This window comes from Rissa tridactyla, chromosome 4 (assembly GCF_028500815.1).
Source record: "Rissa tridactyla isolate bRisTri1 chromosome 4, bRisTri1.patW.cur.20221130, whole genome shotgun sequence".
In the NCBI taxonomy this organism is placed as follows: domain Eukaryota; kingdom Metazoa; phylum Chordata; class Aves; order Charadriiformes; family Laridae; genus Rissa; species Rissa tridactyla.
In genome coordinates, this window is record NC_071469.1 from 9,876,499 (window position 1) to 10,020,677 (window position 144,179).

Consider the following 144,179-nt stretch of genomic DNA (forward strand, 5'->3'; position numbering starts at 1 on the left):
AAAATTATTTTCAGGCACCTCACCTGATGAGTAGCTTGCAAATTGAGCCTCTCTTTTGAAGAACATACAATGTATATGCGCTTAACTGCTATTCTTGCACTTTCAAAATCAGTGAGCTGGGCTTCGAGACACCAAGATCGACTTGAGTGAGTCGAGGTGGTCTAAAACAATTAGAAAGCTTTCTAGTTTTATGCTGCCGGATGCCCCCTGGGCCCTTTGCCCTTTCTTTGGGTGACGGGCCTGTGCCGCCCATGTACTCCATCCCCTGCCCACGCTGCTGGGTGCTCCCTTTCCCACCTTGCTCCTTCCAGCTGTCCTCTCCCAAACCCTCTTCCACAGAACCTGTATTTCAGTATTTCTCGCCTGGCCTTTAGTCGTGGCATGGCGGCGTTTGCCTGCTCTCTCCCTCTCAAGTACCAGAGGGCTTCAACCTCCTTGATAGTAACTGGGATGTGCAGCTCTTCATCTGGGCTCTGTGAAGCTGGTGGGAGGGGGGGGAACCCCCAAAACCCGCTGCAAAGCTCCTAGAGCTATGATAAATCTCTGAGAATCCTTCATATTGTGTTAATGTATTTATGTATTTCAGAAGCTGGAGACCAAGCTACCATATAAATCTTTAATGCTGTGTACATGCATAAAATTTTAAGTTACTGTTTAGTGACCTCATTGTAGAGGGATGGTGAGAAGAAATCCCACAGGAATGGAAAATTCTTAATTCTGGGTTCCTCTGTTTATATTTTTATTTTCTTAGAAATATAGCTATTCTAATATAGCTAAAATGCACATATTTTGGGTATTAATTTTGGGACAGGAATTACACATTTAGCTATCTTTGTAGAAATGGCTTATCTTTCAAGCGCTGAGCATCCCCAGGCCACTGCGTAATCGTTGGATGTTGCTAGGGGTGAGCAGCTTGGGAAATCAGGTTGCTCTGTTTCGGTGACTGAGTCTGGAATTTAGTTCACCAAGTCTGTAAATGTTGCTGTAAATAAATAATATTGCTGACTGGGCAGGCTTTGGGCAGTTTGACGTGTGTCACGGATGAAAATATTTGACATGGTTATGATTTAGCAGCTATTCAAAAAGTATTAACGATGTAAGGTAGAATGAGAGGTTGAATTTTAGCAGCCCTTAATCATTAACCGGTTTAGGGATTTACAAAGTGAGTAAACAAAATAATTGAACAACCGATTTAATTACAGATTTGAAGATGGCAAGATTCACACTAACTTACTAGAAGGCGTCCTGAATCAATACATATACGTATGAGTGGAGGTACAAATCACAGATTAATACGTATATATCTAAGCAAAGCATATAAGCGCGTGTGCACACACAAATAGAGGTCTCCAATTGGGAATTTCTTAATAGCGGGCAATGCTAGCGAGCTGAAAGGTGCTGGGTTTAGGTCCTACATGTGCACGGGTGGACAGAAGAGCATCCACATCCATAAAGCTAATGTGTGTCTCACAACATACAGGTGGAGAGGTGGATGAGCAAGAGAGACTAGCCTATAGTTAAAATTTCCCTTTCTCGGATTTAGGGTAAATACTCACAGTGCATCGGCGTTCCTCAACGGGTGGTAGTTGAGGCTTGAGAAGGGTTTTTTCTCGCCTTGGCCTTTGAGATGTCAGCCTGAAAGGTTGACTCGGGAGATACTGGTCACAGCCTGCTGCGATCCAGAAGATCTCAAAGGGTCCTTACTGGAATCACTACTTATAGAATACGAGAAAATTGACTTTTTTTTGTCAGATACTTTTCCAGTCCGGCCCGACTTGGATGATGGTTACGCAACCCCAGAGCTTGCTAGATCTTGGGGTCCTAGTATGCCCCGCTCTGTGGCCACAATCCATATGGTGTCGGGGTGATCAATTTTAGTTATTACCTTCAAACAGTAGGAGCCATGGGGACTAGGCACACTATTGTGTTCTTGGTCTGTTGCTCTCTACCTTTTCTTTCTTTCATGTTAGAGCATTATGTTATGTTCTGGCCCATTGTGTTGTTCTGCGGCCCGGGTTGGGAGGGACATCACAGCAAGTACAGAGCGGCCTGAAGAGGGAGGGGGGTGTTGCACCACCACAACACGTCATTCTGTTTCCCAGGCTAGTCCCGACATGTGTTAGAAATATGGAGGGAAGGCTGGCTGAGCACAGAATTCAGTCATGCTTTTGTATAACCGCGTTCTTCCCACAGAAGACCCACAGGATCCCACACATACCTTCATGGAAAATACTGCATGGATCTACATGTCTGTGCTCAGCCTGTCCTTTCAAAGCGAACGTGTTCACAAGCCAGTAATTGTGGATGAGCGCGGAGATGGGATTTGCTCCAGGAGGGAAAGGATTCCCAGCAAAAGTGGGTTTGGTAATGGTGGGCTGCCCGCAGGGTCCAAACCACCGCTGCAAACTGGTGCCTTTGCGAGGTCTGTGGTTAATGGTGGTTTGTCTGGGACGCCTGGCACGCAAGGCTGGGTCTGAAACCCTTCTAGAGACAGCAGAGAAAGTGAAGAAGGGAAATCAGCACACCAGAGGAAAGTAAAGTTTGGGTAACTGACTCGTTTCTTAGCAAAAAAAATAATAATAATTAATTAGTGCTCAGTAAAATTAGGTAATCAATATTTTGGATAGAAGATTTCTTGATGATGCCTTATGACTCGCCTTGTTGTTGAAGTGGCTGTTGTATTTCAGTTTACCTAAGCAATTATATATAATTCTATATATAATAAAATCTAGAAAGAGACATTATCAATTATCTACCTGAAAATGCAGTGGTGGGGTTTATTAATTTTTTTTTTTTATTCTTTTAAAGAAATGGCTTGTCTGCAGGCAAGCCTGCTTGTTGAGTTGTGACTAGCCGGTAGCCAAGCAGCAGGTCATTTACCAGAGGTTATTGATTGCTGAACACTGATTCCTCCTTTGCCTGTTCTTCTAAGGGAAGGGTATTATCTTCAAGATATTTGTCTAAATGGTGTGCTTTTTTTTTTTTCTTTAGTTCATGATATTTTGTAAGTAGGGAGCAATGTTATTCTCAGCATCAGTGCAAACCTTACCTCCAGCATTTATTCGTCTTCATTTAAAGAGACCACGTTTTCCTGAAGAAACCATAGGCCAGCAAGGACTAATTTTGCTGTAGTCTGAGGAAAGTTGGAGTTAACTCACTGGTGACTGTTCCTCTAAATCCCCACAGCAAACATGGCCTGGCTGCGGGCAGCTCAGGGGTTGAATCAGCGCAGCACAGAAGGCTTGAACTCTTACGGAAGACTGAATATACTAATTTATTTTTAATCTTGGAGGCCTCTGCCACACTGAGGGGATCCACTGAATGACATTTGTTGCCTCCCAAATGTTGTTTTTTCACTTAGCTCGCTATGGTGTTTCTCGGCTAATCAAAATGCATACCTCTAGGCACGTTGCGTGGTACCAGGCGCAGTGTGACAGCATGAGTAATGTGCATCTGCAATTAAATAAAGTTTCTGAAGATTTCTTTTTTTTCATATGATAGTGCCAAGAGATTTCAAAGACTTTGATGTTGACAGTAACAGTAATTACACTGCGTCCATTATGTTGTTCTTGGGAAATTAGATTTCCGGAGTTGGCCTGAGCAGAAGGGCAGCATCTCCCGTTTTAACCTGCGGTCTGTTATCTACCCAAGACTTTTTTACATACTGTATTTTGAGTTATTGAGTATAAAGTTTCCATTGGGGATTTTTTTTCTGCCTAGATTACTTGCATATATAGAGTACACTTTGTTACTGATTCTTAACGTATCTCTTTCCAGATGATGGTGACACCTGGAGAATGAAGGTGATTAACACAATAGCTTGCGGGGGGTGGGGGAGGGGAGGCTGCAGCCAGCAACTTGATAAATAAATAAAAATTAATTTAATTAATTTTAAAAAATATTTTTTTGTTGGTATCCAGAACGTATAACTTGCCTGGAGTGGTATCCATGCACTACTTCTGATTGCTTTTACACCTGGCCTGACTGGCTGTATACTGCTGGGTGATTTCTCAGATTTCTCGTTAGCCTCAAGTCCCTGGGAAAGCTGGTGACCAAAATAAAATAAATAAATAAAAAAAAAAGTAAAAAAAAAAAAGTAAAAATAATTGATTTCTGGGGTATTTTAATGGGGTTTTTAAAAATAACACAAACTTTCAAGAGCTCGTCTCGCTGCTTGCTGGGTTTGAGATGCAGTGAGTTGGTGAAGGATGTACAGTTGCAGTGGGGCTGGTTCATTCCGGCCCTGCTGTTCTTGCAGCTGCGCAAAGCAAGTTCAAAATGCTGTTGGACCAAATGATAAGTATTCATTCTTATTTACATTAAGGCTGATGTATGCAACTGTTTTAGAAAGGCTTTAAAACAGGAGTCAAGATATAATCTAGCACTTCCAGCCCCCTCCTGAGACGCGATGGTGTTAAGTGATCTGACTTTAAATGAGCTTTATGCTTACTTTACAAAAATACAAATGATAACAGTAGGTTCAGGGCAGCGGGGATTAGATTTACTATGCTTACAACAGGTTGGAATGTATTCATGTAATTAATTAAAAAAAAAAAAGTTGAGTAAGAAGAAAGCAGGCCATGTTTTGATTGAAATAGTTCTCATAAACAAATGGAATTGACAGCTTGGATCAACTCGTGGTGGTTTGGGTTTTTTTGTTTGTTTGTTTTCCTCTCCTGCTGTGCAAAGCTTAATCAGATGATAAGAAAGTTGTGCTTTCATGGTAGAACACAAGTAGTCACACACCGGGAGACAGAGCTTAAACACACCCTGGCTGACCCTGTAGTGTAGGCTCCCTTTTTAATCCACTGCTATGCTACAGCATTGTTTCTTTATCATGGGGATAAACGTGTAATGTTAATTTCTTAGCTTCAAGCTAGATCTTGCGCTGCCAACAAACCATATTATTTCGTAGCAATGCAGGCTCATTGTGATACTTGCAAACTGACATCCTGTGATTGATGCTATTAAGTCACGTAATATACCATCTTCTGGTGTCGAATTTTATTTTTGTTATTATCAACACTTTAATATGTCTAGACAGAGTTTTAAATAATTGCTGCAATAAAAGAAGCTTTTGGATGAGAAACATGGTGCCTGGTGGTTTGCAAAAACGGCATGTGAATTTATCACTTTGAAATTGCGATTTTTGAGATAACAAATCTTTGATTCATGCAGAAAATTATAATTTAGTTTTTTAATTGGAATTCTGGATCCATCCCTTGTACTATTTTAAGTATCACCTGTTAATGAAAAAACAGTAGTCAGTGAAGAATGAAATGAACTATTAGTCTTTATTTAAGATTCAAATCAGTTTTAGTAAAACTGTGAAAAATAAATTAATGTGAAAGTCAACAAGCAAACCTTTGGACTGTGACTAGAATTTACAATCTCATTTCTGCCCTCTCCTGCAAATAAAGCATTTGCCTTCCGTTTAAGGTAATTCAAAATAGCCCCTGCCCCATTGTAACGCTGGACTCCTCTGGCCCCACAAGGAGAGGGACACGCGAGACACCCCCTTGCCTTGGTGTCTCAGCTAAAGGGCAGGGGCCGCAGCATTACAGCGGGGCAGGAGAGCAGAGCGAGCTGCAGTGGGAGAAGTGTGAGAGCTGTTGTGGGGAGCAGGGTAGGTCCCACAGCTCACACTAGCAGCTTGCAGGGAAGGACGCACCCTGGAGGAGAAGGTGGCAAAACAGAACCATTCATTGAGAGGATTTGAAAGTCACGAGGTAGATGCATCTGAGACAAATGGATATTTGAAATTATGATTTGCAGACTTTTTTCAGCTTGTGCGAGTGTCCTGAGCCTCTCCTGGATTTTTTATTTTTTTTTTTGTATGTTAAGCATCCACACTTTAACTCTTTACTGTGCTCACAATTTTAGTTCTCCTGAATGGTGGTTTATCCATGAAGTCACCAGTTTACTGTAGCGGTGTCCTGCTCGATGAAAGAAGAGCAGCAGTCTTTGAATGACGATTACTTCTCCTAAGTGTGACGTGTCACCTCTATAGCTGTCTTTGTGCATACGGTTCTCTGTTTCCTGGTGTCCAGGCCAGTAGTTCTTGACAGTGAGGAAGAGCATGTTACAAGTACCTGGAAGTGGCATAAATCTGACTTAAGGAATTTGCTTAAGCGCTGCCCTGATCTGTGCAATAAGTCACCTGTCAGGAAGGTTATGGGAAGAAACTTTGACCTTACGCTTCTGACCTTACCTGGAGCAAAGCCTTGGATGGTCAGGATTTGCTTTTTTAGCATCAGGGACTCGGATCTTAAAACTGGTATTTTGACACCTGAGCAGCTCTTAATTGATAATAAGAGTAGTAAGTGGCTGCATGACCTGGTGGTTTTAGCAGCTTCTTCCTTCATGCCTTTTCTCTTCCTATATCTTTCTTTCATTAGGAAAAAAATAAAAATCTGTATTCATTAGTTTCCCCTAGTTATCCCTATCTCATTTGAATTATCTCATTTCAATACCAGCGTAGAGCAGTTTAATGGAAAACCTTCTTAAATGCGATATGGTGCATGTGTTTGACAGTGTAGCAGTAATGCTCCTAAAATCCTGGTTAGCTTTAAAATCCAGATATTCAGTTATATAAATGCAAAATGTGCCTAGTGTACGTACAAAGGAAAAGCCTGTCTGAGTAGGGCATCGTCTTTCTCTCTTTGTTAAAAGTGACCACGCCTGTCTCTATAGATTAACTGAGTGGCTGGAAAGAAATTAGGGTCTGGTTTGGTTGGAGGCTGTTTTTGGAAATAACTTCCAGAAATTTTTAGAGAACAAAATCTCATGAAACTTTAGCAAAAAAAAAAAAAGCAGCAATCAAGTGACAAGAAGTTTCGTGGCGGTACTCAAAGTGGGTCACAGAGCCAGGCTTTTTCAGGGTTTAGTTCTGAGTTAAATTAGAAGTAAGAAAGCTATATTTCAGTCGGGGATCCAAAGGGGAAGCATTTTCAATTGCTTTCCTGCCAGCACCATTTTTACCATTCTGTAAGGTGCAATGTGCTGGAGCACGTGAGTCCCAGGAACTAAAGCACTGTAGAAGACAGCCAAGCAAACCATTCTGCTATGGAGGACAAAATATATCTTATTTGGATTGTTTTAAACTTTTCAGAGGGAATATTTTAATCATTTACTATCATGAGTCCCAAACCTTTCTATAGGACTTTGGAGATTTAAATTAGGAGGTCTACCAACTTGGGCAGCGCTGTTCAGGCACCATCTGGAAATAGCATCTTTTCTTTCTAATAACGCCCTTTGTTCCAGGCAGTGCATCGTATTTTTGAGAAACCAGCTGCTCACTGTGGTAACCGTTAACTATTTACTGGTTTTACAATTAAAAGTGACTTCAGCTATTACTAAAAAATGACTGTGCCTGTAGCAGTGATCCTGCTTTTTTTTGTAGCGTATTTTTTTAGGACTTCTGTTATTCCTCAGGGGAGATGATGTCTAATTACTTGACAGAAAATGCCAATACCTTTATCTTAGGGAAGAGAACCGACACTTAATACCACATCACTGATTAGGACTGACATTTTTTTATGTTTAGGCAGCCAATGCAAGAGCAGAGTGCCAGTCTGTAAGTACAACTGCCTGCTTTATCCCTGTGTTTGGGGCTTTGTGAGCTTTGGGTTTGCTACGTTTGATGCCAGTACTCACGTGTTGATGCCTGTAAACTAAATACCGAACCGCTGTAGGGGATATAACTTGCATCTGAATGCGCTGGAGAAGTGCAGGGGTACAGCCTGTATAGGACCAATACTTGCATTTGTATAACACTTCTTCTGGATTTTAATTCATGACTAAAAATGTATATTTGACCGGGCAGTTATTTAACCTTTCTATCACCAGGAACTGGACTCCCCCTTTGTGCTCTTAGCCTCTTGTACTCTGTCAGTGGGGGTGGCTGCTTTTTTTTTTTTTTTTTTAATTGCTGACAGTAACGCTGTCCTGTCAGACAAGTATTTGCAGCGATTTCCAAGAGGTGAGGAAGTGAAATGAGGCGACGTATTGCTATAAACTTGAGCTATTGCCACTTTTATGCAGCAAAGAAAAGATCCTGAAAATAAAGGCTAATGAGCTGTGCAAAGCACAGTGAAAGCCATAGAAAATGGAAATAATTTTTAAACATTTGTATGATAGTTTCTAGCCTGAGCCGAGTCCTTGTCTACTGCAGAGCAGACAGGGAACTTAAGAATTAATTACCTAGTTGATCTGCAGAGTTCATTAAGGTGTAATTTCAAATTGTAATGTATATTGCACTTCACGTTGAATATAAACTGCAGGTCACAGCAAAGTTACAGGTTGATTTCTTGTTCGGAGGAATTTAGTTGCTGCTCCATCATCCTGACGTGACCTCAGGAAACTCTGACAGCTCCCTGGAAGCTGAAAGTTTGGGTTTTTTTTCCAAAATGATTGCATTTAAATTGATAACTTCTGAAAAGTCAATACATAAGAAAGATCAAATGAAGATGATGTGTCCTTTAACCCCACCTGGCAGCTAGGACCACACAGCTGCTCGCTCGCCATTCCTATAACATGCAACTCAAATCATGGGTTACAACAATCTGAGGGTACATCCTGTGGGCCAGGTTATAGGATTTAACATTGCAATGAAGTACTCCCCTTGCTCCTCGCCTGCCTAGAAACAAGAGGTTCCTGCTATTGTAATTCCCATAACATGCAACTCAAATCCTGGGTTTAACTTTACTCCTGATTTCTTTACCAACAATGTTCTCATCCCAAATCCAAAATGCGGCACTACACCAGCTGCCAGCAAGAAAGTCAGCCCCATCCCAGCGCAAACCATGTCAATGTGTATAGGGTTTTCATCTTGGCTTCTGTCCTTTAAGTGGAGAGACAGACGAAAAACCCCAAAACCTTAAAAAGCAGCTCTCCGTGCTGTCCCTTACCTCCAGTGCTGTCAGGCCTGCTCAAGAAAAATTTTCTAATCTAAGAAAAAATATCCATTTGATGTGTACTCTTTCTCAGCAAGAGCTTATTTTTGTAGTCTCATTCACTGCTAAAGAGGAGTTCCCTCCAAAGAAGGATGTGCCCCATTTCAACTCAGTGTTTGTCTATTAGCTCATTCATGGTAGTGGATCTTACACATTCACTGATTTAACCTTTGTGCGTTCTCGGGCCAAATAATAGACTTTGCTTTTTTTGGCTTCAGAAATTGCATTCTATACCAGGATGGATAAACACCGCTTATTTGGTGCAAATCTTGAAGAGAGAACAGAATTTGGACTTGATTAACATTTTGTTGCATTTTTTAAAAAAAAAAAAAAGGTATGTTGTTTACTTCAGATGTTGAGTGGTCTCTTTCAGACACTCTATTCAGCACGACCAGAAATTTTTCTAATCTAAAAATCAATAAGGTATTGATTTTTTTTTTTTTTTTTTTTTTTTCCCCCCTGAAGAGTGGTGGCTTTCATACTTTGAAAGCATTTTCTGTGCAGAAAGAGAAAGCAGGATGCTCCTGTGCGTGACCTGCATTTCTTTCCTGGTCTTCACCTCTTTACCCTTCACTACAGTCAGAAGCCCCAGGCAGTGGAAAGAGCTTGAGAGTAGCAAAAGACATTGTGGAAGCCTCTGTCCTTGTATTGATCCTGTATAGATAGCACCTCTGAGACCATGTCTCTCCTTGGAGAGGGTAAACCTCTCTCCTGGGTAACCTGCTGGGATAGTCCCCAAAATGGGTCTGCGCCCATGTCCTCCGGAACAAGCACGGGGATGCCCAGGGCACAGCCTCCCTGTCTGCCCTTCGTGTCTTGGCCTGAAATAGTCACCGGAAAACACAGAGAGCTCGTCCTCACCTGGCCTTGGCGCTTGCCTGTGTGTTGCATCTAGTAACCGTAACTTCAAAGCTCTGAAATGGATGAAATAAGTTGAAATTAAGCAGTTTTAGTGTTGCAAGGATGCGGTGTCAGGCATTTGAGTTGCACGCTGCTCAGCTACAGCCATATAATTTGCCTAAAAATCATGGGGTTTTAAAATGTTTTAGTTTTTCTTTTATCTCACAACCACAAGTATTCAGAATTTTCACAGCTGATGCTTCTAGCACACATACGTATCAGGTACAGCCGATGCTGTGATAATCAGCAATACTTGGATTTCGTTTTCTGCTCTGAAACAGTTTTGGTCTATAACGTGGATTACTCCACGTGCTCTCTGCTGCTAGGCTTGCTCGTCTGTAAAACGAGCAGCGCTCGCAGTTAGAGGCGCTTGGTTAACAGTAGCGGTGGCTAAAGATGCTCGTGCAGCCAACCTGTTTCTTACCGTCTCTCTGCTGGAGGCTCTCGCCCCCGCAGAGGGATGTCCACCTGCACACCGGTGTTTTGGTGCTTTTAGATTTCTGCTGAAGCCCCGATGCGGGTGTCTCCCCTCCGGCGGGGAAGGGGGGAGCGGAGTTTCGGGAAGGCTGGCAGAAGTTACCACTGCTGCGCTGGGTTAAGTGAGTCGCCGTCCTAGTGCAGGTGGAACATTGTCCAGAGGGTCTTCTCCGCTCACGGGTTACGGCCTCAAATGTTACGTGCAAAAATGATTCCCGTAAAGATGTGCTTGGTTTGGTGAGCGGAAAGCTTTTTGCCTCAAGGGAACATTCAAAATTACCCAACCAGCATGTCAAAATATCCTGTGTTATGTAATTTGGTGCACAGCTCAACCTTTTGAAAGCACTGTCGTTTCTTTAAAAAAGTTCTGGAGGTGACAAATATTTTTTTTTTTTGGGCTTTGTAGAATAATCTTACATGGCTTTTAGCAGGGATTCTCTTCAGTTTCCTCTTGAATTTGACTTTGCTTTATTAAAGGAGTAGCTTGTAGTTAAGAAAATACATTTTTATTGCATATAATAAGAAAGCTGTACTGTTGTTTACTTGTAACTACTAGTGGAAAAAACTAAACAGAGTCCACATTTCCTGTACTGTGCTGCTGAACTCCCAAAGAGTCTAAGCAGATTGGAGTCTGGCCATAAAACTCTTCTCATGCCCATTCAGAATTTGGTACCACCCTTACAGTCTTTCCTAGCTCTGGAAATTAAAAAAAAAAAAAAAAAAGTCCTCTAAGAATGTAATTTGCCTAAAAATCACGGGTTTTTAAAATGTTTTAGTTTTTCTTTTATCCCACAACCACAAGTATTCAGAATTTTCATGTAAAGAATGAAAGCTGAAATACTAGTACAGTCTGTTTCACCGTTTGGTTGTTTTTTTTGGTTTTGTTTTTGGTTTTCCCTCCCCCCTGTAAAAAAAGCCCCTCAAACACCGTAAGACTCAAGGCAAAATCATGAGAACGGGCAACTTTGGTGTTGCATGTTCCCAAATGACCTTGAAATTTTTGCTTCATTGTTCATTAAATCATTTATGCTGATGCTAGCAGTGTCTATAGAAATTTCCCTGAATAAACACAATTCCTCTACAAAGGTTTGTATAAATGTGTGTTTGCAAATAAATAGATAAGCAGTGCGCTAAAGGCGGCTGTCAAGCTCACAAAAGCATTGATCCTTAAAGTGTTGCTGAATAAGCGATAAAAATTAAAATAAAAAAAAAATATATGTCATTCATTCTCTTAAATTCTGTGAATAATCTGACAAACTCAAGCAGAAATGGGAGCAGGTACATTCGGTAGGAGCAGGGACAATAGCCCCTATAGCACATTCTGCTTCTTCTATGATTATGTGCAATTATCCCGCAGCACTGCGTGGCGATGAAATCCTCCTCTGCCACACTCTTCTTTCCTGCCTTTCCTAATGATCCGGCTGAACATCTGCTCTGTGAATACAACATGCAGATGATGCAGCTGGAATTGCCGGCGGCAGAATTGTTTCCTCGACGCCGGGAGCGTGTTATTTTAGCCTGGATCATCTATTGTCTCTCATACTGCTCTTCACCTCCGTCCCCGCTTGCCGGGCGCGATTAAAGTATTCCAGCAGAGTGGCCCATGTGGCCAAGGAGACACATTTCACCCCCAGGCGAGGCTGGCGCTTGGTACGAGTCCCACCAGCCTGTCGGCTCCTGCAGCAATGCTGATGACAGCCGTGGAGCGTTTGCAGGCTGGGCTCTGCCCTCCCCAATCCCAGCCAGCTCACGGTTGGGCTGGGTAAGCAACGGAGGCAGGACGTGATGAAAGCGGGAGAGAAGTACGTTTTGATTGCAGCCCTGTGTTTTTCGTTTCGTAGCTGAAAGGTTGCCTTTGATCCAAAGCTTTGCCGCGGGTGCGTTTCCCTTGGTACCCAAAGGGAAATGGGTCTGTGGGAGAGGGGAAAGTGCACAAGTGTTCCTAACAGAATACAAAGGCTATGAAGATGATTAGGGGCTACCAAGATGATTAGGGGACTGGAACACCTCTCTTATGAAGAAAGGCTGAGGGGCTTGGGTCTTTTTAGTCTGGAAAAAAGACGGCTGAGGGGGGATCTTTTCAATGCTTATAAATACTTAAAGGGTGGGTGTTGGGAGGATGGGGCCAGGCTCTTTTCAGTGGTGCCCAGCGACACAACAAGAGGTAATGGGCACAAACTTGAGTATAGGAAGTTCCATCTCAACATGAGGAGGAACTTCTTTACTTTGAGGGTGGCAGAGCACTGGAACAGGCTGCCCAGAGGTGGTGGAGGCTCCATCTCTGGAGACATTCAAAACCCGCCTGGACGCGTTCCTGTGCAACCTGCTCTGGGTGACCCTGCTCTGGCAGGGGGTTGGACTAGATGATCTCCAGAGGTCCCTTCCAACCCCTATCACTCTGTGATTTTTCACATGAACAAAACCATGGCTGTGTGACTGAATATCGTGTCCAAACATTTTTCTGTTGTTTATTATAGAGTTCAAAGTTGGGATTTTTTTTTTGTTGAGAAGAAAACTTTGTGCAATATAGTCCCTCCTCATACAGTTTTTCTCACTGAAAAATTCCTTAAACAGAATTCTGGTGGTATGGGGATAAAATATTTTTCCTGGTTGTCAAAAATAAATTAATAATAGTTTTCAGATACTGTTTTCTGAGATCACTGGGAAGAGGGCTGTTTTTTTTGAGGTGCATAGGAGATGGTGCTTGTTTTTAATGACTGGCTCTTGTAGCTGTTGACTATTACAGGTAAATAGAGGCTAGGATGCGAACGATCTCAGGCGCTGGTAAGGAGATCTGTGTTTTAATTGTACACGTCAGAATTTTGGGTTTGGAAGGCCAATACCTAATTTGGGAAAAGTTACAACCAAAACAAATGTGAGAATCAGTCTATTGAATTACTATAAACTTTTCCCAGAATCTGCCTAAAGAAACTGATATTAAGGAGGTGACAGAAGAAGATTTATTTTGATGGTTTGTTTACCTTCACACTTTTGAGAAAGTTAGTGCAGTCCCAAGGAAGCAGTTTCCTGCTGTAGTAGCTGTGGGTTGGCAGCTGCCAAAAAATGTGTGTATTTGTGTGTTCTCCCTTCCAATGCATTTATCCCTCTGGGCAGGTTCCTCTGGGGGCAAACCCAAACCACACCGGCCACAGAAATGGGCACAGCTCAGGCTGTGTGATCCAGGGCTCAGTACAGGTGTTTGTAGGTCATCTTCTTGACGTGGCTAAAAATCACTTACAGGTTAAACGTTATGCAAAGGGTGTGAAATTAAGCTGCAGATGACTTTGTGGAATGGTGCAAAAAGTGAGATGTATGGGATGCATAGGTTGTGATGTAATGATTTCATCAATGTACAGCTGGAATAACAGGTATTATGAAGGCATAATTATAGAATCATAGAATTGTCAGGGTTGGAAGGGACCTTAAAGATCACCTAGTTCCAAGCCCCCTGTCATGGGCAGGGACACCTCCCACTAGATCAGGTTGCTCAGAGCCCCATCCAGCCTGGCCTTGAACACCTCCAGGGATGGGGCTTCCACCACCTCTCTGGGCAACCTGTTCCACTGTCTCACCACCCTCATGGTGAAGAACTTCTTCCTAACGTCCAGTCTGAATCGTCCCATCTCTAGTTTTAATCCATTCCCTCTAGTCCTACCATTACCCGACATCCTAAAAAGTCCCTCACCAGCTTTCTTGTAGGCCCCCTTAAGATACTGGTAGGCCACTGTAAGGTCTCCTTGGAGCCTTCTTTTCTCCAGACTGAACAACCCCAACTCTCTCAGTCTGTCTTCATAGGAGGGGTGCTCCAGCCCTCTGATCATCCTTTTGGCCCTTCTCTGGACATGTTCCAGCACATCCGTATCTCTCTTGTAGTAGGGGCTCCAGAATTGGACGCAGTACTCCAGGTGGGGTCTCACGAGAGTGGAGTAGAGGGGGAGAATCACCTCCCTCGACCTGCTGGCCACGCTTCTCCTGATGCGGCCCAGGATACGATTGGCCTTCTGGGCTGCTAGTGCACACTGATGGCTCATGTTGAGCCTCTCGTCCACCAGCACCCCCAAGTCCTTTTCTTCAGGGCCGCTCTCAAGCCAGTCACTGCGCAGCCTATATCGGTGCTTGGGATTGCCCTGGCCCAGATGGAGGACCTTGCACTTGGTCTTTATTAAAAAGTTAAATTTTACCAATCTGTGCAGTGAGTAAGAGTAAAATTCTGATATGTCACATAGCTATTTTTATATATGCTGTGTTGAGTATTTGTGTCTTAGTGGTAGCATATTTTATAGCCTTTAATCTGTGAAATCTGCATTCCTTGTGCCATTTTTCCAATTGCAAACTCTTACGGAATAAAAAAAGTAAAATAATCATTTTAGGAAACTCTGAAGTGGCTCGAATAACATGCATGTTGATGCTAACATCATACTCTGTAGGCTTAATATTCTTCAACAGGAGTAAATTGCATAACCCTGTGAGTAGGGTGGTGCCTTTTTCCACTGGTGTAACAGAGATTCTTCTTCTGTTTATTTCCCTATCGTGTCCCATGTTAGTCACATCTGACCTTTCATCACTCAGTCTCTCATGGTAAAACAATAATAAGCGGGTAACTTCATACTTGTGAAAAGGGAAAAAAATAATGCATTTTTTGATAAAATAGTGGCATTGTTTTTAAGAGTGATGCAGCCCTAGGATAGTGCTATCTGTTACTGGGTAGTTTGGGGTAAAGTGGTAAATGGCCTCTCTCAACAGTACTTATCTTGTAAGTAGATTGTTATGTTCATGTATGTTTGTAAGTAATACTTTGTAAGTAATGTGTTTCTCACAAACTGATTTTTTTTAAGTTATCTTTGAAAGCACTTTGCTTTAGGGCTGAGTGATTTAGACCTATATAAAATCCAAATTGCTTATGTAATTTAATGTTTGGATTTCTGCTATGCTTTAGATGGCTACAGCTACTCTTACATAGATACTACTGTATTATTAAAATTTAGCCTTTACAATAGTTAAGAGCAGTTGGGAATTATTTTTAGTCTTATTTTTTGTCTCATAAATTAATAACTAAAGCAAATTTATTTGAAAATTGAAATCCTGTCTTCAATTTGCTGAAGGTTATTAAAAAATATATACCTGACGTATAATGGGAAGATGTCTTGGTCAGTCATACAATAAAATCCTCTTATGTCCTTTTTATCAGCTTCCCTTTTAAACGTTACTAATCCAGATGATCTGTGAGTAATGAAACAGAAGTCAAGACAACAAAAATCTCTTGTTGAAGGTACCTCTGAGTTGATATTTTGTAACGGCTCAGAAGTGGCAAAACACTATTTCTCTGCTGCCACAACAGTGAGGGGAGCTCTGGATAGTCATTGTGTTTCCTTTGGTAGAGTTGTAGGTTGGCGTTCAGTTGACGTTCCCAAACTTTTTTTTTTAAGCTTTTCCGTGGAGGGAAATGTTTGAATCCTGACTGTTTTTTCTTAATTCAGTTGGAGATGAATTAATTTTGTGAGCATGTTAACAAACAGATACTCATCTGTCCTGAGAGAAGCTCTGCTGTTGGGGTCCTGCCGATGGGCGGCCTGGCAAGACAAGAGAGTACGTGCTCTGGCTACGTTGCTAGTTATAGATCTTTGCCTTATTATGGCATAAAGCAAACAGGAGTGTGGCTTCAAATATCAGCAGTACAGATAAGCAATTTGTTGTCTCCATGTACTGCACTGTTGTGTCCCCACCTTGAGTACTGTTGCAGTTTTGGACATCTCAATATAAGAAGGATATCAAACTGTTAGAGTGTCTCCAGAGGAGGGTCACTGAGATGGTGAAAGGCCTCAGGGCAAGACTGATGAGGAGGAGCGGCTGAAATCACTTGTCTTGCTCGGTTTGGAGAAGAGAAGGCTGGGGGATGCTCTCATCACCGTCTAGAACTTCCTTACAGGGGGAAGTGGAGGGGGAGGTGCTGAGCTCTTCCTTGTGTGCTATCACTGGTCACCAGAGAGAAATGGAATGAAGCTGCATCAGAGGAAGTCCACATTGGACATTAGGAAAAGGTTCTTCACTGAAGGGTCGTCAGTCACTGGAACAGGCTCCCCCGGGAAGTGGTCACAGCAGCAAGCCTGTCAGAGTCCAGGGAGCGTCTGGACAACACCCTGAGTCTATGGGCTTGTTTTAGGTAGTCCTGCGAGGAACAGGGAGTTGGACTTGATGATCCTTATGGGTCCCTTCCAACTTGAGTTTTTATATGATTCTATGAAATATAGATCTTACGGGCATGGCAAATAGACAGGCATTCTCATTAGCCTCTACTTTTTCCAGGGAAGATTTGCTTACCAACTAGTTGTCTCATAGAAATAACCAAACCTGTGTGAAGAATAATGTGACTGTGATGTCTCAGGAGCAGGGGCAGAAGTTGGACAATAAGTGAGACTTCTTGCTCCAGAGGTGCATAATTCATCATCTTGTTTTACTGTCACACATTAATTAGACATAGGCATCACCCTCAACCTTCAGACAGGCTCAGGGTGCGTATGCTGATGCTATCCCTTTTACTTTATTAGAGGGAGGGTGAGGGGAGATGGTTTCCTCTTGGTTGCCTCTGTGCTCTTCTTTGGTCCCTGCAACTCCTTTAGGTGTACACAAAAGGGCTCAGATATTATAAAGGCACGATTTTCTCTAAACTGGATCAATTTTTAACTTCCTGCTGTGGCATATTGATGTTTCTCATTCTTGCAAATGGAAAGATCCCTAATCAGTGGTGGTGGCTGTAATGAGGTTACTGCTAAATGGGTTTTAGGATTGTTGGAGGTGGTGGTTAGTCAATAGCCAAGTGTGAAAGAAGAACAGGTAATCCTGAGATATGAGAAACTGCTACCGGTATGTACAAGCAATAGCTCAGTGCATGTTGCACGTGGGGTGGAGTTCTCATTGTGTCTTTCATGTGGATTTGAATTGGTTGTCTTCTCCTTCCATCCAGTGTTTTCGGCTGTTGATAGATGTAGAAGTGAAATATTTTCTCATGTCTGCCCTTTTTCTTGGTTTGCACAGTATTTGGTAAGAATCTCTAGTTGTTGATATCATCCTACCAATTCTCAAGTAAAGAGTATGTACCTCAGTTTAAACTCCATGTAATGGGAAGATAATTTTGCCTTTTGCATGCTATGTCCAGTTACTACCAGGATGTTGAATTTATGGCAGAAGTTTGAAATAAATACTGATAGTCGGTATCTTTCCATAAAGGTAGAATTAAAAAAAAGTAAAAAATGGCTGCCATGGAATGCCAGCATTTTGTATCAGTTGCAGAATATTGTATAATTTTTTTTTAAACCTTCCGTAATTCAAGAGCTTGACTTCATTAATGGACATAAACAGAAAAATTGCCAGTTGGTATGGAACAGAAAAAAACAAAAACTGAAGGACTAGAATTAAGCAGTGGTTAGAGGACATTTTTATTCAATGTTTTATCTGCTTTGCATTATTTGAGCTTTCCTTCTTGTCAAAATGTGGTAACATCAGTTCAACACTTTTTTCAGGTTTATATTGTCTCTCTGCTCGTAATCATTCTCATTAAACCAAAGTGTGAAGAAATATGTGAGGACTGGTGCAGACTGTGTGTGGATTGATGTTAACAGATTTTGCTATTTTAGAAAGCAAGAAAACATTGTCTTGTTTAATTCCCCTTCAGGACTCGTGTTCGCTAAGTGCTAGATGAAATCCCATGAGAAGGCTTTGCATTCACTGCTCAGTACGGCCTTTCAGTTCAGAGGTGAAACAAGGCAGTTTGGGGCGTAAGAGATCGGGTAATGATGACTTCATCAGCTGAGATGACCTCACAGAAATTTAATCTGTAGGTTGCCTAAGGCCTGATTTTGCAAAGCACATCATCTAAGTCTTCATTTTGAGTATCTGTTTGAAGCCATTCTAGTTGAGCAAAATACACATCGTCTTCTTTCCTACCTTCTGTTAAAAAGCTGCCTGACTCTAACAGGGAAGGAAAAAACACCAAAACACAGTATAAATCACAACGTGCCTCCCAAAATATGGTGGAGCATGTAGAATATCGGAAATCAGGTCACACCAGTCATTTAGGTCCCCGGTCCCCCAATGACACATCAGCGGCCATGGCACAAACACAAAAGCATTACTTTTGTGCTGCAGGCCTCTCCTGGTGGGTCAGATTCCCTGGTGGACTCTGTAGCCTCCTCTCCAGCCTGGTGATCATCTGGTGCAGCTTCATAAAGGCTGATTGGGTTTCCCCTTAGTCTGCTTGTCTCTCGTTGCTCCCCTAAACCAACTTGTTTCTGGATTCTGTATTCATTCTTGCATTTCAGTGGAGGAAAGATTCTTCACCATGGCTTAATGAAGCTCTTAAATGCAGGGATAAAAGGGAAGATCTGTGGGTTTTTTGGTTGGCCTTTTTTGTGGTTTCTTTTTGTTTATAGAGTGAAAATGCCACACTGAACGTAATTCCAGCACGTTCCTGTTGAATGCACACAGGAGCCTGAAGGAGCTAGTCTAATCATCTGCTTTGGCCTGTGCATATGGATGATGGGCGGTGTAGCACAAGGGCATCACAAGAAAGAAACTTAGCTTTAAATAGGTGCAGTGTGACCCATTTTTCTCTCTGGCGCTGTGTGGTGTTCTGACGCTGAGTTTTGTGCGGGCTGATCCCTTTCCGTGCTGTTGGCTCTGTTGACTCTTGGGTTCATCGGTGGCTGGAACTAATGTCCAGCCTGTTTTATAACCACCTATCTTAAGGTCTGCGCCTCCTTGCTGTTCCATGCCGTTAGGGGTATGGAGGAGGTTGGCATCCTCTGTGTCTGATCCAGATGCGCTGGAGGGCAGGGACTGGCTCTGTGTTGTGCCTCTGTTTAGCTATGCAAGGGGCACAGCTTCGCATGGCAACAAGCGCCAGTACTGAGTTTTCATCTATTATCTTGGCGGGGGGAGGGGAAAAAAAACCCTTAAATTTTACTCTTGAGTGAATCTTAATCTTTAAATTAGTAGGAATGTGAGATTTCCCATGCTATGATTTTAGAATAACTATAATCATTTTAAGAAAACAAAGCCTAGGAACATTATAGTGTTGAAAGTAGAGTAAACCGGTGTTTGAAATGCTGCGTTGTGCATCTGCACGTATCAAAAAAGGAGTTTAATTTCCTAATTTGTTTTGGATCTTACCCCTCTTTCCTCATGTTCATCCCTGTTTTATTTTCTTCCTTTTGTGTCTATAATTGCATGCATTATTAGAACTGGCAAGATGAGCACCTCCAGATGCATCCTACAGGAACCCAGCCAATGCTGACTCTATTCCCATGTCAGACTTGCATGCCAAGTCAGTGAAGCTTGGTTGTCAAAATCTATTCCCTTTCTACACTGCTTCTAAACCCATCTTCTCACAAAATATTTTTGACACAGGGTGGCTGACCTCAAGAATTGTCCCAAGCTGAAGAAGGTGTCTTTCAGTATGTTGAACCATCCCAGTTAAAAGTCCTGTTTTGAAATAGTGTGGTCTAGGAAGCTTTTCTTTTTCTTCTGTCAGATGAAAAGACTTGAGGGGTTTATAATCTGTGACACTGTACCTTTCACCGTTTTTTTTTGTGGTGGTGTTTGATTTTTTTTTTTAACTTTCTTGAATTTTTATGCCCTTTCAATAAAAAAAAGTTCGCTAATTTTACTAAACGTAAGGCGTTTTGTGTTGTGATTTGTTGCAACAAGTCAGCAACTCCTCTTCCTTTTGGGGAAGAATATACTCATTTTACTTATTATTTTACAGTTATTGGGCAACAGCATATCAACGTTGCTGCTTCTATGGGATCTTTTCCTAATTGGAGATCTATACTATCACCAACACGGCCTTCCACAGAAACTAAGACTTCCTCAGTAGCTGATATTTCTATGGGACAGACTTTGGAGAACGCAAACTTGCTTCAGATGATAAAAACAACACTGACTGGCACGCGTACCAGAACTTCGGATCAAACTCATCTGTCGCCCACCCTTTATCAAGGCAGTGGAAACAGTGCGCCCCAGGAACCCGCTGAAGTTTCAGCTGAGTCGCCTCTGAGGTCATCACCTCAAGACGCAGATGAAACAGCTGCTGTATCAGGTTTGCCTCAACTTGGTATGTTTGCCACACTGTCCACTACACCACCAGTGACACATTTGAGTACAGCTGTGCCATTTCAGCTAATGCCATTAGAAACACCCTCCATTTCAAAAGAAAGCACATCAGGATCAGACATGCTTGCTGCTGTTCCATCACCATCATTCTCCTCATTGGTAATTCAGTCACCTCATACCATTAACTTTTCTAAACCAGCTGTACTGCCCATCAAAGTGCCTTTGTCTGCAGATCCTGAAGGTTTCTTCAACACAGATTCAGCCAGCTCTCAGGTTAGTGAAAGCAGAAATAGTCCTCTAAGCACGGTCACTGTAGTGCATTCCAGTACGGTGAATCACAGAAAGAGTCCCGGGTTGTTCACGGGTACCGTGCCTTTCAGTCTCTTTGGATCGACAACAGTGCATTTCACAGAAATAGTGGGAAAAGGGTCTTCTTCAGAAAGGACCTCTTTTTTGTCTGCATACTCTGATATTCCTGTGTCAAAAACATATCAGTCTTCCCTGCCAGTAACTTCCAGAAGCCTCTCATGGTTTCCTAATGAGAGCGTGTATAATGTATCTTCTACTGGAGTAAAACAAAACAGTCAGCCGTCTAAGGCAGCGTTGACTGACAGAAACAGTGGTATCACTCCTCTGTCATCACCAGTTTTTCAGGATAAAGCAGAGGTTCCTATATCAGTCTTTCATCCTGTGGGTACTCCACATCTAATACCCCAGATGAGTCATCCTCAGTCTTCCACAGCACTGACTAATTGCACTACAGGCTCTACCAGTGCACCTTTCATGTCATCAGCTTCCGAGAGCCTGGCTGAGGTCTCCAGCTCAACAGAGAGCACGTCTTCCCTCTCATTGCCAAAATCACTCATTCCAGATGCAAAGCACGCTCGCAATGCAGTGCTGCCAGTACGAGCATTTAGAAGTGAAAAAGATTTTCTCTTTAGAAATGCAACACACTCTTCAACAAGCGCAAGGTCTCCCATGCTAACTGAGACAAATGACACCTTTACTAGGAGAGCACGCACAGACAGTCCCAGCGCAGCAGCAGCTGATGAGGATACTTTGCAAATCCCTTTGACTGTTTCCTCGGTGGTGGCTCTAAATCAGACTTTTGCAGAAGACCTGGCTGATGGAGCTTATCAGGCAAATGACATGCGATTGCCAGCTGCTTCTGCACGTGCTCTCCCAACTTCTGATGGCTTTCCCATGGCAAGAACAGCTCAACAGCCCTTCACAAGAAGGGCGACAGCAAAGACGTCCATGAACTTTAATGCTAATGGTGTTCTGCCTTATGGATCTCAGCTTTCCGAAGTTTCTCCAGATATCCAAATGAGTAAACTCCCTGAAGGAGTTTTGGCAACAGGCATGACTAGTCCTGATCTAGCTTCAGTGCTGTTGATTACTTCCGCTACAGGCCTTTCAAAACCTGGACCTACTATCACAAATACTTCTGCTACAAGCATCTTTGTGACTGCATATCTCCCACCTGGTGCTGCAGAAAGTCCAGACGTAACTGCAAATAGAGACAGAAATACGAGAGTACCCGCTGTTGTGACCCCACGTGCAGAATATTCACCTCCAAGAGCTTTAAATCATTTTACCTCTGGTCAGACTTCACGTTCAGTTGATAGAAAGCATCTCGCCTCTGTTGTGCCTCCAGCGTGGGGTATGTGGCCATCACTGGTTTCCATGACAACGGTGATGGACAGCCCCGGCTCCAGCCTTTTTGGGATTTCAAGTGCGGACTCTGAAAGCAATTTAGATCCTGTCAGCCCTCCTGAAGTCGTGACTTTGGGTTCTACGTGGACGAATACAGCATTGCTGTCTTCAGCTGGCTTTAGTATTCCTTCTGTAAAAACTTCTGCCAAAACGGCAATAAGAGAAGTTCCTCCAAGTACTTTTCCGTTGGAAACTGAGTACCATGCACCATATTCGGTAGTTTCAGGTCTGCAAAAGACAATGAATACAAAGAAGCAGCCACACTTTTCCAACCCTTCAGCAAACTACACACATGCAAACACTAGTCAAAACATCTCAAATTCACCCCTTGCCGGAGTGAAGTCGAATAGTTTTCCAGAATTTGATGTAGATACGTTTGCACTGAAAACATCTCCTGTTCAGTATTCATCCCTTGCTACCACTTTGATGGTACCTGACCCCCTGCAAAAAAAGCATGGAAGCACAGCTGAAAATGTTGCTAATTTCTTTACTGTTGGAGATTCCGATACCAGTACACACTACGAAGCACCTCTCCGCTTACACGGGCCTTCTGTCAATGGTACAGGTGCTTTCCCTAGCTCTCTAGAATCACAAACAACCCATGCTGGGAAGATTACTTTACTGACAAAGACCTTAGGCACGACACCAATGTTGGCTTTTCAGCTCACTGACAACTTGACTCTTTCAGCCAGCAATGAAAACAGTGCCACCCACAGCACACTGCCAGCCCCGTCCCCCTCTCCCGTAACCAAGCTCTCTATCTCAACTCTCTTGCATAGTTTTAGTACAGAAGAAGACATCGGGTCTGGAAATTTGCCAGAATTTGCAGATAACCGGTTAGAGTCCTCTGGTTATTTGTTTACGGCTGATAAAAATCCAGCTACGTTCAGTGTGGAGGAGTGGGACAAAGGTGCTACAAGACCTAGTCTAGTTCCCAGTAATATATCTAATAAAGCTACCAAGGGCATCCCATTGCAAACCCCTACCACCAGTGCTCTGCAGTCAGTCATCATAACTTCTGTCCATGCATCACCAACACCACTAACTTCTCCTTTTTTATCAACAACCAACTTTACCCATTCTGTCATTACAGTGTTATCTGGAGTATCTTCTGGTGCAATACCTACAGTAGGAACTTCAGAAGCAAAACCACTAACAAGAAAATCATCTCCAGCTTCACCAGTGCCAGCTTCTTCCTTCTTTTCTCTAGGCACTGAAAACACACCTTTGCCATCTGTGATGGCTTTAAGCACACCGATACTGACACTAACAAAAAATAACACTGCCACAAAATTGACCTCGGACCTAGGCTCAGTAGAAACACATACAGATTTTCCTTTTGCAACAAGAAACACAAATGCATCACCTGTGGACGTGACAGCTATGCTCGTAACCCCTAAGAGCAGCACGGTCACAGCTGCCCCACTCGCACCCACAGCACACGTACCAAGGCAGATAGAAACCACAGTAACAGACACCCAGAAGTTCCCAAGCTCAGAAATCACCAAAACGGCAACCCCGTATCCACTGACAATTACAGCAGCTTTGACATCTATTACAGCATCAGCGAAAACAACTAGGCTTCCCCCTACTCCAGTGGAAAACATCTCTGCTCCTCCTGAAACCACGGCAGCAGCCGCTTTCGCTAACATGACAGCAGCTCCTCCCCTGGATTGCCGGCTCTCCAGGAACCTTATGGTTAAAACAGGTACGTGGGGGCCACTGAATTTGCTGAAAGGACCTCGCTTGTCTATGAGGGGCAACCGGTGATGAGTGGGAAATACACTCAAATGTCAAAGAATGTGGGGCATTAATCTGGGGATGAGGCTGCTGCGCTGACAAACCAGACAGATGAAAGCAGGGTCGCTGGATGGGAATGGAATTGGCTTTATTTGTAGCTTGGATTTTACAATGAATGGGTCAAATGAAGGAGTGAGATCAGGTGCTCTGAAGTTCAGTGGGTCACTGCAGGGCTCCAGCAGAACCACCTGTGTGGAGTGACGACCCCGTATGACACGATGGTTTGGTCTCTGCTTTGCAGGAAGGAGTCCGTGTCACTGAACGACAGTGCGGTAATCTGCCTCCGTCTTTGGCCCCGTTTGCATATGAATACCTAATTCTGGTTTTATACGAACACCTAATTCTATCATTAAAGATTCATTTGAAAATGATGTTCAGTATTTAGAGTTGTACGCTTCAAAACGGCAGGATTTTGAGCTCTCTGTGTGGACAGTACCACTTCTGGCTCTTGCTGGTTTTTTTACAGACAGCTTTTCCTTAGCTGTAAGAACATCAAGGCCAGGCTGGATGGGGCTTTGAGCAGCCTGGTCTAGTGGGAGGTGTCCCTGCCCGTGGCAGGGGGGTGGAACTAGATGATCTTTAAGGTCCCTTCCAAGCCGAACCGTTCTATGATTCTAACTCTGAGCTAAAGGGGTCTGGAGAGGTCCCTTGCCCAGGCTTCATACGGACTCCTTATGGCAGCACAGTGCAGCACCAGATGCGTGTATCTTGGAGACCTCAGCAAAGAAGAATAGCTACATAAAAGGGTTTATGACCTTGTGTAGAACTGAGTGATACTGGGGGACAATAAAATAAGCAGCTTTTGGACCTAACGCGTGTTTAGTAGCTGCTAAATATCTACATCAGTAGTAAGATGAGTACCACAACTATTTCTAAAGATAGAAGTAGCTTATAACAGTGTATCATTGAAAGTACTTAAGCGCAGCTATAGAAATCTTTCTGCAAATTATAAGAGAAAAAGAAAAAGCCAGGGATAATATTAATAAATAAAGTGTACAGACACTTCCTACACGGAAAAAAAAAAATTGTAGCAGTGGAGCAGCGCGTTTCTTTGTTTATTTAACTTTGGCCATGAAGGTACGAAGCGCACGTCCTGTGCAGCACCAGCTCCGTCCCCTGGGAACGCTGCACCAGCCCATCCGCAGGGGATCCGGTGGCGTCAGACCTCCCTCGAAAAGGCAGCGTGGCAAAGACTTGGTGGTGTTGCTAAAGAAATTGCATTTGTTAGACCTCACTCTGGAAACAATAGGCTACTGCCATGGGATGAATAGGGAGCTCAGGGACACTGCTGAGCCCCTGCAGTTCTCGCTGCCATTGGAGCTGCTGCAAATCCTCGCCGCTTTGATCTCCACCCAGCTAGCGCAAGGCAAAACAATTGAAAAAAGCAAACAGTAGCATGGTAATGCCTCAAACCAACATGTGGCTTTTGTTGTTCCACAGTTCTGTTGCTGAACACAAGGAGGATGCTGATCAGCAATGCCTTCAAGGAGGGTGTGAGAAAAGGACTCAACCAAGTGCTGAGACAAGCTTTCAACCAAAATGTCAGCGCTCAGGTAAGCATGCTTGGCTTGCCTGCGTGATCTTGCCAAAACAGCTCTCCAGCCAAGAGAATCTCAGCTGGCTGCGGCTCCAGTGGTATCTCTGGATGCAGGAAGCCTTTTGGAGGGGAGCACCGGGCTTGTCCTATGGAAAGCAGGCATAGGTGGCACCCATTCTGGGCTCTAAAAGTGTAGGGACCACTCCAAGGCTTTTGCCATTTTATTTGATGCAGTAGAATGGAGAAATGCAACTTTGGTTTTGGTATGTTCTGGGAAACGACTACTGACAGCAGTTTCCTCCTTCCCCTGCGGCTCAGGAATGACTCTTGGTCAGCCAAGTGCTGCTGTGCTCAGCCTGGATCAATTGCAAGAGCAGGGCTGGTAAATGGGGTGTCACCGCTGTCAGTCCGTTCCCTGGTTTGAAAACGCGGTACCTGACAAGTGCAATTCCACTGGGACGAAAATCCCAGGCAGGGAAAAAGCACGTTGTATTGAAAATAAATGAGGGAGATGCGTTCATCAGTTTGCAGCTAAATTGCACGAACCTCTACATTGCTGGGTGTCGGAGCAGGCTTAGGCGGGTGGCTGGGGCGCTCTTCTCTGCATCGCAGGTTTCCGTGCACTGTAGGCAGGGGTTTGTGCTGAGCCCCAGCTTGTTATTAGTGATACTCACCAAGCCACTGAGAAGGAAGAAAGTAATTTTGCTCAAAATAGAGGGCATCAGGTTGACTTTTGTCCCCATGCTGTATTGCTGCATGTTCAGATGATGTCGGTTGGTTTGGGAACTGTGTATTCCTGAGTCTCAGCAGCAGCAATCAAAACTATCAGACTTATTCCCCCACATTCTTGTAAACCTGAGAGAAGCTTCCTTTTTCTAACAGAGGAAACCAGCTAAAAATTAGCGTGGAGGACCAGTTTCAGAGCTTAAACTTTTTGGAAAATTCAGAATTGAGAGGTAAAACTCAACTTGTGCTTTGGCTCACAGTGTGTTCATTCTTGTGGTTTGTCACTTCTACTCGTAGAGGTGATAGATTAACCGTCTGGGACAGAACAGGAAAAATAGTATAGAAGAGACAGTTGAGGCTGAAGAATCAAGTATTGGAAACTCTTGTCTTTTAAAAATCTGTCTCCAAACCTGCAACGACAGACACATGCGCAAACTCAGGGAACTTTGGATGTTCTCTGGATTCTCTATGTTTTTACACTCATAAGTAAAAAGTCCCAGTACCTATATGTGAAGGAAGCCCCAGTCTAAATTAGAGGTACATGAGCTGTGGTAGCAATACTGCAGAGCTTCAATTCAGAGCACATGGACTCTGCATGGCCTGGGTCTAAAGCTGTCTGAGCAGTTCTGCTAATACCACGTTTGATGTAACACTAACTGGATCCTACAGGGTTTATAGGGGATTACAGGGCAAAAACCCTGCAACGGAGACATATTCAGGGTGAGAAGTCCCATCAAATAATGGTTGAACTGCAAACAAAATTTAAAAAAATATGTTTCCCTGTGTGTTTTATAGGTTGAAATTCTGGAGCAGTCAAATAATGTAACGGTTGGTTACTACGTTACACGGGGCAGGCTGGTTTTTATGCCAGCTGCTGTAATTGAAAGGCTTCTTGCGTATGGCATCAGCAACGCCACAGCGGACATAAAGCAGCACGTCCCACATCTCCAGTCTGTGGCGGCCCTGGCCTTGCCGTGGAAGCCCCTTCCCGCGTACCACTTCCAGCTGAAAACAGGTGAGCGAGGTCCTGCCCGCCCATGCCCGGGGTTGTGTGTGTGTTGATGGGTCGGTGCATGGGGACAATGCTCCTGGTCCCCTTTGCTGTCCTGCCTCCACCCCGGCTCTCCGGTGCGGCAGCAGGACAAGCCCTGCTTTGGTTCCATGTGTTGATGTTCCTGGGGCAAGCAGGACAGCCGGTGTGTGCATCGCCCTCCTGCGTGGTGCTCTGCTGTCACCTCTGGCGGTGCTGCTGTGAAGTGAAGTGGCATCGCATTAGGGATGGCTCACGCCAATGTCCTTGACTAAGACTTGGTGTTTGATTAAAATGGACTTTAATTGATGGGTTGTGCCACAACCTGTGTGTTTCTTTTGAGGACAATCAGATGAGAAACATGACTAGATGAGAGATATAAATCTACCTACCTACCTGTCTGTCTGTCTGTCTGTCTGTCTATTGATATATTGTTCTGGCTGGACCCATTGGATTTGACCTAGTCCCTGGCAGTCTAACCCAGGGTCATTGCTATTGCTAAACCGCTCTGTACTGTAGCAAGCATCGGTGCAGAGCAGTTGCAGCAGAACAGTATAAGCTACGAGAGGGCAGAGAATAGTGTGAAAAAAAGTATTCGATTGTAAAAAGATTTCTTATGTGTGTGCTTACATGTTTATGTACACATACTTATTGCAATTACCCAGTTAAATGTATTTTTCCTAGCACAAACAGAATGAGAATCAGTATAATGATTGATTATGTCTTGTAAAAGCCAATGACCTGCAAGATTTAAGAGTATAAGTTGCATTTTAGAATGACTTCTCTTACTGCCTGGCTCTGAGTAAGTACAGTGAACTGGTCTACCATCTTATGTATCACTGCAGAAACAATCTCCATTTGTTTGTGCGGAGTATCAGCTCTAATAGTGCAATTTAATTCTTACAATTTGTCTTAATTAAGGCTAGTTTAGTGCAGTGCTTGAATTGACATAAACTGATCTTATATGGCATTGTTTTCACCTGCTTCATTTGTAAACTGATGTCAGACATTACAGGAATTATGCCACCCAGAATATTTTGTCCACGTACAAATACGTTGTTCCTTTTCCAGAGCTGCAGTTTGTGGGTCAGACAGACAACATACAGTCATGCAAATTTGTTCAGACCATGGAGCAACGGTTACAGAGAGCGTTTCAGGATGCTGAAAGAAAGGTCTTAAACACCAGCAACAACTTAACAGTTCAGGTACACCATTGCGTGCTTTGCCAGTGGCTGTTGCCAGACTCTCTGGGTTATTCTTCCCTCTGTGTGTGCTTGCATTTCAACATAATGTCTTTGATAGCCACGATGGAAGTAGGTTTATGCTTTCCTCTGAAATAAGATTGTTCTGTTTATTGCAGGAAAACTTAGAAATGCATGATTTATAGAAGACGGTTACTGTTATTTTCATGAATTTGAATTATAATGTTTGCAGTTAAATCATTTTAGTGGAATTCAAATAAAAACAAATATATAAAAATGTTATTCCAAATTTATTTTTTTTACCGAATATGTTATTCTGACATTTTAGTTGCTCTTAGTGAGGCTATTTAGGTATAAAGATAATGTCATGCGTGGCTGTTTGTAAGGTCTAAGCTGATGGAATATATTTCTTTCTTTTTCTGTGTGCATTCCAGTTCAATACTCGCAGACCCAAATTCGTTATTAAGGGCTTGATTTTTGCAGGCCTTTATATGTATAGTGAGCCATCACCCTTACGCTGTGTGCTGTACTTCAGGCATAAAGAAATAATCCTCTGGGTGATATTATGACATGTATTTGACTTAAGATAAAACTCTGTGTATGGACTTGTGCTCCTTGGAATAGTTTGCATGTAGCTTACCAGAAGGAGAAAATTGGTCGTTAGAGCTCTGCTTAGTTACTTTGGTACCGTCTCTTGTGGGCTTGTGTTCAAACTGGAGTTGCTCAGAGAGGCAGAAAAGTGCATGGCAAGAGCCGACCTACTGCAGTAGGTAAAGGCATTGTCAAGGTTTTCAATAGCTGGGTCTGTGGTGCTGAGGGGGGCTTTGCAGTGGCTAATTTGCTCGCAGCAGAAGTGGTAGATCTCACAAAGCACCTCGGCAATTTAGTAAAGAGCCCTAGAAGAAGGTAGTAGTTGTGGGTTTTGTGGGTATTGCAAATTTAGGAAGTCGTAGGATGGAGGTCTCGGAGGCAAGATATAAACTGGGAAGTAAGAGGGTCAAGGGTGTGACCTTCATGATAACTTTGTCTGAAATTACTCCAGTACCATGCAAAGGACTAAATCAGTGCAACAGAAAATAGAACAAGGGTTTTAGATTAATTACAAACTGAGGAGCAGTTCTGGAGCGAACAGGGCTGATTCAGAAAAGGCCTTACTGCATTACAAAGGTAGAAGGAAGGGCAGCAAGATGCGTAAAAGGCATGAAACAACTTCCATGCAAGGAGAAATGAAATCACCCGTGGTTCTCCAACCATGAGTGCTGTAGTGAATCAAGAGTGATCGTTTGGAGTTTTTCATAACAGAACTACTCAGGTTTAAATAAAAAGAAGAATCCTTTAATACAGTGGGTAATAAGTTCCTGAAGATCATAGAATCATAGAATCATTTAGGTTGGAAAAGACCCTTGGGATCATCGAGTCCAACCACCAACTCCACTCTACAAAGTTCTCCCTTACACCATATCCCCTAACACCACATCTAAACGAGTCAAACACATTCAGGGATGGTGACTCCACCACCTCCCTGGGCAGCCTATTCCAGTGTCTGACCACTCTTTCTGTGAAGAATTTTTTCCTAACGTCCAATGTAAACCTACCCTGCTGCAGCTTGAACCCATTCCCTCTTGTTCTATCACTAATTACCTGTGAGAAGAGACCAGCACCAACCTCTCCACAATGTCCTTTCAAGTAGTTGTAGAGAGTGATGAGGTCTCCCCTCAGCCTCCTCGTCCTCAAACTAAACAGTCCCAGCTCCTTCAATCGCTCCTCGTAAGATTTATTCTCCAGGCCCTTCACCAGCTTCGTTGCCCTCCTCTGCACTCGCTCCAGCACCTCGATATCTCTGTCATATTGAGGTGCCCAGAACTGGACACAATACTCAAGGTGTGGCCTCACCAGTGCTGAGTACAGGGGGACAATCACCTCCCTCCTTCTGCTGGTCACACTATTTCTAATACAAGCCAGGATGGCACTGGCCCTCTTGGCCACCTGGGCACACTGCTGGCTCATGTTCAGCCGCTTGTCAATTAGAACCCCCAGGTCCTTTTCTGCCAGGCAGCTCTCCAGCCACACTGCCCCAAGATGGCTGGATGTAACTGGAAAAAACTATGGAAGTTACAAAAAACAATTGGCCAAACTTACAGAACAAGAAGTCATCAACCCTTTTTAAGCCCAAGCATACGATTTATGGCGCAGATCATAGCTGTGGGCTAACCTTACACTGTGAAAAAGAGCCCTCTCTTCTTGCCCTGTGCTCATTCTCCAACCATCTGCTCCCATCCATTTGTAAGAGGACGTCGACTGGGCAGACCTCTGGCCTGACCTCGAACTCTTCTTCTGGTGCTTTTATTATACCATGTTTTATGTTTTACTTAGTGATCCAAATCATAAAAATGGGGTATTTAAATAATATTAATGAATGCTGAATGCTGTTGGCCCTACCTACAATACCAGTAGCCAAAAATCATCCCTCTTCTCCTACAGCATGAGCTTTCTGAAAAAAAATGTTTTTTCCATTCCTGCCCTGCCTTCGCCTCTCTGCTTCCTGCATAAAACTGGTGTTTGAGGATCTGATCCAGTACTCACTAAATAGAATTGGTCCTTAAACGCAGTCATCAGATTTGGGCTCAGGAAGAGCGGCACAGAGCTAAAGTGGGGAGGAGAGCCAGTAATTGCGTGATGCTAGGAACAGAAGAGACATGATATCCCTTTATTTCATACGGAAAAGGCGTAGGTCTAGATAACTGTGCTAGGAAGGCAGCAGAGAGAGCAAGACATACAGGCCTAATTCCTCTGCGTCAAATAATGAACATATTTTCTGGTAAGCATCCTTTACCTCATCCTACATTTCCTGGTAAAAAATGGGGAAAAATATTTTCAGTCCTGACTACACCTTTTCTGCCTGCTGCTGTCCTCCGGCAACTCTGCCTGTGCTGAAGCAGGAATTAAAGTACCACAAACTGGTGTACACAACCATGTTGAGCAAGCTGTATCCAATCCATTGTTCAAGTTAACTTCTTCCCAGTTTATTTGCACTAGTTTGGGGTTTAGTTTTCTGGTTGTGCGGGTTTTGTTTTTTGTTGATTGTTGGTTGTTTTTTTATTTTTTCAACTGAGCTGAAACACAAATACACATTATTTCTTTACCTCTGTTTCAGATTTTGAACACCTCCAATGTCTCCCAAGCTGTCACTCTGTTTTATGTAGTGAACAATCAAAGCACAACTCTAAATGGCACTATTTCCAGCAACCTTCTTAATCAGCTGTCAGCTGAGCTGGTGGGTTTCTATCTAACCTACCCGCCTCTCACCATTGCAGAATGTAAGTATGCGCTTCCCGGCACACAGCTCCTTAAGATTAGCCGGTGTTGGGCTGTTGCTTTGCAAGTACCATAAGCTTTATTGTCAAGCCCAGTTTTTCTGACTGCTTTTTAAACTTAAAAAAAAAAAAAGGGGGAAAAAAAAAAAAAGAGGGGGATTGTGTGGGGTTTTTCTGGGTTCATTGTTTACTTCAGCTACTAGAAACACTGGTAGATAATTAAGAAAAACACATACATGCTGTCATTAGTAAGAATTGCTTGTGCCAGGTTCCAAACAAAATAAAATTGTAGTTTTATATAAAACAAACCACAGAATTTCCCCAAGTCTCCATTTCAGGAAAACTTAGCGCAGCACATGAAGTTCATGTTCAGCGTAGCCCTTTACGGCAGTGAAGGCTCAGCGCCGGCGCTTGCTCCAGCGGCAGGGCTGGGTAGCAGGCTTTGAGTGGGTGTTTGGGTGCGGGGTGAGCTCTATCTGCGCTTTTCTGGTTAAAAAAAATCAGTGGTGTGTTTGCTGAACTTCATCCTCAGTTTAAAACGTGGTCTAAGCACTTTAGCGTCAATAACGTGCTGGCGTTTCAGTTGTTGTGAAGCGTCAGAGGTACAGAGAGCGGGGGACAGGTGTGTGTCTGGGCAGCCTGTGTGGCAGATACGCTCTCTGACTCTGCGTGCTAATTTCTCTAAAATGAATAAAGGGATGAGATGTTTGATTATGGGGTTTTCTGTTTAACCTGCTTGTTAAACTTGGTATGTGAAATTAAGGTCGCTGTAGAGCTGCGTCATCCGTTCACTGGAGGAGATGAGCGGTCACTGGGAGTGAGAGGAGACAGGGACACGCTGGGTACGTCAGTGCGTGGTGATGGACTCTGGTCAAGGAAGGGCAGGTTTCAGCTGATCTCACCGTGTATAAATCTTTCCAAGATGCTTGTTAAATTTGAAATACTGTGCTCAAATACCAGTGAAGATCTGGTTAAGCTTCTGGTGGCTATCAAACTCACTGGTAAGGCTAAACCAGTGATGGAGTAGTTTGTAATTTTTTCATTTCACAAGTATCAAAATAATAGGGCACGTAAGGACAGAGCCAAATATACCTTTATGATCGGAACACTGAACTGAGCGGATTCGTAGCTTTAGGTAAAATTATTAAGGTGCTTGTTCATTTTTCGATTCTAAGAAAAAGCAGAACCAGGCTGGTGGGAAGTGAGCACTGGGGAAAACACCAAGTTACCTTTTTTGTCAGTCCATTTTATTTGCAAACAGCCCAACAGCAGCGTAATTATCTCATGCAATTCTTCATCAGTTACTTGCACAACGAACTGTCTGGGGGATAAGTGGCCACCCTCCGGTGCAAGGCAGTCAGGAATCACAACTAACTCTGGGGATTCTGCAAATACTTGAAAAGGGAGGAGGGTATATTATTCTTTACCTATCTAAATCAGATATCTGCAAACAAATGGGTGAAACTGCCCAAAGATGAGCTCCAGCTTTCATCAGGCCTTTCCGCGGGCAAGGGGAAGTGGAGGGGGGCTGTTGACGCAGGGTGTGCTTGGGGACCTAGGAAGGGTCATGGCTGGCGGGTGAGCCCGTGTGCAGAGTGCCCCGTGTGCAGGACTTGCCTTCACAGGGCATCCAGGAGCACAAGGAGAAACCCCGAGGAAGTGCTTTTAATGATGGTTTTGCTCGGTTCCAGCTTTTAGTCTCCAAAATAGGCCTGTTGCATAGGAAGAGGGTTATGGTGCTTCTTGCAAAGGCAACAGAGGCATACGCTTGGTAGTCAGTAGCTGTAGAAGACATTTGTCACACAGTAAGAGTCTCGTGTGGTATTGCAATTCTCTGCTGATCCCCGCACATGATGAACTGACCCGATAAAGTCTGTAGCTAGTGCTCCTTTAACAACTAATAGCTTATATTTCATTTTGGAGTTCTTGGTTTTATTCCCAGTGCAGCAGGTAGACTGCAAACTCATGAACTTAATGTGCGCGTAGTATTTATGGCTTCAGACTGGTAGCGCGTCTTGTGAAAATGTTTACTTTGAAAAGTGTTTGATGCTTATTCATGTGGCAGCGCAGTTGTTTCAAATACCGCTGCTGTTTTCAGAGCGCATTATTTCCCCGTAGACTCCGGCGGCTCCTTCAGAGCCTTCGCAGTCTGTCATGGAAATGCACAGCTCAGGACACGCTGTGAAATCCCTCCTCAAAAGCAGTTACTGCCTGTAATCAGGCGCTTTACAACGTTTACTATTTCAAGCCACTTTGGGGTTTAAAAAATCAAGGTAACTCAATAGCAGCATATCAACATGCAAGGCATGGACATTTTCTGAATTAAGTTCCAAGTATTAATGCTTTCCGCGTTGCATAAATCTATTGGTAAAAATGCTGAGCTGTATAATGAATTAGCAGCATGTTGAACTTTACAGCCTAATGCACTTTGGAGATGGAAAAGCTAACAAAAGGCATCAGAAGAGCAAACATCAGTTTCTCGCAGATGTAAACACATATGGTAGTAATACCTGAAATGGTGCCGAGTGAGAGTGCCACACTCTAAGGTGTGCTCACAGATTTGTTAGTCTCATTTGTAATTCATGTGGAACTGCACTCTGTGATTGCTGGAATCCGACCCTGGTTTATTTTAGTATTATTTCAGGTTAAAATGGTGGTCTGGGCTAAGTAAGGATTGAATCACAGAGTCACCATACAATGTCATTTTGTTTCCCTCAGGGGATTATTCACAGAGAGAAAGCAGCAGAAACGTATATAACAGACACATGCGTATTACATATCATTTTTAGTAATGGGCAATCCTTGGCTTTGCCCCAGGCGATGTATCAGCCAATATTTTGGCAACAGAAGATATATGTTCTACTTTGTCAGCACCTGCACTGTTTACACTTGATGTCCTTTTTCAGACTGAAGAGAAATTGTAATCCTGAAATCTGTGCCTCTAGATCTCCTCCTGGGCCAGGGTTCAATTTTATTTATCAGTGTCTGGTTAACCAAATAGCTTTGGGACAAATGAAGTGTAGGATGTTGGAATGTTATGACATAATTTCAACTTTTATTTTAAAGCTTTGGAGTATCCAAACCTTGATGTCTCAGAGTCAACTAGAGACTACTGGGTGATAACAGGTACTTCTTAATCTCCTTCTCTCCGCCACGGATGTCAGATAGTTTTTAGTGCTCCATTATATGAACGCATTGGTGTGGTAATTTTACACAAAAATAAGCGGCTGCCCACTGAACCTTCCTGTTGCATTCAACTGGGCAAATGTATTTAAAGTTACTCTGGGGCATAACTGTGGTTCGCCCTGCCAAGCAGAGACGTGTCCTGCAGCCAACACTCACCTCAGAATTTATGCTACTTTGGTTTAAGCACTTCTGAGCGCTGCATTATCCTCTCAGAGTTTTAAAAGACAAATAGGCTTGCTTTCACACATTCCACCCCCACCCCACCCCCCCGAGACTTTGATTTAAATCTGAAATCCAAAGAGCCTTGTAGACATAACCCGGGAAGAAAAGTGATCTATTAAACCGAGGAAGTTTGTTATGATTTGCTGACTTTGGCTGGGTCCAGGAATTTTTGCATCTTTCACTTGAAGCATAAAGCACATAACCTTCTCTTGGTGGAAAAGAAGGTGCAGACAGTGCTATTGGGCTTCAAAATACTGGTTTTACCACAGTCATTTCATTGGTATCACATTCTCATTCACAATCATTTTGACTTTATAAGTGATAACGGCAAGAAAGAGACCCTTTTCCCCAGACATCTTTGAGCAGATACCAAAGCCTTTCTAATCGATGTGTCTGTACCTGGAATCGTTTAATGCTCAGGAGAGCAAGAGAAAAGGAGCCTGACATGAAACAGATTAAATTCTACATTCGGCTTCCAAAAGCCGGTGTGATTTGGTACCTGCGAGAGAGATTTTGAGATTAAAAATAAGTTTATGTGGAGATTACGATCCTCTGAAGGGAGTGGTATGGCTCCTCCCCGTTTGGACCCCATGAACCCAATATGCCACTTCTTGCCTTTGTGCCCGTGCTGTAGTGGAGTATGATTGATATTACAATGGAAACAGTGTTTTCAAAGAACTCATGGAGGTCCCAAAAGATTTTTTTAAATAATATCGAAAACCCATACATTTGTATGAATTAAATTAGCATGCAATATCACTTATTTGAACTTTATGTAAATTCAGTGTCTTTTAATTTTACATTAATTTTTATTTAGGAAATGTTTATTCCGTTTTCAGTGCTCTCAAGCATATAGTGTTTTGTTTCAAACCAAGTTGTACAAAATTCTAACGATTTCAGAACCGCTGGACAAAAAACCCTGTCGTTTAGTTAACAGGAGCAACTGGCGACAAGCATAAAACCAGGTAGCTCTCAAACAGGTTTTCACTTACTTTTTACCCTGAAGATCATAGATTAGGTGCTTCCCGGAGCCATTTTGGTAAACGGAAGGCCAAAGAAAGTTTTTGAAGGATTTTATTCTCTGAAACATCGATTATTTGAGAAGAAAAGTGCAAGGGCTGAAATGGAAGCACATTATATCCCCATTGGGAATTACTGAGGGGGTGTAACTGTCCAGTTATTTTTCTTCTAAGCTAGTTAGCACATCCCTGTCCCAAACTGCCCTGCAGACCACCCGTTACTTTATCTGCCCCTCTAAAATATGCTGATACGTGATTTTTCTCCATTCCCGCAGTTATTCAAGGGGTTGATATTGCATTACTGGGACTGAACAATCAGAGCTTCGCAAGATTAATGGAGCAGCGTTTGGCCCCGCTGTTTATGATGTCCCATCAGCAAGGAAGACGATTCAAACGTGCCACTACTGTGGGCAGCTACACTGTGCAGGTGGTCAACGCGGTATCGGTTGCGCCTGGATATGTGTTGGAAAAAAAGAGCTTTGTTTGCATGTGTCCTGTCTCAATTTGTGTGAAAAAACCCACCCTGCTTAACTAGGCTGAGATTTCCCGTCTTTTTTCATGAACACCAAAGCAGAGAGTGCAAAACGCATGGCGTTACTAATGGGGTTCTTTTTCTGTAGTCAGCCATGTTTGCATGCCTCTCATCTCAAAATCGTCGTTAGTTAATCAGTGTCAATAAATGTTTTCTCTCTGGTTGCTACGAGGATTGGTACAAAGTACCTACTTTAGCATGAAGTCTTGTATTTAGCATAATGAAGAGTTCAAGACTTTTGTTCTTAAATTAACAAAAGTTTCCTAAGTCTTCCTTTCCTCGGTAACTCAATAAAGCTAGAACAACTTCTTTCTTTTTGTTGAAAAACATTAAAAAATATATATGAAGCAGTCTTTATACAGGGTAAGTCATCAAATCATGTGGCCGCAGATCACATTATGAAGTACAGATTTCAGTCCTGAGTAATTTATTAATCATCTTTCTCTTATTCAGCAACAAATCCCATTCATTTTTTTTGAAATGATCATATTTTGATTTCTCACTAATTTAGCCAAATTATGCTAGTTGTGGGAGATTCAAAGAGGATCTATCTTCAAAAATTGCATGACAAATTATTGCTTTTTTTTTAATTACATGATGATTTTCAAGAATTACTTTTTGTGAGATATAAAACCAAATTACTACTTTGCCCACAATTCTGTGTGTTTTCCCATTGAAAGAATTTAAAAGAAGGAACACGCTTTTGCTTGCCAAGAGTGTGAACCTTTTTAAAATTTTCCATGAACACGTGACATATTTTAGTCAATAGCATGACGGAGAAGAGTCTCAAAACTCCTTTTTCCTCTCATCATTAGAGGCGTTTGACACTTCTACTTGCAGGAAAGATAGAGGTATAGTGTAAAAATTCTGCCGGTGTTCTGCAGAATAAAATGGAAAAAGCATGGTTCTCTTTTTTGTCAGCCTGGGATCAAAAATGATGAGTACAGAAGTAAAATGTGAGGGAAATTTTCAACTGCAGTATGTCAGTAAAGTATAATTTTTAAAATTAGCATAGATTTTAAGAATTCCCTCATTACAGAGGACTGTAGTGTTCAAATATTTGATCCTTTCCTCCTTTTTCTACATGATTTCCTTAGTGTGGGGTTTTGCCTTGGGATTATGTTTAAAAAATTTGAAGGCGGCAGTCAGTCCTCACTAATCTTAATAGCCTCGGCTGTGAAGGGGAGAAGCCCTGATCCTGTGAGAATATTTGCACGGAGCTTATGCTTATATGGGGTCTTGAAGGAGTTCCCTCTGTGCATTGCCTTTGAGTAGCTCCTGGCAGGTTTTGCAATGGTATAATACAAACGCAGTTTATTTCTTTCTCTCGTTTTCTTTTTTTTTCCCCGAAAGATGGTAAAAATCCAACGTATTCCAGGACCCAAGGAGCCGGCTGAACTGACGTACTATACTTTATACAACGGGAAACCTTTGCTGGGCACTGCAGCTGCCAAAATTTTGAGTACCGTTGACTCCCAGCGGATGGCCTTGACACTGGGTTATGTTATTCAAGTTCAAGCTGATCGTAAGAGTTCTTTTAAAAATTCTCTGCTTTAGTCCATTTTTTTCTTCTTTTTTTTTTTTTAATCTTCTTTCTCTCTTGGTGAAAACACCAGTGTAGGTGTGGGGAGAGAGAAATTTCAGCTGCACCCTTCTGAGTAGCTGCTTAAGTCAGGTGGCTCTTTTTCATATGTAAGGCAGGCGCATCTTTTGTGGTAGTAAATCAAAGCTATATACCGACTGTTAATTAGCCAATCACTGTAAACTCTCCTGTACAACTAATTTTACACATATACAGTTACATGAGCTTTATGGAACTGTAAAGTCAGAATTCATTTTGATGCTAACAAAACCATGACGCCATAGGCTAATGACTGCTGGGGCTAAATTGCTGTTGAAGTAATTTGACGTAAAGTAAAATGAAATTGTATGTGGGGGCTATCAAGATGTCCCTTATTTTTTACTTGTTCAGAGTAATGTAGATTATTTCTACCTGAAAGTGATATTTTTTTTTAAATATTTTTTTTCATCAAGAACTCTGTAAAGTTCGCCACACGATTGCTAAAGATGTTGTTTAGACACAAATTAGAAAAGTGAAATTGAGCAGAGCTTCTTGTGTATATGTGTGACTTTCAGATTCAAGATACCTTAGCATCACTCAGAATAACGTGGCCAAAAAAGTAAACCCTTCTTGAAAAACAAAGTGTTTTCAAATTTCTCTTTTACGACTTGCATCAATTACTGAGTGATTGTGGGCACACGTCTTTTCTTAAAAAAAAAATTTGTCTTGGTATTCCTGTACTGTTGACCCACAGTCATAAACCTGTGGTGGAGCTTGGAGTGTTTTTTGTGCAATAACAGCTTAATGAATCAATCATGCCTTTAGCTAACTGAATCTCCTCACTTTGCCAAGGTATTTATCCAGATGGAATTAAAATTATACAGTGGACTTCTCTACTGGATCTCCTTACTGGCTAAACAGCATATAAAATGGGACGTTATTTCTGCCGACGTTATTTCTGCCTGAAGGAGCCGGGATATTGAAATAATTACATGTAATGGTGATAGGAAAAGAAGGAACCACTGCAATAAATAATTGATGTATCATCCATAAACATACGATTGAGTTAAAAGACTAAAGTATGATATAATTTCCAGAGACTGCACTATATACCGTACCTGATCCTTGATTTGGTCATGGTCCCTTACTGAGTTTAATTGGACTGGAACCGGGGATCTCCATTCCTGCTTCCATACAGTCTAGCATTTAAATTCTGAATGACTTTTTTTTTTTCCATGAGAGTATTTCTATAATGTAATTTTTACTAAAGCAGCTATAAATAATACATAGCAATTTCCTAGCTCTTTGTGCAGTTTTGTGATTTGTATGGGTATTTCGGTAATTATATGACATCCACTGCTTATGATTTAACTTCGTACTTCCATGATCTGGTAAGGCAGCCTAGTTCATCTGTAGATTTTCATACAAGTTAAATATGCACAGAATATCGCAGGAAGAGAATATACAGAAATTGAAATTATGACCCCGGGTAACTGAGATTCTGTAGCAAAAGCATTTGAAATGTAGGAGGGAGTTCTATCTTTATACCTTATTATCGAAAAAAATCCATTTCTTTCATTTTGGACGTGGTATTTGTAGTCTGTCTTTGTATTCCCAAAGAAAATACTTTGTGTGCACTTCATTTTTACTCATTTCTGTTATAGCAGAATGAAAAGTTCTGTACCAAAATGCAGTAAGAAAAGACGTCTACCCTCAGGAGCTCACAGTCTGCTTAGACAAGACAGACGAATAATAACAAAAAATAAGGATGTTCCTGTTTTATAAGTGAAGGACTGAGTTATAGCAAAATGAAAGGCTTGCTTCAAAATCCACTGCAGTCTTATTGAGTTGAACAAACCGTGGATTGACTTACTCAAGGTCACATTGGAAGCTGATAACTGAATTGAAGTTTTAAACCCTAATTCCTAAATGTTTGTCCTATTAGCCATAAGGTCATCATTTCCTCTTTGTTCCCTAGAAAGAATAATTATAACTTTTCAAAAATTGTTTGCTGCTTCCACAACAGCAGTCTTTAATTAAAATTACCGTTATCTGATAAAATTCAGATTCACTTTCCCACAGCACTTTCACTCCCACACTACATGTTCAAAGTCAGTAATTTAGAATTATGCAAGTCCATTGAAAAGTGGACCTCGAAAGGCAGCTCAGTCTTAGGCTTCAACCTGGCTTTTTGGACAGTCTTTAAGCACGTGGTTCCTGTTACAGTACCTAATGGCGCAGTTCCTACATCACCCAGCCAACTACATTGGCTTTGCAAAAAGTGGTAGATGTACAAAGAAGACAGGCTCGAGTTTCAGGCAGACTTTCAGCTGGCTTTCATAACGGCTGCTGAACAAGATGGTTTGCATTTGAAGTCTGATCCTGAAAGATGCTGAGTGCCTCTGACAGCTAATAAGCTCAATGACATTTGAGAGCAACGGTCCCCTAGGAAATGGGAAAGGCTGTGTTAACGCTGCTATTCTCGCAATTGCCTGTCCACGCCAGCAACCAGTGGCACAGGAAAATAAATAGAGATAGCATGGTGAAGTCCACCAGATGTTTCACTAAACCGAAATTCAGCATCATAAGGAGATTATCTGGTGTTTTTCCAGAAAGAAATGAAATAAGAGAACCAGGGATGTACACACATAAGAGATCCTCCTGTGACACAAGTTGAAGGCTCATACTAAGAGACTTTATTCTGATAAAGTGGAATTAAAAGGTTTTAGCACAACTGCATTTCTGAAATGTACCCTTTTCCTGGTGCCATTATTAATATATCTGCAAGCAGCTCTTTCCAACCTCATTATTTTCCCTCCTTCAGAGATCATGGATTGATTTTGACCTTAACTATGATAAAGTATTTCTAGAGCGCAAGAGAAGCATCTTCTTATTACCCTATTGATATTAATAATAACTATCGGTGTGCTCAGCTTCATTGTTTTTGAAAAAAACTCTCCCAGTTTACTCTTGCTGAGCCTCACTTTTTTTTTTTTTTGTTTATTCTGTAAATGAACCATTGGAATAATACCTAACATGGCACCTAATTTGACTTGGGAATTGATGTCTGCTTTTGCAGCTGGCTATAACTAAGGAAGAGAAGAGAGCCCAGGGATTTGTGCATTGAACAGTGTTGCTGATTCTTTTTCATTTTCTTTTTTTTTTTTTTAACTTAACGAACACAAAGGTATAGCTAGATTACTGACAAACCTTTTATACTAGTTATTAAATGGAGAGAGTTGCAGACTGTGTTGGAAGCAATTAAATCTTGCGTTTGCCCAGTAAAACTTACCAATGTCGGTTTGCGATTTCCTGTAGCTGTGGTGAAGAACCCCCCGAACAACCTGTGGATCATTGCAGCGGTGCTGGCTCCCATCGCTGTGGTTACGGTGATCATCATCATCATCACAGCGGTTCTGTGCAGAAAGAACAAGAACGACTTCAAACCAGACACCATGATGAACCTGCCTCAGAGAGCTAAAGTGAGTGACCGATCTCCACATCCAAGACGTCTGTTTGCTGAGTTGTTAACGGTGTTTCTCTGCTAGATGTAGCTGAAGGACGTTTGGAATTGTAACGGTCATTATTCATAAGTTGGATCTTTGCATTTCTCAGTCCTTGATACTGCCGGTCTCAGCAATTACCCTTCTGTTTTACTCCGGACTCATCAACTTCCTTCGCAGCTCATCCCTTGCCCCATAGGTAGCAGTGACAGAATAACCATTGCGCACTGATGTAAGACACTCAGCCATTAGGGACGAGCAGGTTTCACTCAGGGCAGTTGCTTCTTTCATGAAGTTGAGGAAATGGGCCATCACCCCAAGGCCTTGTTAGCAGCGTCTCCCGTAGGAGCTCGTTCTCAAACCCATGGCCTGGGCTGCTCCTGCCTCCTGTGAGTGGCAATGGCTGAAGCTCTGGGCTCCGGCAGCAGTTCAGACCCGGTCCTGAGCAGAAGTTCTCCATCCAACTGCTAATGTAGAAAAGGCAGTCAATGAATTTTTTTTTTTTTTTTTTTTTTTTTTTTTGAGAAAATTTCTCCCGCTGCTATTTTTCTTCTAGATCTCTTGAACTTTCTAATTTATTTGTGGATGTTGTTGAGTGGGTTCAAACAATAATACTTTCCTTAAATTTACTAACCCGCATCAATTACAAGATGGGTTTTTTTTCAGAATCAAATGTCTTTCCAGTTTGATTTTCTGTCTCCAAGAGAAACATGTCACAGAATACTGATTTGTATCTGTAGTGAAAAAAGTCTGCCTTCTCAATGCTGCTATTAAATGGCTTTTAAACAGGGGCACCCAAAGCTTAGGGTTTTTAGCCTACAAAGCGTGTGTGTGAGTCATACTGTTCCTTTGCCCTTCTAGCTGGCTTTGTTCTTCTCCATTGGCATGGGATTGAAATGATAATTTTTTTCTTTGGTTTCTTCACGCTACGGACAGCAGGATTATTGTGATTTCAGCTCTGTTGCTTCTGCCTAAAAATGTAGATCCGGGGGAGAGTTGAAGGAAGGCATGATGAAAATGACAGCTCTTTTCTCCCCATCTTAGGTTGGTTGCAGATGGGTGCAGCTGGTGCCAGTTGGAAAAAAGACATTTGTATCAAAAATGATACAAAAAAGACATTTCCATTTCAGTTCCAGTATGCTCATCTATTTATCCAGTGTTACCAAACTAGTGTTAAGAGTAGATCTGCAGAAGTGAGACAAACAACATCACAAACAAAACCAACAAATTAATAGCACTGCAGTGATATCACGTCATGTCCCATTGGAACCTCTAAAATGTAAATCACGCTTTATCAGAGGCTGTTGCAAATACTGTGCACCACGTGATTCTTCTTATATGTAGTCTTAGTCCCAGCTAAGGGACAAAGTGAGACTAAATTTCATAGAATCATAGAATTTGTACTTTCTTTTGAGCTGGACATCATTAGAGGATGCTTTACAGCTGAAGAAAGTTGCTATTTAAAAAAAAAAAAAGACTTCTGGTTCAAGCTACAGCACAGAAGAATCTTGAGAGTATTTTCATATTCCATAGTTGTCATTCCAAAAAGTAAGAGAAAGCTGAATGTTTACTTCTCCTGAGAAATCAGATTCAATCAGGCTGTAAGGTACATGGTGAGGTTAGAACCTCTTCAGTCAGGTCACGTTTGTATCATCGCCAACGTGGTCAGACAAGAGTTGGGTCTGCAGAACAAAACAATTGGTGCTGAGCTCCCAGCATCCGTGCTACACTCATCTCCGGAGATTTTCCCGCAGACCTGCTCACGTTTGCGACCGGATTGCAGTTGTCCACTTCTAGAGTGCATTTCCCCTTTTGGGGTATATTTTGAGGCTTCATAAAATTTAATTTAATTCATTATATAAAAAGCGATGCATTTCCAATGAAAGCTAAATTGGTTTCTCCTTAGTTTCACAGTGATGGCTCCATCAAAAAGGTTCAGCCGGGTCTAGTTTAGAGTATATGCCGGTATATGGACTGTGGAAGATAGATTCCGCAGCGGGATTGGGAATGGACTGGTTTTGTCATTCCTGATTTCAGCATCTTTACTTAAAATAAGGCTAAGAAACATATTTTGGGAAGATAATGCAATAAGGTCATTTTGAAAAGAGCAGTTTTATTTTTAATTTTAATTTTAATTCCAGCATTAGGGATATCAGGAATAGTGGTAATTACTTGAACTGTAATTGCCACATTTCATGCAGTTTGGCAACACAAATAGCCGATGAGCACATATCTATATCACATTTAAAAAGAATATATTATATTTCATGGCTTAGAAAAGTGCCTGAGACTGCTTGATTAATGCTGAATCCGTGCTGTAAGTGGAGTCACAGCAGAGTGATTTCTAGTTTAAGAAGCAGCTTTAGTATTTTGTTTCTGTGTGTCTGAGATTTGCTGTTGAATCACGGGAGCAATTTTTTTTGGATACCTTTTGAATGCCCAGCAAGCAGTACAGAGAGGAGAAGAGGATATTATGGGATACCCCAAACCCTTGGATTTTGGCAGGTTTTGCTTTCAGTGGTGCTATTTTCTGTGTTCGGATTCCAAAAGTCCTGTACCAAGGGGACGGGCAGAGCGGAGCTGCTTGTTCATCGCTGCAGTCCTAGCGCTGCTGGGAGCAGCGGGAGGCTGCGGGTCCTCGCGGAGCAGAGCTGCCACCTCCCTCCAGAGCCCCCATCCCGTGCCAGCAGGGTGGGAGATGGGATGCACCAACACAGCACGGAGGGGTAATGGAACATTTAGCCTTTTAAATATCCTTCTGTAGCCAGGGGGGGTGATGTGACATCACGGCAGGATCGCTGCCTGTGCCTGGTAATTTAGGAATGGCTCTTTTTTTGTTGTAGCAGACTGAAGGCTAAATAAATGAAGTTGAAAAAAATGACCTCTTATACATAGTGTAGTTTATAGTACCTTTTTTAGGAATTGTGTTGCAATCTGCTCCTTTTCTGAATTGCCTTAGCAGTCAGGGACCTCTGGACTAAGTTGCAGGGAAAAGGGACTCTCACCATTATTTTCAACTTGACTCTCCAGTTGTAGAATTAAAATAAATTCCCATCAGAATGTCACTGATTTGAATGTATACTTTTAATGTTCTTTTAATGTTGTTTTTATTTTGAGCAACTGTTTTTACTTTGAGGTTTTGAATAGATGTTAGTTTTTTACCTCCCTTGCTTTCTAATTCGCAGTTTCCCTGTCATGTTTTTTTAAAGGCTGTAATCTGATTTGTCACCTTTCCTTTCTTTCAGAGCATGAAAGAATAAGCTTGCAGGTAAACAGAGATAAGATCTGCAGTCTAAGACCTGAAAGCAAAAGCAAATACTGCAGGCCATGAGAAAACAAGCACTATCAATTTGATAAAGGGCATGGAAAAAAAAAAGATTAGAGAAACTGACTGTGTACATGGGTATATATGTAGAGGGGAGGGGCTGATCATCCTGTTTTTCTTTTTTCTTTTTTTTTTTCTTCTTGTCTTTCTTTTTTTTTTGAATATCAGTGTGTTTTTCATGATTGTTACATGGAAAAAAGTCCCAGAAACAACACCCTATATTCAGTATGCCCTTTGCCAGGCAATGTAATTTAATGGTCTCATCATTCATTTAATATTTCGAAAGCAATATTCAAATCCCAGTCCTTGGGTCTTTCTCAGTATTATGGCTGTATTGGACATCTCTGCAGTGCCTGATCGTGATTTAGTCTTGCCAGTTCCCTTCAGGGGTGGTAAAGCCATCTGCTCCTGTGGGCTTTTACAGAGCAGGGTTCCAAGATCAAATTTTATTTAACGCAATATGTCCGCTGATGAGGATGGCTTTTTCAGCTCTTCCTTTATTTCAGTTTGTTACCAGACATGGTGGTAAGTAGAACTCAGATTGAAATAATCCTGTGTTTTCTTCCTTTGGCACATCTGAGCTGGGACTCTGTAGAGTTCTGTAGAAATTCTCATGTTCTGCTGCTTCTGGTTTGATTTTGTTTGGTTTTGTTATTATTTTTTTTATTAAAATAAGATATGAAGTATAAGTTGTAACTTCCTGTACTCTTTCAAAGGCGTGGAGGGAGAAATAACCGATTTAATCAGCTTTTCTCTTCTGTTACTTTTTTTGCAGAATATCTAGGAGGGTCTTGACTAGCACTTAATATAGATAGCAATATTGGAAAGCATTATTTTAGTTAAAATTATTACTATCTAGTATGTTGTGCAGTAGTTCTTCCTTGCTGTCCTTCACACAGCTTCTGCTTCCTCTTTCTTCATCCCCTTCCCTTTCTTCGTTTCCTCCCTTTATAGCTAATTTGGGGTCTGCTTTTGTGGTGCCCTGCCTTCAGAGGAGGGCAAGCAGAAGGCTCCATCAGTCATGGCAGCATCATGGCTTGCCATGGGGTGGTGATGCTGAATTGGAGTTTCCCTGATACGTTGCAAGTTCGATCGTGGCAATGTGCGGAGACGTCTGCTCTCCCAAATCAGCATTAGCCCAGTTAGCGTCTCCTTAATGCACTGGAGCTACTTATCAGAGGAATACCGGAGTATGTAAGCACATTAGAAATCATCAGCCTCGGTTCAAACAGGAGATTGGGAATGTGATGTAGATCTCCGTAAACAAAAAGCATGTTTTATTTTGTTTTTTAAAAAAAATAGAAGACAGCCTGGTCGTTTGTTTTGGTTTTTTTTCAGACTGAGATCACCTATGAAATTTATCTATATTTATAGCTATAGCCTGGATTTAGTAAGGGACAGAACAAGAGAAAATGTTTTCTCAGAGCTCATCCTTTTTCTGTGCCATCAGCAATTTTTTTTTATCTAGCTGATTTTTTTCCAGAACTAAAATATTCAATGACAACATGACAGGAACCTGAGAGAAACTATTCGGTTATTAACTGTCTAATTCTGATGCGGTTCCGAGAGTACGTTTGAGCGTTAAAACCACCATTGCTCACCTTTGATGTGTTTTATGGTGCTTTTTCAGCATTCTGTCAATAGTCTTTGTAATTCAGGAAGAGCATCCTTCCAGTTTTTGGTAAATTAATTCAATTTACTGTAGCAAGAACGTTTTTATGTGTTTCATAATTTTCCCAGAGGTGGTCAGGAATTTCTTTGCGTGATTTATTTCTCATAGCTTTTTTCCTTCTCTTTATTGCAATAGAAAATACAGGTTGGGGTGCCTTTTTTTTTTTTCTTCTTCCCCACCTTCTCTTCCCCTCCCCTCCCCCCCCCCCCCCCCCGCCAATAGAAAATGCAGTTTGGAAAGTTAAGTCTTGCTTAAATGCTTTAATTTTTCCATTTAGAGAATCCACCTTTCGGTGGCTGCTTTGCCCAGAAGGCGTGTGTCAGTTCTGCTCGTTCCTTGCAGAGGTAGCGGGAAAAGCCCGGCTGGGCTTCGGGGCAGGAGAGGCTGGGGACACGGCCCTCCGCTGCCTTGCTGCAAGGCTCTTGCGAATCCTGCTTCCCGAGAGAAACAAGTGAAGTCAATAACAACCTTCCCAGTAGGCAACTGGCAAGCCAGGGGAAATATAATTTCACTGATCTGAAAAAGATCCTTTTCTGGGAAATATTGCCCATGAAACTTTTATGTGTGCCTTTTTTACTTTGTCTTGATTTGGAATAAATTACTCCCACTCTCTTCAGAAACACAAGATTTTTTTCATAAAGTTTTCCTTTTTCTGTATGGGCTTATTTTTCTCCCTCCTAATTTTTTCTTGTGTACGTTCATTCTTCCATCGTCCGATAAAGGAATTTCTGGGGTGTTACAGCAGGGTAAGAAAGGTTAGCCAAGATCAATTTTATTCTTAACTGACCATGTTTAAAATATGTGGAATGGAGATCTTATCAGAAAACTGCTTTGTTGTCGGGCATTCATGCAGCTATCTACATATTTTTACTTGTCACTTATGTGATTAAAGAAGTTAAGGGTTAGTGGAAAATTTTATATTGAAATGCAAATTTTATGTTAACATATGACACGTGCTTGAAATGTCTTTTTTCTTTCGCTTTTGTTTGCAGCCAGTACAAGGCTTTGACTATGCCAAGCAACACTTAGGTCAGCAGGGAGCTGAAGATGAGGTTTTACCTGTAACTCAGGAGACTGTCGTACTTCCACTTCCAGTTAGAGATGCTCCTGCCTCCCAGGAGAGAGAAATTACTCAGGATGGGAGCACCATCAAAACTGCCAAATCCAATGAAACCAGGAAAAGGTACGGACTGGCATGTTTCCGCAGAGGGGTGGAATGGGGTACAAGCTGCTGGCTGCTTAGGAAAAAACTTATAAGGTTTGGCACCCAGGCTCTGCATGTGGCAGATGGTTCCTCCATGATATATTCTTGGCATAACACTGGTTTGTGCTGGATGTGTAAGATTGCCGCAAGATGCAAGATAAAATACAGTGAAGTCTTCACAGATTGTACATACATAGAGGAGGTAAATGGGAAATGGCTCTCATGTGCGTGCTGGTGTTGTACAAGAGATGAACCCGAATGAAACATGGGATCTGGAGCATGAACACCAATCATTTCTCAAATGAACCAAAAGACAGGACCTCAGCCACTCTAAGTTGCTGTAGCTCCACTGAGAGACTCTGTCACTCCAGAATTGGACCCAATGTCTTCATTAGCAGAAGGGCAAACCCTAAACATCCACTAAATTATGGAGAACCTCTAGATCCAAAGCACCTACAGCAAGACAAAACTTCCGAGAGTGTAAGAATAGACTAGATAATGCCAGTGTCTAGGCTAAAGTGTCCCAGGTTTGCAGTTTCTTCATAGTGTGTCTACAGGGTTGTAGGATCACTGATTAGATGGTCTCCAGGAAGCTATCTGGCTGCAGGGTCAAATACACCCCTAACTCATCTTTAGCTACCTTTTTTTAAAGTCTTCGAGTGGTGGGATGATCACAGCCTCTGCAAGCAATCTGTTCTTCATTACCTTTCCGGTTAGGAAGTTTTACCTCATGTCTACCCTCAATCACCATCAGAATAGCTGAAGGTCATTATTTCTTGTTTTCGGTCATCTCGGGCAAGAAAAGCAGATTATCCCTTCCTGCTAGCTGCTTTGCATGCTTCAAGTCCATTTTTCCTTGACCCTCTCTCCTTGAAATTAATTTAGAGGGGAGGATCATTCATGTTTTATTGCTGAACAATGATACTGAAGGGAACAGGGGAAAATAAACCTGTTAGGTACCTGAATACAGGTAAGAGTTGTCTAGTTCACTGGCATTACACTACGCAGTCCTTGCCTCTTGAAGGGACTTGATAACATAAAAGAAGAGTACCTGGCTACTGCAGGGAAATTCTACAGAAAATCACATCTTCATAGCTGAGTCACCTCGTCTCTTACTTGTCAAGGCACAATGATATTTGCTCCTTTGGAGTAATGGAAAAGCGTGAAAAACTCAGCACAGTATTGCTGTACACTGTGGCAGGGACACGCTGGAGCCACCTGCAGTTGCAGCAGGTGCCGCGCTGGAAGGTGTCAGCACGCTCGGTGTGGGGCTGGAGGGCCCGGTGCTGCTGCTCTTCGTGGGGGGTAGACCTCTCCGTTGGTCATGAGCTGAGGTTTTCCCTGCAGAAAAACGGAAACGGAAGGTTCCTGAGCTGGTGTCTGGTTTGGCATACTCCTCTGGTTGTATAGTGCATCACCCGGAATACCGAGAGCTCTCTGCAGGGAGCACCAATAGAGAAGAGCAAGCCAGCTGAGGAACCCCCTGGTTCCTGCGACTGCTTCACTGGGTTTGGGTGTAAACTGTTATTCTGCCCTTTAATGTCAACCATGTGTTGTTCACACCATAAATCACTTAAACCACGAGGGTCAGGTTTTATAGTCCGAATGAAAGAAACAGCATTTGTCCCTTTTGAAGTCTTCCATCCTCTGACGAAGTGACAAATGGAAGATGACCATGACACCGGCTGTGGCTGCTGGGCCACCACAGGTCAGTCTTTGCAGGAACTGTTCTTTAAAATGTTTTGAAGCCTCTCCAAAGCTGTGTGTAAATACACACAAAAAATGTAAACCGGCCTTATTAATTAATCCTCTAACAAAGGTGATTAAGCTCTTCACACAGTCCTTTGAATGAGCACAGAAATCCCCCTCTACTTAATCTGCATAATTTTAAGCAAATGTTGATAAGCAAGTTGATCCAGGAATTCATGGGAAAGTTATTGGTGCCTTTCTAAGCAAATAACTGGGAGTTTTGCCTCCTTCAGGGTGATTACTTGAGTGAGATCATGGAGAATTTTAGTCTTTTTTCGTTCCTGGGAGCTGTGTCTGGGGAAGAAATTTAATGGTTTCTGAAGAATGAAGAAATATTTCGTGACCTTTACGTATTTGCTCTTTCATCCAGGCTACTTTTCAGCCTGGAAAGGTCAGTTTAAATCAGATTGCCATGAAGTGGCTGGTAACGGATCAGAGTATCTTCTCTGATAGTACCACTGAAGGAAACCTCACAGTTAATAATACGATGGCCACTTAAAAAGGATGAATATTTAGTGGCAGCAGCAATCATCGTCCAAGCTATCCACGCTCACTTCTTTTCCTTGTTCCCAAGTGGAGCACATTTTCTTCAGGCGTTGGCTTGTCCCTGGATGAATTTTCTTACTGGGCTGGGATTATTCATTAGCAGTGACCAGGCAGGTTTATAGGGGAGAAATGCTACTTTTCAAGAGTATTTATTCTCAATAGAATTTCACCAGAAAATCCCCAGGCTGGGCTGAGCTGAGCTGGGTTGCATGCTGAGTTCTCCTACAGCCCCGCAGCTGTGAAAGAGCCCGTCTTGAATTATATAGATTTCCACCCAGGCTGTTTTCAAAAGAGAGTCCCTAAGAATTGCTTTTCTCATACTTGTCCCTTCCTGTTCTGACCACAGTCAATGCTCTCTGCTTACACCAGACAGGGCAGTCAGAACTGGAGGTAAATGAATGTTTCAAGCTGGCAATATATAGAATTGCCAGTAACTTACAGGATGGTTTTTACAATTGTTTTGCTCTAGTGCCATTCTCTGGATATAAAGCCATTGTGACAGCAATAGAATTTGATTTTTTTTTTTTTCCCCTCTGTAAATGAAAGTCCTTGTAAATAAGTCCATTTTTTTCTCTCCAATGCAACCTCTTTACATTACCCTGTCATTGACCATGACAATTCCGTGTGATTAATTGCGGATAGGTGCATGAGAAACCACCCAGGCCCTGTGCATTGTTTTCATTCCCCCTGTGGCAAGCCTCACGTGTAGAAACAATGCGACACCGTGTTTGGATGTGGGATGGCACCAAACGTAACATTTTCTACTTCGGCCTGCTTTTCCCAACTTGTGCGTTAGTAGGATTTGAGTAATTTTCCCGCCCCAAAGAGAAGCGCTGGCTCCCAGGGTGACGCTGCTCGTTTCTGTTCTTGCTCCTTGTCGGGACTGAACGCTCGTGGTGGTTCTGCGCTGCCCCCCTCCTCACCCTGTGCCAGGACTGGTCTCAGGGCAAGGGAATGCAGTGGCCGAGAAAAACCAGCATTTTCTTAGGAGTTTCAGCAAATAATGGTGCTGGCTACGTGGGGGGAAAAAAAGGAGAATTTTCTTATCACATTGCGTGTGTGTACACATAAAGCGAGCGAGTGAATTTTGCGTTGTGGACGACAAAATAGCTGAGTGTAAATGCAGGCTAAATAATAAAGGAATTAGTTTAGGCATATATATATATTTATATATAAACAAAGGTCTGCTTTATTTTAGCTGTATAAATGAGACTGAATTGATAACAGGGTTTTTTGTCCTCTGCAGTGCTGCGTCTGTCATTGGGGGGGGGGGTTGTGCATGAGAATTGTTTGCTTTCGATGCCACTAAGATGCCTGTCAGCCGTGAGCTAATTGGGAAGTCGTGTTCTCCTACCGTTGCCCTGTTCCTGCCTTTGCTGTGTTTCTGTGTGCAGTTTATATTCTATCTCCTTTTGGTACAAAATCAGACTTGAAAACTCAGTGATGCAAACTATGCGAATGAAATAACCTTGAAAGGAGGTTTACAAGGAAGAACTCACAGCCTCCCTTGTTGCTATGGTTACTTGCAGCCGGTCCCCGAGTCAGAACGGCTCCATCATCAGCAACGGATCGGGAAAGCCCAGCTCCGGCCGGAGCTCGCTCCAGAAAGTAATGGCACCGCAAAAAGTGACAAAAGACGAAGGAAGGAAAAGAAACGGTGAGAAGTGTTTCTTGATGAAAAGCAGCTCGCTGTGGCCCCCATAGCGGTACCCACGCAGGCGCTAGCGATGTTAAAAGCATCTTCCCATGCCTTTAGCAGTACTTAGGCATTTTCTTTTTGCAGCTGGTTTGTTTGTCCTTCCTCCCCCTTCCGCCCCTTTACTGCTCTAACTGTTTCTCAGCCTCACATAAACCAGTATGGTGTTTACTCTTCATGTGTGTGCCTTTGCAAGTTTTCTTTTCCTTTATTTATTATTTTTTTAGTTTTAAAATACCGGTGAACTAATGAAGACATGATGCTGCTTAGAAGGTGGACAGGGTTTACAGCTTTTTTTTTCCCCTGTGTTAGAGCCCTAAGATATTAATTTCCATTACTGCTTTTGCTGAGCTGGCCCAGATCTGATGAAGATGAATTAATTAGGTAAAAATTAATTGGAGAAAGTGTGAAATGTCCAAAGCTTTAACTTTCCCTCTCTTATCATTCTCATCACACCTTTTTGTTATTAACACTTACTGACAGCTGTTTCTGATGCACCTAGGATGTTATGCTGGATGTTTTTTACAAGGCCTTGGTTGATGGTGGTGACCTTGTGACTTGAGATGTATCAGGAACACCTGATGAGAGTGGAATTCGATCCCCGTTCTTCCTTGCATTTCTTTTGTCTGTCTCTGCTTATTTCTCCCAAGTTATAGCTTTGCTTCCATAGCCAGATTTTCTATATGAATAGAAAACACTGTGGCTGAACCAATTGATCGTTTTCCGCTGAAGGGAAGGAATTAAACTGGATGTGGTGTCATCAGATTCTGTCATGAGCACAAGTCCATAATTCTTCTTTGTTAAAAGTGTAAGTGTGTAACGGAGGAGCTGGATAAAGAGAAAATCTTAGTGTAGATCTCCTTTCTCCAGTAAATCACCTGAGTAACCTGCGCGGAGCGTTCTGATGGCAATCCTGGTATCGCATCATATCATCCCTTGGTGATCGTTATGTCTAATACTAAAGTATCACACAAAGGCTTTGCTGCTTTAGCAGGAATACCGGGTGATATAGAGACAGATACAAAGCACCAGAGATGGCCTTTGTTCTGTACAGCAAAATCGTACTGTGCCTTTTCAGTGTCCTCTGTTCTTTCCATTCATGTACCATAGCGCATTGCATCTTGTGGGGACCGTATAATTGATGTAACTGTTGTACGCTGTTTTTAAATCAGCTTCACTGAGATTTATGCATGTTTGCACGTTCACACTGAGAAGTGAAATTGTTAATTTTCTCGTTATGAGTTTGTCACCTGTACTGCTTTCTTCTGTGACTTTACTGATTACTCTAGACCTGTAATAATAGGTATTCTGACTGTTTTTTCTCAAAGAAGTCTTTTTTTTTTTTTCATAGACAGCATAACAATATTTCATGGTTCTAAGTTTCAAGGGCTGTAATTATTTTTTCACTATTTCAAATGTAGGTCATTTCACGAGACAACAACATTTATGGTTTCCAGTGTTAAAAGCTGTAATTTATGATGTTTTTTTTTTTTCTTCCCTACCCAGGAAAGCCAAAATTAAAAAACATTGTCAGGTGATGTTTACACGTGTAAGCCACGTAACTTAGTGAAAGTATTTTTTTTGTTTTGTTAGGTTTTAAATCTTCAAAGAAAATTGGTAAGAACTTCCAGTTTCTTTGTTAAAGAACTGACTAACACCTAACATCCTCTCTTCTGATCTGCACTGTAGATCTGCATTTCTAGAACATACACATTCTACTTAAAGAAACCTTTCAATGTAGTGAAAGGGAATAATGATCCTTTATTTAAAATCTTAATTTGATTATAATTCCAGCTTCAACTTTATTTGATAACAATAACTAGGCATTTGTCAAATTATGTGGAAAACTAACAACTGCTTTATTTACATGTTTATTGTATCTTCTATCTTCTGAAAGAAACCCTAGGTAACGTTGTTATTTAATAAGGTAAAGGCGCTTCTTGTTTGGAGCAGCAAAGGAGCTGAATGATTTCTAGGAAAACATCTTTAGTGTACAATCCATTCACAGTACGGTTACTTGTTGTTTGTTCCTACCACATGCTGGCAGCAAGATCTTGAGCTTCTGTGGCAGAAAGGAAAAGATGGCTTTGCCCGTTTAAAAAGCCATAGTACCGCATATATACAAAATATGAAACAGAGAGATAGGCTATTTCCATGTGACCTGTTCTGGCTTTGAAGGAACCTGTGCATGAAACACTTTTTCTGTAGAGACTTCAGCTACTTCTAGAGGAACTTCCTTCACTCCATTGCCATGGCCCCGTAAAGAGTCGCCTGGTAGCTTCCAGGCACAGATATGAAGTGGAATAAATACGTAGTTCCCTAGTAAAGAGATGGGGAATTTTTTAGCTGTAGGCATATCTTTTAAGCTATGTTTAAGAGAGTTTCCTGACACAACCCTTTTAGAACAGCTTCTGAGAAGGAAGATGTGGCCATAGGATATGATAATGGCCTCCCCGTTACCAGAATTAGGGAGCTGGCCCCACGTTTGTTTTTATATGCATGTGCAGATGTGGTTTTGACTTTTGAGATCCCAAACGCCTATTGAAGTTGAAATTAAAAAGCAAAAATCAAGGCACCCGTTACTTTTCATTACGGAGCTTATGCTTTGTTCCCCGGTGCTATGATTACACACGCTGTTGTCATCTCGGATATCTGGTTCTTTCTGTGGGGTTTTATCTTTATCCAGCCTGACGAGCATCAGTAGAACGTGTTGGCTGGTTTTCCTTCCAGTTGAAGAAAGAAGCTGCTTTTCACCGAGTTGTTTGCCTGAACCTGCTCCAGCTCTCTACCCTGGTTGCGGGCTGACGCCTCTACTGCGCATGGCAGCAAGAGCAGCAGCATATTTTCTTCTCTGAAAAGCAGCATCTTAAAACTGGAATGAATCCCTTGATGGTCACGTGTTTGAACTGGGGACTCCAAGTTAGAATGGCTCATTAGTTGCCATAGTTACAGACCAATTTTAGATTCTATTTCTTGCTGACATTTAGTTACATGGAAAAATGACAGCACTGGATGTTACCTCAGTACATAAACTCTGTATGGCTTGTATCAAAATTGACTCCAAATGGAGTGTGTCAAGGCCGAGAGTGAACAATGTGAAACCGCCACAGACTGACAGGCTTGGCTTAAGGACCTGATGCTTTGGAGGATCAGGAGAACTCTTTAGCTGAGCCTTATTTCTACAGAAAATACAAAATATCTAATTGTATTAAAATAGTGATAATTTTTGGTAGAGTAACAGTGTATTTTTCCTTTTGTTCTTCTTGGACAACATTTATTAATATTTTAATAGGAAATTTCCTTTCTAAAAGTTGATGAGTTGGGCTTTCATTTACTTTGAGCACTTAAAAAGAGAAAAAAAAAAAAAGAATTAAAACCTTTTTTAAGAAGTGCCCAATTGCGTATGTTAGAGGACTGAGAGATGAATGAATCAGCCAACAGAGGTACTGGCAATTTCCGAGATGGGTTTGTAAGAGACCGTGGAAGAGAACAACAGGATATTAGCACTTTCGCCTATCATTTTATCAGGCCAAAGGTCGTTCAGGGAGAAGCAAATGTCTGAATCCGCATGTACTTAAAGAACTATAGCAGCCTACAGTAAAACCTTTCATCGGCTCCTCACAAAATGAAGCCAGTGAAAGTTATAGAGGTTGTTTTTCCAACCTTTAAGTGCTTGATCTTGCAACCTTCCCATTAGTATCTTGGGGAGGGCGTGATTGCTTGTTTGTTTTGAGAAAAACAAAAGCTTTAGTTTGCTAGCAGTTCTTAATGAAGCATATGACTCCGTACATTTTGGGCTGAGAAACTGTATAGTGGAGCCCAGTTTTGGAGTTGAACCTCCTCATCAGGAAAGGACATCACAGGTGGAGATGCACAGGCAGCATTCCCATAGAGCCAAACTTCCTTGTGTAAGAAAACTTCCTTCCCTCCTCCTAGGAATCCCAGCTGGAACGCTGCTTCTCATCTTCCAAGAATTTGGATGTTGACTTTAAAAATAGATGTAACTTTTCAGAAGTCATTCAGTCAAGAGCCTCACTCCTTTTTAAAATATCAGTCTCTAAGACTATCATTTTCTCTGTCCAGGCAGAAGCTGTCATATAAATCTTTAATTCTCCTTTCCTTCTGTTCTTTGTAGGGATATCTGAAAATCAGGTGTCTGCAGGAAAAAAGTACTGGGGAGGAAATCTTGGCTGTATTATTGGCTTAGCTAAAATCAAAGGGATTTTTTGGATGTTACTCAGCCAGGCTATGATACACTGCCTCCTTTATTTGACAGAAGTGTGGGCCACCAGTTTTCACACTGTCTGATGTGGCATCTCAGCGTCAGAGCCAGCTTTTCTGAATTTCTGAGCAGTTGTCTGTAGTGACTCAAATTAAAATGAAATACGGCAACAGGAATTGAATCCAGTAGCAGCGATGTAGCAGTCTGCTTTGACTGAGACTTCTCTGGGGGATCTGGTGTATCCCTGCAAACACCCAGCACCCTTCATCTGCCTTTTCTGGGCTGCAGGGGGTGAAATACAAGTTCGAGTGGAAAGGGCTTCATCATGACAAATTTTGGCCCGTTAGAGTTGACTTCCTAATCTAATCTAACCGGGTAGGCTCTCTAGTGACTCCAGAGGGTCACAGCTAATTGGGACGCATCTCTCTGCTCTGGAGGTACTCACCTTTCCCTTTCCAGTGAGGAAGGAGCCCAGACAACCGCGTTGGAGCATATGTGCAGATTTGAAGTGAGATGATTCTCTTTCATGATGCCTGTGTCTCTGAAAGGCTGAAAAATCAGAGTGCTAGGAAGAATTTATAGTGGAGAGAGAGAAGTCTATTCTTTTCATCATTCATTCCCTCATCCCAAAGCATTAGCTTCATTTTGCCCCAGAAAGAGTGTTAGTGGGGATCTTTATCTAACTCTTCACCCCCTCACAGTAAACTCCGAGGATTTTCTGGAGTAATTTCCTGACATTTAACCATAGGCGGATTAAAAAAAATAAAAGTGAACAAAATCCACTTGTTCAGCTGAAATGCCTCGTATTGGCACCAGTTACTGTTCTCCTTGAGCCTCCCAGAAGCTTTACACGTTGATTCTTTTTTTTTTTTCCTCCAAAGATTTCAGCTTGTGTGACTAGCCTAATATTTCCCCATACTGTTTCCATTTCTTCCGCTCTCTTTTTTTGGCGTGTGTTTGTCTTAAGTATAGAAAGTGCTGTGACCCTGCTAGCATCCTGCTGGTGACAGTGAACCCTTTGTTTCTTCAGACGTAGCCAATACCATTTTCCACTGCTTTCTGCACTTGGTTTTGGTTTGTAAGAGGCAGCCAAGGGTTATAACCTCTTCTGTGAACTTCCGAGCCACGTTTCTGAGCCTCTTCACACTCCTACAAAAGCAAAAGGTGCCACTGCTCCACCGCCTCTTTCCCCAGAGGAAGAGTGGGAGAGCAAATAGCACCTCCGAGTTGTCCATACTGCGTGACTGCGGCCACCCAGGTGCCGTATGCACAGAAGGGGTAGAACATGCATAAATAAGTGGAAAATACCTTCTGTTTGACCTCTTTTAGGTCAGCATAGCTAACCCAGCTTATCTTTTTTTCTTTCTGAGACGGTCTTTTTGATTGCTTTTCTCATGGCAAGGAAATCTCTTATCCTATGCTGCTAAGGTGCCTATTGCAGCAGACCTCCGAAGGAACTGGGATCTGCAGGTGGTCCTGCAATTAAGTATTTCTTAATTCACGTCTGCCTTCCTCTCCGGATGAGCTTTACTCTGCCACTAATTGAGTCTGACAGCAGTTCTCATCCAAGCAACAGTGTGAAGAGTGTGTTGATGTTCATGCCGTCAGATCCCGTGGCAGTCTGGATGGTCGGCATCTTTCGCTAATGTGTCAGTGTTGAAGACGACGAATGCATGGTTTCACTGTGTAAACAGAAAGCTATTTGTGCAAAGCTTTTTAAAACTCAGAGCACTATTTTCTTAAAGAAGTGGCTTCTGTTGTAGGTTCTCGTGCTTTCCCTATCCTCTCTGTATAGTCATCATCCTTGTCAGTTAAATAATTTTTTTAAATTATTGAATATGCCTAGGATGGTATTACTGAAGTGCCAGCCAAGAGAAGGGGCTGTTGCATTCTCTGCAAACATGATGAAAAACATGGTCTCTTTTTGAAAGATTTTGATACTTAAATAGATGAGGCAGGTGTGGTTGGAGGAGAAGACGTAACCACAGAGAGGGAGAGAGATCCTTGCTTCTGCTTACAAGGACAAGAAACCTTCATAGAAAGTGAACGGAACAAGCTTTTATGAAATACCCGTGTATTTCATAAAAAAACCCTGCAAATGTCAGTTTAGAGATTTCCAACAACCTTCTCAGGTAACTCCTATTTCAGGATCCCGGGCAAACCCAGGACTGCAACACCTCAGGCAGGTGGCCTCGCATTTAGCAGACTTTGCATATGAGAAAATACTATCCAGGAGGAATAGCTGTTTCCACTAGTCTGTAAGCCGTCTGCTTCTCTGAAAATATAATGTTGGTGGAATCGCACTGTCTCACAGTTGTGTGTATTTTGGAAAGAGTGTGCGTCTGTACACAAGTATGATTTCTGTTACACTGCAGTATCTTACAGAGAGGTATTTCAGTCCCGAATAGGTTCAGATGCTGATGTTATGAAACTTGTGTTTTACTTAGAGGCTTACAACCTCCTTCAGAAGCATATGGTTCTTTATTGCTAGGAGCTCTTGCTCATACCTTCCTGGAGGTAGTCAGCTGACAAATTGAGAGATTTAGATAATGTAGACATTTTCCAATTTTTTTCTATATACAGAGATTTTCTTTAAAATGAAAATCATTTCCCCATTATTAATTTGCATTCAGGAGTCAGGATTTTTGTTTGAAATGCTCACACTCAGGCTCTTTCCTAAGGAGACAGTCTTTTAGATCTGTGGCTTAGTTTGCTCTTTGCCAAACTTGTGATTTTCATTTAACGTAATCTATTTGCTTTCTTATTATTTTAAGCCCTTCCATTACTCAGAGAATTCATTGTACACTAAATATAAATCTTTTAAAATTTTTAATGCTTTGTTGAATGACTTAAGAGAAGGCAGAACATGTCTACCTGCTTGTGAGTGTTTCCCGTGTTTTGGCTTCACCTGTGTTTTTCCACCTGTGTCATTCTTTTTCTGAGGACTTCCAAAATCGGCCAAATGGTGTCTTCTGAGTAGGACAGCACAACAAACAGGCCCTTGTTTCAAGTATTTTGCTGTAAGGTTACTTGAACTGCAGGTAATTTAGATTTCCTTACTCTTTAAAAAAATTATTTATTTATTTTTACAGGTGAGTGTTTCAGTCCTTTTTTTCTTTCTTCCAACATATTTTGATTTGGGAGAGGGGAGGAAAGACAAAGTAGAGGCAGAGAGAGGAGAGAAGAAATCTTGCACGGCCTTCATGTCGAAATCTTAGGCTGACAAAAGTATAACTTTCCTTTTTTTTTAAATATAAATTAATAACTAGATAAAAATAGAATATTCCACCTGTCTAACTGTTTCTTAACCGTTCAGAGGTACGTTCCCACAGCCCCTTTTCCACTGGCTAGAGGAGCAGTGGCACGAGTGGGCAGCACCACCTGCTGGCATCGCCGGCTGGAAACGGAGCGGAGCTGCACCCACCCTGGAGGCTAGCACCACTGAAACAGCTTTCCTCTAGCAAAGCTGATATACTAATAGCTGCGGTGACGTGGAGCTAAAGCTTCAGCGATGGTCCTGCTCTTCCAAAACCCCATGCTTCACTGCAATTGGCACTCAACCTGAATAAATGATTGCTTTGGATGTATCTTCATGTACTTCAGTCACAGGAAGATTAGGAGGAGTAATTCAATCTCAATGGATCGTGTGGCATGAGATATCTAGCACAAGATGTTTCAGAGATGTGAAATTACTGTTAAGTAGGTGATTAAGTCATTTTTTTGTCCTTTTCTGCCACTGAACTTCTAAGTCTCTCTATGTGTGCATGCAGACAGTGCAAGCAAGAGCAGAAGAAAAATGAATCCACAAAAATGTTGGTATGCATCTGTTTAAAAACAGAAATTAAAAGCACCGTTTTAAATCTGTGTTGCTAATTAAAATGTGCAGGTGTGCCTATTGTGATTGATTACAGAGAACAACTGTGCAGTTTTCTGAAGTTTTCCGTGCCCATTGGCAGCTTGCCCAGCTGAGGTGTTTGGATGGGTGGGCCGGCCCGGGGCAGGGACACGCAGCAGGACTCCCGCTTTTCTCTGAGCTCCCTTTGGTTTGTTTTTTAAAGTTTAGAGCTTGCTGTGGTTCAATTGTGTTACAAACGTTTGCTGTAAATTCTCTTGAAAAGGGACAGACGGGAGCAAATATTAGAATTCCCACAGTACTTGCTGCCACAGGTTTACTGCCAATACAAACTATAATGGCGTGCCACTAACTGCAGATCACAGGCTCTCTTTATCACTCATCGGTGAAAAAGGGGCACTACTCTTGTAGTATAAATGCCAATTAATGAACAAATGCTAAGCTAAGGTGGAATAGATTCCAACTTCCAGTCCCATTTGGCTATTATTTCCATGCCAATAGCACTGCAGTAGATGCGGGACGTGCTCACAATGAGAGGGCTGATATTGTGAGGGTGCTCTTTGGTGTTAACGCACCAACTGCACCAGTAGTATCTGTATCACGCATCTGTGATTCCTGAGTTTCTTTACCCTTAATTTTTCTTTTCTTTAATGAGCCTTTGAACCATAGGAATTCTGTTTAATTAAGCAAAACCCTTGGTTTCTGAGCCTGAAATGAGGTCTGAGGAGACAAGCGACGCATCTGTAGCTTGTCATGCTCTCTGTGGGTGCCTGGAGATCGCTGCCAAGGTTTCAGCAAGCGCAGTTCTTCCGAAATGCTGGGATGGAAACGCAGCTGCACTTCTTGGTGCTTTCAGCTTGAAGTAGGGTACACAGAGGATGTTCAGAAAGAATCATGTTTTGCCAGGATTTTCGGGCATGCCTGGTTAAGGCAAATGCTGAGACGGGCAGCCAAGGGAAGGGATTCCACAACTTCTTGGTACCTGGACCTCTGACGAGATACTATTCAGGCTCACCTGAGCTGTAATCATCATGAGAGACCACCTTTGTTGGTGGAAAAATACAGTTCAGACAAACTTTTTCTCTCTTGGAGACAGCCATGTCACAATGGAGGTACTTTGTTAGGGTAGCGTGGAAGTTTTGGTGGTGAATTACAGGGAGCACCCGTCTTCCAGAACTGTGTCTGGTGACTTACATGAAAATTCAAGTGATTTAAAATGCCCCGAGGGAAGAGCGTCCATGCTTTGCTTTTATCCTCACTGTACGGTACATGCCCTCCTGTTTAGGTGCGGTTTGTGACAGGCAAGTATCTCTTTGTTCATCTGATTTTGCTGGTGTGATGCCCTGGCGGCGTGGTCGTCACTGGGAGGCCGGCAGTTAATTTCAGTGAGCCAGGCTTGTGATCCGCTCGCTCCGGTGAGCATACAAATTCAGAGTGTTTGAACAACCCCGGGAGGGACCAGGGGATTTCAGAGCCACTAAAGACTCCTCTGTTGTATTTGGACAGCACTGTGGAGCCGGAGGGACAGTGTTTAATGACAGCATGATTTAACCCATCTATTTCTCAAAAGCTCAAGTAGTGTCAACTCGTCCACGCCGAGTACCGACAGAACGATAATAAGCTTACTCAGTGGGTTCATATTTTATGTTACCACTGTCAAATATTTTCTTACCAAAATCACTGGCTGTCTAAACTGCTGAGTTTATACAAGTCCATTGTAATTTGTGCGGTGATTAAATATTAAAACAAAGTGTATTTTCAGAGGAAATAAATTTAGAGCAGACCACTTTGTTCTTTAGCAGAGGATCTCTGCTCCTGTCAGTTAGGAGACGGAGCAAACATTCTTCCCTCTAATAGCATAATTATTCAAAAATGTCTGCAACAATTTCTTTATAGAATGTGTGCTCACGCTTTAGAGTCATTCTTTTATTCCAAAATGAGGATAAAAGGTTTAAGATTCAACAGCTGACAAGGTGATGCAGGTTTACAAACAAAATTTGGAGGAGAAAGGGCCCAATTGTATGTGAAAGAGTTTTCCATTGATATAGAAATCTAAAACTAAAAATGCTTCGCCGTGCCATTTGATTTTAAAGATTTTCAGAAGCCTTCTCCTGTCTCTTATGAAATTTTAAGAGTTTAACTTTACAGCCACCTGAGGTACTGCTTTGCAAAGCAAAAAAAAAATAACATAAACTTGGACACCACCAGTCTCTCAAGCAAGTTTTAACGCACAACGGTAATGCTTTCATTTTAACAGATGGCATTTTTAGCATTAATAACTTTTGCTAGAATCAGTAGGTTTATTTTTCAGATTTTGAGAATGCCCGTGCTCTTGCAGCATAAGACACAAAAAATACTGCACTCAGGTTGGATCAGGTGCAACTACAGATGCCTTGGCCTGTGGAGACTTGTGTGTGTGTGCGCACATGCTGTGTCCATGTGAAACCTAGGAAAAGACGTACTTTGGCTCTCATTGTCATTTCCATACAATTTTCTGTGTCGTTCTTTTTCTCCTTTTTTTCTTCTCCCCATCTTATCAGTGCATATTGGAAATCAACCTTCTTCGGGGGAATGCCAGATAATCCTTTGAATACATGATATTATCTTTAATCTACTGGGATTATTTTCCAGTGTAAAGGTCCCCCAGGTCTGCTCCTTGAGTGTACCGAGCACATCATTAATCTGAAGCATGTGCTCACTGAATTTCACCTTGAACATGCAGTAAAAGTATCTGTGTCTTTATGCTGAACAAGTTTGATGTGCTTTAGTGCCCGTAAGTGATGAAGAGGAAGGAGGCATTCTCTTTGATAACATCGCCAAATCTGCCATCGACCCCTTCGACACCTCTTCTGGATCGGTACAGCTGATAGCTATCAAACCCGTGGCACTGCCTGCTGTTCATGCTGCATCAGACAGGAGCCAGGAATCTGCCATCATTAACGGAGAGGTAAGGACTGTCTGATAATGTCTCCAGCTGTTTCCTTGGCTACGTCCACAGGCGGAACAATCGTAAGCCTGTTAGAGTTGAGGACTGGTAGGAGCTTTTCCTCCTGATGCTATATAAAGTCCCATTAGTGTTGTGGGCTCAGAGATGTGAGAATTTGAGATCTGCTCTTTTGTAATGCACCTTGTGACCTTGGAAGAGGAAACTGTCTGTATTCCTACCTTCTCAATATCCTTCTCTCCTATCATATTACTTTTAACAAGATGAGCAATGAAGGCAGAGAGCAGAATAAGATCTTTGTCTACGCGAATTCTGTGGCTGAACACGGAAATACATATAGATCATCCGAGTCCCAAGCTGCTTTCTATAATGAGCAAGACATCTCATTCGAGCAAGAAGGGGTGGAACAGGACCGTGGCTTTGCTTAGGCTGCGCTCCAGCCTGCGCACAGAGCGTGCAGTTGTTTCCTGGGAACAAAGTGGGATGGCACAAGTGTCTGATCCAGGCACTGGCCAAAAACAATGCTTTGCCTTCAACACTTATATGATTATTCATGTTTTAATGTAGATTTAATCAAGACCGGTCCATTTAGAAAGGACCTAGGCCTTTATATAGTTGTTAAACATGATGGGGACAAGCCAGAGAGGTGTCTTGTTTTCAGACTCGCACTGCAACAGTCATTTAAAGATCAGCCAGAATCTCCCTGATGCTATTTAAAAGCAACAGGGAGGGCTGCTGCCGGAGACACAGTAAAAGACAGTGTCATCAGGCTTCCCGTGTGGGCCTGGGTTAGAGCAGTCTGCCGTGCTCCATTTCGTACCTGTATTTTAAGCCCTGACGTGCCACGTAGTTTCCAAACCCAGAGAAAGGCTTACTTAGATTTCAGCATCTATCTCCTGTAAGTCAACAGGATGGCACTCCTGGTGCTGTGTGCTCTCTTGTACATACATTTCTTGAGATTTGTGAGAAGACTAGAGTTTGACTCCGGAAGAACAAAGCCCAAGTAAATTGCTCATTTCCATGTAACTGACAATTTGAAGCAGGAGGGAAATTATCTCAATGCTTAGGAGCATCCATGGGACCTGAGTTGTACCAGGTCAGACCAAACACCCACTTTTTTAAGGATCCTGTCTCTGACACAGGCCTGTAACAGATTTGTAAGGAAGCATATAAATAAGAGGAACATATGATGATATTTCACCAGAATTCTTCCCCAGCCACCAGTGATGACTTATTGAAGGTTTTGTGAGGGGCGATGTCTCTGTATTTACCGGACCCTAGAAGAGTTTTCATCAGTGAGTTCTCCCCGTGGTGCCCAAAAGCAAGCACGGCGTTGGGTCACGACAATTGGCTAACATCATCGGTGTTTTTCTTCAGTGGGTGTATCTGAGTCACTGTTGTGATGGTACATAGTTTTTAGGCTAAAATTATTTAACCATCTGCCAAGCCATAAAAATGCAGCGACTCTGTTCACTTGCAGTTCCTCGCTGCTTACAGATGGCACGGTGCGGTAGAAAAAGTGCTTTGTAAAATGACACATGCAGCGCATCAAACACACTCCGATGATACTGTTTGGAAGTAGCCAGCCCAGCACCATCCTTGAAACATCTTTTTGCCTTTTAGGTGAACAAGGCTTTGAAGCAGAAGTCCGATATAGAACATTACCGCAACAAGCTGCGCTTGAAAGCCAAGAGGAAGGGGTACTATGATTTCCCACAGGTTGATAGCAACAAGGGTCTGACAGAGAGAAAAAGGATGTATGAAAAAAACCAGAAAGAATTTGACCACATTTTGGATCCAGATGCAGATGTCTCGTCTCCATTTGCTGAGCCTAAGAACAGGTGAGACTTTTTACATGCCGGTCTTCATCTGGGAGGAAAGTCGATGTCCAGGGGTTGTAGGGAATCAAAGGGGCCGTTCGTAATGAGTCAGCTGTTTGCTGTATGGTCAGCTGGCCCCTCCTACTTCATGAAGAAAATTCGTGTAACCCATGATTATTTATGAAAGTATGTTATCTGGTAAAACTGCAATGTGGTTAAAAAGAAAGAAATGGAAAGACAAAAAAAAAAAAAAAATAAGGCAAGGGAGTGTTGCAAGGTCTTGTGAGTCATTTTCCAAGTAAGGTAAATAGAAAAAGTGGTAGTAAATTTTTTTTTTTTCTCAGTAAATTTACTGAGAGTGGACTTAACCCAGGAAGTGAGCATCTGAATTCATTCTTTTCCAAAGTTCAGCGGTGTTATTATTTTGTCATTATTTTTACCTGAATATAACCATTGCAGTAGGCATAAGATAACACAACCAGTACATTGTCCATGTATTTCAGTAAGTCCTGCAGGGCTGGTATCTGTGTGGATGTGCACGTACCTGTTACTGGTGGTCTTCCTGTGCCTTTAACAGAGAAATTAAAAATTCTCTCATCTGTGATGTGAAGCTGGCATATTGTATAACAGGACTAATGTTTGATTAACACTTCGCTGTCTCTTGAAGCTGACACACCAGTAGTATTCATCTCCCCATTTTAGAAACAAGGGGGAGCGTACACGCTGGTTCTGCCTGAGCCTGCTGTGGGTGGGTGGGTGGACCTGCTCCGCTGCTGGTGCTCTCTGAAGCACAAGTCGAGAAAACGAAAAGAGGAGATCAAACCAGTCCTACCCCAGGAATGGCACAGTATGCAGATTCCTCTTCCTTTGGGGTGGTGGAGGTGTGAAGGATTATAAGAGAGTGTGTTTGCCATTGCACCTCGCACCACGAGGGCTCTGGTTCTTACTGTAATCGGGGACCAGCAGCAGCTGATCCATGAGAGAAAAAGGGATACTGAAGTACAGTTCCTCTGGAAGTGGTCTTATGCCTGAAGGTGCGATCTTGCATCCCGTGTCCTGGAAAGTTCAAGACCAAAGTTTTCCAATGAGCATAAATCATGACTGCAATCAAAGCATCAGTGGTGACGCAGTCTTTGCACACAGTGCAACTTTAGCGGTTACCCTTGGGGCACAGAGATGAAAAGGACTGTAATAGGAATTATAAAAGGAGCGTTGGCTTCGAACCTCGGCAAAACCTGTGCTCAGATGAACTTCTATAGGTCTAGAGTTAAATGACTGAGGGATACTGCCCTCGATGGGCTGTTTCCCAGGGTTGCACTGGTCAATGAAGAAAAAAGATGCTGACTGAACTGTATGTTATGTCCTTGCTGGAGGGTCTGGGGCATCATTTCCTTGTGCAGTTTTCCAGTGAAGGAGGAATAAATTCCTCCAAATGCACAGAAAAGGTAAGATACTGAACCCTCAGCACCCAGGAGCCCTCCTCTGTCTGCACAGCCTGTCCAGAAGACATAAATGAAACAGGAGAAACATTGATATGTGTGTCGTACATATAGTGATGGACTGAGGCATTACTTTGGATATTTACTATGTGTCACATGCCATGTAGGAAATGTTTAAAGCATTACACATGAAGCTTTAATGCGAACCATCTGCTTTTTGTTAAATATACTGATGTTTGTTTGTTCATGTGCCAATGCGCTGAAAGGTCCCGTAGTGCATTTTTTCTGCGTGCTTTCGAATGTGTTGTGTAAAGCTGTCATAGTCTATTTGAGATAGTGATCACTGGCATGATGTAAACTGCTTGAAGGCAGGTATACTGCTGTAGAGGAATGATTTCATTCTGTAGCTGAACCATAAAAGGCTGACTGCTAGATTTGCTCTTTAAATATATAGTCTCTATGCCTACATAGGAAGAGAGAAGAACCATTCCTGATGCACTTTCTGTAAGGACACAAGCATTTAGGGAACTTCACAGGTGTTGCAGATGTTTCCAAACAAACCAATTCCAAAGTCCATGCTAAAATTTCCAAACTAAGACCTGGAACTGAACTTGATATTTTGCAACACACATGACAGCACTATTGCCTTCATTTTACTACCTAAAATAAGGTGGCTAAATCGGCATAGTCCTGGAGGAAAACCTTGAATAATACTGCAACGCAATGTGTGTTTTGGTTATCGATAAGTGAATCTATACAACTGCATTTCTGTAATGAAATAAAATTGCTTTTAAAGCAACCTAGGTTAGCATAAAGCTGAAAAGATTTGATTTTTAACTTTTTCTGCTTTGTATCATTATTTTTTGTATCATTATATTTCCAGCAATTAAAAACTGAAAAAATAATACATTTTTTTAAAAATAATATCACTTAGAAGTAAGTAAAAGATTTCAAAGTTTCTAGGGAAAAGGTCTATTCCACTCTTTTCTGTTTTGTGTATATTCCACTAACTTAAATCACATTATTACAGCATTTCCAAAATATAGCAGAAAATAAAGATGCAGTTGATTACGTTATTCAAGATCATCTTTACATTTTGGATCTGTTTTAAATTGCACTTAAAAGTGATTTACAAAACGTCGCCACTAAATAATTTGATTTGTTCAAGAACACAAACAGCTTTGTGCTCTTAGTACCTTTGAGTCTTCTGTACCATAAAATTCATGTTTTAAAATGTTCCAGTTGTGTTCCCAGAAGGCGCCCGCTAACCCATTTGAATGCCAGTTGTTCGCATTCATACCTCCTTTCTCATTAGTAAAACTTTCTTAAATGAGCTGATTGGCAATCTCAAGGCAATTTTTAAGAGCCTACAGATGCTATGCACTATTCTGGGGTTTTCTTTAATAGTTTGTAATCAGGTCAAGAATCTGCACGTATTAGAGAGCTGTATATTTGAATCCCTTAGAAAATATATCACAGCAGCATCAACTAAGTATTTATGGACCTATTGTAAAACACGTATGAAATTTTAGAGACCTTTAATGTAGGATCATAAAGATTGTCAGATCCGATTAGCCTTAGCATAACCTAGTTCCCCATGTTTTCTGGTGATACCGACCGTATAGTCTTGGAAGAAACAAGATAAGGCACTTTAATTTATTCGATATTATATTTATAGGGGAAATTTATTCCAAAACCTCTGCTTGTCTTCTGCTTTGGCAGTGCATTTGGGACTTTCAACCACACGCATGGAGATTTGTGATTAGAAGTCACACAGAAGTTTTTGAAAGTTGCCTTAAAATTAAGTACATGCTTGAGTACCTGGTTTAATCGGAAGTGTGAAATTGATATTTTTTTTTTGTCCTACCTTTTACCCTATCTGATCATGTAAATGTCTGTCTGTCTGGATTTCTGCAAACCGGTTTCTGCGGCTCTAATCTCTCAAGGTAAAAAGTTCTGTTAACCGAATCTGTGACATCTGAAGAATTAGTTCTTCTTATCAGTGAGTTTATTTGGACTGTGTTGTCTTTTCATTTCATTGGTGGTTCTTGAGAGTTTAAACCATGAAGTCTTTGTAATTGCTGAACAGAACACAGGCTACTTAACACAGTTTCCTCTTATGTCACTTACAGAAATGGTCCTGGGCTTTTCAATATCTCAAATATTGTAGTAGATCTCTTTGTAATCAACTCAGTCATTCCCAAACATTTAAAACTCTGGAGTCCTCATTTTTACCCCACTTAATAACTCAAATAGAGCTCTCGGCCACAGACTCACTTTAATGCAAGCATTTTTTGCCCTTTGATCAAATATTAGCACAGGATTGCGTTTTCTCTCGCCTTACCTGGCAAGCATATGAGAATGATGGAAAAGTCACTGAAGCCTTCTCCCTTCAGTAGTCCCCTTTCAAATTTCTGCTTTTAGCTCTTTGACAAGCTGACTAACCGCCAGATATATTATGAGAACAGCATTTCCTAAACTTTTTTGCTTTAGATGTAGCCTTCTTAAAAGATGCAGCTTGACGAAGCATGAAGTTCCTGTATCACGATTTGGCAACCGCTCCTGAAGGGTTTATGTAGTACAGCTATGTTCTATATCTTACAGAGAAAGGCTATGTTTGTTTTTCTATAACCAATAACAAGGAAAGAAATGGTTGCGTTGGAAAGATTACAGGATATTTTGGGTATTGGGTCATTTGCTGTCCCCTTGCCTCCGAGCACACCGCGGTGAAAGCTCAGTGCCTAGGGATGCCCCAGTGCTGCTCAGAGCTATGCTGGAAGCGGTTTAATCCCAGGGAGAACAGCTCTCTGATAAACTTGTGACTGGTTACCAAACTGGCTATTTAAAACCAGCATCTTGCAGGCAGTTCCCTCCCACTCCTGCCTCTCTTCCTGTTCACTTTGCTGGGTGTTTGTTTCAGTGGAGCGTTGCTCCGCTTCCCTCTCGTTGCTCAGGATCAGCAACCAAAGCCTCTGCTCCCCATCTGAGTGTGTATTATTTTTTGATAATAGCACCTATTAATTTTTTTATGAATTTGAATCATATCAGCTCAGGTTGAAAGGGTTCTGATATCTTCTTGGGACGTATTTCATCTGATAAGCTCCCATATATGATGTCCGTGTCTTTTATTAGCTTTATTTTCTTTAACAGTAAATAAAATTAATGATCTCTTAATAACATTATTGATTTCTAGCACTTCATATACATAGAAAGAATAATAGAAATAGAAAAGAATACCCTATAATAAAGCGGCATTTTTATGAACCTCATCATTTTAGAATAAAGGTAAGTGCTGAAAACTGCTGCCTGTCATTTTTTCATTTTGTTTTTGTTTTACTGTTTTCTTGTTTCCTGTTTTCCAGGCAACCGATGAAGAACTCTGTATACAGAAGCAGGCAGTCTTTGAACAGTCCTAGCCCAGGAGAAACTGAGATGGATCTTCTTGTGACTCGGGAAAGACCTAGACGTGGAATCCGTAACAGTGGATATGACGTAAGTTTATCAGATACACGCAGTGAAATTGGCTCAACAAAGTCTTAACTTACTCCTAAAACCAGGAAACTATTGATAAGCTGCAAGCCAGGGGGCCACTGGGTATTTAATGTTACAGTACGTTACATGCACTCAGCGTCCTGAAAAAGGCTCAGGATACTCAGAGCACAGACTCTTTCACGTACTTCATAGCTCTACATCATTTTACGGTCTGAAAAGCAAACAAAACATTTGCACTGAAACTCATTATTTGTCAAAGTATTACATTTTGAATTTAGATACTTCTAAGTACGCAGCCACTTAAATGACACTGAGTTTATTTTTATTGCAATTAAAATCCTCTTTTCTGTACCCCTGGTGCTGGTCTCTTGATTCAGAAGAATGGACGATCAATTTCTGGGAATTTCACTTAAACCCAGATGTCAGTGTTTTGTGGAAATCCCCTAGGAACAGATATTGTCCTTTTACTACATTGGAAAGGGGAGAGTTTTGAATAGGTAAATGTCAAAACCAGCCAGAGGAGATGTTGGCTTATGGTCCAAGGAACACGCACGGCCAACACAAGGCTAGACTAGACACAAGGCTAGTTGTCTTCTGCAGTCTGCACACACACTGGGTGTCAGTTGACACTGCGTGCACCCAGAATGAGGATAAAAATAGTCCCCACACCAGGGTTATGTAGAATTTTTCAATCCTTCGCCAAAATGCTGTAGCTCAGCTATTCCTGAAAATCAGTCCCTGGAAAAGGTCTAATCCGTTCTGGAAAATAAGGAAGTTCATCTGGTGGTTGTTCATCTTCTAAACTCTGTAGTTGACAAGCATTTTGTGTGGGACTTAATTGTCAACTCTCTCAACTGCCAGGGATGCGTTTTTGGCAAGGTGAAGGAATGTACCAAGGTCAGGGGATGCGTTCAGGGAAGCTCAATTCTTTTTAAGAATTCTTCAGGGCATGTTGTAGGTGTCAGATTTCTTAAATGATTTCCTGCATTTGGACACTTCCCATCAGATTGCATGAGTCATGTTGTGCCATGTAAGTGGGATGACTGCTTCACTGCTTTCTGAGGCACTAGAATACATCGCTCTAGCCTGGAAAAAGAACGGTATAACCTGATAAAACAGCGTTTACATTTTGCAAAAAGATAGATCTATATATATATTTTTTACCCCGCTTAAATATTTCCTTTATTATTGGAGTTTTCTTAGATAATAAAAACATTGTTAAGCCAGGCTCCCTCAGTATCCTGAAAAACATACGTTTCAAGAAAGCAAGAATTTTTTTTTTAATATGCTAATATAAGGTAGTTTTTCATAGGTGGTCTCTTCCTGAAATGAATGTTGAAAACATTCTGGGAATGGGCATGGCTTCCTGCTATTAGTTCAAAATTAATACGCTGTAAGTAGTTAGCAAAAGATTTTTAAAATATATTTTAATATATTGTGTATACAATACATAAAATATATTTTAATGAAAAATAGTTTAAAACCTTGAAAGCAGATTAATGAGCTTATGCAGATTCTGAAAGGTCCTAAAAGCAATGCTAAACTCTGAGATGTGTGCACATCACGCATGAGTTTGCTTTTACCTTTCTTTTAAGGTTGCGGTTGGGCGAGCTGTCCCTGGCACAGTCTTTTTTTACTGAGAAGTTACGTAAAATTCCTTGTGCCCGACGTGCTGCCGATTCACTGCAGTGCACTGCTTCTAACTCTGAATGTATTTCCTGTCTGAAAGCAGAAGAATGCCGGGGGAAAATGGGACAGGATATTGAAATTTAGTTCCCAAGCCTCAGCGTGCAGCGTGGGCTGGTTTCCCTCGCTCCCGTTTGAGGTTGCTCAGAGCTGTGCCGTGTCTGACAGGCTCCGTCTCCCAGGATACCCACGGGCGGGCACTTATATCTATATTTATGCATGGAATTCGTGTGGATCTCGCCAGTGGTGCAACTAAACACCTTTGTAAATCTGACCTCTGAAAGTGGGTGAAAAAGGGCTTGTTTGTATGCCGAGTCTTGTGTCCTTTCTTTTTTATCGAGTAACTTCTTGTACCGTTTTTTGACACCCACTTTGTCGTTCTAAAGGTTCCAGCTTTCTCAGATTACTGCTAACCTCTTCCTCCCAGATTATTTAGCAACAAGTCCTACCGATGAATGGTGAAATTTGTCTTTCATAAGCAGTTCATAATGATCAAATTAATGAAGCAAATAGCCCATATTTTTCTTTTTACAAATTAACAAGTAACTTTTTTTTTTTGAGCTGTTACCAGTATGCCCAGTTATTTGTTGAGTTTATCTTCTCAACCATGATTTTTTTTTTTTTTCAAGAAAAAGAGAGTAAGATTCCCCACACGCTTCAAGAAAACTCCTTAAGAGCTGCTAGACTCATAAGCACAACCAGATCCTCAGAGTTTATGATCTGCCTGATTTTGCCTTGTGCTTTAAATAGGAGAGGGAAGTAAGAGCTCAGAAATCTGCCATTCTATACTATTGATTTTTTTTTTTTTTTAATACGGTTTAACATTCAATTATGGTTTTCTAAAAATATTTCCCTTCCTATAATGATTTTTTTTTTTGTGATACTTCTCTGAATCATGGTTCTGTTTCTCAGAGCTAAAACCTGGTCAGGATATGAGGTTCAATAGTTACATACCTGTCCATATAGAATACGTAGCTTTTTGTATTATTTTTGAGCGTACATTCTACTGTTTGATGTTCTGAGTATATTATTTGCCTTTATAATATCTTTTATAAATGGATTATCTTTGAACAGTACCTATCTTTCAATTTTAAATAATCCCAAGAGGGTTATATTATCACCACCTAGCGAGTAGACTAAGGAGACTTTATTAACATGCTTATTATGTCCAACACATTCACAGAACATTGTGAGTAGAGAGAATGCTACACTGAAGGAGTCTAGAACCTTTAGACTGATAACGAGCTTTATACTATGGCGGAAAATATTTATGCTCTTTTTGGTGTGAAAGGAAGAAAATGACCTTATTATATGTATCTAAGAGACCAATATGCAGACGAATTTGCTGGCATAATTTTATTTATATAGTTAAATTAATGTAACTCCTCAAAAAGCTTACACGTTAATGTTTGCAGGAAGAATTTTACTGATATAGTTGCAGCAGCAGTGTTATAACAGAAGTGTATAAACTCTCAGTGCAGGACTCTTCTTTCTTCATGTAATTCCAGTTCCCTGTATTATATAATATTACATAATAACTGTGTATGAAAAAATCTGTATTTTTATAATGGTAAAGTTAATGTATAATGGCATCTATTTATGATACTTACATGTTTCAATTGGCATGAAATCAAACGACATACATCAGAAAATGATAGGATGAATTGAAATAAATTTTAAAATTTGAGGAAAGCTAATGCTCACCAGCCCCCTCCAAATTTTTCGTGCCAAATTTTATATTGATAAATCAAAGCTGACTTAACGTTGACTACTAATATGCATCCTTTATTCATATGATATATTTTAGACATTCTATAGAGGTCTAATGGCTTCATCATGGTTGTAGTAGAGGACTTGATTTATTTCAGCGCTGGGTACTGGTAGGTCTCTTGCGGGATTCCATTCACTGACAGTTTTACAGCGGTGAGGAAATAGTAGAGCCACGGTTAGGAATCATCCAGTTGGGGCAGTGTGATTTCAGAGGCTCTTTGGCTGCACTTATACGTGCAAACTACCATTGCATTTTACAGTCAGGGTTCTAAAATTTACCTGACTTTTATAGTCAAGCTTCTAAAATGTACTTGATTTTTGGTTACCTTACCTTGTAATGAACAGATAATGGAATCAAAATGCAGGGAAATTTTTTAGTCGAATGTTTCCTACAAAGCTTTTCAGTTTAAGGTAACTTTGTGCCATTACATTGTTCCTCCCCGAGTCTGATATGTGTACCACTTAGGAAGCCTAAAACTGGGGTTTGTGGTTTTGAATTTGGCTAATATACCATATATATATAACTACATAAATTACGGTTAAAGTCTAATACTCAAATTATTACTTATTCCTTTGAATAATTAATTTTCCTTTTTTTATTGCTGTATTTTCATTAAGTACAAAATATAGCTATAACAGCTAAGAGAGAAAACAAATTAAGATCTTTTATTTAAATGTATTATCAGTCTTTAGAATAAACATGTAATTCTTCTCTGAATGGCTGATAAAAGAACGTCAGTTTGATACTTGACTTTGCAGATAAAGAAATATGTGCTATGACAGTCCTATGATATATATGACCACACATAGCTTGCAAAAGATTGGGGACACAATTGCTTATCTAGGCAGGTATATAGAAAGTTATTGCACTGTTACATGGAAAAAAAAATAAATGCCACAGCAGGAGCTGCAGAGCACTCAAGTAAATTAGCAGGGCAGTGCTGGAATTTTTAATAAGAACATCCTGTTGTATTCTTTCATTTGTGGCTATTTTAAATGCTAACACAATTCTAACTGCGTGCTATATATAGGAGGAGGTACATATCCTATTCGTCATTCCGGTTATCCTAGTGTCTCGAATTCATTTTACTGATATTTAAAGAATTAGAAATTGGTTGCTTTTTCAGATTGCCTGTTAATTTTTTAAAACCATAGCCTGGAAAACTAATCTTACAGAAGATAGATGAAGTTAGGTATTTCACTGTCAATTTCATATAATATGATGGGTTTTTTCTGTTTTGGATTTACAGGCAAAAAAATGGGGGGGTGATTTCTGTTGGTACTTATCTGTACAGAAGGAATTACCCCAGCAGTAACTCTTCAAGTTAAGATGCACAAGTACTGTCTGCTCATTAGAGTATTGCTTTGTTCACTTTTCCCACATTAGTTTTGGATAAATTTCTCTGTAACCACTGTTTGGCGGCTAGGTAAGATGACTGAGCTGGGTCAGGATATTTTCTGCAAGGGACAAGACCTAGTTTGGTGCATTGTTGCTAGCATTCCTGACTGGGTAAGAAAGTTCAGGAAAACTCCTAAACTTTAATTCTTCTGAAATCTTAACATGTGAGAATGGACAAAAGAATTTCAGTCCCTGTAGCTGTAACAAGTGGTCCCTTGTAAGGGGTCTTTCATGGTGATGGTACTATTTAAGGAGCCATACTCCTCCTGGCACGGTTGTACTCCCATTGATACTAACAACTAAGAAAAGAATTTACACATTAATTCTAATTGTTTTTAAGTGAATCATTGACAATTTAATCTGCTGCAGAGCGTCCCTGCTAGTTTTTGCAGCAAACAATGTAGGATATGAAAGGCTATTATACTCGCCTGCATCTTATCACTCCTTTCCAATATTTGTCATGCGTCTATATTGTCACAATTCCTGACTGTGTAAATGTTACATCTGTGTTTGAGAATGTTTTGTGTGAAGCAGCACAAATACTGTCTTGTAAAGCTTTTTACGTATACGTCCTTTTATTCCATCCAACAGACTGAGCCCGAAATTATAGAAGAAACAAATGTTGACCGTGTCAACGAGCCTCGGAATTACACCAGGTCCCGTCAGGCCAAAGGCCACTCGGAGACCTCAACTTTAAGTTCTCAGCCCTCCATTGATGAGGTTCGACAGCAGATGCATATGCTCTTGGAAGAGGCTTTCAGCCTGGCCTCTGCGGGCCACGGAGGACAGAGCAGGCAGGAGGCGTACAGCTCAGCACCACACTTGCCCTACTCGGAGGTTGTGACCAGTGCTCCTGGTACCATGACCCGACCTAGAGGGGGGGTACAGTGGGTACCCACATACAGACCAGAAATGTATCAGTACAGTTTACCGAGACCAGTAAGTGAAACTTCTCTTTAGTAATAACGTAAAGATATTTCTACTCTGGGACACATTTTTTAAAGATGGAGCCCCATTTACATGCTTAACACCAGATGTAAAGTCATGCTAACAGTAAATAAGTACAGCTAGCGGGGTGTATGTATGTGTGCTTACCCATACCGTCTCCTGCATGAAGACTCTTCGTATCTATTTTAACAGCAAGGTTGTCTTGTCTAAATTGTGCTTGAAAGAATGGGCTGCACTAAGCTCCAGGCTGTTCAACAGATCAAGAAGTTGTTTGCATGTCTCCTTCTATTCACTGGACGCACATTAGAAAGCAATCTGGTTTTTTTTAGAACAGCTACATAGGCAGCTGGGTGTGAAGCATTCAAAACTTCTGCATGAGGTCCATCACTGAGATCGCAAGAGAGGGAACCAAGTGTAATAATCACAGTGACCTGAAATGTGGGCTGGTATTGACACTCTTGCAGTTTTAGCGATTGACTTGGGACTCTAGGTTTCATTCCACAGGTTTCTTGGTCGACCTCATGTAAGTCTCTCCTTATCCCTCATTTTCTAGACTCAAATCATGGCTAATATGTCCTAACCTCACAAAAGTAATAAATAAATTAAGAAATGAAACCCACAGATGGAAATTGTGAATGGAATTTTGTAGGTATCTGGAGTTGCAGTAGTACTGCGTGCACCCTTGGCATGTTAAACTACCCCTGAATTCCCACATACGCTATTCTGAAACTTAACAAATTCTTTTCCTTCTCGTATGTCAGGTACAAATCTAAACCAGACATGATTGCTTTCAGATGAGAAATAGCTCATCTATCAATATCAGTGTGAAAAGTTGTTCATTTTAAGGGTTCTTTCTGTCGGAAATTAATATTTTTTGAAAGAATGCACTTCAAATGGAGTCCCTTACTCTGATGAGAATAAGAGAATAATGCAGAAAAATGTCCTCAGTTCAAAAATAACTATTGCTGTGACTTCCTTCCATGGCAATAAAAAAATGCATTAAGGGATGCTGCTTCTGAACTATTCTGAACATATTTGAAAGCCAATGGCACTGCCTGCAAAAGTTCAGGCTGGGGCTCTTTAAATCATGCTAAAGGTTATTTCTGGCACTTTGAAATTGGTCCGATGAACTTCATGCAGCATATAATCATATTTTATGGTTAGAATTCAATTACAAGCTTAAGAGACAGCTAATGGGTAGTCAAATTACTTTGACACTTGAGAGAGTCTTTCTAAAACGAAATTTAAAATATTATATGGCGGCAGGTTTCAAAAAAATGTAATAGCCACACTTTTTTGGCGAATGCTTCGCTGTTTTCTTTCTAAGACTCATTACTCTTCTAAATCATCTGCATGTGTAGGACCATTAAGCATTTGCTTATCTTTCTGGCATCTTGAAGATAGTGTTAAAAAGTTCCCTGCAGATAATTGGTCGCCACAGATTAGCATAGTCACAGGCTACTGCAGTTTGGATAAGGGCTGTTAATTCATAGTTTTCAGTGTATCATTTTCACGAATACGAGCAGTACGGTAAGCCATTTACCAAGTTTTTAAATGAGGATGGAGGACTGGAATTGAAAAATCTCCAGCTGAGACGTGTGTGGAAAGTGACCTGTGGGTAGGAAAAAAATGGAAGAATTACTGCTCTCAGCATCTTAGCACTGGTTTGCCTGCGCGGGATATCCCTGCTGAGCATCTCTGCTGGAGATGCTGCAAAAGGGAGCGCTCAGGAGCGGGTTGACTGACAGGCCGGGAAGGTGTCCGGGTTGAGGGAGCAGCCTGTGGCAGCTTTTGGGGCTGAGAGTACGGGGATGCTTGTTTTATGGGGGAGGATGTTACCTCTTCAAACCAAGAACATTTATTTTTGCTCCTTCTTAAAATTCAGTTCTTAGTGGCAATTAAAAGTCAACATTAACAATGCTATTACAATTTCTGTATTCTGAAATCTGTATTCAAGAGCATTTTCCCTGCCTGGATGGAACAAATGCAGACACTGGCTTTTCCGTTGGGTCTTTAGATACAACGCAAGTATAAAGATCTTCAGCCCGTCACTCTTGTGAGGTCTGGCCCTTCGCAGTCCAGTTACACTAGACTCGAAACTTTGCACAAGATCTCACAAACTTTACAGTACCTTGAGTGCACCTCTAGGTTTTATTATTGCAAAAGCATTTCAGAGGTGATACATGTGCGGCATAAGATTTCTAGCACAAATGTTCTCTAACTTTATAAAGCACAAATTGAAATAGATTGAGGCAAAACAGTGAAAATCTGCATGCAAATCTCCATCTCAGTGTTTCCCTCTGTGCCATACTCTTTCAGGGGACCAGAACCACTCCTCAGGTCTATGTTTCTTCAGGTCTCCTCCAAGTTATGGATCATCGATCTTTTGCAGCCAACTTCTTGGCTAGTCCCACCATCAAACAGTTGTGTATCTCTCCAGAACATCCATCTTTCTTCTTTTTCCTTTTTCTTTTCCATTTTGAAGCCTTCTGTGGGTTTTTTTTACATGTTAGCATTAATACCTAAATTATCTGTAGCTCTTGTGAGGGAATGTCTGTCTGTCAAACTGCTCATGAATGACCTGTGATACATTTGGGGCTCTCTCCTGGCAGAGAAAAGCTAGGAAAATGCAAGCTCTTAGTGTTGTTCTGAAGCCTCCAAAACCGGGATGAGAACACTTGGCTGGGTCCTTGTCATCCAGCTGGTGTACTACAGACAGGAGGATGGAGTTGTAGCGTCGAGTGTATAACACAAGCCCCACCGCCAGCGTTGGGCCTCCGCAGATCACATTACTGCTTTGGAAATTCGCAGAGCTTACTTGAGCAGAGAGCTGCAGCCAGGGATAAAAAACGCCTCTTTGTTACAGGGCTGGGCCAGGTCCCATCTCTCCTCTTCAGTGCTCTGGAAAGAGGAGTGAGAGTAACAGAGCTCTGGGTCCTGAGGTGAGACCTAGCACCGTACAACAGGCACTGATGGACAGACTTGCAGGCTGAGAGACTGGTAATGTATCCAAGTCCTCAGAGCTTCTCTTCATTTAACCAGAGGTAAAGTGAGAGTATTTTACCAAAGCTCAGCCACTTTCAATAACAGTTACTGAACTAAGTATAAAACAGGACAGCTAGCAAAGCAAAACCAAACCCAGCTGAAATCAATAAGTTTGCATTATTCCTGGACTGCAATGTAATAATCAAATTAGTTAAATCATTCAACGAGTAAACAAAGACGCTGCCCCTTTAATTCCCATGGTGAGACATAAGGAGATGGGATACTTCTGTAATTAGAAGGCAACATTGAATAATTTCACCCAAGACAAATACATCTCTAAGTTGAAGGTGGTAAAAATATTTTAATACTGCAACGAGGGAAATGTAGATTAAAGCTAACTGCACAGTTTCTCCTTTAGACTTTAGTTATTGTGTGCCGATTTAACTTTTCTTTCCTGCATCCGGACAGGTGGTACCTTAGACTTTTGTGGGTTGTAGAAGATGCTGGTGTCGGTGTCTGCTGGTGGCTGGAATTTTCTTCCAGAGAGTTGTGTTGTATGTCTCCTGGGCCCAGAGGCTGAAGTTTCTCTGCTAAACTGCACTTATTACTTTTTAAAATTCTTCACTGGTTTGCTTTTTAAATTGTTTGTTTTAGACACAACGGACTCCTTCATTGGCATTTCTTCCTGAAAGGGTGATGTGGGGTCAGCAGTCTGGTACCTGTGCAATCTGTCCTGAACCTCAAATTTGATTACTTGATTACTGCCAGTGATTGTTACAGCCTTTGTTTTATACAGTCCTCATTTTTCAACAAAATAAGAGATTGGAATCCGTTCAGAATGTTTCTCTTTTTAAGTTGTTGTGGTTTTTGGTTTTGGTGGTTTTTTTTGGTGAACAACAAAAGTGATGCAACACTTTTTTTCAAAGGATAAGCTAATTTTGAAGAATACAACTAGGCAAATTTTCTGTGAAATCAGCTGTTGGTTGTTTTTTTTTTCTGATTGGATTTACAGCAGTGCACAAATTTCAGTGAAGTGGCTTTATTTCTACGATCATTCCAGTTAGCCTAGAAGCTAAGGGCTCATCTAAGTCTATAACAGATAGGGCTCTCTAGTGAAACCTTGGTTTAATTTAGCCTCTGAACAGTTTTTTTTCCATTTATGTGTTGCATGTAGGAAAACACTAATGCCCCAACCCATGGGAGAAATTCTAGAAATTTTTTTGGGGTTCCCTCTCATTGTGGTTTTGGTGTCTGTGGAAGCTCAGCATGCAGAGGACTGACTGACTGCCATACCCCAGGATGGACTGTTCCTCCGTGTGGCATAGCAGATCTAACAGGATTTTTTACTTTAACAGGATTCCCTCTGCCCAGCCATTAGCAAAATATTGCCACTCACTCAAAACTGTTTATCTATCTCATATGTAAGCAGCAAAATACGTGCTTTGATTTTCCATTTTGCCTTTTTTTCCCCAAAAATTTTCAGTGCAAGTTGCAGCACATTTGTGAAATGTTTTTTGTGATCCCTCTTTTCTGTCTGTATGCCAAAGCACGTCCATTAACACACAGGAGAAACCCCAAATTTACCTCTGTGTCTCTGTCTACCCTGTTATACTCAAATAGTGTCTGGAGTCACTGACCACTCTGAAACATAAGCTCATGTACCGTGCCTCTAAAATGGGGAAAAAAAAGAATTTCATACTTGGTACAAATGCATGCTGAGAGGAAGATGTGTGATGAAAGGCTTGTGGAGCCAGAAGGAAGCGTTCGGTTCAGCCTGTGAGAGCATAGCCAGATTTTCAGATGCAGAAGAGGCATTGCAGACCACTTCAAGTTCAGCGCTATTAGGAGAAATCTAATTGAGGTTTTCTTTGATGCGAATAGCATTTGTTTTTTCTATACAGTTCTTCCATTAAAAATCAGTATTTCCAACCTCTGGCTAGGAAATGTACCATTGCCTTTTTAGATTATTTTTTCTACCTAAATATAGAAATACTTTAAATACCATTGTAGCCTGGTGAAAGTAAATATTAGGAGACTTTGTAGGTGGCATGAAAGGAAAAATTATTTTCATAGACATGCCTTTGAGGGACTCTACCCTGCTTTAAAAGGGGTGGAAGTGAGAGGCGGGAGGAAGATGCTTGGTCTGTATTGCTTTTCCCTTAGAGACATTGACATCAAAGTCAGTATTTGATAAGTTACCTTTCCTTTGTGTTAACCCAGTTTTACAGCTATTTGAGAAAGAAGGTATTGGAACACCGTCTAAATGTCTGATTTTTAAAGAAGGTTAGTGAAAGATAGTGATTTTTGATATTTAGCGTGGGATTTATATTGCCAAATTCAAACTTAAATGTAGGTGTTAAGTCTGAGCTAATCACGTAAATCCTGTAGGCTCTTTCTACAGGCAGGAGATAAGAGAGTGACTCATCCCACGGAAGCGTGGATTTAGCTTTCTCTGCTGTTTGTGGAGGGAGCTTCTCTGGCCAAACCGGTTATCTCTCTTTTAAGGGGCCAAAGCCCCACCACTGGAATTTGGACTCTAGTTTTTGTCAAAATGCCTATATCTTGATCCTGGGCAGCCTTCCCATAATTTGTTATTTGCTATAGCTGTGATCTTATCTTAAATTCTGTGCATTGCTCTGAAGCATTGTTAATAAAAGTGTAATTAAAAAAAACAAACCCCAAACCACAGTGTGTTGAAGAAAAGTGTCAATGAAGTGCTGGAGAGATATCATCCCTCTGCCTTGAAGTATATTTAGCAAAATTATGACCTCTAATCCATAGCAGTACAAAGAATTTAGAAGAGAAATTTTGTCTTACCCATTTCTTTTCCTACCCCTTTCTCGGGTGCCATGGGTTTCAAGCACATCTTTAGTCGTCCTTCACATATATTAGTGATGAAATCCAGAATTGCTATGGGGGCAAGATGCTTGATTTTGTGACTTAGAGGGTTGGTCCTGCGTTCCAAATCACTCTGCTTTTTCAGAACTGTTTGAGACCTTCGTTATTGCTTTAGAAAGTTACAGAGCTTGGGGTTTTTGTGAAAATTTTCTTTTCATCTCTTCGAGGCTGAAAGGAAGAGGTTGAAATATGCATTGCTCACAGGCAGCTTCACTTCACTAGATGCTGCTCTGAGGATGCTTTCTGAATCTTTAAAATACTTTCTTTCTGGTGGAAGTGAAAATACTGAGATCTTTTTCCTGTGGGTCCAAAGCAGCTGTTGAGTCTCACGCAATCACAACAGATCTGCTTTGCCAGCAAGGTTACAAATGTCTCAGAGATAGTGTTTAATGTGTTCTATTTTAATTAGACTTCATCTTGGCTCTGAACTAATTTCTTCACGTTTTCTTCCACATCCTAAAATCACCCTAGCACTGTAAATTCTCAAATAAAATGCAATTACTATTGATGCCACAAAAAGCTAACTTCCTGTTGGCAGGCACGCGAAGCAGGTATTTAATTTCTGAGGTCTTTTGGTTTTTAATTTGAGTGAGATCTACTGGTGTTTCAGAAAATATTTGTTTTTCTCCTTTACAGGCTTACAGATTTTCTCAGCTTCCTGAGATGGTAATGGGTTCTCCTCCTCCCCCAGTCCCTCCCAGAACAGGTCCTGTGGCTGTTGCCTCTCTCAGGAGGTATTTATTTGTTATTTTATTTTATTTTCATCTCTAAAACCCACTGTTGTAATAAGAACTGGGGCAAACCCTGAAGGGGCACTTACAAGCCACTTACGAGGCACTTATAGAGACACACACATGAAGTTAGAAACGTGTTGTTTTTATTTCATTTTAACATGAAAAGGAAAGGAATAACAATGAATTTTCTCTTCTTTTAGCTAATCAGTTTCAATAAAATTAGGAAATCCAGGCTCCGATTTTTTTCAAAACATGCTTTGCCTCAGCGCGCATAATGCCGTATTGCATTGCAGATGGGTGGTAGGTAATTCGCTCTGTCATTTTCCCCGCTTTTCTCTATTGTAAGGACTTGCAACAGGATATGGATGAACTGTAAGATGTTTCTCAGTACCCCGGGTCCGGGGATTTCTGCCTAGCTTTCGGATATCTCATACCTGCGTTTCTGGAGCCAAACACGTGCAAAAGCCTGACTGCCTTGGCCCAGCGCATACATTTTGGCTCTTCCTCGCAGTATGGGACTCTACAAAATGCATTTCAAGGAATTTTTACACTTCTGTGGTGGATGAACTCATGTAGCCTTCTGTGCTGTGCTGCTGGGTACTGCCAGGCGCAAACTGCAGTTGGAGGCACTGCAGGCCTGCTGGGAGCTGCTGGGGAGCACCCGGGCCAAATGAAACTTTCCTGAGGGGCCGCTAATGATATCGTAACCGTGTCCAAACATTCAGGATACGGACACTGTTGACCTATTCTTGTTCATCTTCCCAAGTGCAGTTAATATTACTGATGATAGTAGTCTCCTACTATACGATACCATGTCACATATACTGCAGTAATATGGTATTGTCTGCACTCTTGTGTTGATGAGCTGTGGCAAAGCTCTGGGTTTTGTGTTGCGTGTCACAGGCATTTGTTTGAAGCAGCAAGCAAAGGCTCTGTGCAATGGTAATAACCTGCTTTGGCAAAGTAGCGGCCAGGCTAAAGAAGTTGTTCTCAGACTTCTCCAGACTTACTGTTCAAACTTCTGTCATGCCAAAGCAAAATCAGATAGCTTGTGCCCAGATGGCTTGTCATACTGTAGCTGATAGGCGTGTATGTGGCTATGAATCTCATCTGTCAGTCAGAATGACAAAAGTTTCTATTTTTTCCTTTCTTAATGCACAGGTCTACATCAGATATTGGCAGCAAAGTGAGAATACCTGAGTCCAGTGGGGCAGATCAGGCCCAGCATCATGATCAGGCGGCTTTTGCACCTGGATCGAGAGCTCCGATGTCTGTTGGTCCGCTTGATCAATCAGCTTTTCACTCAGGTGAAAAAATAGTGCAGACCCAACTTGCAGCTTTGAGAGCCTCACAATTTATTTTGCGTATAAATGAATGTATGGGATATAGCAAATACAGATGATTATTTGGAGAAAGACTGTATTAGGTGTTTTTTTTTCTGTGCAACTGAAGGAGATCTACAAAGGATTGCTCCTTTGTAAATGCAGCATCAGCTGCATTGTAAAATACCACTTATCCTGCAGAAGCACCAAGAAATGGTAATTTCTGAAGGTAAGATCCAGCAGTAATGTACCAGATGGTTCAAGTATGGCATTCTGCTGGCTCACTGATCAGGACTCTGAATTATTAAAGCCCAGGAAAACAGTTCATTTGTACCATGAAATCCAGTGGAATTTTTAGGGCTGGTACAGAGAGTGTTGGCTGGCAAAAGCAGAAGTTGTAGTATTGGGACTGCTGCCTTACTCGCATGTTGTGTTGCACCATGTACAGAAACAACCAAAGCAGGAGAGATGGGTAACAGGGTTCTGAGGGGCACGGAGAAATGAGGCGGATCCTTCCATTGTTTTATCAGTCAAGAATATCAGGCCAAGCGCTTGGAAATAGAGTATGTACAATGGGGCTATAAGTAGTACTGCAGAAGGAAGCTTAATGGCATTCAGCTCTGCTTGGTTTATAAGGAAAGGGAGGAAAAACAAATGGACACGAAGAATAGCGTGTGCGAGACTGGGGTTCTCCAGCCTCACTGTTCTATGATTCCCCTAATTCCTCTTGAGAAACTTAAGCCCTAGTCTTGTCACAAGAGTGGTCTGCTGAGGGGTGTAAGTTGAAGACACGTGTCCCTTTCCTTTCAAAACACTCGGCAGCGGTGCTTTCGGCATAGTCATAGGTAATCCATTAGCTCATCTCCCCTCCTGTTTTGGAGAAGGTGGTTCCTGCTCAAGCGCAGAACTTGTTTTGGGTCTAAATGTCCCAGTTTTAAAGGCCTAGTAAGTTCCTGGTCCTTTTGATATGAATTTTGTTTACGAATTAATTGATTTTATCACGAGATCAAGCTGATACATTGTTTTGATGGTATCTGGATAACATTTATCTGGGAAAATATTTGAAATAGCTTCTCATTGGCAAAAAATGCTTTCTTGAAGAGCTATAGAAAAGAGCTTACATGATTAAAAAAATTTTACATTGTCAGTTCAAGGTTTTGAAATAAGTAGGTTTATTAGACGTTTCTCTGTGAATCTGACAGAAAAATTTCTTTCTTAGCTTCCTCAGAAGTACTAGGGAGTTATCTCCATTGTATTCAACATCTTCTACTGAGAATAATAATGTGGATATGCAAATCTGTTGTCAATTAATTAAATATAGTAGGTTTGAAAGTACCCATTCTACACTCACTTCTTGTCATACCTTCTGCAAATTGTGCATGTGAATCTGAAAAGAGCAGATGCTCACCCTTTCATTTAAAAGCATTTCAAGCTGTAAAATATGCCACAATACCAAGAGTTCTTTCTTTGTGTCTACAGTAATGTGTTCTCTGTGATACACTTTTTTTATCATTTCCAGTGATGTGGAGATTTTATTGCTGTCTGTTAAAAACAGGTATGTTGTGTTACCATTGAAGAGTGGCTGCGTTTCAGAAGAGACGAAGTGATTTTCGTGTACATTGTGGAGTTTGCCAGAATAATTCTGGGGGTAGCTGGAGGAAACTTTCGTATATGATAGATTCGAAAAAAGGCTGTAATGCGGGGAAAGACAAGGAGAGTTGTGAGAAACCTGCAACCGTAACACAATGTTCTGATATGAAAATAATTTTTATTGCCTCAATACATGAAGAAACATTGCTGCAGGTGCTGATTTGGCATGAAATGGCCTAATGTCGCTCTCATGCAGCCCATCAACATCAGCTCGAAAATAATGATGTTGCAGTAAGAATTTGGGATAAGGTACTACATCGGCTAATTGAGTGCTCATTTTGAATAGTAGCTTATTTTGCTCTGGTTAAACTAAGAGTATTTTGGTGTAGAAGCCATATGTCGTCTACAGGAGCAGTCCTTTCTTCTCTGTACATGTCTTGCTGACTCATTTAAAATAGCAAATCTTGTGCTGTCTGTGACCTGGGAAGAACAAGGATTGCCCACACCTCTTCTCTTATCCCACTTCCTTCCAAACCAAGGGGCCAAAGGAACTGGGAGTAGGGATCCTGTGAGATATATCCTGTGGCTACCTACCATGCAGGTGTACATCGTCAGATCCCACTGGTCCACAGCAATTCCACACAGACTACTTCTCTGAGGGCTGGGTGACTCCAGCATCCTCCCTGACATAGTGCCTTTTCACCTACAACCTGATGGAAAAGTGAAGGCTAGGACTTAGTCCCTAACAGTAGAAAACATTCTGTAAATGTCAAGCATAACATAAAAGTTTTTAGTCCGTATTTTGGATGACATATCCCTTAGTTTTCTTCCTTTTTTTTTTTTTCTGATTTTTTTTTTTCTTTTGGGACCGTGTTGAAACAGATGATATGTTTCTGCTCTGGAGAGAATTATACTACAAAATATATTTTTATCCTCTTTGCATGCCCTGATTACATCCATAGCCCTTCTGGCCTAGGTCTGCATGGAAGGTCACTGGCAACCTATAAATCACTGTTTTTGTGGAAACTGCTTTGGGGATGGGTGTCACTGTTCGAGTCTTTCTACTTCTGTGCACGTGCCCATGCAGTATTCCCAGCATCTATCAGAGTAGGCAGCATAACCCTCTTGCAGGGTGTCCAGGGGCAAGGATTTGTCAGGGCTGTAAGTGACGTCCTGGGGGGGCAGCTATTTGAAGCAGCCAGTAAGTGATGCTAATTTCTATCAATTATTCTTTGTATGAATTTCAGAGGAATGCCCGTGTCTTGTCACTTTGTCAGCACCTCTTATGCAGTGATATCATATCGACTATCTACAATTAGTGGCAATATTCAAATGATGTGCAAGTAGAAGGGGGAGGAATTCTGTGTTCTCTGCATTGACTATAGTATAGACCCGGTGCCCATCTACGCAACATTACGGTGTGTCCATTCCTCAGTGAAAATGCTCGAGTTGTCTTTGTTGTTGTTTTACGGGCTTACTTGCTCTTCTGCTTTCAGATAAGTGATGTTATTTTTGCTATATTCAGTGAATCTGAAAAGTAAAATACATATCCATATATTATAACTGAATACTCAAAGCACACCGTCCACATGCTTTGTTTACTACCCGATAAATACAATACAGAGCTTTCCTACCCAGGATTTAGGAATGAGGTTTTGGGGGCATTAGTGTATCAGTGGTACGCTGCTGGTGTCTGTCTTTGCATGTAAATAGACACTAGAGGAAGGAAGTCTTACCGGACAAGAAAGTTATTTGTATTTTACTCTAAACTTGGCGAATACATGGAGTCATGATGGCTTCTCTGAAGGGAAGTAGTGGGAGCGTGTGAGAAGATGCTGGTCTTCTAGACAGCCTAGTTATTTCCTGTGGATAATCTGAGTAATTGCAGCAAGAACAATGTTGTTCTCTGCATCTCTGTGAGCCCCAGTTATAAACCCTACCTGAAAGAGCAGATGTAACCATATCCAGAGATTTGGCTGAACCTCATACTAGGAAGGCTGGTTTCTCCCACCCAACTTGGAGTATGATAGTGGAATTTTAGTAGAAGGCTTCCTGGACATCCCTATGCATACAACTTGATCAAGATGTGATAAAACAGATTTGGTGTCAATAAGTTTCCTTGGAGATGTTTATTTAAGTCATAGCTGCATAATTTATTGCAGTCATAGACTCTTCCTGGGAAAGGAATTGAGCAGGTAGTGCCTTGGTATTTTTTATTAGAAGCACTGAAGTTTTATGATGGGGTTGTTGAGATTACAGCCTTTTAAATGTATCACTCACTCATTTTTGTAGGTTTTCTGCCTAGAGATATTAAGACAGTTTTACTGTGTAAACTGAATGCTCTATAACCTGCTGTTGAAAAGAAAGGTGCACTACTCTGAAACCCATGGTAACAACAGCTAAAAATTGAATACAAGGAAGCAAATGTAAGAGGAAAAAAAGCCTTTTTCCTAATGATTCCAAGTTTTGATGAAGATCAGTTGTTACAAGGACCAAGTCCTAAGGACTATAGCCTTATATCTTTATCTGCAGGCTGTGCATGATTACAGACAACTGCAAAATTGTCTTCTCCAGTATTTCCCAGCATTATAGAGATGTTCTACTCAGATGGTGGGAGCCTTACATCTAACCAATGGTGATCACATTCGCACCAAAAAGAAAAAGATTAAAAAATTCACTGAGGCCAGTTACTTCATAAGCATTACCTTCTAATTTATAACTGAAAATGTCAGCTATTAATTATATCTACTCTCTTTCTTAATAGGAAATACCGTACCAGCAGTGTTTGCCATACCAGCAGCAAACAGACCTGGCTTCACAGGCTATTTTATCCCAACACCACCCACTGCATACAGGAACCAAGCCTGGATGCCCTATGCTGGAGAGAATGAATTACCAGGGCAGTGGGCAGACTCAGTAAGCTTCCTTGATTTTCTCACTACATACATTTTCTGTGATTTGCACAGGAGGGGTTTTAAGCAATGCTTGGAAACCAGCAAAGAATCTGAGCAAGATAATTCTTCCTTGTATGGAAATAATCTCTAGCAGTGAAAAGTTATGAGAGGGGGCATAGATACTTTAGCTGTCCATCCCACGAACTGTAAGTAAGGTCTTCTAGAGAGTTAAATCATTCACCAGATTAGGGGCTGGCACCTATTTAAAGTCAGTGGGTTAGGTACCATTTTTCTCTCCCAAGACAGAGGTTAAATATTTGGATAGGCCTGTGGGGAGGAGTAGGTGATGCTGCCTCTCAAGGTGGCCTTGTGCTGTTTGGAAGCTGGGGAGCATCTTTCCCTCCTGGAGGCTTCTCTCAAGGCAGCCTGGCTCCCAAATCCTAGCTCCTGGCCCTGCCACAGCCCCGCTGCGCAGTGTTTCATCTTCCTGCAGGCTGCGCTGACAGATCATAAATTAAATAATTAAGTGCACAATCCTAGTCTGGGACAGATGTAATTTTTAGCCCAAAGTATACCTATATTTCAAAGAAATAAAGTTGAGACATCCTACAATGAATTGCAGTAGTTCATCGTGTTTGAAACAATTTCTAAAATGTAGGGCTTTTTTTCCACTAGGAAAAAAAAAGATCAATTCTGCTGCTTGAGCTCACATCTGGTATTTATGCAGAACCAATTCAGCTAAACAAACTGGGAGATGGATTCTATTTCCATGCGCATATCATCAACAGAATATTTTAGTGAATTGCAGTTGGAGTCTAATAGTTGGCTTTGAGCAGCTAAGTAAGAGACAACACGGTCATATAAATGTTCCTGGGGGCAGCTATGTGTTGCCAAATCTTTATTACTGCTCCTGATGCCTGCGAGGGAAAGAATTCAGTTTGACTGTCAGATGCAAGTCTGAATTTGTAGGCTGAACTGTCAAGAAAAAAGAAGTATGTTCAGCTGTAAGCTGAGCGCATCTGCTGATGTGCACCTGACACCTGGATGTTTTGATGCCATTGCACATATTCCTTCCCAGAGTTTCCCTTTAAAGCATGGAAACCCTTTTTCTTTTCCTTGTTTTATTTATTTGTTGGGTGGTTGGGTTTTTTTGTTTTTTGTTGGTTGTTTTTAATCCTGCTGACCTTTTAAATCCAGGAGGCCTGTTGTGTCTGAAGCAATCATTTAAAATGTCTTCTTTAAGAAAAAGGAGGAAAAAAACCCCAAAACAAACCAGGAAAAGTATTTTACTTGTCTTCCATTCTTTTTTCCTTTTGTATCCCTACTCCTTGGCTGCAGTGCCATGAAAAAAAAAAAAAAAAAGTCAGGTATCACTTCTCAAAAGGGGAGACTGAAAACAAACCGGACAAAACTGGAACACAAGTCTCCAGCCACCAGTTCCTTCCTCTGGAAGTTTGTAACCCTGATGTGGGTTTCCCTGTCTGCAGGGAAAAAGGTGGGAAGAGCAGTTAGTGCCAGTGGAATGTACACAGGAATGGAGAGGGACGCAAGAAGCTGTCTGAAAAATAAACGTGGCAATAAGGAATTCAACGGAAAAAAATATTCCTTTTGACTTGACTTACCCACTACAGAGCCGTAACAACTTCTTGTTACTCAGACTTTCAGCCCTCCTTTGACCTTGCAGGTGAAGATGAAAAAATGTAAACCCAAACCACTGCAGTTTCTACAAAGAATTTTTATCTCCCAATGACTACAAATCTTTCAAGAAATTGTTTTTATTTGAAAACTATTACTAGACAAACTAGTAATAGTGTTAGCAACATAATATGATCAGAAAGCCTGAATGGAACTGCAAAAAAAAAAAGATCTAAATACTCAGGGTTTGAGTTTTTTGGATGCTTTCTGGTTTCTGAGCCTCAGGATCATAGCTCAGTCATGCTTCCAGGATTTTATTGAAAATTAGTGAGAGCAGAGGCTTACTATTTATAAGGTGAAAATTGAAATTCTGTATTATTCATGCATTTCCACTGGCTGGACTGTAAAGGAGGGAACAGAAAAAACAGGAGATTTGACAACAAAGAGTTATTTTATAAGCTTAATTTACTGTAAAGTATGCTTTTCTCAGTTAAATGGTAAGTATTGAAGCATTAAGTTTTGTGGCAGAAGGGAATCGTGTCCGACAAAGCATTTATTTTCCAAATCGCTAGATGCTGATTAGTGAAAGTAGGAACCTGGTGGCCCCTAGTGGTGTGTTCACATCTTGTACTACTGTAATGTTTGTCTTTTGAATAATCTATTGTAAACTAAACAGAGGCAACTGCATTTAATGATCACTTTCATGTCACCCCTGCTTCCTATGTTTGTCTCATCACACCATACTGAATGTGTTTGACATTCTCTTGATTGCTTGTTGGATATCCAAGATATCCTAGGGGTTGGATTTTCATAGGTTCTTAGGTGCCTGAGGTGGTAAGTTTTTCAAAAGCACCCAAGGGGTTGTTAAACTCTCACAGGGCCAAAGCCAAAATAGGATTTAAGTGAAATTCCAAAACTATCATTCTGAAGTCCATGCTGAGGCCCCATGTTTACCAGAAGGTATATAAATTGGCAGATGTTTCACAGCTTGACATTTCAGCCTGCTCGCAGACACCTATAATTCTGAAATTTTGCTTCTGGCATACCCACCAAAGCCTTAGCCCTGGTGGGTGATGCACCTTACACCTCAGCCTGACAAATCCAAAAAATTAGCTGAGAGATCTGCCTGGCCGCCGGTATTATATGCATATATATAGCAACAATGTATTTGTAAAGTAAAAAAAAGTGGTTTTCCCATTTAAAGCAAAAAGAATTACAAAGTTAACTTTTTGGAGTTTGGAAACTTATTGGTTAACTTCTAAGTGTAGTATTCTGAGTATAGTGTAGATAAATGTAGTTTTCCGAGTTACTCAGTTCATAAAGAAGTATCACTGAATTTCACTTGTCATTGGCGTGGACGAGAACGATCAGCCGGTAAGCTTTTTCTAAAGGAGAAATTATCTTGTCCTAGTAGTATGTTGTGGGTTGCCTTCTGTAACAACATAAAGCCTTCTGCAAAATGAAGGTCTATAGATTCCTGTTTTATAGGCTTTTGCAAAACATTATTTAATACTATTTTTATTTGATGCATTAAAAAACTTCTGAGGACTATAAAGACCGGTATCGTGTTTCATGGATTTGTGAAGGAAATTTAATATCTCACAGTGACTAAAGGGCCTATGTTATTATTTTAGTTTTAGCCAGTGTAACATGAGGCTGAAATCAGTGAAGTTACAATAACAGAGTAAAATTGTGAATGCACCATGTAATTCTGTCAAATGTAGCCAGAAATCCTGATACTTCTGAGAAATCAGTGCTGAGTTTCCAGATTGGCATACCTGAGCTTATGCCTGTTGTCTGGATCTGGTGAGTTTTTGTTAGGAACAGTAAGTCCAGAGACTTGGATGACTTGGATTAGACAGTGGCTGCAAATCAGCAAACTCCACTTTTCCATTCTAGGCTTCTCAGTGTCCTGAAACGTGGTGGTGCTGTCTGGTTAAAACCGAAATGTTTAGGGCTGGTAAGCAGAGGACACACTTCCAGAAAAGCCTTCTCCCTTGACTTTTTGCAGTGATGATAAATTAGGACATGCAATGTTTCCCCTGCAAGGTGTTTTTGCTGCCACAGTCTGAGGAGTTGAGAATTGGTACATTGACATGTGTGCATAAATGACACGTGCCAAGGCAGACATTTGTATATGGATGCTTGGGAGTATAAGGTTTATGTTCTCTTCATGTGGTCCTATCTGTTACTTCTTATTCTGCCCCAGGGAGGTTTGTGTTTCCTGGCAGGTGGCACTACGGATCAATTGTTCTGCATAATTTTCTATAATTACAATGCTCTACAGGTACCACTACCTGGATACATCGAGGCATATCCGAGGCCGCGCTACCAACATAATTCTCCTTCGCGACTTCCTCGCCAATACAGCCAGCAGGCGAGCATGCATCCCAGCCTGGAACAAGCTCCTCTGCCGTCCACCGCAGCTTCTCAGCAGAGCCTGACAGAAAACGACCCATCTGACGCTCCTCTCACCAACATTTCTACAGCTGCCCTCGTAAAGGCAATAAGAGAAGAAGTTGCTAAACTGGCCAAGAAGCAAACAGATATGTTTGAGTTCCAGGTCTAATATCTTTTGTGCGCAGTACTTGTATCGTGCAACCTGGGGTAGCAAAGGAAGCGACTCCTTTAATTTTCAGTTACAAACTTGCTGTGAATCGTGCCACAGTGATGGCATTTTTCTCTGTCTGAAAAGTCAACGCTATGAAATGACTTAAAGTAGAGCCACAGGACTCTGAAGATACATAATTCTGCTTGCCAGCTAAGGAAATGCTGCCGGGTAACTGTTTAATATGGATAAGGTTGATCATACGCAACTGTTTGTCACTTAGCTCTCGTGCTATGACCCATCATCACTAGAGATGCTGCTGGACGTGTCTGCGCCACACAATGTTTCATTTGCAGGCCCAAAGGTAGAGCTGCTGAAAATAACTTCTGCATGTCAAAACTTTGATTAAAGAAGAAAATACAGTAGAATACGGTTAGCTAAAGGCCACGGGAGGTGTGGCAGTGGCCATGTTAATTGTTTGCTGCAGAGCATTGTATAAGGGATGTTGATTTCAGCAATGCAGAGTCATTCAGCCTTTTCATTCTAGAGACGGTATTCAAACCAAAAGAATTCGAGATGAGTAAGTAATACAAATAAATGTCCTGTAAATAGCCCCGATTCTCCTCATCCTATTAACAGTACAAAGAAGTGAAAGAAGAGAAGACTGAAGAAGGTTAATGATATTTTGATAATCGGTGGCTACCTTGTCCCTGAATGCCACTGATGAGTTATGGAGGAGGTTTTTTTTCAGCATGAGAGAATATAATGCACGAAGAGCCAACAGAGGATATTGGTGCTAGAAGCTTCCAGGAGAAATGAAAAAAGGTTATTCGCATTTGCTCTATGTTCAGGCTTTTCACTCTGAATGCATGTGAAGCTGGTAAACTTGAGACCTTTCAGCAAGTCTTTCCAGCCTGGAATAATGAATATACCTGCTTGGACAAGAAAACCTCTGTTTAACACAGTGCTTTTTTCTCTTTCTTAAACAATGATATCTACGAAAGTGATGCCAGAAAGTGCTACTTGAAGCTGCAGTTGATTTTGATTACACTGGAACAGTGAATGCACACCCAGGAAGTTCTGAATGTAGAGGACCTGATTATTATATTAACCTGTAAATAAGTAAACTGTTAGATGAATTAACAAAAATACTAATGTTTTGTGAAAAAGAGAACGTTTCCAGAAATTATGCTGACTTTATATTGTGCAAGATAAAGGTGACTAATTGTTAAACCGCATTGTCGTATGATTCCAATCCCAAAAGAAAATCAAACCAGTTGAATGGGACAGTAGTTCATCTTTTGCAGTGGTACAAAACAGTTGGAGATCATGAAAAATTGTTTTCAGTTCCTTTGGCAATTAGCTTTGGGAACCGAAGTTGTTGCAAAATTTGTTGTGTGGGGCATGTTTGATGTCAACTGGAATTAAAGGTAATGATGTCCTTCATTTCAGTAAGTTATTTAGTTTTCCTCAATTGCTTGTGCTATTTTGTCTGATCATTTCATTTCCCTGAGTTTCTTTGGTCTTTACTGAGGTGAGAAAGGGAACTTGGTTTAGCTTTTTGGCCATCAGTAAAATGAGAGGAGAAGGAGAGAGGAGACTAGAATAGGGGATAGAAGAAGAAATTGAGGAAGCACAAAATTTTAAAGCAGAGCTATTTTTTCCCCAAAATAATTATATTATAAACCCTGACTGAGATTGTGATACATAGTTATCCTAGAATATACAGATACCTTCTGCTCCAATACTGTAAGTATTGCAGAAGCTTTTGGAATGCTAATCTTTAAACAAATATGAAATTTCATTTTTATTATTTAAAAATAAAATATAAATAAAATGTATTTTTGTAATTTCTATGTATATATGTGCTGTATATTTATATGTGACTAGTCTGCTACAGTCAGAAGATTTCCATAAACCAAGTGCAAAAAAAAAACCCCGAAAAAACCCCACAACCTAGTAATTTTAATAATCAATATAAACATGCTATGTTTGGAGTACACAAATATACATTTGGGTGACTTGGATACTAAACAACCAAAGAAACTCAGTCTTTCATATAAATATAAATCTAGTAAAAACAGACTGCTGTCTCATAATACTGATCTTATCAGTGTAATACAATACATCCAAATGTCTTTTTGTGTTGAATTAATAGCTGTCTAAGAATATCACGCTTAAAAATAACAACTTAAAAATACTGGGCGAAACTCAACGTGCTATAAAAAGACTAGTTCTGGTTGGCTTCAGTGTGAGCTTTACTTGCTGACAGCAAGGATAAGTTTCTTATGTAGTAGGTTTCGTCTATACCTGCAAGTTTCGCTAGAGTCACTAGAACAATATTCTGCTTATTCTTCAGCTATTTAAATCCCTCTAACATAAATGCAGACATAATTTAAGAGTGGATTATTTTTATTCAGACCAAGCTGGTTCGTAACTGGCTTAAGCTAACTTGGTAAGTGAAATCTACACTAAATTATGTCAGACACGTTTTGCATCAGCTTTATTACCTCAGTCTTTAAATGATTCTTCTATTTAAGCCCAGTAAAATTTTGCAAATAGATAGGCCCTTCTATGCAACAGGAGTGAAATGTGCTGTGAAATAAATTTCTGTATCTTAGATTCCAGTTTTGCAGAGTTATCCTAAAGCTGCCAGTATGGAAGCAGCGGCAATGGTGTGGATGGGATTGCTGAAGCCAAACAGCTGGGAAGGGTAATGTTACAATATACTCCTGAAAGAGTCAGAGCTGGTAGGATGTACCAGATTTAAACAGCATCTTTGGGACACTTAGCTCTGTTTGTAAATCTGTACCCATTCTTAAATGTAAGCAATTCAGTAGTTCTATTGAAAAATGTGTGAGGGTAAAGCCTTTGTATATGATGAAGCATATATCTTGCCAATTAAAAAGTTTGGGAGTTGTGTAGATGTACAGGGTTTGAATGCCTACGTGCAAAACAAAATGAACAAATAGAAAAAAACCAAATAAGAACATATAAATAGGCTTCTAGAAAGAAAACCCATTTCAGTAAAGTTAAACAAAGTACTCTTCATACTACCGAGGAAGACCTGTTAGACTTTCAAAATTAATTTTGTTTGGTATTGTATCGATGATGTGCAGCCTACTGAATATTCCCTTAACCGTCACTCTGAAACCATTGTGGTGCACTTTATTCACAAAGACATTTTACATTCTTCATTCATAATGGCTTTCTATCTTGTTTGTAATATGTTTTTCATTTTTTTTGTTGTTGGTGGTTTGGTTTTTTTTTTTAAATACAAAGTAAGATTATATCAAGATGGTAAGGACATTCCTGGGAAAGAAAAATCATGCTGTAATATTTATACTGTCTGAGCACAAAGTAATGATAAAGTGAAAATATAGTGTACAAAGAATTTGTAATATAATAAACATTTTGTATGGCTACAATTACAATATAGTTTTTCAATATTGATTTGAAAGAAGAAAGTATACCTGTTTAAAGTTATAACTTCATCAAAATATATTTATGCCATTTTTACTGATAAAAAGTTAGTCATTAAGGTTTTTCTACTAAGTGCCCCAATTTTCTTTAAAATGATGTTAAATGTTTAGGTGAAAATATTGTTTTCTGTGTACAAAAGTGTTGATGTTCTGACCAATATTGTCTTCAGATTTGTAAATCATCAGTAGAAACATCTACTAATGAAATGCACATAAAATTATTACTTGGTCTGTGTGTAATGACCAGTTTCAGTAGGAACAGTATGTGTGACATTTATTAACGTGAGTAGAACGGTAGCTTTAAGAGGACAAGAGGGTACTCGGACAGTCATTTTTTGAGAAAAACACATTATCTGGATTTGACAGAAGCTTTATCGCTCAGTGTAGAAATATACATAATATTTGTATCTAATAATATAATGGATAGAACTTGATAGAAGTGCACGTAAATCCTCTATATAGAAATGGTGAAAATTATCATTAGTAATGATCATTTCTTTTTCAGACTAACTTCGAAAAGGTGAGACATGGAGGAAAGAAAATGTAAGATAAAAATGCAAAGCAGGTAGAAAACGCAGCATAGAATTGAGTGGCAGAACTGACGTGAGGTCTCTGTCTTGTTTAAGGGATGACACATACAAAGCTAACTACTGGTTTTATTGTATTTCAAGATGTTTGACTGTAAAGAATGAATAACATTTTAATGCACATTTTTAGTCCTGCATTGTGAATCGCCGGTAGCCCATGTAAAAGTCTAGGGAGCTTGAAAGCAGCAAGTCTTTCTGAGCTAGCAGGAGAAGTCACTTTGTTTTGCTGACCTTGTTCATCCTGTATACGTCTGAGCAGCTCCGAGAACTGTGTCCAAGGACGCTGTAAATCAGTTACGGTCCTGAACTTGCATCTCTTGCACATAAACCAATCTCAGTGGCTTCCCTTGCCTCGTTGACATGAAATGGGATAGGGAGAGAACAAGTGTGAGAGAATATGAAGGATATTAACAGGTCAGGACCGCCTTAACTGTCTGGAAGCCGTGGATCTCGAGCTGCAGGTTAACTCATACCTATTAGAAAATGGTTGTGTTTGGCAGCTTCCTCAGCAAGGTGCGTTCCTTTCATTGTCAATGACCGAAATGTATGAATTAAGACTTGGTCCTGTCACAGAAGAGTGTATCAGTTCATACTTCCACTCCTTTCTGTAAGCCACACGCATTCTCTGCATAGCTCCACATGACAGTGGCATAATTAACGTGAGTCGTTTCCATTTACTCAGAGTAATCTCTTGTCATAAAACACCAAGTTGTAGGGCACCTTATATATATTTTACTACATCATTGGGGGGGGAAAAATAGACATGATCATACAGTATGTTAGTGTATTAATACCATTAGCCTTTTTTTTTTTTTTTTTTAAATAAAGGCTTTTTGAAAAAGGGAAAGGGTGGTCTGCTAAGATCAAGACTGCTTACTAGTCAAAGTGTGCAGGGCAACTGCTCAGTATGGTGTGGCTGATGGAGCAGATCTCTCCTCTCGCCACTTACTGCCCCTACATGAAAGGGTACAAGCACACAGCTTTTTTCAGTAAGACAGACATTAATTAATAATAAATTATATGGGGTAATATGTATATGGGGCAATAACATCTACATAGTTCTCTGTGACCATTCCAGATGCATTACTGGTCTGCTAAGCGATTTTTTCAAAGCAGTGTGTGTTCAAAGAGAAAAGAATCCGCTCAAGCTTGTTTACTATAATGTTATTTAGACATAGCACTGTAGACTTTGTAACAGTGCTATATAGAATCAGAATGCCAAGTGGTAAATTACACTTTCTCTGCTGGACTTTCTTTTCATGGGTTAATTTTTTGGCCATGACTCTAGGACTGAATAAGATTATTTACGGTTTTTGCTTATCAAAATATTTCAAAGTTCTATTTTTCCATTTTAAAGTGTAGGCATGCAAAATGAGGATAAGAGTACTCATTTAGAATGCTTTTTTTGAACTCTTGCCTTTCTCTTGTAAATAAATAATGTAAAACTCGACTTGGGGAAATGAGATTTACATAGGTCAGTAAATGAATTGGGTACTGATTTGCTCTTTAAAAGAAAGTTTCAAGATAGCCATGTCAGAAAGGCAGACTGGTTAATACTGCAGAATTTCTACTGAGAATAACTGCATCACACATCCTTCATCAAAAATGTTTTGGCGTGCCCAATGAGTGAAAAGCAATCAGAAAACTGCATTGGGGGATTCCTGTTATCCAGGAACGGGCTGTATACAAGACACGGGAGATGGGACAGGGATTTCAGTGGGGCTCCGAGGTAGGTAGGCTACCCTGTGTAACATGTTTGCCCTTTGGGTTGCCCTTGATACCAACAGACGTAACAACTGCAGCCACCAAAGTGGTGTGACAGAAAGGTGGTTTTAGGTCCTGATTTTTAAAACTATTGAGATGACCCAAAATCATATAATATTTCATATTTCTAAAATCACCTTGATACCATTGAAAATCCTTAGGCATTTTTAATAGGAGGCTGGTATCATACTCCTATATATGTACGTAAAAGATATTTTTTGAAAACTAGTTCTTTGATGCACCCATTTGTCCCCATCCATGTCAGGTTCCTCAAGGTGCACAGAAGCAGTAATGAGGAGTCGGTTCCTAGGGTTTTTCCAACCCCGATCATTCGGTGATTCTGTGAAAGATGAGAAATGGGTTTTAAATAGTTAGGTGGTCTAATGTATAGCAGATGTCTGGAAAATAATTACAAATACCCTGAAGAGATGTTTCAGGAATCTGATTTTTTTGCATTTGTTAAAAATAATTCTTATTTTAAGAAGTGCCTGACTTTTCATGAAATGTCCATGCTCAATTCACTCCCAAGGAGCAGCTTGAAACTATATTATGTTCTGTAAATAATTTTGTAACTTTATAAATACATATTTACATACTAGGCAATAATGGTCCAAAGGATTGTAACTTACACAGGAAGTTGATTCCACTGAGTACAACATTTAGAGAGGAGGCAATTTTTCTTCCAAAGTATGTCCCTCTTCCCTGCAGCTCAGTGCATTTTTATGCTTTGTAATCCAGTGTCTGAACACCATAACAGACACTGGCATCAGTTAAACTCTTGTGTAAAATACCTGGCGAAGAGCACTGGCTTTTGCAGCTTCCAGTGGGACCTTGTAAAGAGTGCCTGTGTATAGGATTAACTTTTTAAACTATTAAACCAGAAATTTCTGGATCCTTAAGTCTGGCTTTTTGCAAGTAATCAGTGGCTTTTACGTCCTGCATCACCAGCAAACTTAACCAATAGATACTTTGAGACGTGATGCAGCAGAACACAGCAGCCTGTGCCAGGGATTCACCAGGACCTAAAAAACGAGGGACTGTAATAGAAGAATAGGTGGTAAACCTTTTATTTCAGCAGTAGATGGACACTAAGTAATTATTAATTGATTACTCTGGCAGGTCAAAGAGTCTTGAAGCTTACTGCTTGGAATCAATTTCATATATTTGGTTAGCTTTTGATTTCTTCACGTGTTAAAAGTGTGTGAAAATAGCAACATTAACAGTGTATTCTATTTCAGAGTTCTAAACATGGGAGATTTGAATGTAAATAAACTTGAGGTTTATTCTTTGCCCTTGCCTTTATCTAGTACTTTCAACACTGCAGATAGGAAAAAAACCCACTTTACTCTCCAACAAATTAATTTTAATATTTCTTTCTATGGGAAAGCTTTTTTTCATTTCATGTTGGTGTTGGGTTCTTCAAACTGTATTCAAGGTCATATTTGATAGAAAAAATGACAGTGAAGCCAAAAATTTTGGAAAATAAGATAGAACCCATCTTACTGAGGCTGGAGCTTTGGTTTAGGATTTAGCAACCCAGCAGAAACAGCTCAGACCCAACAAAGGGTCTGTTCTGGGCAGTTCTTTGGGTTTCATTAGAAAGGACATGTGTACAGTGCAGTTATTCCTATGTTTTTTGACTTTTTATTTTCATTTAATATCTGTCTTGCCATAGCTGTGCATTTTGAATTTGACTTTTACATTGGTGTACAGAAAGAGGTGCGCTCTTTTAGCTCGGTAACCAACATATGTGATATAATTTTTATTTAGCTATGGCACTGCGTGGCTTTGGCCTGTGTTCTGCTTTGTGATACTTTCAGATGTCACATTAATATTAAGGCGACGTGAATATAGATAACGTCTTCCATTGAAGTTATTGGAAAAACGTCTGCTCACTTCAAGGAGAGCAGGACTGATCCAGAATTCTCTCAGTGAATTAACTATCACAAGTATCTTTAAATTGGGCAAAGATTGGAAGGATGCTGTCTACTTACAGGTAGCTGGAAATTAGATAAGAGGTTGGTTGTCCCTTTTTCATAATTTCGGATTGGTCCTGAGCAAGGCGCTTATTCTGACTATGCCTCAGTGTCTGTGTCCGTAAAGCAGGATTAAGGGTCCGCCTCTCCTCACACCCCTGGTGAGAAGTTGAACTAATTGAGAATGTTAGAAAAACTGAAACCCTGGAGTGGAAGTGGATACTTTAGTACAAAGCACTATTTATTATTTCATGGAGCTTTGTAATTGTTCAAGACGGTAAATTGCCTGTTCCTCTGGCAGCATTTAAATATACATAAATTTACAAGAAAAAAACCCCAAAACCAAACCTCTTGATGCTATTTCAGTATGTTCTAGGAAGCCTTTCCAATAACAGCTTCTACACTTTTTTACAGAGCTGTTATATCAATAAATTGTCTCACTTCCCATGCAACAGATCTCACTTTCTGATGAAATTAACTTTCCTTACGTCTTTGAATTATGGAAAGGACTAGCTCTGCATGATTACAAATATCCATGTATCTTTGCTGTTCACAGCTTGATTCAACTAAACTGTAATGGCTGTGTCTCTGAAAATTGCTCAAAATTTGTAAGTGTTTCAGCTGTAAATGGGAAAATTAGTTTTCTGAAGCCAGTAAGAGCTGCAAAATTGAGAGTGATTTGTAAAGCCAAGTTTAGGGATTAAACTGAAAGAGGAAGAAAATAATCAAAATTTTATACTATGCAATCAGAAGGGAAATCTCCAAGAACTGGTTCCTTTTGCAATTACAAACATGAAACCATACCAATGGTGGAATTTTACATATCACTGAAAAGAAGGCATTTAAAATGTTCTGGGTCGTTACAAATGGCTGTGTTTTTACTCTGAACCATAGGGTGATTCTAGAATGAAGCTTATGAGTACATAGAATAGTTTCTTTCTGTTAGTGGCTATAGCTTAGTTGAAGTTGTACATGTTTTTCCTTGGCAATTTTGCACATTAAATAAAATATGTCTTAAAATCTATGTTGCTACTTATTGGTGGTTCCTGCTGTGTCCTTTTCTGTAGATCAGCTGCTTTAAAGCATAAGCATGACTTTCCCTTGGAGCTGCCAGGGCTGTGTAGGGGTCCTGCTGATCATACTCTTGAGGAGGAACCTGGCAAAGGACAGGAAAGGAGTTTTAAGAACTTCACAAGTTAAAACTGTGTCTTTCAGCAGTGGCGTTTCCTCTGAAGAAAGGCGTTTGCCTACCTTGCAGAGGTGAGGACAGTTACCTACAAGCCCGCGAGTTTTGAGGACACCTTGTGATCCTGTGTTGCCTTTGTGAATTTTTTTTCCTCACCTTAATGTCCTCTATGCCTTCCCCTATTGAAGTCAATTACTGTGGTTTTTATTGGTGTTTACTCAGGCCTAAGTTTCCCGCTGTCAGTCTGAAGTGAAATTAAAAGGAAAATGCAGGTACGTGCTTTTGACAGTACTGCTTTTATATAATTTGTGATGCAAGAGATTTGGAATAAAATTTAATTTTACTACAAGGAACATGTCTAACCCTTCCTCCCTCTGTTTGCAGTTTCAGAGAAAAAAAGAGGCAGGAAAGGATCTTCCCAAAATAGAGGATAAATGAGCTTCCTAGTGTATGTATCACTACTAAAGTTCTGGACAGATGGTATACTTAAGATACAGTTATATATAAGAAAGTTGTGACTGTGAGTGCTTAAATTGTCTCAAGGGGTTGTCCTGGCTTTTCGCAAGATATACCAAAATCTCAGCCTAGTTTGCAAATGTATGTTTTTAGCATGTAACATTAAACAACTGACTAGTGTTATTAATAATCATGTTTCCTTAGAAAGGCCAAATCATAGAATCATTTAGGTTGGAAAAGACCTTTAAGAACATCAAGTCCAACCACAAAAAGCACCACTTATCGACTGTTTCTTGATTAGCACCTCTTATGGCACCTCCTTGATGCAGTATCTAGATGTCAGTGATCTTAAAAAACACTGTCTCCCAAACAAACGAAAGAGGACAAGTTTCCTAGAGTTAAGTGCTGCTCTTAATTTCCCTACTTGATGTTGAGATATTAGCTCTGAATTTTCAGGACAGGTGAATCTATCATGTAGCATTCACTGCTGAAAACTGAAAAATCATTTTATGATAGGTTATTGCTTTTGGATTTCCTCTCTAATCTGTCCCTGAGCTAATTAAGGCAGCTTTACTTCAAGATTAATTTACATTCTAATGATCCATTGTAATAAGGCTGAGTATCTATTGGGAGAATTTTAACGTAGCAAACTCTAAAGTAAAACAGTCTGAAATTTGATGGACCCAACTGTTTGGTATAAAATACTTTAAAGCTTAAATGCATTCTTGTTTCCAAATGGCTTCGTATCTAATTTTTCCCATCACAAAGCAGCCAAGGCCGCTTCAGGTTTCAGAAGTGAAAGACCTGAGGGCAATCCTTAGGGAGCACATGAGTATCACTGTAGGTGTAGACATGGCTTTCAGTGAGACAGCTGTCATTGCTCAGCCCTCAGGCTGGCTGAGAAGACGTGACATGAGGCTTTTTGAGAAGCCGCCTTTGTTAAGAATTGGAAATGGGAGCAACCCACTGATGTTTTGAGATCTCTGCCCATGAATCAAAATTGTAGCCAAATCTTTCCTTCTTGAATGATAGAGCTGTTGAGTCACAAGAGAGCTATATGAAAGGGATCTGAGCTGTGCCAGGATCTAAATGTCAGGTTTAGCCTTCCCTAAGCAGTGTAAAAGAGCAGAAAAAATTGAAAAATGGATGATGTGTGCTTTGTGAATAAAAGTAATGCAGTAAGAATGGTCAATCTATTTTGTTTAATATATCCTTAATTTTTAAGAAGGAAACAATGAACAGAAGAGTTTTGAGATGCACTGATTTGAAAGGAAAAAAACCCATAAGCCTACAGAGATCAGAGCAAATTACTGGAGGTAACAAGGTCACGTGGAAACAGAGAAGAAAAATGAAGTAAATAAAATGTTCATGGGCAAAGGAGAACCAACATATGTGGCATTATGTTTAACTGGTTGTTTCCCCAGGCTATTAATATAAGCTTATTATTCTCTTGTCAAATTCATGCACATGGATATGTTAATTTTTCTCACTGAAAGTACAAACAGTGATTCTTTCCAGGCAGAAATATTTCAGTGTATGTCCCATGTTTCCCCTACAGTCTCTAAGGTACTTTTGTAGAGCTACTTCACACACAGAAGGCCAAATTTGCTTTCCAGTGAAGACAGCCACCATCCTTTAACGATCTTCTTGGAACGGTGAGATGCTTCAGTGAAAGGACTTTGACCAAAGCATCCTGATAGCAGGGTGCCGTGGCTGACACTGGCCAAGGGAAGCCATTCTGCCTTGTTTTCGCACATGAATCAAATTATTTTTTGACAGTAGATGTGTGTCCTCAGGCAACTTTAATTGAGATTACATATTAACTGATGTTATTCCTCACGTTATCGTCTGGTAATTAAACATGAAGTGTTGTTTTAGCATAAAGGCCATATGACAGAAACTGAACAACAGATGGAAAGATTTAAACTGTGTGCTGAGAAAAGTAGCTCTGTTTAAGCCAAGAAAACCTGAGTGAACAATGTCTGATGAGAACTGAATGCCAAGTGGAAGAGTTGGTAAAAGGTGAGGGGAAGTAAGTTAGGAAGTGGCGATCATATGCATTGGAAAACCGTGTAGGCTCTTCCATTAACCACGGAAAACTTAAGAGTGGTTTAGAAGTGAAATTATTGTGGAGATTTGGGAAAATGAGGATAGTTCCTCTGCTACCTAACTTGCTTTAAAAGCTCTTACTTCTGCACTATACAATGCCTTCGAAGGCCCCTGTATATTGACCTTTTTTGTCCTGTCCAAGTTTGTCTTGTGGTATTTAGTTTAAACACTAATACATTTCTCATTTTCACAGTAATGAACCATTACAGTATCTGTTCATAGATTTAGCCTCAAAAAGTCTCTCTTTGTGAGAGACTTTTTAACCTCATTCCATAGAATGAGCTTTAACACACCAAGGCCCAGATTTCTAAGGTATTTAGGTAAAAATCTGGTTCTTCAGACACTTAGATCTACCTTTTGTGTATTTACTGCCTCAGCCTCTAAGAAGTGGTTGGAAAGGGAGATAAATCATCATGGTAATGTAAGAATTTCCCCAGCAGGTGTGAAAAATACCTCATTTAAGAAGCCCACTTTGGAAGTTACTTGCGATATGCTGTCTGGATTCAAACAGCTTAAAATATACTAACTGGTGAAAACAACGGTTTAGGCAGAAGTGCAGTGTCATTAATTAGGCTCTGAAGAGCTAATCAGCAATGGAGTGGTGCCAGGGTGGGCCTAAAGAGTAGATTTAAGAAAGCTGAAGGTGGAGGGTGTTTATTATGGAGTAAATAATGCCTTTGACAGGCCTGGGGCCTGGTCCCTGGCCCTGCCCTCCGTGAGGCGCACCAGGGTGTTGGACAAAACCTGGCATTACCATGCTTCCCTCGGCCCTGTTCAGGCTTTGTTTCAGTAAAAAAACCATATTTATTAGCAGATGAGACCTTGATTTGCCATATTGGTGGAGACAGCCAGCTGACAACGGCAGTTGTGGATGGTAGGATCCTGTTTAGGATCTCCTAGCTGCTCTGAAAAAAGGTGATTACTAAGTTCGCTGATTGACAAATGGGAGTTATAAACTCTATATTTTTTTAATAGAAACTCTGTGTAGGGTAGATCGAAATCTGGCTGGGAAAATTAAGATAGTAAAAGAGTGAATGCTGTAATAAGCTGTAATAGGAAATAAATTTTTGATATCGTATTGTGTTAAAATGCTTCGCAGTTGAGCAACTCAATAGCAGGTTAAAAAAAACCCCACAGATTAAAATATTACCTTTTTTAAAAAAAAGCTGCTTGCCAAAATATGATAGCTTCAGGGTTGGTAACTATTATTTCATGCTGCCACCTACTGCTCTTGAATTAGAACAGGAAAAAGTACTTGGTATCTTGTTATCAGTTTGATGAGCCTATTTACTACTTCATTAGGTTATTCTCGGTGCCATATATGGCATTGCTTTTTTAATGGCAGATATTCTCCAGGTCTTCAATCTGTCATCACTGCTTCTGTCCGTTGTTTCTCATGAAAGGACATGCCTTCCAAACATACGGATGTTGTCACTCCAAAAACTGCCACAGGTTTTAGCCTAAGCGCTGCTAGTCCTAAAATAATAGTAAAATATTAGTTGTAAGTCAATTCATATGACTATTCTGTTCAAAACTAATTCAAGCCATAACTTGTGTAATTTCGTGGTACGCTAAAGACAATAAAAGAATACACTGTGATTGTTTGTAACAAAAGTTTTTATGCTAACATGAAAGTAGTTTTCTAAAGCTTGCTTAGAGGCATAGGGCTTTTGGCCATATCTACTTATTCTCAGTTGCACTTAATATACTGAGAATTAAAACAAAAAACCCACTGTATTTTGTATTGGAATTACTGCGTGTTTCCCTGCTATTTGTATCTTGAACATCGTCAATGGACTGCTAGGAATCCTGATAGCAGCAGTGTTAATCTCTTAGTGTTTTGGTGTGGCTATTTCTTCAGCTTCTGCCTTGCTTTCATGGCTTGCATCTTTTCTTCTTTCAGTGCCTTCAGAAGTTTATCTAAACAGAATGAAACATAATTTGTCATTAATTTTGTCATTAATGGTTTATAATGCTTTAAAGTAAATCAAATAATGGGTTAAGCAAACCAGTAATATTCCTTGCAATTTGTCTAGCCAATAGCTGAAAACTAAAGTTTCTCACGTTATGAAAATAATAGGTATTGAAATGGAAGAAGGTATCTATTGCTATGACAAAGGAAAGAAGCTATTAATTTCCTGTTCTGAAAAGTAATGCAAACTACCTATCACAATTTCTTTGAGATTTTCCTTTGAATGTGTATATCTGATAGATGTTTTTTCTGTGTTCTTGTAACCTTTGCACTCCCGAAAGCTTCCTGACTGGCAGCCTGTGGCCTTGAAGGAAATGATGAGCATCCCATCCTTAGGGTTGTTGGCCTCCCCCCGGGAACTCTCAGTAACCACTATCTCCTGAACTATTTTATTTCCTGTATTTCCATCATAGCCAGTAGGTTTTAAAATTAAAATGCTGGACTAATTTAATTTTTTTTTTACACCTCCAACTGTTTGTGGCCATCAGTGACCTTTATTTTCCATCAATGCTGCCTTAGAACTGCAGGATCTCATTAGTGGTGGATACATCTCGCATGTACAAACTCCCTCTGATTTGAGGAGCATCTGAATTGGGTTTTTTTGCTAGTGCTTAATGACTTTGGGGGTTTTATGACTTTTGGGGGTTTTGTTCCTTTGTGCAAAAGTAACAAAAGTAACCACATCCCTAATTCTTGTGCCTCCTTTAATTTGTGTCCCTAGCTGGTTGCCTGTGACCAGGTTAGATGACGGGGAACAAGGGCTTTGCTCCATGCACCCCATGTGCTCCCAGGGCACCTGCTGCAGGGCACAGTTAGATGCTGGCCACCAAGCCCAGGGAGGCCCACGCCAGACCCCACAGGAGCACTGCTGCGTGCCCAAGGCTGGCTTACGGGTGCAGAGATCCACAAGCCAGCCCCTGCACATTGTGCTTCAGTGGGTTATTGATGGAGGAACCTGCTGCCTTTGAGACCGGGCTGTGCTCGAAGTGGCAGGGAGGCCACCACCCCACTCTCCGGCGGCCCCGAGGCGAGTGGATAGAGCCGTAGCTGGCCCCGGGGGAAGACACGCACACTGCTGGGCGTCGAAGCCGTCGCCGATGAGCGCCAGCAGCTCCAGCTCCTTCAGGCGGATGCCCAGCTCGCAGATCTCGCCCTCCAGCTGCTCCCCGGGCCGCCGCGCCGCGCACCCCGCCTCCTCCGCGGCCGCCGCCGGGCAGAAAAAGCGCAGCGGCTCGTAGGCGATGGGCGCCAGCGCAGCCGCCCAGCGGGGCGCCTCGGCGGCGGCCGGCGGGGGCTGCCGCGGCCCGCACAGGGCTGCGAAGGGCGTCCTCACGCCGCCGCTCTGGGCCGGGAGGGGCTCGGCGCGTTCGTGGAAGTGGGGGAAGTAGAGCGGCCGCGGGAGGCGCTGCTCGGCCATGGCGCCGCCCGCCAGACCCCGGGGCCAACGGCGGTTGTCCCGGAGACGGGCCGGGCTCGGGGCTCTCCATACCGGGCGTTGCGGGCCCGCTCCCAGCGCCGGGGGAACCCAGGCGGGGCCCGGCCCCCTCCCTTCCTCCCCTTCTCCCGCCGCGCCCCGACCTCGCCCCGGGGCTGCGGCCGGGCCGCCGCCTCCCTTCAGCGGGCCCGGGCCCGGCGGCCTCCCCGCGGGGCTGGACGGAGGATAAATAGTGAATCTCCCAACATCCAACACGATCGGTGCGGAGCCAAAGTGTGGGTGATGCTTCCAGCGTGGCTGAGTTTTCCTGCGAGAGGGCAGGCGTTTCACCCAGCGGTTTTATTTCTGGGCCGGGGACGTGGTGTTTCAGGGGTACGTTGGGCTCCGGGAGGAGTGTTTGTTAAAAGAAGCAAGAACGGCATTGTCCAATAATTGTTTTTTAGCAGTTCATCCTCAGGCTACATGTGAAACGAGGGAACCAGACATTGAGGATGGAAGGATGCTGGTGACAGGGAAGAATTAATCTTCGGGGTGCTTGGTCGCAGATAGCTACCGCTCAGCGTAGCTGATGTCCAGGATTATAGGGTGGGGGTTTTTGTTGAGTTCCCCCCCCCCCCCCCATAAACCTTTAATCATTTATTTGGATTTGGGGATGAGACCTGTCATTAACACTGACTGGTTGCTATGTCGTAGGAAAGCATTCGGTTAGCTTTAGCCACGTTTCCATTAAACATGACAAAAACCCATGGCTGATAACTTCTGTGGAGTTCAAAACAGGCCAAAAAAAACCCCCTGGGCTTCCTGCAGGACTTACAGGCTGGCTTTGAGGTGATTTGAGGTGTTCTGAACAACCCTAGAGCGGTGCTGTACCAGTGCTGTTGGTGGAGGTTTGATGACTGCAGTGGCTGTGGACGTTAGTTACGATTAGTAAATTCACTTCAAATGAGGTGAAAAGCCCACTGCAGTACTAATGCAGGCTTGAACAGACTTCAAAAATATTCAGCCCCTAAGGGACTGCTATGTGCTCTGGAGTAAATTCCATTTTTAAAGCTTTCCCTTGAATAAAATGAGAGGTTTAGTATTACCTATTTCTAGGAGTGGACTTCTGTGTGCTTAGGTGTAGTGCTCTGTGCTGGGAGCCCATACTGATATGAATGTTGTTTTTTTTTTTAAATTTAGCAGATCTACATACATTCACTGTGACAAGAGCGACAGTCAGTGCCCTGAAAAGCAGTAGGAGCAGAGACATAGTGGCAGGAGTCCTTCAGTATTTTATTATCCTGTGCACTGTTTAGGGAACGTGCTCTGACTTGGAGTCAAAACCGACTGCAGTATATGTAGTGTGCTTACATTATTAAAATACCAGTATAGTACCAGTGTAATACCAGTACAGGTTGCATATTTTGTGAATGGAACACACGTATTTGAAATGGGCACTGATCAGATAAGAACTCTGATAATAAGATGTCTTTTTTTCCCCTCCCAGTTCTTAGTGGATTAGACAAGAATGACCATTGTAGTTGATTCTACGTGACGACTGAGGAGAGAGTCCAAGCATTAGGTGGGCACAGCACCTGCAAGTGTCTCCTTTTTTTTTCCCCCTCTGTGATAATTTGTGAATATATAGTAAAGTCAATAACCCTTCCATACCAAGGTTGTCGTGAGTCTCTTTTGAAAGCAAAACAGTGCTTGTGCAGAATTTGCAGGGAGCTCTACTTTTGAGACCAGCAGGAGGCCCAGTGCTTCCACTTATCTTTACTAAAAGAAGTATCTGTTTATCTGTGAAGATGCAAAACAAACAGACACATTGCTATTTTATTTGAATTTGATTCAATCTGTCTTTATGCTCTGATCTAGCTTCCCTTTTATTGATACAATTCACTTTGTCATTGGGGTAATATTCACATACTTTTAATTAGTAGTACTTTGAATAGCTGGATTTGGACTTTTTTTCTCTGAGCCTTTTCTATCACCACAGCAGAGTAACTACTGTCTTGCTGTTGCGCTGTCAAGCACACCCTTGCTTCCCCATCTCTTAACTATTAAAGAACAGGTAAAATATTATTAGTTAGTATTCAGTAGGGAAAACCAAAATGTAAGTATATCAAGAAGTGTGTAAGTACATATGTAGGTGGAAGAGAAGGGGTGCTAGAAAACCAGTGAGGTTCTCATGACTTTAAAGCCCAATTTTAAATTTGTGCGGTGTATTCCTTCCATAGGGTGTGATAAGGAAGAGCATATGCTTTCAAAAGAATTAAGAAAAATAAATAAATAATTCTTTCAAAAGAATCGAGAAATACAAAATATCAGGTCTTTACTAAAAGTGTCTGTTCTATGAACTAGCTCTTATGACTGACATATGTATTTTTCGCAAAGTGGCGTTAACAGTCCTAGCCATTGTTTGTTCATTGGTAGCGGCATGCTTCATACTGTCCCAGAGTGTCCTAGAAATACTCTAAATAATGTTTTAGTACATAGGCGATGCACAAAGATTTCTGCCATGCAACTGTTACAGGATGTTTGTATGGAAAGCAAGGATAAAGATTGATAAAGATTGATTGATAAAGATTTTGATAGGGTTATTAATGCAATTATTCAGAGTTAAAGCCAGTATATGTACTTAATTTGGGAGAGAAATGTGGATATTCCTTAACACACGTGTATATATATTGTGAAGTTTTATTCATTTATTATAACTAGCAGGGATGAGGTGCCAAGAGATGTCAAGGTCGGTCTTGGCCCTAATCCGTTGCAGCTATTCTGAGTTTCTGAAGATAGATCTTAGTGAAAAGAGAAAAATAATCTTTCAGAACACAGAGAATGGAGATTTTCAGCTAAAGGGGGCAAAAAGGGGAAAAAATGTGCTGAAAAGTAAGTGGAGGATACCTGCGTTCACTAAAGAGGAGAATTTTTGCAAGTGGTGTAATTTCACACTTCTAGCATTTCTCTTTCATCATTTGGTATCAGTCAAAGATACAATTTACAAACATTCTATTTTCCTAAAACATGTGGACTAGTGAATCACAGCAATACATGGTTTTATATGCTAGATGCTAAAATCATGAACCTGAAAGTTCCTTTATTTTATCCTTAACAGCAAATGAAAGTGTGCGATACTAATGCTGAAGTAGTGGGTCGTGTTGTCTTCAGGTGCCATCTGGTGGAGTTTTTACAGCATGTTAAAAGTCCTGCTTTTTATTTCTGATTGCAGTAGTCATGCGGTTAAGTATGTGCTGAGCACAGAAGAGGTTGCTTCAAGGATCAGAAATTAGAGATACAGAGATTAAATAAAGATGATGAGCAGGAGCGCAAAGGCTGCAGCAGGGAGTTTTCATCAGATTATAATGCACATCCTTATAGCACGGGTTTCAGAGATTTCCAGTTCTCATAACTCTTAACGTTTTCTCCTTCATTTAATGTGTAACTAGTGATAGCCTCTCTGCTGTGAAGCAAATAATGTTCTTGGTAATGATATTTTGAAATTAAGAGTAACAGTCTAACCTTTTTTGAGGGGAATGCTGTCAAGGTATTTTGGAGTTTATTTTTGTAATTGTACAGGCATCTTGAGATGATGTGTTACTATTAATATAAGCCCAAAGATCACATTAAATAACAAAAAGATTTTTGTAAATTTTATAGTAGAATAGTCACTGTATACATTAACTGTCTTCGGGACTTAAGAATCAATTATATGAGTTACAGTAGGATTCTTCCCATGGGAGAAAGTACTGTCATTCTGCTTAATCAGAGTTAGAAGTATATTATTTTCTAGGCCTCAGGAATAAGGTCCTTTTCACATGTCTACACAGGTAATCATGGAATGGTTTGAGTAGGAAGGGACCTTAAAGATCATCTAGTTCATTCCCCCTGCCATAGACCAGGCTGCTCAAAGCCCCACGCAGCCTGGCCTTGAACGCTTCCAGGGACGGGGCATCCACAGCTTCTCTGGGCAACCTGTGCCAGTGTTTCACCTAAAGTTCCTACCTAAAGCCAGTGTATGATAAAGCAGGATTGCATGTTGGATGCTGCCTCCTGCGAGCAGGTGAAACATCTGGGAAGAGACGGGGAAGGGAGAGGAAAGACTCCTGTCTACCTGCCAGGAAGGCAGGGACATCATGCTGCGAGATGTGAGAAAAACTCCGCTTTTAAGAAAAGTGTGTTGATTTGCCGTATTTATAGTGTTACACATGTGCCTTCATCTTTGCTGTTCAAAATATGTTTCCAAAGTTGGGATCCTTTAGTGCGGGGTTATGCAGATGAATACATCATACAAACAGAAATTTTGTGTAGCTAAACTGATTCGAAATGATATAAAGATCAGTGTTTTGAAATAAAAAAATACATATGTGTACTTTGTAGGGCAGCAATTGCAGTATGGACAATAACTATACAGATTTGGTCCAATAGAGGGAGTAATATGCATACAGTTGGCAGCGTGTTATAATTTGCTAAATTTAGCACATTCATCTTTGTGCAGTTAAGTGTTGATATTTGAAGTGCTTATGAAAATGTTAATTTTAGAGAAGCAAGTCTTTTACTTATCTAGCCAACAGAGACAATAGTGACAGTATTCCAGCCACCACTCCTCTACAGTACTAAAAACTTTTTGAAAGGCTTTTCTGTTGAGGGAAATTAAGGATAGTTGATTAAAGTTATGAAGTCTGAGGCAGGTAAAATATTCTCATGTTAGTGACAGCAGGCAATGCAGTCTGCAGTGTCAGTGATAATATCGGTATTTGAAATGGTAGGAATGGTAAACTGTACTGTTAACTGCTTGTGTCACCATATAAGCTATATAGAATTATTTTGCATTTTCTATGCACATTTATTAATTCTTACATTCAGTGATACCTAGGAGAGTGTCTTCTATTGGCTTGATATGTACAGTTTGAAAAATTACAGCTGCTGACAACATAAGCAATTTAAATACTGATCCTCAGAAGTGTCAAGTGGGCACATGTGTGAATTCATATTTTCACACGGATTGCTCTAAGAATCCGTAAAAGCCACAGAAGCTATAGCTCTTCCACTTTTGCAATGGATTTTGTATGGCTGTTTCTTAATGAGAAGAGTCCCACTATGTTTGTGAACTATTGTACTGCATCTAATTTGTCTCTTGTTTCTGTTTCTTTCTTTGGAGTCCCTTTCAGAAAGGTTCTCTTCTCTGTATTTGAGAAGATGTTGGTGCTGTTCGACCCAATCCTGATTTAGACATGTGACTACTACCACAGTGTATTAGTATAAATTGTAGTAATTAGAATAAATATATTCGGTTTGCGTGGTAAAGTTTTGATAGAATGGGGGCTACGGGGTAAGCTTCTGAGAGAAGATGCTAGAAGCTTCTCTGATGTTCAACAGAGCCAATGCCAGCCGGCTCTAAGATGGACCGCCAAGGCCAAGCCAAACAGTGACACTGGTAGTGCCTCCATGATAGCATATTTAAGAAGTGTTAAAAACTGCTGTGCAACAGCAGCTAAGAGAGAGGAGTGAGAATATGTGGGAGAACCACTCCGCAGATGCCAAGATCAGTGAAGAAGGAGGGGAAGGAGGTGCGCCAGGCCCTGGAGCAGAGATCCCCCTGCAGCTCCTGGTGAAGACCATGGTGAGGCAGGCTGTCCCTCTGCAACCCATGGAGGTCCAAGGTGGAGAAGATATCCACCTGCAGCCCGTGGAGGACCCCATGCTGGAGCAGGCAGATGCACACAAAGGAGGCTGTGACCCTGTGGGAGGCCTGTGCTGGAGCAGGCTCCTGGCAGGACCTGTCACCCCCTGGAGAGCAGCGCACAATGGAGCAGGTTTGCTGGTAGGACCTGTGACCCCGTGGGGGACTCACGCTGGAGCAGTCTGTTACTGAAGGACTGCACCCTGTGGAAGGGACCCATGCTGGAGCAGTTCATGAAGAACCACAGCCTGTGGGAAGGACCCACGCTGGAGAAGTTTGTGAAGGACTGTCTCCCATGCTGGAGCAGCGCAAGAGTGTGAGAAGTCCTCCCCTTGAGGAGGAAGAAGCGACAGAGACAGCGTGTGATGAACTGACTGTAACCCTCTGTCCTGGTTTGGGGTGAAGCAGAGCCAACCTTCTGTTCAGTGAGAGAGGCTCTTGCTCACACCTGTTGCTGTGGCCACCAGGGTCAGCTGACTTGGGTGTTTACCCCATGGAGGGGTTGCACCTGTGGGGAGGAGGGGACAGGTCTGGTGACACAAACTGACCAATAGGGTATTCCATCCCATCTGCCATGCTCAGTATAAAAGCTGAGGGATGAAAGAGGTCAAGTTGGTTCCTCTCTGGTTGGCTGCTCTCCAGGGGCTCTCTTCCAAGGGCTCTTCTTCTTCAGATCTTTTTCTGACAGGCTCTTCTTCAATGGACTGCTTCTTCAGTGGCTCTCTTTCTGAGGAGGACCCTGTCAGCTCATCTGCCTTTTGATCCCAGTCAGTGTGTTCCAGTTCCCATTTGTCACTGAGTCCAATCTGGAACTTCCCCAGTGCCTGCCAGTGACGTCTCCCTGGGAGCTTGAGACGGTTTTGTGTATATCTGTATATATTGTATCTATTTCATTATTTCTTTTTTTAAAAATTTTATTATTAATATTTCATTAAGGTAGTTTGTTTTTTTCTAAACTCAGAAAATCTCTTTATCTTTCTTCTTCCTCTCCGTAGAGTGAGAGGTGTGGGAGAGCATTTGTTGTCTTGTCATTGGCCAGCCTGGCCCAAACCATGACACCCTCATTCTATGTCCCCCTGCGAGGCTCGGGGGGGAGGAGATAGAGGAATTGGGAGTGAAGCTGAGCCCGGGAAGAAGGGAGTGGTGGGGGGAAGGTGTTTTAAGATTGTTCTTATTTCTCATTATCCTGGTCTGATTCAGATTGGCAATAAATTAAATTAACTTCCCCAAGCTGAGTCTGTTTTGACCGTGATGGTAATTGCTGAGCGATCTCCCTCTCCTTATCTTGACCCATGAGCTTTTTGTTACGTCCCCCCCACCTCCTGACCACTTGAGGAGGGTGAGTGACAGAGCAGCTGCTTGGTGGGCACCTGGCAGCCAGCCAAGGTCAATCCCCAGCAGTAAATTAATCTATATTATTTGCTATTATTAACGTATGATTATTTTTACTGAGTTCATTAGTTTATTAGTTCATTAGAGTTTATTAGTGCAATTGATTTCAGAACTATGCCACTCCCTTCCCTGGCGCTTGTGTCTGGTCTGCTAGGTTTGTCACGTTACAACAATACAAACCAATATGCAGAGGGCTATTTATAAAGTCTTAAAGCACTGTGCCAGCAAACTTAAAATTAACATTGAGCAACTAATTAACAATTATACAACTTGAAAGAAGTGCTAATTAAAAAGTTTTTAAGAGATGAGTTTTCAATTGAAATATGAAATTAGCCAGAGACTTAGTGCCTGAAATGGAAATTTGGACTGATTAGCAGAAATGCAAAAAGCACTAGCTGTGTAAGAAATGAATTTTTAATTTTCTTTTCAGGTAAGTCTCTGCCAATCTCTAGGATCAGAAGATCCACTGCTTTGGATAGAAAGTATAGATAAAACTGTATGTTTCAGTGTTGATGTTTCAGTCTTATACATGTTTATGGTGTGTTCAACCACAGTAAGTTGGAGATTTTGGCAGAGAGACCAGGTCTCTCTGCATCTCTCTGGTGGTTTCTGTGCTACTGAGTTCAAAACGCCTGCCTTATTCCAAGAACACGACACAAGGTAAGAAAAAACAAGATAGCAATTGTCTGGAAGACTTAGAGTTGCCTGTTTAAAGGCATTCAAGTCTGGTAACTGGGGGACATTTCTCTGTTTTGGGGTCTTTCTCTTCTTTACCATTATGTCCTGTTGTATAGAATGTCAGGAATGGGAAATCAGTGGCTACAGAAGTGGCTTAGATGCTACGTTTTTACAAGACATAAAGGGGTGAAGGAAGCGTAAATAGAATAAAAACAGCATTAAAAAGCAATCTACCTGCAGACTTATGCATTGTATCTTGTGTATGTGTAGGGTGAGGAGGAGTGAGCTTATTTTGATAGAGCAGAGTAATGTCTGCATGTTAATTCAGCAAAGTGCTTTGATTACCTGTGTTTGCATCTGAGTTAATGATGGGTGCTTTTTCTTTAAACATGAATCTTGGTCGAACCCTATTTCTTGCCACCAAGTATATCTCTAGGATGACCTCATTTCTGAAACGTTATTTTCTGGAAATCATATTGTCTTAGGAGTGTACTTGGCAATCTAGAGGAAGGAATGAGACCTCCTGTGGAGTCAGAAAGCGGAATTCCACTGAGCATTAGGCTAGAGATCTGGGTTCGGTGCTACTTCATGCATATATGAAATGAGTCATCGTGGCAGGTGAGGTTGCACAAAAAAGGCGCAGTTCAGCACATAAAAAATTAAAGAGAGCCCAATCCATGCCAGCTTTGAAATAATAGAACTCATGAATAATCCTGAAGGCAGTCTTGCACCTTGCTCCTGGCTGTTCATGTGCTGTACTCCAAACTCCTGTTAAAATTCCTGTTGCAGAACCATTTAATCTCAGCTCAATAAACACTAATAGGTTTGACAATAATAAAGTTTATTTAATAGCACTGGAATGGGTTGCATATTTGGTTTTTTCCCTGTTCTGAAATGGGAGAGGTTGGAAGAGAATCTACATGTCACTCAAATATTTTTCCTTGTGTGTTGGGAGTTGACACTGTCATAAATCTGTGCATTTTCAGATGATGATGTATTCTGTCGATCTCAAAATTCATTTGGGAGGTTTTATGCAAAGCCTCTAAAATTCAGATGGATTTTACTGTGAATATGCATACGCTCCTAACTTAATTCAAATAGGCATTAACAGAAGAAAACCTTTGTATGAATCTGTAAGATTTGTTCTTTATTAGTTTACACTATACTTAGGAGCTGTGCACAGTGCTAAAATCCTGTTCTGTCTTTAAGGGTTGGCATTGTGTAAGATTGTATTTTCAGAACTGTGTAACTATTATTGGCATATAAAGTGAATTTTTATTCATACTTGCTAATAGCTACTGTAAAAGATAGGCTCCAGTTATCCTTGGGATTAGGACTGCCGCAGTTTGGAGATGTAGATAGTTTCTAATTATAGCAGCATTGGAATGCGAGTGGTCTCTGAATCACTAATAATTTTCTTCAGACCTGCAGCCCATCCTATCAAGGAACGTGAAATCATATCAGCGAGTACAATCTGCGCTACTTACATTAACTACTTAGAATAATGGAGACTGGCTCATGCCAAACACAAAAGTACAATGATTGCAGTGCGACTGTGTTATAATGGTACATTGAGTTTCATTAAGAGGCATTTTCATCATACAGCGTGGCTGATTCAGAGCAGAGATGTTATTCAGGTGTTTCAGGCCAGTGTGCCTTTGCTCACCATTACTAGTGCAATGCATTGATGAACAGAAATTATGATAAAGGTAGCATTTTCTTTGAAGCTACTTAAGGCTGACTTGTTTAAGTGTACAAACAAGATACATATTTCATAAATAGGAAAGCAACTGGTGAGTGTTGACTGATTGTTTAACTTTCCTCTTTTATTTTAAACAGCTTAAACTAGATGAATCGTAAACAGATTTACAGTTACGCCGTTATTTTTCTCAGGAAAAATCATGACCTTATGTTTTAGCCATCTCTTAGGCTTTTGGGAGGATCATGATCTGTCGTTGAATTTCTTTCTTTTTTTCTTTGCAAGATCCATCAGTTTAAGTATTTGGAAGACTTATGGACTGTATCGATAGTATATCATGGTTTAAATGGATTCTGTGCAGTTCCATCTTCAGCTGCTGTGACCTCATTCCCTCTACTGGAAGATAACTTTATGGCTAGCTGGTTGCTGCAGCTGTGCTTTTGGCAGCTCTTTCTGTATATTTCTTTTTGTAGTTTATCATGAAAAACCAAATGATCCAGCAGAGAGGTTAACCCTATGTATAAAGAATCTGGAGGAGAAAAGAGAGTACACTAAATCAATAACAAAATAACTTTTTTTTTTTAAAGGAGTGCTCATCCATCATCATATCAAGCAAATTCTGATAATAAACATAAGAATTTGAAAAGATCACTGAGTACCACTGTCTGTAAGTGCAGACATAAGATCATATTAATCATTAGCTCGCCAGGCACCACCTATATACTTGAGTGAAGCTTCAGTCTCTCAGTAGTGGGCAGATTCTCATCCATGTGTTTAAACTTAGTGCATTTCAGACAATACTTGTGCCTCTAGGCATCGACACACTCAAAAATACAGATTATGTAAAGTGATGAGTATTCCTCTCAGAAATACTAATTCTGGTGGATAGTCTGTTGTCATGTAAAATGGTCACTTCTGACAGACAACTTTTAAATAAGCCTGGTTGCTGTAGTTATGATGATGACGTGGATCACAGTGGATGGAAAGAACTGGAGTAAAGCTGTGGAAATCAATAGAGTGGAGCCAATTAGGAGTTAAAGCATCTCCTAACCTGGGAGAGAGAGGATGAGAAGTAGGACTGGGCTTTTTAGGATAAGAAGACTGAATTAGAAAGGAAGCCTAGAAGGAATCTAGGCTTAGATTCCTTTTAAGCCTACATAGGCTTAGAAGTGATCTTTTTATTATGTAGCTGAAATTATTAAAACAACTTGAAAACAGTTTAAAGCTCCTAAAGGGAAATGATTGGGGATTATTTTTTTCCCTTGCTTTAACTTTGTTTAAAATATATTTTCCCTGAAGCATTAGTATTCTTTCTAGGGTTTCTTATGTTTAGGCAGGTCTGTTACTGTCCATTTTCCGCTTCCTCTTGGAAAATTGTTTTCCTATCTCTTCAGTTGACTCATTTGAACAATAGTTCAATGCCCTCATGCAATGAAAGACGAGTTTTCAATTAATTCTGGGGTACCTCTGCTGTTTTCTTACTTTAAGGACTAAATTGTAGCAAGAATGCAAAAAGAGTGGGAAATACAGTGAAGACTTGCTGGGTATTGCCACCCTGTCGTAAAACTATCAGAGGAGGCAATTGTCTCTGAAAATGATCTAGATGAAGAAATAAGATGGGGAAGGGCGCAAGGAGGAGGACCATGTGAATGGGTGCACTGTTAGGAGTGGCAGATACCCCTCCAGAGTGTTGTTTTTTAAAAATAAAGTAGTATGTGCGATCTTGTGATTTCCAAAAGAAAATGGAAAGTCTGGTCACAAGTGTTTTCCTAACATCCAAGGATAAATCCTGGAGAGGGAACAGCATGGCTGTTGTTTACGGATACCTTCTCCCATCTTGCAGCGGGGTGGTGCAACAATGGGCTCCTTCCTGAGCAGGGCTGAAAGAAATTGCTTCATAGCTGGGAAAGGCAGGCTGGAAAATTTAAACGGTAGGTGGAATAAAATACGAGGCAGCTGCGTCAGCAATATTGCACTTGCAATGGCTAATTCTGTGCCTCGCTCTTTCTTTGAAATGTCCTCTGCTGGACACTCGTAAATGTTTTGACACCTGCGGCACATTTTCCTCCTTGGCTCTTGACAAAGTTTAAAATATGAGTACCAAAGCACAAGGTAAAACAAACCAAGCTAACAAGGCGGTGGCTAAGTGTCATTTTAAGACGTTGGCTAAGGAGGTTTTTTCCTTTATAGCCCACATGAAAGTTGTCTAAAAATAATCTTTGGCCCGGTGATAGTGAAATAGCTTCAGCAGTGGGAGGCTGGCTGGAGTCTCATCTCGCTGGTGCTGTGCTGGCGATCGTACTGCCTCTGGCCTCAGTGCCATTGCTGCGGATGACATTAGTTACAGTGTCATCAAAGCTTGATTATTTACTATTAATTGATACATATCAATTAGTTATTGGATGGCATCCTGTCATCGATTTGTTAGAATTTCAGGACTCATACCTATAAAGTATCTTGCACTCAGAGCACGTACTCAAACTTTAAACCGGATGTACGATCCTTTTAGAAAATAAATGCCTCTTGTGTTAAGCTGCATGCATCCCACTGACAACATTTGTGAAGCCGTGTAATGTAGCAAACCACATCCAACATAAATAGATGAAATGCATCATAAATGGAACAGGATGCACAGGAAAATGGTGTAATGAAAGAAAATGTATGATTTCAGCAGATTGGGTATTTCTAATTAGCCCTGAATAGTTCATTTTCATGGATAAGTATATATCCGTGTAATTAAATGTGTAGTGCCTTCATGATAGTTCATGATCGTTGCTCTTTCCTTTTATTGCCAGCAGATGTCTCTCTTGAATATTGCATAGCATGACAATTGATAATCTTAACTCTGTTTTAAGGTCCATGTGTAGGTCGTACAGCTGTTAAGTACCTCTTTCTAGCTCGTTCCCAATTAACTGAAATTCTCTTCCGCTCTGGGCAGCAATGGTAGCTTTCCACACAGACGTCTAGAAATGTATTGAATTAATGGTATCCAAGAGTGAATATGCATAAATGTCATCCAAATGTGCTTCAGTTCCATGAGAAATAGTAATGGAATGATGCACTGCAGGAAAGACAATTTGAAAAATACCTCGTTTGATTTTGCTGGTGAAGAATATTACAAAAAAGTCAGGGCTCAGACAAGGCTTGAATAATCTAGCAGAAAAAAAAATCTCTTACCTAAAGTTTAGAGAAAACGTCTTTGGTATAATCATGAAATTACTCACGTGCCATTTTAGATCCTATTCCCCAATCCATGTTCTGAGGCGAAATAAGAAAGTAGTCTAAGAAGGGGTGGCAAATAGATAGTATAACCTCTTATATTTTACCCTTATTAATACCGAAGTAAGATTTTGAATGAGAAGGTAGAATTTGAGGAGAAGTTCGAACATGTGAAATTAGCGTAAGTCCAGTGTACAGTAATGGGAACGTCTTACAGGGGCAGCTGCTGCTGTAGGGAACAAACTGGTGGAATTTTGGGGGCAGGAAACTGAGTGTTTATGAAGTGTTGAAAAGATGAACGCAAGGCTTAAGGTGTCTTTTTATCAGTAGAGGGACAGGTCAAAGATGTAATGTGGTTGAAATGTCAGCTGCTGTGTTGGGCGGCAGAAGCTTTGACACGCTGAAAAAGAGTGGGTACATACAATGGAAGTCCACAGAGAAAGAGGGAGAAGTCACAGTGGAGGTTCACTTGTTATGGAATAGAAGTTGGCAAGTAAATGTGGAAATTAATTAATTAGTATATGTTGCAGAAGAAGTGGTCTGAAAATGAGGATTAAAACAGACATGGATTCACTGGGGACTTTCTCCTTATTAGCACAGCCTGGTGCTTCAGCCTGCTTCTGAGGTAAAGGTTCACAAGTAGGATAAGAAAATTCAGAAAGAGAAGGGGTTATTGAGCAGTGAAAATGGGATAATGGAAAGGTTCCAATTTTAACATACCGAATGTAAATGGAGGTCATGTGTCCAAGCAAGTGTGTGCAGCATTAGGATGCATATAAAAATACATGTCACTGAAGTGCAAATACATTTTACATGTAGCTTGCTTAACAATGAGCTAGATAGGGGTGGAGGGGGGAGGGCTGTGAGGGCAGAGATTAATTTGTCTAACAGTCAAGCCAAGTAATTTTTCCCACTGAATGCTCTTCAGGTGCAATGCGAGTAGAGTGCTAGAGTGGAGGGTCTCGTCTGCTACCTCACATTAATATTTAGCGTAGCAGGATTTTTTTCTGTTAAAATACACACTTCTGGAAAATCAGTTAGCAATGAAGCCTGATAAAATCCCTAAAGAAACCTGCTGAGTATTTTTAAAATGTTTTTTAATACAAACCCTTTAGGAAACCGTGACACATCTCCAAAATGATAGACATTTCAGAAATGCATGCTAGAAATAAATTCTTTTATTGTGTTTTGTATTACTTTTTGAGTTCCTTTAGTTTCTTTTATGAAAAGCTATTTCTCTTTCACTGCGAGAGTGTTTCTGTGGGAAATATGTATCTGATATCAACAGATTCCACGTAGGGTTGTTTCAGGGATATGTGTAGTTTCTGAGGGCACAACTTCCATTATAAGGATATGAAAGTTCTCCTTTTTTAATGAACCACACAATGTAGGAACAAAGAGGCCCTTGATAACTTTGCAACAAAGAAGAGGAAAGAGACTCTTATTTCCAAGCCTGTAAGCTGCGATTTTATGAGTCTAGAATTCTAGATATGCAGGAGGAATAAAAATACCTGGATGGCAGATCATCTTCAAAATGAATGTAAAATGGGTGTCCATTTTCCTGGCTGGCTTTGCAAACGTCGGATGTGGAGTTTTCCTTAGGAATCTAACCTTTAAGAGAGGCTGCTTAGGGCTGCCGTCCTGCTGCATCCTGCTGCTCTGTATATTCCGGGAAATAGTGGAACGTATCTCTCCAGATTACCACAAATTGATTTGTTGGCAGCTGTATTTCTGCACAGCTGGTCAGACCTTACTCCAGTTGTACATATATAGCGAATATTGCACGAAATACCGACTGTGGGCTTTGCTGATAGGAAAGGATAAGTAATTGCTGATAAGGAATTTGGTTAAATTGCTGATCGTAGCATTCGCATTGATTTACTGAATTATCATTCCTTACTGGAAAGTGCTGCAGGGAGAAACTTCTTGCTTTCACCATGTACTGTGAAATGCAAGTCGTTTGACTTTAAGTAGTAATCTGTCTCTGGAATTAGTGCATTTTTTTTTTTCTCTCTCTCTGAATGGAAGGAATATAGATCAACACATGTTCACTACTGCTGTGGATTTTGAGACGCAGGATGTGATGTCTGGGCTTTAAAAGATGGATGGTCCGTTAGTTTATGACTGTTAACAGCAGTGCAGTTTGCAAAGATGGAGAAAATGTTAATCAAATACCGCTCTGAATCTCTGCTGGTTGCCTCTTAATTGGCAAAAGGAATTATTTAGCTTTTATATAGTGCTGCACAACAGGTACCGTACATAAATCTTTTGTTTCCTCTTCTGAGGCATTGGGTATTGGTTGGAGGAAAGGTTTGATCTGAGGCATGCACTTGTTACTCCCCGCACCCTGCTCTGAGCAGGCAGTGCAACTTTCTGTGCCATTTCTAGTGATGACAGCTGTGCAAACAAGTTATGCAACATTGGTGGCCCTTTGCTATTTCATTTGTTAACAGTTTAAAATTAAAAAACAACTTAGATAATCAGTCCAAATATTCTATTACACGGACCTTTTGAAGTGAATGAGAATATTTTTATTGGCGGCAGTAAGAGTTAGGTCAGACTTTAAATTTTCACTTCCTGTAAACACAGTAAATTTTCTTAATTTTTATGTAATTGCACTCTTTAAAAATAAATCCTTCTCTAGAATTACCTTTTTCTAAGAGGGAAAAAAAAAAACCCTGCTGGAAAATAGTATAAAGACTTCATATAATGTGAAATGTCTAATAAAATCAGTTTTAAAAGCTACTTAAGATAGTTTAAGTTATGAATACTGATTGATATTAGAAATCAGTATGGTTTTGACCGTATGACTCTTTTTTTCTATTTCATTTATGAAGTTGAAGTAGATATGCATCTGGGTATAAACACTTTCTTTTTTTATTATTTTTAAGACCACAATATATTTTAGCAATGAAGAAAAATATCAAGTTAAAATAAGCATAATTTTAAAAGCCTTTTAGTATTTTTTATATAAATGATGTCATTAGAAAGATAGAAATAATTTTTATAACATTTTGTCAATTCTATTATGCAGTATCTAAAATTTTGCTTTGAATTATTTGATAATCTGATTCATAAATGATACTAGAAGCGTACACAAAGAACAAGAGTCAAGAAATTCCAAACTACAGGTGCCATTATTCAAGGTTTCATTCACATTAAGATGAACCAAAGTGAACATTATTTCTTTGACCTTCATCGTTCTGTATTTTATTGCTAATATATTATTTTAATATGATTTTTGTCAGTATATATGAACTTCATGTGAGACTGTATTCCAGTAACTATTGCCTTAATCCTTCTGCAAAATGTAATAAGTATATATTGCAGTCACAGTTTATCCAGGTTCATAATTATTCATCTGAACTTTCTTTGTGATTTTAGGCTAAAATACCCAAAGCTCCTTGTTAGAAAGATTTTTTTTTTTTAAGGTGACTACGAAAATTGATTTGGTAATTGAAAAATGATTGAAATAAACACAATTGCTCGTGGTGCTTGAATATGCAATTAATGCAATACTTAGAATTTACAGCTATTATGAAGATCAAAGCAAACAGGCTGGTTATTTTTGTAGTTATAATTAGATATTCTACAGGGAGACATATTTTAAGCTTGTTGCTTCTTGTATGAAAGAACATAGCAGTTGTAATTAAGTCTTTACAGGAAAAAAAGAAATGTGTATAGTTACATGTTGTGTTTTCCTTTCTGGAAATATCCAGTCCATGGCAAAGGCAAAAGCCATGTACGTTTGAAAACATTAAAGGAACACTGAAGAAGCAGCGGGAGCTGTGTGTTTTGAAGGTACGTGGATGGGAGACAGGCCTGTCTGCTTGATCTGTTCCTTCAGGCAGAGACTGGATGAGAAAGAGCTGCCCAGGATAAGAAAGAAGTAGTCTTGCTTTTTCAAAACAGCAGTAAGAGATGATAGGAATAGCGTTGCAACGTAGGGATTTTGATTTGGATTTGGAGCTCATTGTTCTGCTTTATCGTGAGATGCTCCTGAACATCTAGAGATGAGCAGGGGCTCTGTTTTCTCTTATGCCACTGTGGGCTGTTATAGGCTTCTTGGGCTGGTTTCGCTGTAGCTGCCCTTTGTCCCAGCAAAATTTTACTTCTGTTGTGCTTGGGAATACTACGCTTAGCGATGACTTTAAATCTTCAGAGATAACTGATACAAATTTCTGTCTCTCTGTTGCTTTGTATATGTCGCAGTTAGTTTGTAGGGCTTGTGCTGACTCTCGGATTGTTGCTAGACGCAATTTAAGCAGTTACCTTTTTTACAGTATTATTAATGTGAGCAGCCATTTGTCTTTTCTTACTGCAATTAAGATCAAATGAGGCAGTAGAATTCAGCAGCACAAAGAGTGGAGGAAACCTAATACTGCTTTGTTTAGATGTGACATAAGTGTATTTCATTAGAAAATCAATTGTTAAAATGTGTTAAATTTTCCAAAGCAGAGCCAAGGCCCATCCCTCTCACAATGCAGTTACCTTGGCTTCTTGCCTGGCTAGAGCTGGAATCTATAGTCATTTCACAGTACGTCAAGTTACTAAATCAGAATTTTACCTAATAGGAATTTACAAGAATCAAAAGCAAAAGATGGGACCTCATCAGCTCCTGCTTCCCGTCTGAAAAAGACTACATGTAAATCTGCAAAAAAAGATGAAAAAAATCTGAAAGAGACTAAATTCCTGCCCTGTGCTACATATTCTCCCTTTCACTCTACTGCAGCCTTTGCATACGCTGTTGTTTCAGATGAATGGAAATAATGTATGACAAAATACAGAATACCGCCGTTGTTATCGAAGATCCTCCTTTCCTTCAAGCATGGCTCATTTCTTCCTGCGGAGAACTGAGCTCCAATTGACATCCTGAGGAGTATTATACCCAACGCACTGTGGACCACAGATGTCTTTTGTGTGCTTTCCTAGGGCATGACCTCCAGGGTCACAAAGTCCTTGCACGTCTGGTAGCAGGTCCATCTGTAGCACTGGAGGCTGAAATGCTGTCCCAGTGTTGGGAATGATCTGCAGCCTCTCTTGGTCTGACTTCCTTCCCAAACAGCATATCTACAGACTCACTGGGATCTGAGGCCACTCCATTTGCATTTTGTGAGGATCACCTTGGATTCAAGGAGGATGCATGCCTTTATTTACCAGCTCATTTTCAGGAGGGGGCTGCTAGTCTCTCTTTGTGATGGGAGAACAGTTTTCAGTTTTCAGCCTGCTTTGCAGCGTGATTCACCCCTTGCAGAGGGAGTGTCTCTGATTCATGGTGGAAGATTCTGGTAAGCATGGAGAGCAACCCCATCTCATCTCCCTGCAGTCTTTGTTTCCGTCCAGCAGTGCTATCCTGGTCTCTCCTTGCCAAAGTTTATCTTTCCCTGGAGAGCTTTTGGGTGCCAAGGAAGCTCCTAAAAAACTGACTCCGGCTCAGCACAGTAAGGTTTATGAGCTGTGCTGGAACTCATGGAGTTACGCACCTACCTAATTTTCCATTCCAACTTTCCATGCATGATGTATGATAGTAATGTCAGAATAGTGCGTCACTGGCTTTTAAAAGTCCTCCGTGTGCTTTGGAACAAGTAACTCTGCATAAACTGTCTCCCAACTGGGAGGTCCAGTGCAGTGTAGATGCACCCAAGGTGGTGGAATTGCCCCTCTTCCCATCTGACAAGACATAGCCAGAAGACTTAATTGGATGGAATTGGATGAAATTATACAACAAAAGCTTGAAAAAAATTTTGGAAGATCTAATTCTGGAAACATTAAAGAAGATACTTTGTTCTAGTTCAGTGAGAGGGTTGCAAGCCAGCTTGGTTGTGTTCTGTCTAGAGTTGAGACTGTAACCAGGGTTTTGCATGATTACAGTCTCTTTAACCAGCATTTCCTGTTCCAATGTTTAACTTATTCTTCACTTTTGAGAAATTACTGAGTTTTTACCCTGGTCTTTAATCTAGGTTTCTATAAATTATTTCTAGATTATATTCTTGCACTGTAAGAGGTGTCTTCAATTTTGTGTATTAATTTATAAGATACCTCCCACTGAGAGTGCTTCCTGCAGAATCAGAACTCTTTTTTAATACAAGAGAGGCTAAAAACTTCAAATGAAGCTCTGATGAAAGGAGAGCTATGAAATAAGGATATTTTTAAGAGGTGAATTATTTCCCCGTCGTCTTCTATCAAAATGCTCAATGCCTGATTTCCAAAACACAGAGTTTGCAATCTCTAGTACTTCCTAACAACTGCAGGTCCCCAAAGATCAATAATAAACAAACATACGTAGTCAATGCTGACAGTTTCATTTCTAGAAGGAACTCTTTGAGTGTAGAGAATGAATCTCTGCTGTTATTTAATATTTATTGTCTGACTGCCTGTCTCCCTTTGCTTTGGTGATGCTAAGAACAATGAGCTCTACTGATATTCTTGTCTTTTCCTCTGCTGCTTGATGCTTTCAAAATAGCAATATACGGAAGGTGGGCACGGGGCTGTGTTAGAGATGCATTGGTTGCTACTGTCAGGTTTATTTTTGTTAGCTGAAACTCAAGTAACGTCGGGTCAAGGAGGGCACATACCCTCAGATTTTTTTTGGTTCTAGATGGTGGAAGTGCTAATAAATTGTAAATGTGAACCTTTCTATGTGGAGGTTTACCAAATGTCTGTGTTTTTCCTACAGTGTTCACAGTAGCTGCTGTAACATAGATAATTATTGCATGGAAGTGCTTGCCATTTCAGGGCATAGAACTACTAGTGTACTCTGGATTTGCTTTATGGGCTAGTGCCAGCGTCACAGTTTAATTACATTGAGGCGATAAAAGTCCAACATGGGAGGGTGCCGGGTCTTCTTTAAGAGGCAATGTGGTCCACTGAATGGAGTCTGCAGATCAAGTCTGCCGCAGGCTTTGCTAACCGCCTTATGCACTTCCTTCTGCATTTGCTAATTTGCCTGTTCAGACTGGCCATTCTTGTAGTCTGTGTGTTTGTGCTTTGTCTAGCACAACTTGACTGTGAGATCAGAGTAGGACCCTAGTCTTTATTATTGCTAACAGTAGTACCGTATTCAAGAATATAACGGATGAGAATCAAATTTTTAACTTCTATTTAAAGATGCTGTTTTACTTCCTCTCAGATATCCAAGTGGATATCTGTTGAAACATAAATTTGATAACAAGTGGACTGTTGCAATACCAGTGATGTAGCTCTAGATGTACAATTGTCAGGACTTTATGAAAATGTACAATATATGTGGGTTCTTTCTGTTTAATAGATACTAAATTATTAATTTTGAAGCAGGTCTCTGCTGAATTAAAAGATGAAACAACAATTTTATTTGGTGCCCAAATTAGTTACTTAAACCAATTATGAACATGTTTCCATGACTTTAGCTGTTCGAAATCATTGCTAGAAAAGTGCTCTTCATTTTAAAGACCCAAGAGTTTAATGGTCTTTCTGGGCACGTACTGCACTCATATGTGTTAAAAGCTACATTTGAATATGGAGATTGGAGCCCATATTGTTTGAATGCCCTAAAGGATATATGATAAATGTTGTCCTCTGTATAAATGACCCAAGGGATTAATGGTTGTCTATAAAGACTTAAAATTTTAGAATCTAGCCTCTCCACTGATACTATGGTGAATAATGCTTTAGAAATGCTTAAAATAGAGTTGAGATGAAAATAATTTTCTTTCCAGTTGTCTATATGAAATGAATCGTGAGTCATCCTTGCTGTCATGCGATCATAAGCACTTAGGCCCCAGTAATAAGTAATTATCGTACCTGTTCCAGCAGGTGCCATCTAGAAAACCAAAGGATCATTGGATTTATGCTGTTTTATTACCTCGCCTTCTTGCTCATTTCTGAAGCACGCCGACGGACCTGTGGGTCCAACCAAAACCCAACCAAAAAGTGGGATGAAATGCCTCATTCTGCTGTTAGCTTTACTGGAGTCAGGATTTGAACCTTCGATTTTGTGAAAAGTATTAAATGTTATTTATAAAAACATTATTTCTGTTCAGCTCGCACCATCAACTCTTCTTTCTACTGCTTCATCTGTAATTCATGTTTGTGTGTTACATTATTAAGCAGAGAATGTAATAAGAGATATTTCAAAAGGCAACAGCAGAGAACAATTGAACAATTAACAGACAGTTAGTGGCAGAAGCAATGCAGAAAGTGGAATAATCATCCCAGGTATCTTGGAAAAGATCAGAGAATTCTCTCATCCTTTCAGGGTGATATTTATAGACTTTGCCTCTGACTTTAGTACACATGACACTGTGGGGTTTTTTTCTTCCTTTTTTCAGTCCATTTGAAAACCTTTTTTTACCAGGAGGGAACAACCTTCAAGTAAAATACTACTTTGTACTTGACCCTTTCACTATAGAGGATTAACAGGTTTGATGGATTCCTAGTATTCTCCCTGGGAAACGAGCCTAGGTCACAGATATCTGTGTTTTGAGTGAGCTTGTGAATCTCCTGGACAAGAAGGTCAGTCTATGAAATTTTAGAAATGACAGAATTGCTAAGGCCAGGACAATACTTTCAAAACCTTTTATTGTCCTAGTCAAATTCAGACTGATGTTTGCCATTAGTTTGTGATAAGGGAAGTATAAAATGGCTTGAACAGTGTGCCAACTCAAAAAATACCTTGCATTGAAAACTGAGTTCACTAGTTTTATTGAATATTGATTCAGAAATTTCTCTTATGATTACTCAGTAATTAAATTTTTCAGTCAAGACGATCAAAAAGGAGGAAAAGATGTAGGTGTAGCAAACTTTCTCCTACTGTATGAATTCTCCTTCACTTTCCCCTCTCTCCTTATTGGAGACAAGATCTCCATATGTCTCAAATTTTGTATTACTGTCTTTTTAAAAAAAAAAAAAAAACAAACTATTTGGACCATAATGGTATGTAGCAGGCCTGGTTTTGGATAGTGCTGTGCAAACATAGAGGAAAAAGCCAGTTCTTTCCAAAAAAACCATTGTCCTAGTGGTTATCACTTGTGTGACAATTACTACATCATTACACGTACTCTGCCATGAGTTATTTTTTTCTGTTGTGTTAAAGCTCACTGCTCCGCACCGGAATAATTTTGTATATTCCACATAATTTATTCATAGCCCAGCGCATTATTAATAATTATCATAATCTGCATTACAGTAATGCCAAGAATTATCAGTCATAGTCCAGAAAGCTGTTTGCTCAGTGCTGTTAACACACATCATGAAAGCAGTGCCAGGCATGACAAGGTTTTCATGTAAAATCATTATGGTTGAACGGATAACGGGTAGAAATGGGAACCAGTAATTCTTGTTTTCTAATTCTGCTTCTGCCACTGATTCAGTGGCTGGTTTTGCCAGCGGAGCTACTGCTGATCCAGACACAAGTTTGCAGATGTCTGTAAGTGCCTGTTTGCCTTGACATAACCTGGGATTAATTCTCTGCCACGTTTGGATGGAGAAGAGCAAATAACACATGATATGTATGAGATGGCTTTGCTGTGAGCTGTTGGAAGGCAGAATGATACAAAAATTTAGGCTGAGGGTGTCAAGCGAGAGGTCTTCCACTCATCTATCAGGACCCTGAGGTTATTTTCTGCAGAGCTGCTGCCCAGCTAGTCAGTCCCCTCTTATAGAGATTCCCAGGGTTGGTCTATTCAGGGCTTTGCATCTGTCTTTTTTGGACTTCATGAAGTTTTTGATGGTCTTAACTCCCGTTTGTTGAGTTCCCTCTGAGTGGTATCCCTGCCCTCCAACTCCCCCCACTTTGGTGTTGTTTGCAAGCTTGTAGAGAGCAGAGTCCACCCTATCGACCACATGTAGGTGTGAAAGCCCACCTCCTCTCTCGGCATGGCTAAGGTTTTTTTTTTCCATCAGTAATGTAAACATTACCCCAAACACCTGGAAGTTATGAAAAATAATAAAAAAAACCCCTTATGCACATACAGGCATTGTTTTTATTCCAGCGCTTTGGCAGGTCTAATTTAAGGACGGAAGACAGCCCCAGCCCACGGGTTTGGGTTGGAGCTGGGCTGCAGCATTTGCTGGCGGGTATCATCTGGACTGTTTACAGCTGACTGTCCTCTGAAAGAACTTAAGGGACAAAGTAAACCCTGTTACAGCAGGTAACAAGGGCTTGGAGGGTACAAAATGACTCCAGAGGAAGTATTTAAGAAACACTGCTACCAGCTGTAGCACTGTGGAGTCCCCAGTGATTTGTACTGGCCACAGCAGGTGCAATTTGCTCTTGTTAGAGGTGAAGGGTGATTTTAGAGAGGGAGAGCAGCTTACTGCACCTTGCTAACAGCCTGGCTACACCAGTCCAAAAGTGATTTACCCATGGTTACAAAGTGAAAAACATCGGAGGTGTTAGTGATAAGCCTTTGCTCTAACATGTAGCATGCTAAAAAACGAAGTTAAAGCTGGATTTAAACCAAGGAAAGGAAAGGAAATGCGCAATTATATATAGCACGCCTGATCCTCCCTCCCTCCCTTGTGCTCAAATGCTGTGGATTTCTTGAAAATGTGTTTGGGAGGGAGAAGGGAAAGAGGGGCACTGTGAGGGTTGCTGTCTGCACACCATGGGGAGAATTGGAAATCAGGTTGCTGCCTTAACTCTGCCAGTTTAAGCCAAAGCCACAGGGATATTATTTTTGACATTGTGCACAATGGATTGTAACTTCAGCTCCCATTACCTCTAATGGGATCTTTGCTTGCAATCTGCCACTGCTACAGCAGTGAAAATCTGTCCCTTAATGCTATTTTCCTATTGCAGTTTTTTGTGTTTAATTATATTTTATAATAATTTGTTGCAGGAATCTACACAATTCCTTTAGGAGCGCACTTGAAGCGCTTATGAATTTTTATAAACACAAGCTGTGTTGTATCAGTTTAAGTCTCTCATTGCTTTTGTAAACTATTCTGCCTTAATACAGCATCATTTTTTAATCCCCTTGCCGGGTGAGCACCACCTTTTACAGCTTGGCCATTTTGAAAAGCACAAGGTTATTAATGCTGAGAAGCCCGAACCTCTCGTTATTGCATTGGTGACTTGTGAGAAAGCGCTCAGGTGTGACAGCCTGCTCCCACTGGAGTCGAATGCAGAAAAAAAACCCACCCCAAGACACTAGTAGGTAGAAGTTTTACCTTTAGGGGTGAAATGCGTTACGCTTGTTATAAAATTGTTGGCATGAGAAAATAGATATATCGCCACATACTTTATTTTCATGGATGTGCGTTCAAACTTTTATGTGAATTGGTTTACATTTTGCTGCTTTCTTCTCAGACATTTAACTGATCTGCAAAATGATGAAGTTGTGAGATATATCTAAAAATTACTGGGTCTGAATTATTCACCAAGCTCTGTCCTTGTGCAGGCTGCCATCAGCTCTACAGCCCTACGAAGCTAATTTCTCAGAAAGATAAGAAATGAGTATGATGGCTGTTGCTCTCTTTTCCTATCTTCTCTCTCTCTCCACTTATAAATATTTGTGTACATATGTGTAGAGAGAGATCTGTATGACTGGAGAGAAAGCAAGATTTATTATGCTCTTTTTAATTTGCTTCGGAGGCATTGCTTACTGGGGACACAGTATGTACTGAACAGAGCGTACTAATTAAGTACCAGAAGGCAGACCAACCCATTTACTTGAGACTTTGCCACAGATGCATTAATTGTTTACACATGCCTGTCCCCCGCCCCCCCCCCTTCCTTTTTGAACCATCTATGCCATGTATATACTGCCTGCCAGCAAGTTGCTCAGTGCTACTCTCCCCCACCTTGTCAAAGACAGGAAACATTCCTACTTCTTCTGGCCAAGGAATTATTTTTCCAGCCACTTGTCTTTTTGGCAGAGTCTGTAGCGCTGGGTTGATGGTTTGCACTGGGTGTCTGTCCGCTGTGCTATGGGTACCCTGTGTGTTCCAGTTGCTTCACGCTGGGGGGTCAGCAAGAAGTTTTCCCCGTGCTACTACTATTAAGGAAAAATATTCTAATTTGAGCACTAATTAAAGGAGCTCTCATTCAAATGTGTAATTTTACCCAGGGAAGAGGTTAGTCCTGGGAATCTTCCTCCGGAGCTGTATCCCGTGAGGTGGGATGTGCTGGGGTCCTTTTCCGCTTTGGGCCTCCAGAGCGCTCGAGGGGGCTGCATTAACCTGATACACGTGTGAGATAAGGGATGCTGGAATTCCTCGATAGCTGGGTGCGGAATGACACATAGTTGTGACTATTTGCTGAAACTGGGAGCTGTGTGCAAAACTTTCATCTTTTGCCTCCCACCAGCTCACGCCTCCTGAGGAAGAGTGTGTGATACGCCTCACTTATCCAGCCTTGGGCAAAACAGAGAGAGGGGTATGTACGCTCACGTGGAAATAACACAGTCCAGTGCCTATGATCTAGAGTAAAACGGATTGATGCCTTTTTATGATCCGAATTGCTCATTTAACTCCCACGGCTCAACATTTACTTTCATGTTTTAAAGAACTATTAAAATAAAGGAAAAGAGGTCTCCAAAAAGCAATGCTTCTGACAAGCAGAAGAACAAATTTCTCATGAAAGAATCTATTTTTGGTACAATTTCTATCCCAGTTTAACAGGATGGGTTTGGAGAGGATGGCTCCATCTGATTTCACTTAGTTCATCCTTATGCCTCTCTAATTGCATTGTTTTAACTAGAAGCATTTCTAATTAACAATGGAGCAGTAACTCAATAGGGCACTACCTAAAGTGAACTAGGACTTTGACCAATTGGGAGTGTTCTCAAAATAAATAAAGGGCCTAACTCTGCAATCTTGTGCCAAGTAATTAATTTCTTCCAGGGAAAGAAACAAAATAGTAAACTACCATACTGTTGTGAGTAAGCATAGTGTGATTTGTTCCTGAATTTTAAAATTTGATAGGGTTTTTCATGTATCTCCCTTTAAAGAGGAAGGTAATTGTATTTATGTAATCGAGGTAGAGATGATCACAGCAGGTTTTGGGGAAGTCAAGAAAGAACACACTGCTTTACTTGCTTTACATTTATTACTTAGAACATAATAAAAAATATGTAGCTTTCTGTTGTTTATTTTATATATTTGTGTATGCAAAAAAATTGTATGTCCACATTTAAACATCGATTTTAAAAAAAATTCTGTAAAATATTATGCTAATACATAATGACAAGTGATTTCAACCACACGAAAAAAGTCTCCTCTAAAATGCTAATAAAAAAAGTGCATTTACACAGTTTCTGTATATTATTTAAAGGTAACATACTGCTGTTGCACAGGTAGACGTTTGCACTACATCAGTACCTCTTTATCTCTGCTTTGCTTTGAAAGTTATTTTTCTCCTTTTTCAGAAACCTACATTTCTGTGTATTGCTTACATATCTAACTTTGAAGATTTTTTTTAAAATCAGTTATGTGTGACATTAATAAATCTCTCTCTTTGGGGGGTTGATACTTTTCTTAGTAGCACTCCTTTTCAATAGTTTCTCTTTGTATGTTAACCTTAAATTGCAAATTAAAGATATTTCAGGAATTGGCAAGAATTCTGAATCATAATTTATTGAGTGTGACAGATTTGACTTGATCACAGGCCCGGATATTTTTGGTGTTCTCAGAAATACATAAATTATTGAAAGAAAACAAAATGTAGGGAAATGCTAGCCAGTCAAACTCAGAAAGGTAAGGAAATTCATGAATATCACAGCTAAAGCACAGCATTTTTACTTCCCTTACAGATGACTGAAGAACTGATTTTCTGATCTTACCTACTCACTTTGGCTGCAGTAATCGCTATGTCTAAGCTGAACTACTGAGGTTGTCTATTAAAATGATGATTTGTAATTCAGCTCTGGAGTTGCTGAAGCCTTGGGGAACTAAAAGGCAAGGTTTTTACTGAGTGAATCCACCCGTTTCTAATTCCACCATTCTCAAGAATAAAAGTAGTTAAATTCAAGCACCAGAGAAATATGCCATTAATAATTTAGATGTTGCTTAAAAGTGAAAAAATAGAAGTAAGCACTTTGCCAGCAGAATGCAGTTCCTGGGCTGCCCTCCTGCAGCCATTAAAATGCAGACCACAGCTCTTGGTGTTCTGCTTCATCACTAAAAAACCCCCACATTTGAAGATCTGCAAGGTGATGGGTATTTCATTAAACACATGGTATGAGAAGGGCATTACTGAGAAAAATAAAAGAACGGGTAAGGGTTGTGTATTTTAATACCACTAAATGTTTCTTGACAATTAATTTAGTGGCTCTTTTCCAACTCGGATGTCCCTGACACTGTAGTTTCACTGTGACTAATTTAATTCGTTACAACAAAACAACAAATGGATGAATTCACCTGAATTTGATTTTTAGTCTTTAGGATGGTTTCTTTCCTGCCTCTTTTCTCCAATTAAGACAAAGGAAGAAAAAGAAACACAATGCTAGGAATGACCAATTTCTTTGAAAGGAACCTGGAACAATAGTTCACATAAAATCAGTGTAAAGAAGGACTTAATGATTCACTCCATTATCTGTGAGCTTAATACATCTATGCCCTGCATCATAAGACATTCTAGATTGACAAGAATGTATGGTAATTATTAATCATGGAGAAGTATTTTGTGTAAGAGCTTTTCAGGTGAAATTCAAGTCATTCAACGAGATTAAAGACTTCTGTACTGAAGACCTATTTTCTATGGTTAATGGTTTTGATTTTCCTGTCTGTCTGTTGTCAAAACAACCTGAACTTTGGCGAATCTCAATAACTGAGATGGATTTAATATTTGCAAATTTTTCTTGCACAGAGTTTCTTCAAATTTTGTAGTCTGCAGTTATTCACCAACCACTTTCTTGGTCTTTGAATTGTGTGCTCTAGATCTTATGTGAGAATTTGATACATGGAATTAAAATAGAATGGTGTAATTTTCAATATGTAAATGGGAGACGCAGATCATGTTTCCCTTGGGATTTCAGCCCCTGGTATAGTTTCAATTATGCAAATAACTGATGTAGCTATGATTGACATTAACGGCAATTGCACGAGACTGATGTAGGTTGGTTGGATTTATTCTATCCTGTTGAAGTGCTGTAAGTGATACCCGAGTGATGGGATTTGCTGACTGTCCGCGCTCTGTTGGCTTTGGAGCACACCTAGGAAGGTGTAATGGATGAGGGATGCTGAAAACACTCTGCTGGCATGTTAAAGAAAAATTGTTTGGACTCATTCCGTTCCTGCTCTTTAGGTTTTTGAGTTGCATGGGCACCTGAGTCTGTTTCTGCCTGTGGTTGCTCGAGGTGACTGTATGGTGCACAGGACCATGTAGCATGGCCTGCACCATCTTCTCTCCTCCAGGTCTCTGGTGCTCTGTGCGTAGCATCCTCCTTCAAAAGCATAGAGGGAAGCTGCTCGGCCTTGCGTGTAGCTGAGCTGGTTACCCAGCAGCAGCAGCAGGACGCCAGCCGGGAGGGGGTTGCATTGGGGGCGTCCCAGGACAGCCTTGGCTTAGCAGGTACTGCACAGACCCAGAGCTTGAACCTGGGGTGGCCTCACCTGCCGAATGCTGGCACCCCTCTGGACTGGCATGGTAGCAGCACGCAGAGATGGTGCCCCTGTCTGGGAGCTCTGCTCCTACGCCGGGGCCAAGCACAGTGACAGCATGTGCCACATGGACCAAATCTGTCAGAAACCATGTGCCGCTAGTCAGTGCCAGGGTGCTGCACCCGTCCCCTGGCAACTACTGTACACACCTGTGAGTCCTGATTACTCAGAAAACTCTCCTTCTCTCTCCACCCAACCTGGGCCAGTTCTGGCGGGCCACGCTCCACAGCTGATGGCAGTGGTGACACCATTCACAGCTGTTGGCTCTGCAGAAGCTGGAGTTGATTGGAGCGGGTCATCCTGGGGAGATGTTATATTCAGATGGGATGACAGCTCCTTGGCACTAATACACAGAGACATGGATCTGGTGATTGGAGAAAAGGGGACTAACAATGAGAAAACAAAACATTTCGATGGAGATTGCCGGGTTCAAACAGGGATGTCCTTGGTTATCTGAAAAGTTTGGAGGCAAGTCCCTCTGATTTGGGATTAGTTGTATTCAAAGACTCTGAGGATGACATTGCCATTTCTAAACTGTGCTGTTTGGTACCTGATCTGATATTTAGGAGCTCAAGAAGGCAAGGAATGGTGGAAAACAGGAATGAGTGTACAGAATTCAGGAAAGGCTTGGCAGCGTTGCTTTGTGTCCAATATTCTTAAAAAACAGCTGTGGAGTTTATGCTCCAAGTGGTTCATCAGTTAAGGTTGCATTGGATCCCGGTGTATATTTTACCTGGTAAGTTGATTCAGAACGGTGTGACCTGGCACACCATACGAAGTGTGCCCGTGTTATCTGCTGCTGAGTCCACCCAGGTTCCACCAAGCAGGGAAGCACTCGGGGCTGCCTGCAGCACACACCGCAAGGCTCCAAGTAGAGGTGGAAGTCAAATTGCACCAAAAAGAACCTTTTCGCACAGTAATTTGCTAATATAAACACCACTAGAGTCTTTCCTTATATCTTTTAAAATTACTCGCCTGTCTAGATTGTCGGGGTATGTGGCTCTGAATGAAGTGAATATGCCATTTAAGTAACGGATACACCATAAATTTTCAGATTAGAACCATGTTTTGTAAAAGGGTTAGGTACGGCGTTTGGTTTTATTAACTGTCATTTCTTGAAGTGAAAATCCCTAGCACCACAAAATACCCATGAAAAACCCAAACAACCCAGCAAGTTCAGGAACCTAAAAAGCACCAGTTGTTCAGGACAGCCATCTCCAGCTTTTCATCTGGGTGGAACATCTGAAATCTAATAATTTTTGTAGCTTTCCTGTGGAAGATGCTTTCTCAAAACAACAAAGCTTCATCCTCCCTCCATCTTTAGCTTTCTTTTATCAAATCCAGGTTGCGTTAGAAGAGCAGCTGACTGGGAACAAAAGAAGATTAAAAAGGGCTACCAGCAAGGAACTTTTTCAAGGAAAAAAGGGCTTTATTTTTAGATTTGCTTCCCTGTCGGTGAAAGAGACATAGAAAAAGGAAACAATAGATAAAAGAGAAATGGATGGTAATGTTGACAAGAATGTCTGTATTCATCCTCAAGCCCTGTATGGGATAATCAGTCCATGTGGGAATTTTTTGGTTATTTTTCTGAGAAGGGGCATATGTCCATGCCGTGTGGTGTCCATGCCGTGTGGTTTCCATTGCCATGTCTATACCAAGAAATGACACCGTGCTAGAGAACAGGTTTGAGAATTGGCACGTGATCGGCTATAACATTTAAATGTTTGTATGCTCTCTGGCAGGGTTGGGAGCCTTGCAACTCCCTGTCAATGTAAACGGATGATTTTGGGGGATTGTGTGAATGCAGAGGGACAGGTCCCCATAGCAGGATGGACGACAGCTGTTTTGGGGATAAAACCAACACAGATGCATGAATGCAAACTATGCTGAGCCATGTGCCCTCGGGGCAGAGAGCAGGCCTGTTGAATTTAGTACTATAGACATAAGCTTTGCACTTGGGCCTGTGTGGTGTGAGGTGAGTGAGAAAGGTGGAAGATCCTGTTATAGCACAGTCTAACCTAATTCTCCAGGTTATTAGGAAGCAGAGCTGTGAGACTGCCAGGAGTTGTCTGTAGCACAGAAATGGATCTGTGGGACACGGTTGTGTCTTGGACTGTCAAGGCGCTTTCCAAAGCCATCTGTTGACCTGTCTTCCTCCTGCAAGCCAGAACTCATGGCCACCTCCCTCTCCCCAGCCTTTTGCACAGGCTTCTCAGACCCCTCTGCCCCAGGACCGTACTCCAGATGCCAGGATTTCCGTGTACGTCTTAATTCTTCAGAGGAAAAATGTGAGGAGAAAAAAGTAGTTTACAAATAGATTATGTCACTACCTGAATTTTCTTGCTTTTTCTTTAAAAGATAAACCAGGATGAGTTCAAACAAAGTCACAAAATACAGTGATTGCAGCTTTCTAGCTGACCTCTTGGGAGGAGCCCACTGCATTAGGATGACTGGCTTTCCTCTTACCTCATTAAGATTCTTCATTTCTCTCATCACACTGGCACATTTTCTAGCAAAGGTCAGGTTCGTTGAGGAGGTCACGATCATTTTCTGCTACAGTGCTATTTTCTTCTCCATCATGGAAACTTCCAGTGTGGCAAAAGCAGTCTGAAAAGAGACCCTTTCTGCCCTGCAAAAGTATGTTCACATTCTTCTGTCCTTGTACAAAACATCTAGTGCGTTATCTTTCATCAGTTCCAGAGTTACCCCCTCTGCCTCTATAGCTTGCTGCTGATAATCTGCCTCTCTCCCGACTGCATTTTTGGGTCTCTCTTCTTATTACCCTTCACCTCTTCCAGAAGACAAGAAGTCTGTGTCCTCCAGTCCGAGCCATCTCCTGTAGGGATGATTTGAAGACTGGAAATGATTATCCTTGGAATGGTCTTTTGTAGGAACTCTTTATTCCAATTTATTGATAAAATTAAGATTTCTAAAAAATTTCAGCTGAAATAGCAGCTTGCCTTGATAAATGCGCATTTCAAATTTATAACAAGGTAATATACATTATAATGTACTTAAGATATTATTATGACCTGCTGTTCCAAGATTATGAAAGGATTAATTCTGCAGAACCTGCTCTTTCATTATTCGTTCTTCTACCCACCAGTGCACTTTCTGTGCCATTGTAAAGAAGTTATAAAATGAAATAAAATAAAATTCATTGGAATACTGACCTGAAGAGGACCTTTTGTTCAAGTGAATATATTACATGCTTCCTTCACAGGTCATTTTTAGTATTTCTGAGTTTACTTAAATGAAAACCTGCAAAAGGCAACAGCAACAAGCATATACCAGAACCCTTAATGTGGAAGGCTTGAAATATACATTATTACTCTGATTCGATATTTCTCTGTATCTTGGGAAAGTTTTTCTTGTGAAAGTTGCCATGCTGAAATTTGTGATGGTGAAAATCTTCCTTTGGTCTCAGTGTAAATGTAACGTAGACTGCAGTACAGCACTCCTTTTCACACTACTTAGCAAAGGGCTCTTTGACCTTCAGGGGTCATTTTGTCGTTAAGGAGTTAATTGTCGATGGCTATCCCTATTGAAGACTAAGGCTCCTAACATGCGAACATCCTGTGGATGGTTAGTTACTGAGGAAGCCTGAACCTCCCGTCTCAAAACTGAGTCTGGTCCTATATTAAATTAAATTCAGTTAAAGGCAGTCTGGGGTGTGGACACTCGTGTGGGCTCAGACGTAGAGTAAAACTGAGGATCCAGCATCCTCACTATACTTGTTTGGTGGTTTTACTTCAGGCTGGCTCTGGTCTGACTGCCAATTCATGGCTGGGGTGCACTTCCCACTTTAGTTTCATTTAGTTTAATTTTAGTTCGTATCTTGTGCTCTGGAGCAGCTCTCCAAAGCCAGCCGGAGCGCTCTGAGTGGAGGCCATCAGGAGGTCCGTTTCAAGTGTCTACTCCTCAGCCAAATTAAATGCTAGTGCAGATCCACCCTCTAATTCCGCTTTGTGCTGTGCTAATCTTTCTGCAAAGCTTTAGCCCGTGGAAAATCAGTTCTGCAAGACATGAAGATAATTTCACAAATCAATATCTCCATTGCAAAAAAGAATAAGTGCTGCAGAAATGTGTTTTATTCGGTTGCGTCGAGGCTGAAGACAGCGCATCTCCAGATAGGGTATCTTTCAACTTCTGTTGAAAGTGATGAAATACAGGCTTCTGTGTCAGACAATGTTTTTGGGCAAGATTCTTATCGGTGATATGGAAAAAGAGCTTAGCGCTGTTTATTGACCCCATGCAGCCAGGCTAGGCAGACTCTTCCTTTACCAACTGGATCTGGAAGTCTCAGGGTTTTTACTGAGGATTTGCTTTTCCTTCAATTTGTACAAACATCACTCGGGAGACAGTATTTTATCCTCATCTTGCTAACTTGGATGCAAAGTGACTTGCCACTCGCTCCCCCCTGCCTCCCGAGCTCCGCAAGGCGCCAGCTGTGACAATGCCATTGCGGGCACCCCTGTGTGATCAATTTGGCTCACAGCTGTACTCAGTGTCAGTAGTAATTATAAGGGTTAATGTGATTAGTTTCACTTGTAGTATTGGTAAGTATCTGTTGTTGTTGCCCTTGGCAATAAATTTCCCTATATAAGTTCTTTGGTAGACTGTTTTATGGTACCACTTGGAATCACGGTAGGTGAGGGAGCAGCTATGTGAGGAAAGTTGGAAATAAAGGCAGAGGAGAGTGAGTGGGTAAAATCTCTTTTATACGAGGGAAAACACATAGTGACTGCTCACTGTAGGAGCATAAAGAATCCCCACAGATAACATTTTTACCCTCTGATATTTCTTCCATCTCAAGATTGTGGAAAAATATGGTTTATTTCACTCAAATTAATTACAGACTAGTGGTAGCATCTGGTTAATACCAAAATTTGTATAAGAATATATTTGCTGTTGATACTTTCTGTCTCATTCGGGCGCTGGTGGCAAAAGCGTTCTCTTCTGCGCCGTAATCCGTAATGTATTTAAGTCTGTTTCATTTGTCATTTTAAAAGGAATAAGCAAGGGGTGGTAGGTGAAACGTCTCTTTCCCTCTTGTTTTACGAACTGAGCAGGAAAGTGAGATGAATTGAAGTCAAATGCGAGAAATCTTTTCAACCTTAATTTGCCATCTGAGAAGGATATGATTTAAGCACAATAAATAATGTGTGTGAATATGTGTTGGTGAGGGAGAGAATCAGCAATTTAAATGAGTTTATTCACAGAGGGTGAGAAATACAAAATTAAAAAGCCTCGGTTTGTTCTGCTGTTGTAGCTTAACAGGGATGTATGGAGTCTTTCAGGTGTCTGAGGTTTTAGGATTAGTATTACTCCTGCAAAGGGGATTTGTTCCATTGAACATGGCTTGCCATGTTTCCATTTAGCACAAAATACTACAGAGCTTATTATATATGGTATGGTTTTTATCTTTACCTGAACTGTGTGTAGTGTATGTGCCCATTTGTCTCTCTCTCCTTTCTGCTTTTGGTCTCCTTCCTTTTCCTCCCTCTCTTCAGGTACTTGACTCTCCAGTATGATTTTTCAGCCTTTTGCCAATGCCTTCATCTTTGCACCAAGTATCCGCATTTCTCTCAAGCTGCTGAAATTGATTTAAAGCTGAAAAGATAAGAGAAATGAACAAGAAATATTTTCAAATCGCAATTGAAGATAAGAAGGAAAACCTCCTTCCTAAGATAATGGGCTTTTTGGAGCACTAGCAAACGGGAAATATGTATTTAGCTCTTGATATTCTGCAGGAAGGACATGTATGAAAAGTGGGGGCTTTTTACTGGCACAAAGAAGTCCTTTAACATAAAGATAAGGAAAGTGAAGTTCAGTCAACAAAATTTAGTCTTTCATCCATCTGAGTACATGTAATTTCTATCAAAGTGGCTTTCTCTCTAGTATGGAAATGAGAGGGATGTTAGGTTTATGTACACGTTTTGGATTAAACTGACACAAGCAGAGAGATTTGTTTTTAATGCTCATGTCTGCCTGCAGAAGTTGCAGGTAACCATAGTGTCTTAGGCACTTTTAAATTCCCTTCCCCAAACAGAGATTTTATTGGAGAGCTTATAAATGTAAACTCTGTGAGAAGAGCAGAGAGAAGGACTTGATGTCCTCTTGTCATCTTTCCCAATCTTATTTTTTAAATTTTGTGATGACGTTCTCTTCAGTTGTCACAGAACGGTGAATTATTACTTGCCATTTAGCATGCTCAGGTTCCTCTCGCAGCCATCCCGGTGCATATAAATTGCTATCAATAGCTGCTTTTAATTTCCAAGCTAAGCAAGCGGTGGATACGAAAGGACCTTGCGTACACTTCAACTCCAGTGCAATTATGCCTCTCGCGTGGAGCCGAGGTGGGGGAATCGTGACCGGATCCCTCCATTATCTGGCAGCTCGGCTCATGGGCTCGTCGCAAATTTTGGCAGCTGGAGGAGCTGCGATGGCAGGGCTGGCCCCAGCAGGCAGGGACACAATGCTGCAGGTTTCTCTTGGCAGGATGGAGTTCATTTATCTTTATGCTTCAGCTCGCGTTTCTGGGAGCTGGCGTTACTTTCCCGAGAGTGGGAATGGTAAAGCGATGTCTTCAGTCCCAGTTTGGCTGTAATTTAAGCTTTCTATAAAGCCAGGTTTTCTGAGGCCTCACATGGTGTGTCCACCCTCCACATTTCCCCGGCCCCCTTTTTTGTTTTATTTTCAGGAAAATACTGTATATTTTCAAAGGAATAACCTTCTGCCTGTGTGTCTGCAGCCGAAGCGTTGTAATAATGAGAAAATGTAGCAGAGCCAGGAGTGTCATGGGTTCAGTCAAAACCAAATGAAAGAGAAGAAAATATTACCCTCCCGCGTTTGCTACATCGCAATGATAAAAAGAGACTTTCTGCACTGGCTTCGCGTAGCTGCGCGGCTTCAGAGCTCTGCGCTGCCGGACGTGAACACAGGCCGTAGGTATTACTCCCCTGAAAGGCTTGTTGGAAAACTTAGTTAAAACTATATGCTTTATACTTTTTCCACCGAGTAAAGGTTATTTCTCACTGCATATAATTTTAAAAAGTTGATTGGTGACCAATACTCAACTCAAAGTTATGCTTTGTTTTAGGGGAATGGCTGAGTTAGGTAGCTTTGGGTGCATTTACCCAGAGCCTTCCTTTTTGTATTTTCATTAGGTGGACAACTTTGGTTTTACTACAATTTTATTTACTTGCACACATCCAACTGTGCGCATACAATGCAAATTCAATTTAAATGTATTTTAATCGTATAATGGTTTTAATTAAATAGAAACAGTTTTTTAAAAAATTGGCACTTATTTTTCACTTAAACTTCGTGAACAAAGGAAATTCACCAAGGCTAGGGAATGAAATGTTCCTGGTGACTGTCCCCGCAATGCTTAAAGCTACTTTTTAAGGTAAGTTCCCACTCAAAATTTGCAAAGTAAGAAGCAGGTGCTTTGACAGTGAATTTTAATTTTAGGTGTGTAATTATCTTAAAAACTGACCCAAACCGCAAAGTTTAAAAAAAGTGTATGTCCTGGTTTGTATTACATAGATTGGAAAGGAAAAATAATTTATCTTGCTTTTTACATTCCCACTGAATTTCTAACTTTTAATGAATACTAGCGCCTGCTGTCTAAATTGAAACCAAACATAACGAAGGAAAGACTTTCTAAACAAGTGAAACTAGTTACCACCAGCTGAAAAAAAAGAGGTAGCTTAACATTTGTTTCATTGTAAAGAAGAAAACCAGTATGTGTAGGTATGGAACACTGAAAAGCGTGTAATGGTTGTGTTGACATGAGTAGAGATATTTGCCTTGTAGTTTTACTTGTAATTATACAGCAGTACCTTTAATTCTTTATAAATTGCTTTGTTAATAAGTATTTTAGCATAACTTAATACATTTAGGTCTTTTCATCAGTTGCTGAAATGTCAAGTTTAATTTCCAGCAGATTTTCTTTTTTTAAAACCTTTACTGCAAATATTCGTGCTTCTATTATTTTTTCAAGCTTTTAATGAAAACAGAAAGATAGAAAAAGAAATACTCATTGTATGGCACACAGCTAGTTTCAATACTAGGTTACTTTTTAGTTTCTTTAAAGTAGTTTAACTGGTGATTGCCAAAAGAATGAAGTTGAATTTCCAATTATCAAGAAATTCTCCTGGAACAGATAGCAAAATGGGTATCAAAACCTAGAGCATCATGACATGGCTGAGATTTAAAATGATAAGGCACAATAGGCAGAAATGTCTTCAGCTGCAGATTCGTGCTAATTATGTTTTGTAAAGTTGATTTACCAAACCATTGGCTGAGCACGTATAGTGCAGTATGGTTTCCCTACCTGAAGTCACTGAAAAGTAGATTTCCTCGGTGATCAGTAGAGTTAACAGCACGTACTTTAACTTTTAAGTTTACTTAAGATATTTATTTACATAAGTGATATATTTTTAAAGTTACAGATTTATAATGCTATTGGAGAAAACTAATTCTAACGCACATATTTTGATGATCCCATGGTAACTGTAGAATTTCCTCCAGATTATTAGTATGGTGAATAAATGTGTGGTAATATGAAATGTAGGTAAAAAAATCATTCTTGCAAACTGGTACTGTATCATTTCACTCTTGCGTGTGCCAGTCATGGCTAAGAATGGTGTTGGTTTCCAGAACATTACTTTTTTGTGCTTAAGTATGTGCTAGATTAAGGAGCTTGATCTTTGAGGTAGGGTGTTTGAGACCTTGGTACTGAGTTTCTGTTCTTGATTCTGATGGTGCACAAGAACATGTAGTCCACTTATCATTTTACATAGGTGAAACTTTTAGTTT

At 40.9% G+C, this 144,179-nt stretch overlaps 2 protein-coding genes across 2 annotated transcripts; one reads left to right on the forward strand and one right to left on the reverse strand.

The window, feature by feature from the left end:
- The first annotated feature begins 20,111 nt into the window (after positions 1–20,111).
- Positions 20,112–92,178, forward strand: KIAA1549L (KIAA1549 like). The gene is made up of 20 exons (XM_054200250.1): positions 20,112–20,424; positions 23,248–23,862; positions 25,395–25,507; positions 27,013–27,232; positions 28,319–28,452; positions 31,604–31,766; positions 34,830–34,889; positions 36,466–36,617; positions 38,076–38,247; positions 41,602–41,765; positions 47,776–47,966; positions 51,812–51,939; positions 62,822–63,000; positions 64,621–64,838; positions 69,619–69,748; positions 75,195–75,542; positions 82,071–82,168; positions 83,330–83,475; positions 87,845–87,996; positions 91,897–92,178. The coding sequence occupies exons 1-20, from the start codon at positions 20,127–20,129 to the stop codon at positions 92,176–92,178; spliced, it is 3,963 nt and encodes a 1,320-aa protein (XP_054056225.1). The 5' UTR covers positions 20,112–20,126.
- A 13,388-nt stretch (positions 92,179–105,566) lies between these two features.
- On the reverse strand, positions 105,567–107,106 carry C4H11orf91 (chromosome 4 C11orf91 homolog). Its single transcript, XM_054197816.1, has 2 exons — positions 106,761–107,106; positions 105,567–105,637 (listed from the first exon to the last, which is right to left on the reverse strand). The coding sequence occupies exons 1-2, from the start codon at positions 107,104–107,106 to the stop codon at positions 105,567–105,569; spliced, it is 417 nt and encodes a 138-aa protein (XP_054053791.1).
- Between the last annotated feature and the right edge of the window lie 37,073 nt (positions 107,107–144,179).

Coding starts and splice junctions, on each gene's coding strand:
- C4H11orf91 (XM_054197816.1), bottom strand. CDS start 107,106: ATGGCCGAGCAGCGCCTCCCGCGGCCGCTCTACTTCCCCCACTTCCAC. Junction 105,638..106,760: donor CGGCTTCGACGCCCAGCAGT/GTGCGTGTCTTC, acceptor CATTCTGTTTAG/ATAAACTTCTGAAGGCACTG.
- KIAA1549L (XM_054200250.1), top strand. CDS start 20,127: ATGGGATCTTTTCCTAATTGGAGATCTATACTATCACCAACACGGCCT. Junction 36,618..38,075: donor TGGGCAGCTACACTGTGCAG/GTGGTCAACGCG, acceptor TTTCCCCGAAAG/ATGGTAAAAATCCAACGTAT. Junction 82,169..83,329: donor GCTGTTGCCTCTCTCAGGAG/GTATTTATTTGT, acceptor CTTAATGCACAG/GTCTACATCAGATATTGGCA.